This window comes from Glycine soja, chromosome 5 (assembly GCF_004193775.1).
Source record: "Glycine soja cultivar W05 chromosome 5, ASM419377v2, whole genome shotgun sequence".
NCBI classification, from domain to species: domain Eukaryota; kingdom Viridiplantae; phylum Streptophyta; class Magnoliopsida; order Fabales; family Fabaceae; genus Glycine; species Glycine soja.
Window position 1 is genome coordinate 3,379,238 of NC_041006.1, and position 142,791 is coordinate 3,522,028.

The 142,791-nt window shown below is 32.7% G+C and overlaps 14 protein-coding genes, 1 long non-coding RNA gene and 2 pseudogenes across 27 annotated transcripts in view; 6 read left to right on the forward strand and 11 right to left on the reverse strand.

Annotated features, from left to right (window-relative positions):
• The window catches only part of LOC114411969 (protein ApaG-like), a 4,197-nt gene extending 1,469 nt beyond the window's left edge, over positions 1-2,728 (forward strand). The window contains exons 3-6 of one of the 2 annotated variants that reach the window (XM_028375721.1): positions 359-439; positions 1,169-1,341; positions 1,552-1,648; positions 2,386-2,728. In XM_028375721.1, the coding sequence (XP_028231522.1) occupies positions 359-439; positions 1,169-1,341; positions 1,552-1,648; positions 2,386-2,499 (465 nt within the window). In that variant the 3' untranslated portion in view covers positions 2,500-2,728. The remainder of the gene's footprint in view (positions 1-358; positions 440-1,168; positions 1,342-1,551; positions 1,649-2,385) is intronic. The other variant, XM_028375722.1, reaches the window with a different exon arrangement.
• A 3,107-nt stretch (positions 2,729-5,835) lies between these two features.
• LOC114411971 lies at positions 5,836-9,584 on the forward strand. The gene is made up of 8 exons (XM_028375725.1): positions 5,836-7,060; positions 7,706-7,739; positions 7,854-8,081; positions 8,402-8,491; positions 8,641-8,706; positions 8,799-8,890; positions 8,989-9,036; positions 9,177-9,584. The coding sequence occupies exons 1-8, from the start codon at positions 6,684-6,686 to the stop codon at positions 9,292-9,294; spliced, it is 1,053 nt and encodes a 350-aa protein (XP_028231526.1). The 5' UTR covers positions 5,836-6,683; the 3' UTR covers positions 9,295-9,584.
• Positions 9,585-9,927: 343 nt separating this feature from the next.
• On the reverse strand, positions 9,928-15,078 carry LOC114411973. The gene is made up of 3 exons (XM_028375726.1): positions 14,975-15,078; positions 10,603-10,661; positions 9,928-10,358 (listed from the first exon to the last, which is right to left on the reverse strand). The coding sequence occupies exons 1-3, from the start codon at positions 14,994-14,996 to the stop codon at positions 10,095-10,097; spliced, it is 345 nt and encodes a 114-aa protein (XP_028231527.1). The 5' UTR covers positions 14,997-15,078; the 3' UTR covers positions 9,928-10,094.
• LOC114411970 (U3 small nucleolar ribonucleoprotein protein MPP10-like) lies at positions 11,370-17,997 on the forward strand. Its single transcript, XM_028375723.1, has 13 exons — positions 11,370-12,082; positions 12,222-12,295; positions 14,210-14,318; positions 14,835-14,945; positions 15,054-15,191; positions 15,407-15,475; positions 15,585-15,626; positions 15,748-15,816; positions 15,976-16,047; positions 16,144-16,197; positions 16,287-16,428; positions 16,656-16,718; positions 17,330-17,997. Exons 1-13 carry the CDS (start codon positions 11,441-11,443, stop codon positions 17,332-17,334), a joined length of 1,590 nt encoding a protein of 529 aa, XP_028231524.1. The 5' UTR covers positions 11,370-11,440; the 3' UTR covers positions 17,335-17,997.
• A 270-nt stretch (positions 17,998-18,267) lies between these two features.
• Positions 18,268-22,078, reverse strand: LOC114411972 (annotated as a pseudogene). The gene is made up of 5 exons (XR_003666558.1): positions 21,792-22,078; positions 20,279-20,383; positions 19,634-19,889; positions 19,377-19,453; positions 18,268-19,221 (listed from the first exon to the last, which is right to left on the reverse strand). The product of XR_003666558.1 is annotated as an uncharacterized LOC114411972 (transcript).
• A 1,903-nt stretch (positions 22,079-23,981) lies between these two features.
• LOC114411974 lies at positions 23,982-25,834 on the forward strand. The gene is made up of 4 exons (XM_028375727.1): positions 23,982-24,539; positions 24,749-25,157; positions 25,265-25,318; positions 25,574-25,834. Exons 1-4 carry the CDS (start codon positions 24,132-24,134, stop codon positions 25,639-25,641), a joined length of 939 nt encoding a protein of 312 aa, XP_028231528.1. The 5' UTR covers positions 23,982-24,131; the 3' UTR covers positions 25,642-25,834.
• Positions 25,835-33,087: 7,253 nt separating this feature from the next.
• On the reverse strand, positions 33,088-36,431 carry LOC114411975 (LRR receptor-like serine/threonine-protein kinase GSO1). Its single transcript, XM_028375728.1, has one exon. It carries the CDS (start codon positions 36,109-36,111, stop codon positions 33,193-33,195), a length of 2,919 nt encoding a protein of 972 aa, XP_028231529.1. The 5' UTR covers positions 36,112-36,431; the 3' UTR covers positions 33,088-33,192.
• A 5,822-nt stretch (positions 36,432-42,253) lies between these two features.
• On the reverse strand, positions 42,254-45,165 carry LOC114411441. Its single transcript, XM_028375127.1, has 5 exons — positions 44,985-45,165; positions 44,543-44,603; positions 43,939-44,307; positions 43,059-43,414; positions 42,254-42,798 (listed from the first exon to the last, which is right to left on the reverse strand). Exons 1-5 carry the CDS (start codon positions 45,048-45,050, stop codon positions 42,583-42,585), a joined length of 1,068 nt encoding a protein of 355 aa, XP_028230928.1. The 5' UTR covers positions 45,051-45,165; the 3' UTR covers positions 42,254-42,582.
• A 3,575-nt stretch (positions 45,166-48,740) lies between these two features.
• LOC114411442 lies at positions 48,741-51,702 on the reverse strand. The gene is made up of 5 exons (XM_028375128.1): positions 51,484-51,702; positions 50,897-50,951; positions 50,295-50,660; positions 49,370-49,725; positions 48,741-49,159 (listed from the first exon to the last, which is right to left on the reverse strand). Exons 1-5 carry the CDS (start codon positions 51,640-51,642, stop codon positions 48,929-48,931), a joined length of 1,167 nt encoding a protein of 388 aa, XP_028230929.1. The 5' UTR covers positions 51,643-51,702; the 3' UTR covers positions 48,741-48,928.
• Positions 51,703-54,856: 3,154 nt separating this feature from the next.
• On the reverse strand, positions 54,857-64,192 carry LOC114411976 (protein MODIFIER OF SNC1 1-like). Of its 6 annotated transcripts, none has more exons than XR_003666562.1 (11): positions 63,916-64,192; positions 62,328-62,402; positions 61,648-61,731; positions 61,516-61,560; positions 61,041-61,416; positions 60,482-60,584; positions 59,742-59,813; positions 58,314-59,622; positions 57,966-58,230; positions 55,287-57,885; positions 54,857-55,024 (listed from the first exon to the last, which is right to left on the reverse strand). XR_003666562.1 is itself a non-coding variant. In XM_028375729.1 (10 exons), the coding sequence occupies exons 2-10, from the start codon at positions 62,357-62,359 to the stop codon at positions 55,447-55,449; spliced, it is 4,725 nt and encodes a 1,574-aa protein (XP_028231530.1). In that variant the 5' UTR covers positions 62,360-62,402; positions 63,916-64,192; the 3' UTR covers positions 54,857-55,446. The 6 variants fall into 6 exon arrangements, 2 of the variants coding, with proteins under 2 accessions (XP_028231530.1, XP_028231531.1); XR_003666560.1 differs by having other exon boundaries at positions 54,857-55,198; XR_003666561.1 differs by having other exon boundaries at positions 54,857-55,201.
• Positions 64,193-71,848: 7,656 nt separating this feature from the next.
• Positions 71,849-75,144, reverse strand: LOC114411978 (phosphatidylinositol transfer protein CSR1-like). 2 transcript variants are annotated; one of them, XM_028375732.1, is made up of 6 exons: positions 74,886-75,144; positions 74,547-74,705; positions 73,880-74,026; positions 73,345-73,497; positions 73,113-73,235; positions 71,849-72,387 (listed from the first exon to the last, which is right to left on the reverse strand). In XM_028375732.1, exons 1-6 carry the CDS (start codon positions 75,012-75,014, stop codon positions 72,310-72,312), a joined length of 789 nt encoding a protein of 262 aa, XP_028231533.1. In that variant the 5' UTR covers positions 75,015-75,144; the 3' UTR covers positions 71,849-72,309. The 2 variants fall into 2 exon arrangements, with proteins under 2 accessions (XP_028231533.1, XP_028231534.1); XM_028375733.1 differs by having other exon boundaries at positions 74,547-74,699; positions 74,886-75,113.
• A 3,547-nt stretch (positions 75,145-78,691) lies between these two features.
• LOC114411977 lies at positions 78,692-81,647 on the reverse strand (annotated as a pseudogene).
• A 1,627-nt stretch (positions 81,648-83,274) lies between these two features.
• LOC114411979 lies at positions 83,275-84,966 on the reverse strand. Of its 2 annotated transcripts, XR_003666564.1 has the most exons (4): positions 84,851-84,966; positions 84,163-84,767; positions 83,853-84,055; positions 83,275-83,758 (listed from the first exon to the last, which is right to left on the reverse strand). It is a non-coding gene; the product is annotated as an uncharacterized LOC114411979 (long non-coding RNA). The 2 variants fall into 2 exon arrangements; XR_003666563.1 differs by having other exon boundaries at positions 84,163-84,941.
• Positions 84,967-94,928: 9,962 nt separating this feature from the next.
• Positions 94,929-98,796, forward strand: LOC114411980. Its single transcript, XM_028375734.1, has 7 exons — positions 94,929-95,686; positions 95,784-95,870; positions 96,063-96,272; positions 96,779-96,943; positions 97,117-97,170; positions 97,256-97,402; positions 98,154-98,796. The coding sequence occupies exons 1-7, from the start codon at positions 95,267-95,269 to the stop codon at positions 98,529-98,531; spliced, it is 1,461 nt and encodes a 486-aa protein (XP_028231535.1). The 5' UTR covers positions 94,929-95,266; the 3' UTR covers positions 98,532-98,796.
• Positions 98,797-108,151: 9,355 nt separating this feature from the next.
• LOC114411981 (LRR receptor-like serine/threonine-protein kinase) lies at positions 108,152-112,910 on the reverse strand. Its single transcript, XM_028375735.1, has 2 exons — positions 109,639-112,910; positions 108,152-108,896 (listed from the first exon to the last, which is right to left on the reverse strand). Exons 1-2 carry the CDS (start codon positions 112,472-112,474, stop codon positions 108,376-108,378), a joined length of 3,357 nt encoding a protein of 1,118 aa, XP_028231536.1. The 5' UTR covers positions 112,475-112,910; the 3' UTR covers positions 108,152-108,375.
• Positions 112,911-125,927: 13,017 nt separating this feature from the next.
• LOC114411982 (kinetochore protein SPC25 homolog) lies at positions 125,928-130,135 on the forward strand. Of its 3 annotated transcripts, none has more exons than XM_028375738.1 (8): positions 125,928-126,150; positions 126,248-126,313; positions 126,397-126,543; positions 127,701-127,811; positions 127,891-127,980; positions 128,069-128,191; positions 128,574-128,809; positions 129,281-129,700. In XM_028375738.1, the coding sequence occupies exons 1-8, from the start codon at positions 126,018-126,020 to the stop codon at positions 129,290-129,292; spliced, it is 918 nt and encodes a 305-aa protein (XP_028231539.1). In that variant the 5' UTR covers positions 125,928-126,017; the 3' UTR covers positions 129,293-129,700. The 3 variants fall into 3 exon arrangements, with proteins under 3 accessions (XP_028231539.1, XP_028231540.1, XP_028231538.1); XM_028375737.1 differs by lacking the exon at positions 129,281-129,700 and adding an exon at positions 129,728-130,135 and having other exon boundaries at positions 125,929-126,150; XM_028375739.1 differs by lacking the exon at positions 129,281-129,700 and having other exon boundaries at positions 128,574-128,815.
• Positions 130,136-130,975: 840 nt separating this feature from the next.
• Positions 130,976-134,433, reverse strand: LOC114411983 (short-chain dehydrogenase TIC 32, chloroplastic-like). 2 transcript variants are annotated; one of them, XM_028375740.1, is made up of 8 exons: positions 134,145-134,424; positions 133,280-133,511; positions 133,094-133,173; positions 132,478-132,631; positions 132,286-132,364; positions 132,041-132,128; positions 131,897-131,943; positions 130,976-131,397 (listed from the first exon to the last, which is right to left on the reverse strand). In XM_028375740.1, the coding sequence occupies exons 1-8, from the start codon at positions 134,272-134,274 to the stop codon at positions 131,215-131,217; spliced, it is 993 nt and encodes a 330-aa protein (XP_028231541.1). In that variant the 5' UTR covers positions 134,275-134,424; the 3' UTR covers positions 130,976-131,214. The 2 variants fall into 2 exon arrangements, 1 of the variants encoding a protein (XP_028231541.1); XR_003666565.1 differs by having other exon boundaries at positions 131,341-131,397; positions 132,016-132,128; positions 134,145-134,433.
• Positions 134,434-142,791: the final 8,358 nt, after the last annotated feature.

The window sequence follows — 142,791 nt, forward strand, 5'->3', positions numbered from 1 at the left end:
CTTGAATTTTGATTTGTCTTACTCATTCCTCTCAATAAGTTAGACAGGACAGATGACAAATTTACATTGCTTTCAGAATTTGTTGGACCACTGTTACGTCTGTGACCCAATTTTTCAAAATCCAATAAACAATTTTCTTTCAAGCTTCAATTCAACCACTAAATGGTGTAATAAGTTCATATCTCAACTTTCATACCTCTACATTCATTTTTCTTTCTAATCCTCTATCAGATCAGCACTCCTCACATCTTTCACCTTGAATTGACAAAACGTGACCTATATTTCTATGTGTGTCTTCTGAGGTATCATTCCCTAATTAATTTTACATTTTGACACCTTTTCCTCTCTCTCTTTCCAGGATGCTGCTAGTTACCGTGATGAGCTAAACAATATTGCCCCACACTCTCTTTTAAAATGTTGCAGCGATGCTACAACATTGGTATGATCCCTACTTTCAGTTAAATACGTTTTATCTCCGAGTGATGTAAGCTATCTCAAGAGAAATACAGTTAACAAGGAAAACAACTTCCCTTTTTTAAACAGTCTTTTAAGTTGATTGCACTGTTAAAAAAATTAGTTTAATACCATGTCTTCAGAAATGGAAATTCTGAGCATCTCTCTTGGAATAATTTGTCTTTGATGATTCTGCCCAAGTTTCAGAATAGCCCCGTTAGCTGTCTGTTGGTGAGAAAGAAAGGTTAGTGGGCTGAGATAGTGTGAATAAATAAGGCAAGTTGCCTATAAATAAATAAAGGGAGAGGTTGAGAGAGAGATTTATCTTATCATTTGAAAGGAAATTGGGGTGTTTGAACACAAGGAGGTGCAGACCCACAAAGATCTGCTTTGCTTTAAACGGAGAAGATTCTCCGTATTCTTTGTAATAGAATAGTAGGTTTCTATCTGCCCTTTTTACTAAATGTGTTCTGATTCTCTTTTCTTCTCTAGTCACTTTATGGTATAAGGCTATTATTGTTGTTGTGGTGACTTTTCTTCTCTGGTAGAAACCAATTTGTCTTCTAATTTGGTTTGCAAAGATCTGTTATAAAACTATAGTTTTTTTACTTCAAACTCTTCAAGGAAAAAAATTACAAATGCGTGTTTCATGAGATATTGGGTACTTTTACACAAAAATATCAGAAATTGTAACATTTAATTGTGACTTATTCAGGGAATCAGGGTTCAAGTTAGGAGTGTATATATAGAGGGCAGAAGTCAGCCTTCAAAGGGGCTATACTTCTTTGCATATAGAATAAGAATTACCAATAACTCAGACCACCCTGTTCAACTTCTTAGAAGGCATTGGATTATAACTGATGCTAATGGGAGAACGGAAAATGTCTGGTGAGTTAATTATTCTTCCCTTTTGCTATATTGTTGTCATGCTTCCAAGTGTTATTATTTTCCTTTTAAACCCATGGGGCACATAGTTAATGACAGAACACAATTACTTTGATTCTGGTAGTTAATCCCACTTAATAAAAAAGACCGTTGTTGTTTTAAACTCAAAATGAAATTCAACATAACTTTTGTATTTTATTTTCCACGTGACAGGGGAATTGGAGTTGTTGGTGAACAGCCATTAATACTTCCTGGAAATAGTTTTGAATACTCTTCAGCATGCCCACTGAACACACCAAATGGTAGAATGGTAAGATTTTTGTTGCAATTTCCTGGGGTAATCAGAATTGATTTGAGTAAGGTGGTACGCTTTTAAGTTATAATATTGTTGGGGATGTTTAGTAATTGATAATAATATTACCTTTCTATCAAATAGAAGCATTAGAGATTCCAATCAAATAGTAATATAATCACGGAAAAGGATAAAAGCACCGGATTTCGTCCTTCCTTTAATTTATGTATTCTCTTAAAAATGTCGATTGATTCGCTTCAATGAAATAAATTTTATACTTAAATTGTCAACATGGCAGAGCTGGATTTCTGTAAAAGATCTCATCAATAAACATACGTAACATTATTAGTTTTAGTGGATGCAATGCTGCCATGATTTCAAACCAAACAACTGTCATTATTTGCATTACCAACAGATCTTACCATGGGAAAAAGAAAGCAAAAGTAAAAGCCTTATTGAAGCCCACGTTTGACCATCTTCAGTGTGGGTGATTGGTTCATGGTTGCATCCAATTTTATAAGGTTTCATGAATACTTTTAATATTACTACAGAATGAGTTGGTATCATGATTTCAGCGATGCAGCACGCATAGGTTTTTCATCAGAGTGAAAATTGATGGAAAATTGTAAACTAAACCCTTTAGATTCAATGGTTGCATTGCTTGTTTTATTTGAGATGCATTTGTGCTTTCAAGGATTTCCAGATGCGCCTCCATCATATCCCACATAAAACAAGGTTTTTGTATCGTAATGCAGGAAGGTGATTATGAGATGATCCATTTTGAAAGAGTAGGCTCACGATCATTCAATGTGGCCATTGCCCCGTTTTCTCTCTCTCTGCTTGGAGATGATGAAGGTTGTGTTATTTGAAATTGAACTGCTGCATCACTTCTGCGACATGTAAATTATTATCATTCTCATCACCATTCCGAAGTATTAAAGCAGGCTATTTGCTTTATTAAGTGTAAAATATCTGAATGTTACGACCAAAAATGATCAGCATACATTTGTATTTTATTGAAATCAAGAAAGAAATCAATATCAATATTTGTAGAAACCAATAGCAGAATTGAATCAATTGATAAGGTAGTTTAACTGCGACGAACACGAGGCTGATGAGGTAAACGCTGCTTTGGGTCGGGCTTGTAGTAGCATTAGAATTTGATAGGTTTTAGGGGAAATTGCACTCACCTTTAGGGGTGTTTATCAGGATCAATTTAACGAATTCAACAATTCAAATCAAACCAATTTAATTAGTTTGAATAAATCAAATCAATTAAAATCCAATTTTAATTGGTTTGGATATCTTATTCACATCTTCCAAATTTGAACAAACTTGAATCAAATCAATTATATATTTTTTATTATTTTTATTATTTTTTAATGCTTAACTTATATATTATTTTCATTGTGTTTCAGTTTGTCTTTATAATTAAGGTCTGTGTTGGCTAGTTTGGCTTATTTTCTTTTTATTATCTCAATATATATAAAAAGATTTACCTTTTTTTTACCGTGCTTGCACTGCACCCTAGTTATATATAGATGGAGTTTTATTATTTAATCAATCAATCATGTGTTATTTTTTATAATTAATGCTATTATTTAGTTGACATAAGTTAATGACATTGAAATATGTTGCTTATATTATTTATGACATTATTTATCAAATTTGAGACATAATCATGTTATTTTTATTTTTTTAACATTGATATTTATTTTATTTTTTGGTCGGATATCAATGACTTGAACTGAATCAATTCATTCATCATTAAGTTGGTTTGGTTAGGGCTGAATCAATTCATTCATCATTAAGTTGGTTTGGTTAGGGTTAGGCAAAAAAAAATCTAAAATATAAATCAAACTGAATCAATTAAAATTAATTGGTTTGAATTTTATTTTCTCTCAGATCCAAACTAAATCGAAAAGTGAATAACCTCACTCGCCTTCCCTTTCATCTCTTTAGATGATGCCCCTCCAATTTTTACAAATAACTCATCACCTCTCCCTTTCATATTCACTCTTTTTCAATCATTAACTCAATCTTATAACTCCAGACATATTCATTCATCACTATTACATCTTATAATTTTCACCAATATATACTTCATCTGAACACTAAATAGTTTAGATGAAATATAAGAGTTGTGTGTCGCTTGAAAAAACAAATAAGGAAAACTAGCTTTCAATGTTTAGTTACGTTAACTTATTTTAAGAAAGTGATGAGTATTTTTACTGTTTTGTGAGTTTATGATAAAATAAGTTTGCAATTTTATATAATCAAAAAACTTTTCAAAAAATTATATAGTGTTAAAACCCGATCAGGTTAGCTTGAACCTACTTATATTCCTGTTTTTTTAATACCTAAGACTCAAACAAATTGAAATAGTCTTGCTTCAATTGATTCCGGTACATATATACCCTCAATTTAAACAAAAGAATGAATATGTGTCTGTATTTCACAAAATAATGTGACTATATATGTTTAAGAAAATAGGGCTTTTGTAATCCTGTGTCAGCTTTTGGGTTAGTATTGTGTTTTTTGGATAGGGCGGAAAATGTATCTAACTTGTACAGCTCAAAGAAGTACTTTTGCATTTTTTTTTAAATAAAATAAAAAACATTAACTAATTTCGTAAAAACATTACATTATCTATTTTTTATTTTAAAAAATATCTCTGATGAATGTTCATTTTCAAAATTCAATATCTTTTATATTCCAAAATTATAATATTAAGCAAGGGTATTTTCGGAACTACACAAATAATATTTTGAAATTATATTTACCAGATGCGCAAGAGAAACTCCAATCCGTCTTTTCTCATTAGGATTCTTAAGTAAGTTTCACATGTACATATAGTTCTTTTTTAACCTTTTTCAACTAAAGCACCCCATAATTACCCAATCCTCCTAATTCAGCATCTCCAAAAAATTTTACTAAATGGCCCCACCAATTACCCCCCACATTCCATTGTCATATGTCTATTTTTGTTTATTTTTTGAAAAATATTTTTTATAAAAAAAATGTTTTAGAAGGTTTTATAAAAAATTCCTCCAGAGTCTTATTAACTTCGATAAAAAAATTAGAAGTTTTAAAATTATGTTAATTTTTTTTAAAATGAAATAATATTAGATTATATTATTTGAATTGTTTAAAATAAACTAAAATACAATGGAACATGTTAAAAATACATTTTATTTTTTTCATCTAAAACTTTTCTTTCTCTTTTTTTTCCCAGTATAAGCATATGAATCGAGACTATTTTTTTATTTTTAATTTCATACCATCATAAAAATATTTTAAAAAATAAAATGGCAAAATTTGTCCTATTTCACTGTATTTTTTTATATTCTATTTCACTCTACTTACAATTAAATTAAATATTTAAACATAACCTAATGATAACAAGGAAATATCTAAACATAATATGATGACAAAAGAATATCTAAAAATAATATAATGACAAAAAAAACTTCTCATCTCTACAATTTTTCATATCTAATATTCTATGCATAGGCAGCATAGCAGAAGCGTGTTTGGCACTTCAAAACCAAACCCTTACCAAAAAATACCATCCTCCAGCTGTGAAGCGTAAACCCCCATATTTGTAGTCACCGCCCTACTACAAGTCAAGCCTGGTCTCACCTGTGGGCCCCCATTCTAGTTATCTCTTAATTTCAACAAATGCTATTTTTATTTCTTTTCATTATATTATAAAAAAAATAAGTTATACACATTTGTTCAAATAGAACTTCTCTAATTGGAAACACTTCTCTAGACACGGTGGCTGCTCTCCTTCATGCATAACAAGTCAATGATTTCATTTCTTCCCCAAATCAGCTTTTGATGATTGCCAACGTGTCCCTAATAATAGTAACAGACATTTTCTCCATTTGAATTATTAGTAATTCACGTTCCATATCATTGGTAGCAAACCTTGATCCTAACTATGATCCAAAATTTGATTAAATTTTTAAAGAAAGTAAAACTGAATTTTGAGATATGTTGGTAAATAAAAAATATATTTTACCTTTTCTTTTTTGCCCACTCATTCCTTTCTCTGGTAGTTAAGCACTTTATTTCTTTTTCAGCAAGACATGACTCATGCTAGGCAAAAACCATTCTTGGAATACATGAAGCATCTTAACTCCAAGCATTCCAATACAAAATCCAAATACAATTGTACCCTGTCCCTGGTCCCTTTTCTCTGTCGTTCTCACTGTCATTAAAAAAGAAATATAGTAAGATTCTTAACCCAAGAAGGGTTCTCAGAAACATGCATGTCTCTTGGGTCATATGACTCATGACTAGTTTAAAATTTGCATGCGAATACGGAGATCAAGGCTGCAATAGGATTTTTGGTTGGATAACAATAAAAGCGATAGAGAAGCTTGTGCTTCAAGCTCACCATTCTTTTCTTTCCATTCTCTCTCTCTCTCTCTAGTCTATAAGACTATTACCTTTAATAGTTTTCTATATACAAAAGCAAAGAAGCAAAGCATCTCTTCTCACTCCTCCACATTGTTTTGCTTTCCCTTGCAAGTTTCAATTCAACCTTTTCTATTACTTAGCTGCCTCTTTTTCCTTTATAGACCGATTAACATACAATTAACATTTGTCGGTTGCATCTTTATGTGCAAAATCCACCCAAAGTTTAGAATCTCCATCTTATCCAATAATTAAACGATTAGTTAATGTGGTTAAAATGGGTCAAGAGTTCAACCTTTTTAGTCCTCCCTGACCCAAAACTTTTGCAGCTGTTCGTAGTTTGATATGCATGAGAAATCCATGTCATGTGTAACTTTCTCATTAGGCCCCACTTTTGATCACAGAGAATAAGAGTGGTCCTTCCCCGTAACTCATTCCAATGTTTCAGTTCTATTTGGTTTAGACGTTTAGTTTAATAGCTTCTTGTTCTCTTAGAGCCATCATTACATTCTTTTTTTTTCATTCTTCAATAGCATTGGTTTTGTAACATTTTCCAAAGGGGAAGCATAACAAGTTAACAACACCATCTCCATCTCCACTTACCTGAGAGAATCTGAAGTAAAACGAAATGAGGTTTGTGACTGGCTCTCCCAAAGGCACGTGGCAACCCATTATGACTGCGGATACAACCACAGAAAGTTACTGGTTGAATTGGAGGGTTTTGGTTTGTGCCATTTTGGTTCTGTTTTCAGCTATCATTTCTTCACTGATTGTATTGAAGTATGAAGTTTCACGGAAGAAAGCAAGAAATGGTGACAAGGAAGGCCTGAATTTGAAAGAAACATCGTCAACTTTGTACGAGGATGAAATTTGGAGGCCTTGTTTGAAAGGAATCCACCCTGTCTGGTTGCTCGGGTTTAGAGTTTTTGCCTTTGTTGTGCTTTTGGTGCTTCTCATACTCACTGCTACCGAGGATGGAGGAAGCATTTTCTACTTTTACACTCAGTGAGTTTTCATTCCCTTTTGAATTTCTCTGTGTCAATATTTGAATTATGTTGAAATGGATTAATGCACATTATATGGATAGGGGTATCTCTGCATTATGTATATCTACAATCCAGTTTCTATAAACTTCTCAACAAACACTAACCAGAAAAAAGAAGAAAGTGACAAGTTAAAATAAATCAAACATGTAAATTGAAATGAATTTATGCATCTTAACTTTTTTTTTCTAGCCTGCGAGAGAAGTTTGATTCCAAACTAGGCCATCGTGTGTGTCTGTTTTAACTTTTAAGAGTCATCCTGCCTTGTTGGTATGGAACACAAATTTGAAAGCTTATTAAACTTTAAACAGAGTTAATTAATCTCAAACCAAAACGAAGCTAGTAGTTGCGCCAGATGAAGGGATTTGTAGGAGTGTAATTAGTCCTCTTCTCTTGGAATTAGTGAGGCTTTTATAAACCTTTTTGTTATCATTGGTTTGTGTGTCTAAGATAACAAGTGTTTTTTTACCTTATTTAAAATGCCAATTGAAGCTGCTACCATTCAAAACCAAAAAGCCTATTTCACCTCTTATTGTATTGATTATTGATTTTTTTGGCATTTGATTATTGATTTTTCTTTCTTTTGTTTTTTGTTGCTTTGAAACAGGTGGACTTTTGCCGCAGTCACCATTTATTTTGGGGTGAATACTTCTACAAAGGGCCTAATACATAATTTTTCGTTAGTTATGTTACTCATGCCTATAATCTATTATGTAATCTCGTACACACTAACATTTGTATGTTTGATGTTGAAGCTGGGATCTTTGCTCTCCATGCATGGATGTTACCAACATCTTAAAAAAGCTAGTGGTGATAAGGTTGGAAATGTAGATGGAGATGCAGAACAAGGAATTTATGATGCTTCTACACCCCCACAGGGTTCTAATCCATCAAACCATGAGAAAGGTTTAGGAGCTCCACAAGAACATCTTGTTCGCCAACCTGCAAGCACCTGGGGTTATATCTTTCAAATATTATTCCAGGTAAAGTTGTCATAGATCACACTGATTGAACTGCAAGGACTATTTCTTTAAATTAAATTAGTGATGAACTCCACTTTGGTATATCATTTTAGCGTGTTTGGAAACTCGTTAAGAAGTAATAAATCACATCAAAGATGTAGAAACTATAACCATGTTAACTTTTAGAAAATGTGGAACCAAGCATTTTTTACCCTTCATTAAACATTTTCAACCTAGCATCAAGTTAATGACAAATGAGATGACACATTTTTATAAAAGTGGGGGGTAGTACAGCTTTTGCCTTTGGCTACCTAAATTAATTTTTGTTTTTTTGTGCACAGATGATTGCAGGCGCTGTAATGCTCACAGATTGTGTGTTTTGGTTCATAATTGTTCCGTTCCTAACCATCAAAGATTACAACATAAATTTGGTAAGTACCATGTATGACTCAGCATATCTGTTAATTTTCTTTTATAACTCGAGCATAGATAGTTGTATTATACATGTGTTCCTTTTCTTACCAAAAAAAGAGGAGACATGATTGAGGGCTAAATCATAAGTCAAATTGTCATGTGGCAGCTAATAATCAGTATGCACACCATCAATGCTGTTTTCCTAATAGGCGATACGGCTTTAAACTCCTTGGTGAGTTTCTAGATTTTATTCCATTTAATTGTCCACTTCCATTGCATATGCACATGCGAATTCTTACCCTTTTTTTTTTTAATCTTCTTCAGAGGTTCCCTTGGTTTCGAATAGGATACTTTTGCATGTGGACAATCACATACGTCCTTTTCCAGTGGATTGTTCATGCTATAGTTAAACTCTGGTAATAACCCTCATTTGTTTTTTTAACACTGAAAAGTATGGAAAACATCATATACATCATTGTCTAATATATGTTAATTTCTTGTCCTGGAAAAACAGGTGGCCATACCCTTTTCTTGATTTGTCATCCCCGTATGCTCCACTATGGTATATAAATTATTATTTCTTTTCCATCTTATTTTATTTATGTTTCCAGTGCCTCTAAGGTATCTGATTCTGATAATTAACTGTTGATATATAGGATATTTTGATGTCTCTTTCTCACTGATTTGTAATTGATTTTTCAGTTACTTTTCCATGGCATTGCTGCATATTCCGTGCTATGGCATATTCGCTTTGATAATGAAGCTGAAGCACAGCGTGTTGTCGACGCGGTACCCTGACTCCTACCTATGTGTCACATAAACGGGCTTCAATTTTCAGAAGAACATCAATTTTCTGGTAGAAAAAAGGAAGAGAAGTAGTAGTAAGAAAATAGTAACAAAAGGATTATATTGAGAAGTTTGGATCCATATATTCAGGTGCACAAATATACATCAAACCAAAGTATATAGTTTTTTTTTTTTTCTTTTTTGGAAGATTAATGGTTGAACAGGCAAGGAGAATTTTGGCCGTTACTTTCTGTCGGCATGTATGTAATAGACCAAGAATTCTAAGAACTACTCTAATCCGAGTGCATTGATTTATTTATTCTAGGATTATCGTTAAGTGGTATTAGCTGGAAGAGCACTCGTGCAAAGGCACGGGTTGTAATTTGCATTAGGAGCAAGTAAAAGAAAAAATGATTTATTAAAAGAGAAAAAGTCAATCCAAGTCATTTGTCTAAATTTAAGGTAAAATCACAGATTTAAATTTTATGGATAAAAAATGATAGAAGCAAATATCTTACTAAAGATAGTTATTTTAGGAAAATGACCCAATAAAAAAAGAGAAAAAGAAGACAATATAGGAGTAACACCATTGAGTAAGATGGTAAAATCACACCTCATTACAAATTGAGAAAGATGATTTTTTTTTTTTTTACTGCAAGCAGCTTAACTCATTTCATAAACAACAAAAGTTTCAATGAAGGAATATCATAAAAAAACTTGACAACTAGCTCGTAATCTAGACCCCTTGCTAGGGTGTGAGCAACTTGATTTGCTTGTTGTCTTACCAAAATCTCAGGAGAATTATGAATCAAATTTAGACTTTTCATTTACTCACTAAAAGGACAAACTCAGTATCGAAGTGAGAAATGTTGGAGAGAATGACATTGTGGAGTTGTTTGTGGTCAATCTCGACGACAATACTGTGGAGGTCCATATCATGGATCCACGTGATGGCATATAAGAGAGAAGCCATCTCAGCTTCATTTGCAGGAAGAAGACCATGGCATAAAGAGGTTCTTGCAATGACAAACGCACCATCATGGTTTCTAACACAAGGTCCTGCACCATATAATCCCCGATTGGGGTAGAGAGAGGCATCTGTGTTGCATTTCAGGAAAACATAAGTGATAATATAAAATATTTAAAATAACAAATTCATTTTAAAATAACATGTCTAAGCTGCTCACAAAAAGGCTCATTTGCATTCCTCAAGTTTTGCATTTCTCCATTTTCTAATATAATTCTGAGATGAATTAAAGGAGATGTTTGTTGGCTTTGTGTTGTTCTCCCACTAAATCGTTCCTGTGCTTCTAGATACACCAAAGTGCAGCAATAAATTTACCTTTTTGACATCATCCAAGGATTTCAGCAACCAGAAGACACAATCCGCAGTTGTTGATTCTGTAAAAACAAGATTAAAATAATAAAAAAGATCATATTCAAAGTAGTAGAATTTATAAAAGTATCACCAAATAAATATTGAATTAATATGCATTTTTAGTTAAGATCATATATATAGTAAAGTATATATTTTAGATCATTGTTAAAAAATAATTATATTTAAAAATAAAATTCAAATATTAAAAATATAAAATAGAAAATAAAATAAAAATTGCTTAAAAATTAAAATTTAGACAAAAAGTACTACCTAATTATTAAAGCGGAACAACTTTTACATTATATGAATATAATAATAGTTTCTACTTAATTGTATAATTAATTATATAATTTAAGTCAAATATAATTTTTTTAATAGAATTCGAACCTTAGACCTTTGATTAAGGAATACAACTAAATCATTCACATTTTTATTAACACTTGCGTAAATTATTGTTGATAAATACAACTAAATCATATGATATGATATATAAATAATATATAATTATTTTTATATATCATTCACATTTTTATTTTATTTTTTTATATATAAACCCAAAATTCACACTTGAAAATTACAAGAGACATTGCCACTCTCATTTTCGTGTTAGAAAAATATTTTCCAACAATTAATCAATGTTTATTTATTAGTTCCATCAAAATCTCTACCAAAAAATAAATAAATTAGGTCCATCAAAACGCACAGTTTTAGTCGCCTCCAATTTCCGTTGGGCTAAAAGCCTAAAACCCTAAACCCAATATATCGCTGAAAGAACAGAGTAACACTATCAGAGCACCCTGCCATGGCGAACACTAGCGATGCTGGCGTCGAGGCCCTACGGCGGCTGAAAGCGACCGAACCACCGTTGTTCCTCGCTCCCAACCCGGCGCTGTCGGAAGCTGCTCGTACTGCGTCGCAATACTTGTTCTCTTCCCTGAATCCATTTTCCCCAAAATCGCCACTGGACCAACTCCTCGTGGACGGTTTCGACGCCGAACAGATATGGCAACAAATCGACCTCCAAACGCAGCCTCTATTATCCACCCTTCGCCGCCGCGTGAAGCAGCTGGTCGAAAATCCCGAAGAGATTTCCCAGCTGAAGGTTCCTTCGGAGGGTGGGAATAAGAAGGAGGAAAATATTCTAGACGAGTGGGAAGAAGAGAGTGACGGTTTTGACGAGGAATTGGATGAGGAAGAGGAAGAAGATGAGGAGGATGAAGAAAAGGAGGGAGAAGGAGAAGAAGATGAAGAAGAAGAAGAAGAAGAAGAGATGGAGGATGAAGAGGAAGAAGAAGAGAATGAGGAAGGTGGTGGCATTGAAGATAAATTCTTGAAAATAGATGAATTGACAAAGTACTTAGAGAAGGAGGAAGAGGATTTCGAGAATGGCGAGGCAGACAGAGAAGGTGAGGAGGAAGACGATGACGAAGGGGAAAGTGATGAGGTGAGTCTTTGCTTAGTTTGGTTTTCATTACCCTTTTTTGGGGTTTTCAAACAGGATCATGAGAATAACCTGGTCTTAATTGTTATTGCTTATTAACTAATTAATTGGTTTCTGACTCATTCTAATTATATTTATCTAGGAAGGTGATTTTGGGATTGGTGATGATGATGATGAAGATGAAGATGAAGAAACAGAGGGCATAGAAAATGCAAGGTGTTTATTCTTGTCCTGTCAGTCTCCCACTAGAGAACAAAAAAAAAAAAGATGTTCATCTATTTTAAGCTTGCAACTTAAGTTATTGCTTATCTCACACTCACTAATCTGTAATTTCACTTACGGGTCAATGAAATAATACAAGCTTTAAATTGCTTCACTTGACTTTAATGATCATGGTTCCATAAATATCTATTGATATCACATGTGTATGTCTTGTTTTTGGATAGAACTTTTTGTGGTGATGTGTGAATAACAATATCAAAGCATTACAAGCAGGAGGTCTAGGCATATGGTAGTTATCATTAAGTCATAAGTTACCCCAACATCAAAAAAAAATTGACCTTTATCATAAATTTATAATTATATTAAGCAAGCAGTAGGGAAAAACAATACAAATGGAGGATATATATATATATATATATATATATATATATATATATCAGTGTTGTTAAATGGCGGCCATGGCGGCGTCATGGCGGATTTAGGTGGCGGATTTGCGAAAAAACGCCACCGAATAGCGGTGGCGTGGCGGGTTTGGGATGGCGGCGCCATGGCGGCTGTGGCGGGGTGGCGGAAATGGCGGGATTTTGCTTGGTTTTTGTCCGCGGTAGGAGTTGGGCCGACCCGATCCAACCCTACCCGGTTATTCATTCAATTAAAAGCGACCCACGCACCTTGATTCAGAATAGCCCCTGTGTCCCTCCCGCACCTCTGCATCCTCCCTCACCCCGCCGCACCCAGCCGCCGCCGCGACAGGCGACACCCGCAGTCCGCACACCCAGCCGCCGCCGCCCGCGACACCCCTTACACGAAGACGAAGGCTGACTTCGTGACGAGCCCCGGCAAGGCACGAGCTCCGGCGACGAACGGCCTTCCTTCTGTCTCGCGAAGAAGACGAAGAAGCCGAAGAAGACAAGCTCGCGGGTCAGCCTTCATGTTTTTTTTTTTAATTTTGTTTTGGGCCTTTTGCTGTTTGACACCCCATTTTTGTTTCTACAGCTTTTTTTTTCCTTTTGCTATTTGACACCCCTTTTTACTGTTAACAGTTCCTTTTTTTTCGTATTTTTTTGTCCGCCATGACATCCGCCATTTTTCGCTACGCCATCCGCCATTTTTATGACGGATTTTTGACTTTCCGCCATGAACCGCCATCCGCCATTAACAACATTGATATATATATATATATATATGAATAGAAGATTGTATATAACATTTAAAAATTAGTGTGACTGAGGGGGTATGTGCCTCTAGGACTTAGTGTGTAGGCCTGTGCCTGTCCTTAGTTGCAGTTGCTGAGGTGAGAATGTTAGAATAGACCTACAAAACTAGATGAGGAATGGATATATTAGAGACAATATAGGAGTAACACCATTGAGTAAGATGGTAAAATCACACCTCATTTGATCATTGTGAGAAGAAGACCAATAGAAGCCCCAATAGAAAGAGTTGATTGGATTGATAGTAGCCTAATAGTTAAAATAGAGGAAAACCAATGAAAACTCAGTGTGAAACCATTTGAAGCATGAGGAAACTGAAGGAGAACAACTAATCTAACTCTATGCCATTTACGCTTAAGTTTTCTAGAAGCAAAGTAGTTTTTGTATTTTTGTCAATAGTAATTGCTGCAGGCTAGCAGGCTATTGTTGTTGTCTGGCCAACTGTATTTGGCTAAGTGATCTTTCCTCTTTCTTTAAGCTTTACAGTATTTATTTAATTATTATAATAATTATTTTGTGGTTTGTTTGTGGTGGTGTATTTGCTTTAAATATTAAGTCCTGTTCTCCTCGGTCATATGTTATGCAATTAGCTGGGTACTTTATAGTTATATTACTCCTTGTAACTTCTTACTAATTTAGATGGTTTTTCTCTATATCTATTTGCTGGGTTCATTTTTTTATTTGTTCCTGTCAGGTATGAAGACTTCTTTGGAGGTAAAAAGGAAAGGGGGTCAAAAAGAAAAGCTCAAGCACTTCAGGAATCTGATTATTCTGATGAAGATGACATGGAATTGGACAAGCAGGTCTCTCTCTCTCTCTTTATATATATATATATATATATATATATATGGAGGGATCTAATTACTTAATCAACTATTACACCATTCTATAAGTTGATATAAAATGTGATTTTTATCGATTCAACCATTGAATTATATTTAGATATTACTAAGATTGTCTGTGTCAAATTTTGTCAAAATTGAACAATAAGAAGGTAATCAAATGATCCGATTTTAGTATTTTTTGAAAAGTTTATATTATGTCGATTTTAATCTGTATGAATGAGGTAGCAAATAATTTTGAATTAATATGAAATTTTATACATATGATCTATGTGAAAGGAACTTTCAATCCAACGGTGAATTTTAAGAAAATATTATCCAATTGAAGGTTATTGAATGATGCAATAGTTGGTCAAAGTTACACCGGTGTAATTTGATCCCTCATATATATATATATATATATATATATATATATATATATATATATATATATTTTGAAAACAACTTTCTTATCCTTCTTTTTCCACATGTATGTAGACGAAAGGGACTGCATCTGCCCATGAAAAGCAACTGGAAAAGATTCAGTCCAAGATAGAGCAGATGGAGAAAGCTAACATAGAGCAAAAAGCATGGACTATGCAGGGTGAGGTAATACAGTAGTCCCCCTTTTTTTTTACCTGATTTATTCGTTGGTTGCATTTGTTGGCCCTTTTAGCTAATATGGTGTTGCATTATTAATTGTTGAATTTATAACAGGTAACTGCTGCAAAGAGACCCAAGAATAGTGCATTGGAGGTTGATCTGGACTTTGAGCACAATGTGAGGCCTGCTCCTGTAATCACTGAAGAAGTTACAGCTTCAATTGAGGATATAATCAAGAAAAGGATTATTGAGGTAACTAATATGTTGAACTGATATGGTTTGGACTTCAACGATAATACATAAAGTTATTTACATGAATGGAAGCTGATATATAGATGGCAACCAATTCCTGTAAAAAGTTGGGTGTGTTGAGTTTATTATTTAACTGCTACTACTAAGTTATACATGAGACCACAAGCACCTACAAACATTATTTTGTTTCTAATTTACATTTGTGTTTACTATAGGGGCATTTTAATGATGTTCAAAGGGTTCCTAAATTGCCACCTAAAGGGCCTCGGGAAGTTAAAGAGTTGGTAAGCTTGTTTTACTGAATTAAATCAATTTTAAGGTTCAACTTCATGTCTTGCTATATTTGTATGTAACTAACTTGTATAAGTCATTTCATTTTTGCTATTAATACAGGATGATAATAAAAGCAAGCAGGGTCTTGCAGAAATTTACGAGGTCAGTATTTCTTAGATATATGTTTTGTAACATTGGAAACCTATTATTAATTCCTCAAGGAGTTGTACATTTTTCCCTTTGCTTGTGATATTCCTCAAAGGTTTTTTTTAATGGTTGACAGCAAGAATATGTTCAGAAGACAGATCCCACTTCTGCTCCGTTGTTATTCAAAGATGAACAAAAGAATGAGGTGCAAATCTCGATTGCTTTACTTTGTTTCTATTTATATTACTATTTAGTCTCTCATTTGTTATGTGCTTCATTCCCTTTTGTATTATGCAACGCTATGCAGCCATCCTTTTATATATTTCATTGTACATTGAATCTTGTAACTTGTATTTGTGATCAGGCAAGCATGCTGTTTAAGAGACTCTGTCTGAAGCTGGATGCCCTTTCTCATTTTAACTTTGCTCCAAAACCTGTATGGCATCAACATTCTTATTATCTCTTTTGATAGACAATATATTTGACACTTGAAATTTCTGTCTTCTTATTTGCCTTGAATTGAACTGGACAGGTTATAGAGGACATGTCTATTCAAGCTAATGTGCCTGCTTTGGCAATGGAAGAAGTAAAGAGCTATTTTTTTTTTATCAAATTTATGTTTCTGCTTCTTCCATTTACTGTATTCTGACAATGTATTATGCCTTCCCTGGGTAGATTGCACCTGTGGCTGTTTCAGATGCTGCTATGTTGGCTCCTGAGGAGGTATTTGATGGCAAGGGTGATATTAAGGAAGAAACAGAACTTACAAAGGCAGAAAGGAAAAGAAGGAGAGCTAATAAGAAAAGAAAATTTAAAGGTACCATAAGTTATGCGATAAAAGTCTCTTCCTGGTGACTGGTGTATAACAACATAGACATAGAGATTATGTTGTTCGATACTTCATTACCTGTCTTTATGCAAAGTTGCACACCATATGCATGATTGTTCTAGGAGGAAAGCTACCCAGCATTTCTTTTATACCAGACACTATCTTCATATGCTTTTCATTATTAATTAATAATTAACTAACTTTTATGGTTGCAGCTGTGGCAGTAAAAAGGACGAATAAGAAGGCACAAGAAGGTGCAATTCGTAGACAAGTTAATGGTAATTTCTTTATATATCTTTTTTGCACTAGGTCTAACAAATGTTACAGTAACCTCACTTTTATTTTTGAATGTGCCACAAAAGTCAATTTCTTGTTAGTAACCACATTGTTTAAAAAAAATAAAACTATTAACTATCATGATGTCTTTTCTATTATGAATTCCAAAATGCCATTATCCTGTTATCTCAGGAGTTGGCTGTATACCTTTTTCCTTTATTAATCTTGGCGGGCTTCTATAAAGTTATGGTAGAAGACACATCTATGAGTGGAGCTTGCTTTCTGTCATATCTCCCACCAAATCCTGCATAATATTGAAAGTTAGACATAGTATACCTTAGGTAGATTCAATTGGTTGTACACTGAGTCTTAATTACTTTCAAATTAAGGCTAACTGAAAAAAAAAATGTTTGTGAGAGGGTGGTACCTGGATACGACTCTACCCTTGTCTGGGTACAACTCCTTGTACTAGGTCTTTAGATATGATTAGTTTCCTACACATTGAGGTTAGTTGGCTGCCAACTGTGGAATGAGTAGCCAGATGTAGTCTAAAGAATTTTTCCAATAGATGATATTGTAGCTTCTCACCTTGAATCTCCTTGGATCTTTGCAGGGTAAACAACAATTCAATATTTTATATGATTGTTCACAGAAGCTGCACAACTAACAATAAGTTCAAGGGGAAGCCCATGGCAAAATGAAGTAAAATAGATATAGAAGAGGATTTTTGTTGGAGTCAACCATGATAAATGAGCAATGACATTCATATGCCTGGCAGTGGCAGATGAAAGTAACTTGAATGCACTTTATAGTTTGGCTGTTTTGGTTGTTCCTTGAATTCTTGGTTAATATCAGAACATGGAAAGAAGGGTCACTGTGTATTTACTTTTCCTGCTACTTATTGTTACAAGTTCGTTGCAGCGGTATTTATTTTGTGCTATATTTTGTATTCTTCAATTATATTTGCAGCTGATATGTAGTATTGGTCTGCACCTAACTAATGGCAGATAGTTGAACCTTCAATTCTCCAAACCAACGGGACATAAGAAAATTGTTGGAAAATTTTGCTTTTGATGTTTCTACTTGTAAAACTTTGATGGTAGATCTTGGTTCCCTTGAATACTTGATATGCAAGATACTGTTGTCTAGGGTTGGGCATGGGTTGGTAATGTCTGATTCAGTTTTTTTTTGTTAGGCTTTCTTCTCCTTGGAAGTAAATGTGCCTCTAATTTGCTTTTGTAAAACTTCATTTTCATTCAAATGAGTAGCTTTTACATTTAAGAGGTTTATTATTATTATTATTATTATTATTATTATTATTACTATTATTATTATTATCATGTAGCCAATTCTATTAGAAAGCTAAAAAATATTGAACCAAACGATAAGGTTGGCTATTGTGTCCTTTAACTCCTTGAGTCGTTGTACATTAAATTGTCGTGTTCTGTAAGAATTCTTTTTTTCTCCTTTGAATAACCCCCTCTCCCTACTAAACTGTTAATGAATATTTATAAAAAAAAATTAAAGTTGAGCATCAATGCCTCATTAATGTTTGGTTAAAAATAATTGCTAAAAGGATATGAAGGACTCGCCTTCGAATTAAATTCAGATGTGATAAAATGTGTAGTAGTGTATTACTAAGCAACAAGCCCGGCATGGACTTGAAGCATGGGACTTTCTCCTATGCAGCCTTCTAACCTACAGCAATCAGCTTCTCTGTCAGATAAGTAAAAGATGATAATAGAGAATAGTGCTTTTTATGAGAACAATGTATTTCATAAGAAAGCCCCAGAGCAGAGCTGCTACAAAGGTATAACCTTAACTGAATACAAAACTACCTCAGTGGCTTCCCTCACTAAAAGGAGCTACCCGTAATTCCCCTCACTCTCAATTATTTCTTCTGTAATGTCCTCCGAAATCATAACTAAGCTGGAACGGGTTAACTAGGTCCCGCGGCTTGACATTATTAATCTGCAACGTTCTTCCATTGATAACAGACCAAGTGGCTTAGATTGTCTGCATTAGTTGACTCGTACTATGATATTACCACCACTTAAATATTTTATTTTTTTGGGCTCTGAGCTACTAGAATAGTTGAAATCCAAAGACATAAGCACTTTAAGAATATGCACACTACTAGGTACTGACCACCTAGACCGAAAGCATCATAGCTGAATCCCATATTGCGCAATAAAGATGAAAATTCTTGAGTAACACGTTCAACTAAATTATCGAATTATCACTTCCTCCATAAAAAAGGGCATGAACGCCATTCAACCCCCTTAACTCAAAGTTACCCCACTTCTCTGAGAAAATAAAAATGACAATGCGTACTGGCCACGAGAGGGGTATCACACCTAATAGTAGCTTTTCATTTACTTAAATTTCCTTCAAGCCTCTCAATTGCAGCACTAACCCCACTCTTCACTTCTCTCTGATCTGAGTGTGGATGTGCAGCTGGATTACCTTCGTTAGCCATTTTTACCAGCTTCAGATGGATCCAACCTGCCAAACAATTAATGGAAACAGAATGTCAGTAAATAGCCATACATCCACAATGCATATATGCAAGATAAATTTTAAAAACAATTGAACGAAGAATTTAGATTGTTTCCTTTTACTCACTAACAAGACTACTCAACAAATAATAACAACATTACCAAGAGGAAAGCAAATTGCTGCTCCTAGCACTGCCCTAGTGCCATATTCCTTGCTCGCCATCGGAGTGATCCTGGCACTAACAGAAGGACGGAAAACAAATATATCAACACAATAATTGTGACATTTAACCATATTTTATGTTATCTCAAAAAATTTCACCCTAAAGAACATTAGTTAAAAAGCAGAACAGTTAACTGGTGTCATCATCCGGCCCAGGTAACAATATAGAATGTACAGTAAGTGTATGATTTCTTACTGATTAAACCAAAAGCTGAAGCAGTCGCTGATCCAGCTCCAACATCATTAAAAACATCATGAACACCTCTCTTCTCAGCGAGCAGATTTCGTATGCCATAAAATGCAGCAGTGAACATTCCAAGACGTACCCCTCCAACTATTGAGCCCCGTGTAACTCGAATGAATCGTTTCTCCATTGCATCTCTCATCAATCGATATTGCTCACGTTTGTCTTCAGTGCTCCCAAGTTTCAACATAACTTCTGCATCCTTGCTCTAGTAACATGTGTGAAATTCCTTAAGATCACCACAATTAAATGGGATAATCTAGACAAGCAATGTTTACAATAACATGGTTGGCAAGAAAAAGAACCTATAATCTGCTAAAGAAAAGATAATTCTTGGGAACCACAAATTAAATAAATAACAAGGAATCATATCCTTAGTGCTGGACTTAACTCATCATGGTCATATCTAAGAGTAAGAAAACCAAACCAAACTCACACACCAAATTACAGAATATGCAATTCGGTCCTGTAAAGAAAATGATCTTTACTTATCCTCTTGTCTTTACTTTTAATGACCTTTTCTGTGTTGAACATAGTACACTTTCAAAATTCTATATAAAGCAGAGTTTTGAAGCATATTTTTACTCATAAACTTACAACAGAAGCAGCTGCCTCCTTGCTACCGCCATATAACATGCCAGCAAATACTCCAACAACAGTTGCTGTGCCCCAGTTAACTGTTCCAGCTAGACTTGGAGAATTCTGATTAAGGAAAGTATTAGAATTGCTATGAAGTTAAATGAATCCAGTATGGTGAAGTCCAGCACACACTTGATAGCAACATTTTCAGAGATCCATGAGGGAAAAAGAAAGTTTTCTCGTTAGATCAATGCAAGGTCAATAAGATAAACATTCAATACATTATGAATTATGATATGTACAGATTTCAGGAAACACACTCATTAATTCAATACTCAATAGGTATGTACAGTTAGATAACCAGCATTCCATAAAAAAATAAAATTCAAACGGCATGAGAATTGAGAAGCCTCTGCATCAAACCTACAGAATTGTAAAAGTGATTAGCATTATATTTTGAAACTTGTATGAGATTCATGACTCACCACCTCCTGAAATATGTGTGTATGCTCGCCATTAATCCAAGTTCATATATCATAACAGACACCTGAATTATTTTTTAGAGAGAAACTTATAATGCATCACAGCACATAAAAGGTGAGACCTAAAAAACACCTAGAAAACACAAAAGCAAAAGACTAAGGGTGTTTTTGATTTCCATTTTTCAAAACTGTTTTTAGTTTTTAGAAACTAAAAAATAGAAAAATTTGTTTGATGGGTGAAAACAGTATTTAGTTAGATTAAAATGGAAATAGCTGCTGGGTTTCAACTGTGGCCTCCCGCATACTTGTGTCATTCCATGAGCCTGGCTTGCTGCCAATGCCTGTTTTTTTTTTTTTTCTTTATGTATTTTAATCCGAAACAGAGCTTCACAAAGGCAGAAATACACTATCAACCTAACTCAAACCCAACAAATTATTTTAACTCATCTTTTGTCATTAAGAAGTGAAAAGGGAAACATCTTTCAGCTGTTTCTGTATTTTAGTTTTTAAAACATTTTTTTAGAACAAATTTTAAAACTTAGTAGACTTTACATTATAAATTGACTGATAAGGAGAATTGTTTTAGAAAACAGTTTTTAAAACAGAGAATGAAAAGCAAATCAAACATGCCCTAACAACTTCAACATTGCAATTCCAGATTAGACATATTTTCTTTTGTGCTATAATACCAGATAATGGTATGCTATTAAGTAAGGTATTCTCATATTCATCACTGTTCTATTGGATTTTAACTGTAATAAGCATACAGAGGCTTGATCATCATTTTGTAGTGATGCTTCCGAATAAAAATTCTCTTTCTGTTCTTGTCAAATTGAGTGCTAATTGCTAAATGAACCAGATCATTGCAGCTACCAAATTGATAAGTTGCACAACTATCATATAAACCGAAAAGTCTAGGGTTCATTATTCAAATTCTTTGCATACTGCTATCAACACACCGAATAATGCAACTAAAAATTCCAAGTTAAAATGAAAACGAAAAGCAAAAATAAAGAAGAAGAAGAAAGCAACATAGAGGAGTTTCGTACATATGGAACGGTGGCTTCTGAGTTGTCAGGAACTTCCATGATCGGAGGCACGGCAAAATCAACGGAATGGAAATGGAAGTTGTAGAAGATGCTTGGTTGCCGCTAAATTAGGCAGCGAAAGAAAATCCGAAAGGAAAGGGGAAATCGATGCTCGGTGTGGATGACGGTGGACTCCAACGATTGCACCGCCGAGGAATCGTTTCTTGGGTACTTCTGAGACTGAGACAGAGATTGAGTTGCACGGAGTAGCACTATTCCTTTCAATTTTCCTTTCTCTATTAAAAAATATCTTGATTTTTTTTTTTTTATCAGTGATAATGGAAGATAGTTTCAAAATTTTATAATATAACAATTCACAAATCCTATCCAATTAATTGAATTAAAGTTAGAGTTAGACAAGTTAATTTACACTCTTTTAAAATTAATATGTGACTACAAAAATATACTTTTCCGATTAACTTTTATATATTGTTATTTGGTTTCTACTATGGCATTTTCATGTATTTAAGTGTGACACATCGTCTTTGTATATGTTTATTTTTAATTATGATATGATTGGGTAGGAAAAGAATGTTAGTATACTATTCAGAGGTGTTTGGTAATTTAGATTTTAAGTTCAACATACGATAAATCAAAATTTCAAAGATTATGATTAAAAGCCAACATATTATTTTATTGTTAACTTTTGTTTTCCTATTGCATTTCCAACATTGATTAATTTAAATGCAAAATCAACTACTAAAAAACTGTCATGCATTCTTTTGTAATTTTATTATAAATTAATACATTATTTTAAATAATTCAAATAAAATAAATTATCTTTGTTCACCTATTGACAAATTTAAACATAATTTTATTCCACATAAATGACTATTACCACACTCAATTATTAGAGTAATCTCTAAAAACAAACAAAATTGGTTGTGTGGTAATAACAATGGAAGTTCTCAAGTGATCAATTTAAGTTTGTTTATTGGCTAAAGCTGAACTGTTGGACCACTCGTTTTATGCTTTTCTTAAACATCACAAATTGAAATAAGAAAAATGTTATTTCACAATTCCATTCAATCAAGTTTTAAAAAAAATTAAAAAAATTAACTGCTGATAATAAAATTAAATGAAGTTACAGTTAATTTTAAGTAACAATAAAAAAAGGTTTATATTTTAAATGAATACTCCCTCAATTTATTTTACCTGTCTTTCAAGATTCCAGTAAATATAATAAATTTTCTTTATTATAATAAAATAATTGTTAGATTTTCTATTTTATTATTTTTCTTTTTCATTCCACAACTAAAGATTTAAAGACACAAGTAAGAGTATATATTTGATAAAAGAGTAAATTTTTTTAATGGAAATCATATATATGAGAATAAAAAAAATTTATAAAAAACACAATTTTGTATCTCTCAATAAATTTTGTTTACTCGTAGTGTTTTAACTAGCGTCATTAGGACACTTGTTAGTATTTTTAAAAATATTTTTACCTTTATTTTCTAAAAATTAACAAAATCGTAAAACAATTATAAGCCACCCAAATTTTTATTTTCAAACAGTTAATGGATAGATGAGTATTTTGCTAGGTACTTGCACCCGAAGTCCAACATAATAATTATAATAATAATACATAGACACCTATATATTTTTCTTTTTTCTTTTTTCTATTTCTTGCTTCCTTTCTCTTGTAGGTATCGTCTCTTCCATTAAGTGAATAGATGCCTTACTTGATAGTCAAGGTAGAATGGGGATATGTAAGTGGAAGTATGTTACCCTTCAGTTTAGTCGATAGTGTCATAATACGGAAGGTGAAAGCCAACACAATCTGGAAAATGTTCTATCTGTCAGGAGCTTTTAAACACTCACTTTCACCGCGAGGAAGCAACGCTATTTATTAAGAATAATGATATTTACATAATAGTAATTTTTACACACGTTCACTTTTTTTTCCTGTCACGTTAATTTATTTCTCTCTCTTTTTCTGACATGCATATATACTTTGTTGTATAAATAACCTTAATCATTTATAACACTAGATTCTAAAGCAACCTGCTCCAGTGTTTTACGAACCCACAAAAGCAAACCAGAATTTCAAAAGCGATGAAAATGTCGATTAAAATAAATACATCAATAATCCCTAGTCCCTACTCCAAACATAAAGTGCAAGAAAAGTGAAAACCCCCCCACACAATTCATCTAGATTCCTCACCACCACTCCATCTCAATAAAGCTGCCCCCATAATCACCAACTAAACCAAGCAAGGTATCATTGCACTACTACACTACTCCGATCCCCTCCTTCACTACACTAAAAAAATTTCAAGTTCAATTCCTTCACTAACCATGCCCTCATTACTCTCCGCACTGTACCTCATTCTCTCAGCATACTTAATCCCTTTATGTTTGAGCCACCCCAACACATGCCGCTCATATTGCGGCAACATAACCATCGACTACCCGTTCGCACTCCAATACGGTTGCGGCCACCCCGGCTTCCGCGACCTCCTCTTCTGCATGAACGACGTTCTCATGTTCCACGTGAGCTCCGGCTCCTACAGGGTCCTCGAGATCGACTACGCCTACCAGGCCCTCACGCTCCACGAGCCCCACATGTCCACCTGCGACAACCTCGTCCTCGGAACCCGCGGCAACGGCTTCTCCGTCGAGCCCTGGCGCGCGCCATACATGAACCCTGCCGCCGACAACGTCTTCATGCTCATCGCCTGCTCCCCACGATCCCCCTTGTTCCAGGTCTTGTTCACTATTCATATTCATATGATACAACGATTAATTAAGAGTTGTATAAATAGTTTAATAGTTGGTGTGTTTAATTTGGCCAACAATCCACACTTTTTATTTTCTATTTTATGGTCGGTTTTTTCACTTTAGCCAAGGAATCCTTAGAATTTGTCGTTCCTCTTCACTTTATAAATTCAAGTAATTCATGTTTTATGTAGCAGGGCTTCCCCGGGAAGCACCTCCCCTGCCGCAACGTCTCTGGCATGGGCTGCGAGGACTACTACGCCTGCCCGGCCTGGGAGATGTTGGGCCACAAGAGATTGGGCTCAGCCTCGTTCTTTGGGTCAGGCCCACCCGAGTGCTGTGCTGTTCCGTACGAGGCTATTAGGGGGATTAACCTTACGAAGCTTGAGTGCGAAGGGTATAGCAGTGCCTATAGTGTGGCTCCGCTGAAAGTTGATGGGCCTGGTGGGTGGTCCTATGGGATCCGCGTCAGGTATTCCGTGCAAGGGAATGATGAGTTCTGTGGGGCGTGTGAGGCCACTGCTGGCACGTGTGGATATGGCTCCGATGGGATTAGACAGGTCTGCATGTGTGGAGACTTCAATTCCACGTCAAATTGTGATTCTGGTTCGTCCATTTCCTCATTAATTTGCTCTTTTGTGTTTGAATTTTTTATATTTGGCTATCAACGTTCATATCATATATGCAAGTAACTCGTTCTGTAAATTTTACAGTTGGCGTATCGTCAGGAGCAAGGGTTATATGTACGAGGGTAAAAATATTTTCAGGTATACGTGTCTATTTCATATTCTTTGTTCGGTTACTTGAGTTAGAAGTATATACTAATAAAAGTCTCTTTTCTTTATTTTGAAAAAAAAAATATACAAATATTTTCTTAGATTGTGTGTAAAAAATAACAGAATACGTTACATTTTACTATTTTCTATATAGATATTTGAAATTAAGAAATAAAGGAAAAACATTTGACCATTTAAGAATAATGTAACTTTTTTTGTTATATGTAATTTATGTTAATTGTACAGGATTATTGACGTATGTGCTAGCGTGGGTGACAACCAACCAGATTTCAAAAGTGTGGTATATTATGTGAGACTGGGTCATGAATAATGTATTCCATATTGTAAATGCCATTTTTTTTGCTGAAGAACGTGCTCATACAATGAGAGTGATTGTGAGTGAGTTTTGATTTGTATTCCCTAGCCTATTCCCCCATGAAAGCCTTTCTCAAACATTATTCAAAAGCGTAGGATTCAGGTATTTGATAATTATGGGTTATCTAGCCATATTGTTTATTTACATTAGTTTTCTTCGACCTCATGTTCCGTGATTTCTAGGCAGTGATCATTAAGTAGAGAACTAAACTATATTCAATTTTGTAGATAGCTAGGGACTATAGTTCCACCGCTAGACAAGAGAAGTTTAAGAAATTAGGCTATATATATACCGTCGCATCTTATATAGGATATATATACAAATCTCAAAGTTTACTAAAAGAATAAGATCTCATAATCCATTGTTCTTTATTTTTCTTCACAAAAACAAATTACCGGACACGAATACGCAGACTATGAAAAAAGAAAAAATCAGGGAGCTGGAACCTCATAACCATGGTTCAGTAGCTTCACACACTAATGCTCGGGGAGTAAAGAGGGCAAAATGACAAGGATGCCGAGTTCATTTTTTTTAAGCTCCAAAAACCAAGCTAGTATCACAATTTTCATCAGTCTTTTTTTCGTACATGTAAAATCTGGAGACGTAAATAAACCCAATTCCGGCCTGCTTCATTTCCACACCTCGTGATTTGAAAACATGAACACTTCCACACACATAACTACTTGAGCGGTTTCCTTGTAGCAATAAGAAAATTAATACACCAATCATAGAAAGTAATCAACATATATATATATATATATAGCACAAAACAGATTCAATTATATACGTACTTAAAACTCAAAATATATAACATAATTATATGAACTCGAACTCGAAATTACTAAGCTAGAATAATCCTTAATTATTTATAAAGAGGAATGACAAAATATTAATAATAATTAAGATGGGAAAAAAACATATTTTTTTGTTTAGATAAATTTGAGAGGGGGAATCTAGGTTTTTCAAATACCTTGAAGGTTTAGAAAGTAATCTTAAAATTTGTATCTTGTTGGATCTCCGTTTGATATGACATTGATTTTTTTTTAATCAACAAATAAGGTATATATTGGTATGACATTGATAGTCAGAGAGAAACAATGATTTAAGATAATTTTTGGGGTAAGATTGAGACACATAAATGTGTATACTAAAATCTTATATCCTTAAACATAGTGTTTATTTTTGGATCCATAAACTGTGCATAATTCCAATGCCCATTTGATACATTTAATAAAAAGGAAAAAAATAATTAATTAGATGATTAAAATAATAAAAATAAGAACTATATATTATAAAAGTGCGCTACATAAATCAAAATAATATGCGACCTGTGGAGTTAGTGGCAGATGATTTAATTTAGTTAAGTTTAGCCTTTCTAACCAGATTAAGCTTAAGGTGTTTGATGTAATTTCTTATATGTTTTCCCCTACCTTTGTTGACTGATATGGCCTCTGTTCATTTCCCCCCTAGATTCTAGACTCCTGGTTGGGTTTGCATGCCCTTGCTCTTTCCATGCAAAAAAAGAAAACCGTGCAGGTCTGCCTGTAAGCTAATTACCAACCATTATCTTTCATCAATCCATAGCCAATCATACAAACAATTTTTTTTGGCCATCTGTCATTTTGTTGTACAAATTGTTATACAAGTATCATTTCTCTTGTCTTATTGATTGAGTAGCAACGTGACTTTGCTGTCTGTGCTTCAAATTCAAAGTTTACTTACTATCAGTCTATCATATACATGTCCAATTCTACCGTCTCACAAGTTTGTTAGGTCTAGTACCATGCACAAATTTTTTCAAATCCTTGGATATAACAATGAATCGGAGTATCAGTACTCTATCACATATACTTTGCAGTTATAATAAAAAAAAATGGAGTATAAAAAATTACAATTACATTTTTTCAATAATTCCTGATATATTCTTTTTTTGGGAAAATTTCTAGTGTTTAAAGTCTAAAAATCTATAGAATATTCCGTACACTTCTTTCTCCTATTTCTATCTATCTAAACTACACTTTTTCCCACTAAAAAAAATCTAACAACTAACATTTGCCAATAAAAAAACTATAATTTTTTTATATTTTTTTATTTCTCATTCTATTATTCTTTTTACCCGTTTTTTCATCTCACTCTGAGTGTTAGTATACTTAGATGCAACTTTTGCATTTGGTTGAAATTAGTTATTTTATGTTTGCTGAAGTAGATTCGTAGAACGAAAACCTGTTTGGCATTTTTGATCCATTTAAGAGGACATGTTTGTACAGGTTACACAGCTTAGGAGCAAAATTCAGGAAGCTCAGCATAAGTATGATGCACTTTTGGCTGAAGTAAAGTCCCTTAGATTATGGGAAGAACTGTATCTCTTGCCATCTAGCTTCCATTCTTTGTTTAGAAAGGATGCTACTGTGTGTAAATACTAAATAGTTTAGTCCAATCTATATAGGTCGCACATTTTGTATGTAGATAGAAGTGAACCATCCACAGGATCAGCCTTTTTTGTATGTATAGAATCCGGTGCATTGAAACTGTCGCACCAGTCCCACAAAGAAAAAGAAAGGGACTCCTAATAATAATATCCTTGCATTTTGTTTGAAATGGTATGTTCTTAAGCATCCCCATTCTTATTTGGCACGAGGTAAATGGAGGGTTTTTTTTTTTCTCACGTTAGATCTATGATATATGGATATGATGGTTAATGGGGCCCAATTTTATTCAAGGGCCAAGGTCCCAGGTCCCAGAGCAGCTTAAATTTTGTATAACTGATAATCCATAAGACATGGGGCTTGCTATTTGCAACTCCCTTTTTTACTCTTTGATATCTCACTATTATTTTGAATTTTTACATAATACCTAAACTATGTTTTCCCTTACACCTCACTTCACTCTCTTTGCCTCACTCTAGCTTGTTCAACCTCATGCCTCCACCCCTTCATCTTGCTCCTCACCCTCTCCAATGATGGATTTAATGTTGTGAGGGCAATATAACACCTACACACACACACGTATGCGATAATTGTTGCATATAATTACATTTGAATTACATTTAACACAAAAATTATCTGCTTTTTCCTTATTTATTTTGTTTAATTTGGTCTTGATTAGTTAGAATTTAGTGTCTTATAGAACTTTAGGCTTGAAAATAAAACTTTAAGCTTTTTTCTTCTAGTTTTGTACCTTTTCAAGGTTTTTGGAACACCAAGAGAGGAAGAGCAAGTTGTCACAACAAATAAGACTTGCCCAGCAAGTGAGGTTGTTCTGAAGAGAACACATGGTAGCTCAAGAATGGAGGAAGAGGATTTAGGTGATCTTCACAACTTGCCCAACAAGTGTAGCTCACCCAGCGAGCAAAGCAAACTAAAGAGAGACTTTTGGAATTCACGAAGAACTCACCCAGGGAGTCTTACTTGCCCAACGAGTATTGCATCCTTTGAAGTGATAAGAAAAGGTCTTTAGGCCTATTATAAAAGGAACATTCCCTTGGGATCAAAGAGAATCAACTTAGGGCACAATAAGAGATGATAATAGAGAGCACTCTAAGCTTCCTCCTTGTTCTTCACCATTTTCTCTCCTTTCACTCTTGCATTTCTCCATTTTGTAAGGTTTCTCATGTTAATGATAGACTAAATCAATCATTGTTGAGGGCTTGGTGCACTAAGCACTCTGAATTATCTTTACTATCTATTCAATGTCATTTTCAATGCTATTGCTTACTTTTTTATATTATTGTCTTGTTATGATTTGATCACCCATATGTATGTTTATATAGTGTGAGAGTCATTGAAAAATGTTATCACTTTTAAGAACTGAAAGCAGCTTCTAATGAACATATGTCTAGGGATAAAATGATATTTATTACCTTTGTTTTAATCCTTGTTGATCCAAATCACTTGGCTTAACTTACTAAGGGATTAGAAGTTAAGCTAAGTTATTTAGGCCTTTCTACTAGAAGAATCTTGATTAGGGTATTTTTTGTGGATTAGGGTAATACTTGAATGAGCATTCAATAGTGAAAAATCACAAATAATGCATCAAGAGTGGTTTAGTAAGGCCAAGCACCCAAAAACTTCACATACTCTGCACTTTCCTTGTTTTTGCCTTCTAAGTGTTTCTGTTTTTCTTGCTTTTGTAGTTGTATCTTGTTTTGACTTATTATTTAATGTTTGTTGATTGTATGATACGTTTAGTTTCAGCACTTTGGTTTCAAAAACCGATTGATCATTTATTTCTATTGCTTAAAATTTAGTTACATAAAACTATTTTACAAAAACGAAGTTCTTGTGGACACGACACTCAGTCTTATCATGTATTTACTACTTGTGCGATTTGATTTACTTGTCAATTGATTAACAGTATGCACGCGCGTGCACATACACATTTTTTATTTTCAAATAAAAACCAATTGCACTTTTAGTCTTCCTATTGTTAAAATTTGATTTTAGTCTCTTTAATTTTTGTGCAAATTTAGCTTTACTATTTTGATTGTGCAATTTTAGTTCATTTATTTACTTTAACTTGATGTTTAATAACAAAAATGTTGATGTGACAGTGCATGATAGCATCAAATTAGCATTCCATTAAACATTGGATGCCAAGTTAACAAGTTGACAAAAACTGCACGATCAAAATAGTAAAGAAGTTAAATTTGCATAAAAAATTAAGGATAAATAGTCATTTTTGTCCCTGAATGTGTAATTCGTAGACAAATGCGTCCCTGAAAGATGAAAATACAAAATTTAGTTCCTAAATGTGTAAAAAGTGCACCAAATATATTTGACTATTCTGCTACCGTTAATAAAATAGTCTACGTGATACAGAGGGACAAATTTGTCACTGAAATACTGTCAACGTGACCATCTCTAACTGCCAGCATAGAGACATATTTGTCATATGATATTTTCTTGACTTTTCGTCTTCCTACTCTATGGGAATATGAAGGGATAAATAGCCACTTTTGTCCCTGAATGACAAATGCATCCTTAAAAGATGAAAAATATAAAATTTAGTCCCTAAAAGTGTAAAAAATGCAACAAATATATTCAACTGTTAACTTTCGTCTGTCACCGTTAATAAAATAAGCAAGATTCGAATAGGTGAAATATGAGATATATTTATCTTTTATGGTAATTTGGAAAAATTTATAATGATTGATACACTGTTACAATGTTTTATTTTGGTAAACTGGTACAATGTTTATTTTGGATAATTTCTATTGTGACAGAAAAATTATGGTTGTTAATCAATATTATCGTTATTTATTATGTTTATTTTAAATTATGTTTACCAATATATTTTTTAAGTGATTATTGTAATTTTATGCTTATAATGATAAAAAATGACAAAAATTTATCCTAAAATTATATTTTACCCTTAAATGAAATGAATTTTTGGGTCTGACAAATTAGTCTAATAGAAACATATTGATATTTAAGTTCAATAAAAAAATTACTAACTTCGTCTAATAATGGTAACTTATTTATATTTTTGGTCCAATGGAACGTACTAACATTTAGGTCAAAAAAAATTATTGACATTTTCCTTCAAAAAAAAAATATTGACATTTTCATTCAACAAAAAAATTACTAACATTTACGTCCAAAAATAATATCTTACTTACATTTTTGTCCAATTTAGTCATCATAGTCACGCTGACAATCATTTCAGTGACAAATTTGTACTTTTGTGTCAAGTTGAGTATTTTATTAACGGTGATAGACGAAAGTTAACGGCTCAATATATTTATCACACTTTTTATACTTTTGAGGACTAAATTTTATATTTTCATCTTTCAGGGATACATTTGTCAGCAAATTATACATTCAGGGACAAAAATAATTATTTATCCAAAAATTAATAAGATCAAAATTTAATTTTGATAATAATAGGAGACTAAAAGTAAGCCTATTAAACAAATAAATTTTATTATAATTAAAATTTATGATACAGAAATATTTTGTGTAAAAAATAGTACATAAATATTTAAATATAAAGAATAGATATTGGACAATTTAAATTGTAGCATAATATTATTTTTTAACTGTTGATAATTAATTTTTTAACTAAAATTCAACTTAAAAATAAAGATAATAGATGATAAATTGAAAGAAATAAAAGATTAAGAAGTTGAAACAAACAAATAATAATATTTAAAATTACTAATAGACAAATTCTTATAAATTAATTGATCCTGATTTGACAGTAAACATCCTATATTTTATTTCATTCATAAATTTATTCTCTTGCCTGTGAGTTTTAATCTCAATTAAAATATTAAGGGGGTTTAACGACTGAAAAATAAGATTCTGAAGAGTTAATTATTTAGTGGGGGCAGTTGCCCCTAGGTTCTCATCAAGGATGTGTCCATACCCCATTGCTCCTCCATGTGAGTTTTTATTTTTCTTTAGTAGCGTTTCACTGATTATTTGTTTGTCGTGTTGTTTAATTCAATTTTAAGGAAAAATAAATAAATTGATCTTAGTTTGTTAGTTTGTTTTAGTTTAGTTTTGTATTTTTTTTTTAAAACTAAATTTGGTTGAAAATCATAGAGTGGTTATAATTTTATTAGAGTAAATAGTGTTTGTGATAATAATGTATACAATTTTTATAACTATTCAACTACAAAGTGTTACCTATATTAAGTTTATTAAATTTTATAATAATTATAAAGTCATACTGTTAATTATATATGATTGATTAATAATATAAAATTCTATACACTATCATGTAAGAAAGTTAAACTCATTTTGATATGCAAAGAAATTAATTTTACAAGATTGGATTGATTCATTTTCATTTTTAACAAATTTTAGATGGGTAAAATTGTGGGAGGTTGATATTATTCTAAAATGTTAGATCAAATGACTTGAAGCTCTAAAATATTATTTTTTCCACCTTGACATTAGTGCTAGTATAAATATACGATACCTTAATTAAGGAATGGAATCCAAAATTTACTCAAACCAACGATTTATAAATAAAATATTTAATAGGATTCATCTATGTATACGGCTTCATTCAAAGGGTTAAGCTGAGATGGGTTAAAACTTAACCTAACAAGTCTATTCTATTTTGTGACCTTTATATTTTAAAGAGATTGTATTTATATAATGAATTTAATTAAAATATGTTGACAATGTTATCCCATCAAAAGAATAATTTTTAATTAATTTACAGTATAAAAAAATTTATATTCTACGTGATTATTAAAGTCTTATTATCCTTATATAATTTCTTTTTATAGAAATTTGTACGATAAACAGAAATAAGAAAAAATAAAAAGTAATATTATAAAAAAATATATAAAAACTTATTTTAGGAATGATATATACTCGATGTTGAAAAATTCCCGCTCCCACAAAGTGCTTTTGAAATTTGAATCGAGAAGTATTTACGTAAATTAATTAATTGATGTTAGCATTTGAGGATGTGCAAGAACTGTTGAGATTTAATGGTTCCTCAAAGCTTGGAACCCAAACTAATGAAAAAGATGTTACATACTTGTATTTTCCATGGTTTCCATTTTGAGATTGTAGAATGAAGTTGTTGTTGCTGCTGAATTCTGCTTATCTGGTGAAGGAATGAACCCAAAGGAATTCATATTCCAATACTCTCCATTCCTGGTCTTGTGAGCAACAGTGCCACCACCCTCTGCACTTGAAATTGCCACTTTTCTCCAGTTGCACCAGATCCTGAGCATTATATACAGCATCACTAAGCATATCACTGTGGAAGTAAAGACAATGGCCACAATGATTACTGCCACTTGTGTGTTTGATAGCTGCATTTTCCCCTGTGCCGTGGATTCGGAGCACGAACTCAAAGGTGGGCCACACAAGCCGTTATTGTTCAGGAATGAGCTTAGTGGGAATCCTGAAAATATTGAAGGAATCTGGCCTTCAAGGTGGTTGTTTGAGAGATTCAGCACGTGCAGGCTTGTGAGTCTGCCAAGTGAAGGAGGAACTTTTCCTTCAAGTTGGTTGAAAGAGAGGTTGAGTCTCTCTAGCTTCATGAGGTTTCCTAGAGATGGTGGAATCTCACCAGTGAAGAGATTTTTACTCAAGTCCAATATCACTTGCAACTCAGCTAGCCCTCCTAGCTCAACTGGTATAGCACCTGTTAACAAGTTTTCTGAGAGCCTGAGCTCATACAGCTTTGTGCATCGCTGAATTGTCGGAGGAATTATGCCAGAGAAGCTGTTTCTTTGCAAATTGAGGACATTGAGGGAAGTGAGGTTTCCAATCTCTTGGGGGATTTCACCAGAGAGATTATTGTGATGGAGAGAAAGCTTGAGTAGTTTTGAGCAGTTACCAAGCTCAGAAGGTATCTTACCACGGAAGTTATTGTATGAGAGATCTAGCTCACCAAGTTCTTGTAAGCTTCCCAACCAATCAGGTATTTTTCCACTCAACCCGTTGTTATTCATCAACATGTGTTCCATTTTCTTGGAGTTTGAGAGTTGAGGTGGCACTTCTCCTGTTAAATTGTTGAATGATAAATCAAGAAAGTTGAGAACAGTAAGGTGGCCAAATTCAGAAGGAATGCTTCCTGTGAGATAATTTTCTCCAAGTCTGAGACGGCTGAGGTTTCTAGAATTGGTTAGAGTGGAAGGGATGGGACCTGAGAAGCTGTTGTTAGTCAGGTCCAGAAGGGTCAGGGAATTTGAACCAGTGAGAGGAAAGAAACTTCCACTGAACTTGTTGTGTGAAAAGTTTATGATTTTGAGGCTTTTGAGGGAAGAGAGTGAATGAGGGATAGGTCCTTCAAAGGAGTTATTGTAAAGGGTAATTTTAGTGAGTTCTGAGAGGTAACTGAAAGTGGGTGGAATGGAACCAGACAACATGTTATCTGCTAAGGCCAATATCTGAAGGCTTTTACAGTATCCCATGCTTGGTGGGATTGGACCAGACAAGTCATTCTGCCTAAGATGAAGAACAACCAAACCCTTGAGCTTACCTATAGTTTCTGGAATTGGCCCTGTGAAGTGATTTCCAAAGAAGTCGACTTCCTTTAAGCTTGTGCAGTTTGTTAACTCCCTTGGTATGGGTCCAGAAATCTGGTTGTCATAGAGGTAAATGGAGCTCAATCTCTGCAGCCTTCCAATCTCCAACGGAATTTTACCTTTGAAGAAGTTACCAAATAGGAAAAGACTTTCCAAGCTACTAATGTTGCCAATTTCAGGAGGTAAAGATCCAACAAAACTGTTGTTGTTGAGCACAAGATCTGTGAGGTTCTGCAGTTTGTCCAAGCTGGAAGGAAGTTCTCCTTCAAAGCTGTTATCAGAAAGGTCCAACTGTTGGATTGAGGAGCAGTTGAGTAACTCCAAGGGAAACTTGCCAGAGAGCATGTTTCTAGCCAAGAAAAGCTGCTGAAGCTTTGAACCTCTGAGGCAGAAGTTACTTGGAATGCTACCTGTCAGAGCATTATCAGACAAAACAAGAGTTTCAAGACTTTGCAATTTTACATTAAGGAGAGGTATTGATCCAGAAAGGTTGTTTTTGGACAAGTCAAGCTTCTGCAACTGAATCAGACTATTAAGCTCAGAAGGAATCTCTCCATGTAGTTTGTTTCCAAGCAAATTCAGGTATGTCAAGTTAGAAAGATGGCTCAAAGCTGTAGGAATTGATCCAGATAAACTGTTATTGACCAGATTCAGAATTTTCAAAGATTTAAGAGACCCCATAGAGGAAGGTAAGTCTCCTTCAAGCATGTTGTTTGATGCTGCAAAGTTTTGGAGCTCTTCGCAGCCTTGAATTTCTTCAGGTATGGGGCCACTAAGGCTGTTCATCTGCAAATCAAGTGATATTAGATGCTTCAATTTACCAATTCCAAAGGGTATGCTTCCATTCAAGTGGCAGTAGCCTAGAGTCAACACTGTCAATTCACTCATATTGGCAACACTAGGTGGAATTTCACCTGTCAACATGTTGTCTCCTATTCTAAGAACTTGCAACTTCCTCAAGTTACCAATCTCTGAAGGAATATTTCCGGAGAGATCATTTGAGTGTAGTTGCAATATTCTTAGATTTTGAAGCTGACCCAGCTCTGAAGGGATGGAGCCAGAAAGTGAATTTGAAGACAAATCAAGTGTTCGAAGAGAAGTGAAGTGACTTAACTCAGCTGAAATGGAACCTGATATTCCTGAACCAGACAGATTCAGGCCTATAATATGTTCCTGATCAACTGCACATGTTATTCCATTCCAGTTGCAGACTTGAGTTGTTGAAGACCAGTTGCTAAGGGCACCAAATGGATCTACAAGTTCTGATTTAATTCTGTGAAGCCAGTAGGAATCTGTTGCATTATTGGCCGTAGTTGCAATAAAGGTAGTACCAAGTATGGACAATAACAGAAAGAAATGGCACATCCAAATGGAACCCATTGCAGATTGTCTGACAGGTATGAGTTTCATTTCCAAGGTTCAGACAAGAACAAATTATTCAAAAGGTATGCTCTAGGACTAGGAGGTACATTCTGTATAGAAGAATAGAAAACAATTTAGAAGGGCTCAAATTTTGATGAAAGTATAAAGTGAAAGTAATAAGAAAAAAAGAATGAGAAATGGAGAAACTAATAATAATAATGAACAATGACACAAGTTCAAGTGCTGGTAGGATGTTAAGATACGGCTTTAATAGTACCATAGTCAGCCCTGCCTATTTTGTTTGATAAGAAAGTTGATCTGGTACGGATATAGGATGTGTGTGTGTGGTAAATGGAGACAGAGAAAACTATAATTTATCTTAAAAATACAGTGATGCCTTTCTAGCTAGTTTCTACCTTTTCAATGAAGAAACCTATAATTTAGCTTAAAAATGTATAGTTATGCCTTTCTAGTTTCTACCTTTTCAGTTTAACCATGGTTTCGGTGCCTTTTCACCCCCGTTTTTTTCTTCTTTCTCTAGGCAACAAATTGAATATTTTAGAATTCTTTAGTAGCTTTTGTGGTAGGCACTTGGGAACTAAAAGGAAACAAGATAATTTAATGGGTTGTGTTCAAAAGAATTAAAGAACAAGAAGAAGAAGATCCCCTAGTGCCCCAGAAAAAAAAGGTGACACAAGTGGGGCCACTTTTGTAATCCTTGAATTTTGTTCACAATGCCGCTATACAAATTTATATTTCATAGTATCTTCAAAATAGTTTTTACTATAAGACAATTAGAGTTTAAGAAAAACATGTTTGAGCATGATTTGACTTTACAAGAGTACCGGTCATTTAAACTTCAAAAATTGTCAACTAAATTGGTACAAACACATTATGGGAATCCGAATACTAAGATCTCCCTCAGGATATTCAAGCATAAGATACGAGAGCATTTGGCATTACTTTCTGCTTGCCGTGATAAGATTCTTCAAGTTTTCTTAAAATGAAAAACCAAACGCCGTAAGATTTCAAGCATGCATGATGGTATATGAGAAAGGTCGTTTTCATAATGATAGATGGGAAAAATGAATGAATATAACTTTTATACATTTAGGCTTTTTCTTTTTCTTTTTCTTTTTTGTTTCCTTTAAGCTTCCTTTTCTGTTTTATTTCCTTAATTTATCCACGGGTAAAAGCCAAGGACAATGTGTTAGGTGTCTCCATTGTCATGTTCCATATGTGCATTTCTATTCTACGATCAAACTATTTAGAGGGTTAAGCATCTTTTTTTTTTTTCTCTCAACCTAAACCACCTACTTTCAAATTTAATATGAGAAGAAAACATAAATGAGAAAACAACCACATTAGTTTTGGTCAATTCCGAATTCCGAGTAGAGACCAGCTTCATTAATTCTTCACCTATGAAGTCCAGAACAAAAGCCAAAACCATGTGAGGTTTGGTGTATAATTATACCGTATAATTTATACACTCGAATTAATGTTGCATTATCCTAATTTGGTTCAATAAAGTTAAGGGAGATAATATTTGCTTCATTGTTTTAGTATTACCGAGATTCCTAATATATAAGCCAAAATACAAGAAGACAAAGTGCCTCAAATCTTATCTTTCATATTCAGCTCCCTACTTGGCTTTCAGTGTTAACTTTATACTATCCACGCCTTTGCCCAGTTTCCCAGGATTCAAGCACAAGCAACCCCCGAAAAAGGAAACATGTTATTTATTGTCCTTAGAAGTTCAATTATTTCATCAAAATGATATTTTTAAGCATGTATTCACGAATTTGATTCCATATTTATCTATATATAAAAAAATATCTATTAACAAAAGAAATTAATCTCTTCAATAAATTTCTATAATTCAAAGGATTAATATCTCAAACTCTTGACTAAAGATATCCTAAGCAACAAAATAACAATCAATTATTTCACGTCACTTCATATTTATTGTAAAAGAGAGTCTCCTTATTTTTCTTTTTTTACAACATTCATCATTTTATCACATATGACAGGGATGGAAAGGCCGAGTGTACAAGAAAAATGTGAAATGGACATTTTTCTTATCTATTTTGGTACCAACCCAACAATAGTGCTTGCTATCAACACGATCTTTTTCTAGATGTGCTACGCTTTTATTCACGCTTCCATACATGCTTCAAACCACTATGTGGTCACTACTACAAAAAGTTTCGGTGCGTACGCTGCGTGCAAAAAAATGTTTTTTTCTTTCGTAACACCGGCACGTTATCGTACAAGTCCTTATTGACATTTCCCTATTAACTTTTTATAACCTTAAAAATGAAAAAGAACCGGATTTAAATTTGTTAGCTACATTGTCATCAAGTCCAAACGCCATATCTAGCCTAGGTATAGAGGAAGAAGAACATTCAATAATGGCATCGCTACAAAGAAATATTTTTCCCTTTCAATGTTTGATTGACGACTTACAACCCAATAAGCGTTTTGCATTCCTTTCTAATAGCTACCTACTCTCAGTTAAAGTCTACTTCCACTTTAATTAAAAGGAATAGTGTCACGAGAAGATTAACTACCCTTGAATAGAAAAATGGACAAGATACTTGGGTGTAAAATCGCAAGAGGTGCAGCCAAAGGGAGAAGGTACATTATTGAAGAGACCAAATATATAAATAAAGATTTATAACAACATCAGGATACAACAAGGCATTGTTTAAAGTAATACTATAATATCAAGATTCTGCATTGGAGTGAGTACGAATATATCGTTGAAATTAAACTTAGAATAATCTCAAATATTCTGACCGTTTTAATTGGAGAGGAAAACAATGCTTACAGACAGAAAAGTGCATAATTATTGGGTTAGTGTTAATATTTGTTTGTTGCACGCAATTATTTGTTCCTCTTTAAGTAAATGAAGTTTTCAAAGCTTTTGCATCACACACAAAATTAATAAGTCATGAGTCATACGTGACAGGGAGGTTTGGTAGAGGAAAAAAAGTGAGCAAGTCCATTAAGATTTAAGAATAATATGGTGCAGATTGCCTCAGCGTTGACTTTTCTATTCTCATACGATTTAATTCTTTAATAATATGTTGACTTTGGTTGGGTTGAGGCTGAATATTTTATTGGAGTTTTGGCACCAAACTATTTGTTGAAGCTGCTTAGACCATGTACCAAGAAAAAGCTGGATAAGTGTTAGGCAGACAAATGTACTAACTTCATCTGTCCTAATTCCCTTTTCCTTATTACAGTATCTTTTGAGTTGTTTTAGGAGAGATCGAAAAGATAAAACTAATCACATAGGGAATTGTAAAAAATAATTACGTTTAACAATTATTTATATATGGCTAAATTTAAATGTTTAATTAGTATTAATGAAATAAAATATAGCAAAATGAAATGGAATAAAGTAACTTTTTTTAGATGAAGTGAGAAAAAAAAAACTAATTCCATCCTATCTCAAATTGAAAGACAAGAAAAAGGAAAATATAAAATAAAATAAAATATATCTTATCAAATCTTATTTTAAATAATCCAAATAAACTAAATGCCATTCTGTTCGACTTTCTTCTCTCAATTCAAGTATATTCTCATGCAACTTATGTGAGGCAAACATGAAACATCTTTCTCTAACATAGCCTTATTAACTTGTACAAAAATAAAATAAAAAAGCCTTATGAACAACAGATTTCTTTGCGTTTGATATAAAATTTGACAATTGAAATGTCTGGATAAAATTTTGCAAAAGTACTTTTAAAAGAGAAAAAAATGAAATGAATTTTTTCATAAGTTAAAGTTATGTATAATTTAATTTATAGAAGTTATCTCATACTAACTTCTCTAAAAGACAATTTATTATAGAAAAAGTTTAATTCATTTTTTTTTATTTTAGAAATATTTTCAGAGAATTTTATTCAAAATAACAAATCACTTCGTTAGAAATATTTTCTCTCCTTTAGTATTTTCACATTAATGAAAATCTTATATTTGTTAACCAAATCCGAGAAACGGACCCCATCATGGCTGATAATTACATACATTATCCATTTTTATAATATATATTTTAAAATAAATTATGTCACTCATTTAAATTATTCTATTGAATTTTTCCTTAGAAAGTGTATTTTATGATATTATAAAAACAAAAAATAATTCATCAATTTTTTTCTAATTTAAAGAAAACTTTTCTCTTTTTAATTTTAGATAATAAGGGAAGATAGAATCCAATTTATTTATTTTTTTTAAGAAATCAAACAGAACCAAGAAAAATTGACCGGAAATAAAAAGTTACTTGCTATTTATAGTCTCTGTCTCCTTTTACATTCTAATTATCCATTATATCCTCTTTTTTTCTTAAAGGAGTACACCCCTAAATACTCATTTTCCTTTCTTGAAATGTTTTTCAAAGTATCATATATGGAAATATATTTCTAGAACTATATATCATAGCTCCAAAAATATAATTCTAGAATAGATATATGTTATTTTAGAAAGACATGTTCGATAATAATAAACTTAAAATCATTGATGTTATAAATTCTTATCTTACATTCTCATGTTTATTAATTTTATTTTCATCTTATCATTAGTATTTTTAAGCTATATCTAAATTCTTACTTTTATTCTACCTTATATTGTTTTTTAAACCCTAATTTTAAACTTCATCTTCATTATATAAATTTCAGTTATCCTTCATAAATTCTTCTAAGTTGTGCATTGTCTTCGGTACAGTATTGACTATGGATTTGATTGTGCATCACCAATTTGTATTCATAACACACATTCTCCTAGGTGTCCAACAATACATTGTCTTTGTCTTCATCTATTGTATATTGGTACACATAGTTTTCTTCATCCACCACATCTTCCTTTTGGTTGATCACTCACATATTATATTCCAATTCAAAAAAGGTACCAAGAACAAATATATATATTTTTTTAAAAATATTTCATGTGTTATATAATTGCTTCATAAAATTTAATCTTAATATATTAGCTATTAGCAAAAAATTTACACTATGAATCAATATATATATATATATATATATATATATATATATATATATTAGAGATCACTTAAATGTAACTCTTAAAATAATTAGTTTTAAATTTAAAAGCATGATAACAAGAATATAAAAAACATACTATTAATTAAATTTTAAAGTTAAACTTAATTTACTAAAAGCAAGAACGAGCTTCTTAATGGATCCCGACATTTCATCTACAAAGATTTCAACACTCTTGACAAAGTTTGGTATAATTTTTGGCATAAGATTTCCAAAATCGTATTTTTTTCTATACCATGTGGTGAAGATGAGATTAAAAATTAGGTTTTAAAGAACAATACAAGTAGAATAAAAATAAATTTTAGATAGGATTTGACAAACACTAATGATAGGATGAAAATAAAACTAAAAAACATGAGGAAATAAGATAAACATTAATAACTTCAATGATCTTAAATTTATTATTACTAGAAATGTTTTTCCAAAATAACATATATCTATTTCAGAAATGTATTTTTGAATTTATGATATATAGTTCTAGAAATATATTTCCAAAATGGATATATGATATTTTGGAAAGACACTTATGGAAAGGAAAATGGGTTCTGAGGGCTATACTCTAAGTAAAAAGGATATAAAGGGTAGGGTGTACTTAGCAAAATAGAGGTGTAAATAGTAAGTGTCAAAAAATCAAAGTGAGCCTTTTGATTGTTGGGCTTTCTTAAAAAAAAAACCGAAGAAAACGATTGCATGAACAGTACCTCAATGGAAAAGTGAGGTGAATAATTTTCCTTTCATCAGTAGAGTAAGTGAATACGCTGTCAGTTACAAAACGATGATCGTCTAAAAACCATGAAAAGATGAGTTGATCTTTATCCTTTTTTCTAACATAAGCAAAATGTGAAAACCAAGTGACGTGAATATGCACCTAGTGGGGCATACTGAGCATCTTTGTTTTGAAAATTTAGCCCTCATATCATTCCCTTCAAATCATCATTCCACAACATTAGGTTTATATCATAAGCCAGGCAGACTCTTTTTTCTGCAACATTCAATTCATTCCTAAATATGGGTAAGGTTACATCTAACACTTGTCCACAAATTCTGATGCAATTAAATAATTAATGAGCTTACACATTGGTTATCACTCCTGATCCCGTGAATTCATGCAAATTTCAATTCTCTACTTTAACGAATCTGGGTACAAAGGCAAGACGTAACTAGGACAAACAAATCATACGTGTTCTAACATGTATGCAAAAACAGAACTGCAAACAATATCCCTTCATTTGCTTTTTCTGTATTTAAATCCTCATTTACAAGTTCTAGCAACCACAATTATCAGTATTAGACTAGTTAGAGGATCAGCGCCTAATCAGATTGTCTAGTTTTTATCACACACACAAAAAAGCAACCAAAGACAAAGTACATATAGAAATATTCGGCCCAAAGATGACCCGGGGTCTGTTTTGAACAGTGAGATGATATTGTGAACAAACCTTACATCATCTAGGCATCACTGCTTAGTTGTAGAAGCAGAAGCAGAAGTTAGGAATCTCATGAGGAAGCTTGAGAAAGACCAAATCCAAATCACAATAAGGATACGAAAGGCATTTGTAGTTGTTGACAAAGAACCCCTGGCTACAGGCAGTTTGCTATACCCCTTCTTAACTTGAAATGATATAACTGTTAGAAATTTTGCTGCTCGATGTATTTGGTGCAATCTATATGCCTGCGCATTGAACAATTTATTAGTTTGTTAATATGAATAATCAATTTAGAAGCAAGAATAAGAGTATTTGAAAATTTTCAGCTAATAAGAATATTTGATAATTTTCATTTGATTAAGAGCCAGTGCAAGAGAGAACTAAAGTAATTTAAAATTTAACAAACTCAAAGAATCCGACAATCAAAATGTTTAGTGACACCAATTTTATCAGGCATGCAAAATCCAGGGAGATTAATCAAAGAGGGTATTAGGATTGGTCTTACATGAAAGATAAAAGGAATAGCAACCCATGATGGTGACTTCCAATATCTTGCAATCTGCTCATATTTGAATTGGACCACTATACCAACCAGGTATGGAAAAATAGTTGCAGGAACTACAGGGCCAGTCCATGGCCAGGTCAAACCCATTGTGACCAACGGAATTGCAATACTAACCAGTCTAGGCACAACCAGGGCAATATCAAAAGACATTCGCTGTTCCAATTGTAGGCTCAGAGTATTACTGTTGTTTGCAGAAAGATCCAGTTGTTTGGGTCTCATTAAACGGTCTAGCATAAGAAGAAAAACCGCAACTCCATAATAGAAAGTTGCTTCCGTGAAGAATAATAGGAGGAAAACTGGAGATAAAAAATGAATGGAAGTTCAGAGTTGGGCATTAAGTAAAAAGAAGGAACAAATAAAAGATATTATAAAATATCAATATTTAAAGCAAGCAATGGGACATTCCAGCAAAGGGTGGGTATTAGAATTTGATAAATATGATGGTTGGTAATTATCAACTTATTGTACAGTTTATTAGCTATTTATAGCTGTGCATGGAAAGGAAAAGAGAAGTATTTTTCAGAAAATTAAAATAAAGTACAATTTCAGACAAACATAAACAAGCCAAGTTCACACACGCTAATCGCCTTAGTTTTAACTCCATATATTCTTTCAGTATAGTTCAATTCTTCATTTATATTCAATTGTCCAATGATTCTTACCAACTGTTTTTTACTTATACCATGAAGCAAATGAATGGTTCCTAGTCACTCTACTAACAAGAGATACACTACACCTTATAAATGCTAAATCATGTATATTGCAGGCAAAGAAACACATAAAAAAATATAATTTCTTTAAAAGAAAGTTAGTTACTCACTTGTTAATGATGAGTTTCCAGAAGTTTTAGGGATTACTTCAGGTAAAATAAGTTGAGGATAAAGGAAAGAAGCAACTAGGACATAAGGGACCATAAGCGATGATATGCTGATCCGAGTCCTTTTTGAATTTGATGAAATGACTTCATTATCTCTGTTAAATGGACGGTTACAGAATGAGACAACTGGCTTTCTTCCATTCTTTCCTGATATATGAAAACATGAGTTGCCAATTGGAAAGATGTCTTTAGGAGTTCTTTGGAGACAACTGATTTGTGAGTGATCCTCAGAACCAACAAAAAGCGCAGTCTGCGGTTTCTGGAGCCTTGCTCTTAACTTTGGTACTCCAAGTAGATGCCCATATGATTTGTCTAACCATGACACAAATGCACAAACAGAAATATGTTAACTGAGATCACCTCCAGAAAGTGCATACCAATTATTTCAAAGCTAATAATATATTTAGTTAAGAAATCCAATAGGAATCAATCATATCAAAATAGCTAATTCTTCAAACAATGAAGATTGATGAATCGGTAGTTAACTCAGAAAAATTACGGAAAAACAGTAAATTTCTGAAATAGACCCAACAAACAAGCAGGCTACCTTGATCAGAAATGGTCAGGTGAGCAACACTTTGCTTGTTGACAAACTGCGGTAACCTCAACTGAAAATCGAAGGGAAAAAATGACGTTAGTGGAAAACAAAGTAGTAGTTAAACAATTTCCAATGACAGCATAAAGAAAAAAAAGAAGAAAAAAGATTCTATAGACATTTAACTGTAGAATTAAAACTAGTAAACGGAACGGACGGATCACATTTCACACATTGATTTTACTCACCAATTTTGGGGAAAATAAAGCTAATATAGATTTTCTTGAATCTGCATCATACGATCTTTATATGTGAGCAAACAATATTAACTCGAGTGTTGTAGTTCAAGAAAACAATATTACAGTAGCAATTGAAAAGCTTCATCATAACGGAAAGTGAGTACAAAACAAGTAAAACATACTGCGATAAAAGAACGAGAGAGCGAGGTAGGTACCTTGGGATTTGTGTTGAGTTGGAAGTGACGGAAAGGAGAAGAGGAGCAACCGATTATGGCCGCCATATATTGGTGATTGTAAAAGTCAAAGACTAACACCTATGATCTTCTGTAAGCAAGAAAATGATGAGTGGTGAGTGTGTCTGAGAGAGAGAGATCAGAGATGCTTTCTTTCAATTTGATTTTTTTGGAGTTGGGTAGTTTTTTGGCCATGGCTACCTCATTTATATATGTATGTCCTTCGCGCCATCGCGATGCTACTAGTTTTGCAAATTGTTACTTCCTCCGCAAGCAATATATGTTTAACAACGATGAATAAAATATAGTTGAAAATGAGATCCCACTAAATTATCATGGTGAATATTTCTCATTATATTATCATGAAAAAAAATCATATTTAGCATTTTTATTATTGAAGATGTCTTTTTCCAACTAAATTATTTTTCTATTTTGAAAATGCGACTCATAAATAAAATTAAAGAAAAAGAAAAATATGTTTGAATATTTTTTTGAATAGTATGTTTAAAATCAATATTACAAAAAAATTTCAATACGTTTATAATCAATTATCATGAAAAAGTCTTGTTACTTATGAGGACAAATAAATTTTATTTCCACTTATTCATAAATTAATACTGCTTATAATTTATTAACTTTTGTTTGGACTTTGGGATTGATGTATTTTAACATTTAAATTTAATAACTATATTGAAATACCATGATTAGTATAATTGTATACAATATGTGAATAATTTTAGTTTTGATCTTTAAATTCTTTTTTTAGAAAAATGTTAGACTAAATAAAAAGTTAAAGCTAAAGCTAAAGTGTTTTTTTTATAAATATTTTTAAGCTATTTTTATTTTTATTTTTTATAGTAAGTATTCATGAATATTCATGCATAATGCGGACATTGAAAAAAAAATTGTGAGTACATGTGCAAACATAGAGATAGGGATGAGGTGAATATTTATGTGACAGAGCAAGTAGCAAGGAAGTACTATCCATACTCACCTTGTCTCATTGGCATTCCGAGTAGGGATCACGTAGATATCTTTGTTTCAAAATTTTAGGAATTTGGATTAATTATATAATATATGATTAATCATATTAATTTAAAAATACTTAATTTTCAAATATAAGGGAACTTAGATTTTAAAATACTTAATTTTCAAAAAAATTATTATTACATATTTTAATGATATAAAGGGCATCAATTTATTATAATATTCAAATAAATATATAAAAGAAACAATTATTTTGTACAAAGCACAAATTAAAAGACTACTGATAAGCATGATTTATTTATATTAATCAAATAATGTAAATTTTAAATTTTATTAAAAATTATCCTAGTATAATAAAAAATATTATATATTTATTATGATTTACAAAATATTATATATATTTGTTTGCTAATTTAAAAATATTACTAATATATTAATTTCAATACTTTTGAACTATAAAATGTATTTAAGTATATTTTATATTTATCATGAGTTAAAATAAATTAAAAATTTAGTTTCATAAATATTTTAGAAAATAATAAATTCAATTGCAGACCTCAAAATTGTTATATAGTGACCGAAAATGTATTTGGTCGCTATCATAAAAAAAATAGGCAAAATTGTAAAATTGGTCTCCCACTTTATCTCCAATTATGAATTTAGTCCTCCTATAATTTAATTCACAAATTTAGTCCCCCAATTTTATAAATTCCTGCAAAATTGGTCCTAGAAGCCCGATTTGAACGTTGACCGTTAACCTCAGACATTGACTGTCACGTGTCAATGTCTAAGTGGTTCCCTGTAAAGACTTCATTTTTTGTAGGTAAAGTTTCACTTTTGGTCCCCCAATTTTACTCCAATTTCGATTTTGGTTCCCCTATAGTTTAATTCACACATTTAGTCCCCCAGTTTTATAAATCCCTTTATAAATTGTTCCTGTAAAATTGGTCTTTTGAATGGTTTAGCCATTGGTGCTAGAGACATGGTAGGTCTTGATAAATCTCACACTTCTTTTTCATCGCAAGTTTTTCACTCACTTGTAACCCAGAGAAAAATAACTCTTTGTCTCTCTCTCACTTCCGGGATTGTTCAACTTGGAAAAGTAGCACATGAATTTCAACCTGGGTCTGAAATTTTCAGATCTCTTACTTTAACAGGTTTTGTAATAACCTTTTTTTTTCTTTTTTTTGCTTTCTCATGCGGTATTATGTGTATACGACTGCTTAAGTGACTTATGTATGACAATGATATTTTTGTTTGAAATTTGAAATACAACTTCTCCAGTAATGAAATTTGGTTGAATTTATAAAGGGATTTATAAAACTGGGAGACCAAATGTGCGAATTAAATTATAAGGGAACCAAAATCAAAATTAGAGTAAAACTGGAGGACCAAAAGTACAATTTTACCTACAAAAAATGAAACCTTTACAGGGAACCACTCAGACGTTGACACATGGCATTAACACGTGGCATTGACATGTGACAATCACACGTGGCAGTCAACGTCTGAGGTTAACGGTCAACGTCCAACTCGGGCTTCTAGGACCAATTTTGTAAGGGTTTATAAAACTGGGGGACCAAATTTTTGAATTAAATTATAAGGGGACCAAATCCGAAATTGGAGATAAACTAGGGGACCAAAAGTGCAATTTTGTCTAAAAAATAGAATTCAAAATTTGTTGGTCGCTATCTCCAAGTACAGTTTGGTCACTAGTTCAATTTCTAATTTAATTTTGATTAATAGATATTTCGCAACGGAAATAGTCACCGAAATTTTTTACAACACTTCATTTCGATCGCTAAATCAATCGCTGATGCAAGTTAGTCACGAGAAATAATATCAGTCGCAACTTCGATGGAGCATTGCGGTCCCTAATACGGTCGCTAAATGCCAATTTTCTAGTAATGTTTAATAATAGGGTTAATTAAATTTTTAGTTATTAAATTATTTAAAATTTTGACTTTTAATCCCTAAACAAAAATTTTGACTAAAAAAAAGAAAAAAAAATCTCAAGGGAGCATCGTTATACATATTGTGACTCATAGGAACTATGTTAAAAGTAAGGGATTATTTTTTTTAAAAATGACACATAAGGAATAATTAAAAAAATCTATAAGAACCAAATCAAAATCATGGGACTCATAGGAACAATATTCATATTTTAATCCCAACACATTTATTACCTGAAGTATCATAAAGAAAACATCATAATAACATATTTGGAAAATACGTATTACTTTCTTTAAAAAAAAACAATTTTTTTAACTCTTTTAAAACGACAATATTGGTAGTAGGTTGTATAAAGTTAAATTTATTACCAAGTCATAAAAATTTAAATTTCAACATCTACATATGAAAAGTCATCGCTTTTTTACTTTTTACATGGGTAATTGTTTGTTAGTTAGATGAAATTCGATTGTATTCTGCATCCATTTAACGTACCAATTCATTTATTTGAACGACCTAAAAAGTTATTCTATTGAATAGCCTTTTTGCTTGAGTTTTCAACCCATTCCCTTCAAATTATCATTCCACTATTGTGTTTAACTAAGCATTTGATTCTTTTCTAGATGCGGGTAAGATTACAATTAATCAGATTTACACGTGGTTATCACTCTTGTTCTCGTGAATTCGTGCAGATTTCAATATTCTACTTAAACGTTAAACGAATGTGGGTACAACTTGCAAGCATACACAGAGGCAAGATGTAACTACGACAAAGAAATAGAACTGCAAATAATATCCCTTCAATTGCTTTTTCTGTATTTAAAATCCTCATTCACAAAATCTAGTAACCACAATCAGTATTAGATTAGTTAGAGGATCAGTGCCAAAAAAAGAAAAGTAACCCAAGTACATATAGAAATATTCGGCCCCAAGATAACTTGGGTGTGTTTTGAACAGTGAGATGATATTATGAACAAACCTTACATCATCTAGGCATCTGCATCACTCTTGGTTGAAGAAGCAGAACGTATGAATTTCACGAGGAAGCTTGAGAAAGACCAAATCCAAATCACAAGAAGGATCTGAAGAACGGTTGTGAGTCCTAACCAAGTACTGGGGGTTAAAGGCAGTTTGCTATAGACCTTCTCAGCTTCCGCGAGGTCATATAACAGAAATGTTAGCGAAAGTGTTGCTTTATGTATTTGGTGCAATCTATATACCTGCGCATTTAACAATTTATTAGTTTGTCAATCTGAATCATCAATTGAGAATAAAATATAAGAATTATTTAAATTTTCAGTTGATTAAGAGCCAGTGCAAGAGACAACTAAGGTAATTTTTTTTTTTTTTTTTTAACAAACTGAAAGAATCCAACAATCAAAATGTTTAGTGACAATTGTTAATAAAGAGGGTATCAGGATTGGTCTTACATGAAAGATAAAAGGAATAGCAGGCCATGATGGTGACTTCCAATACAGTGCAAGCATCTCAAATGCGGATTGGACAAATACACCAACCATGTATGGAGCAAGAGTTACAGGAATTACATGGCCATTCCATGGCCAGGTCAAACCCAATGTGACCATTGGAATTGTGATACCAAGCTGTCTAATCATCATGGAAGCAATAGAATAGAAGTATTCCTTTCCCAATTGTAGGCTCAGAGTATCACTTTTGTTTGCAGAAGGATCCAGTTGTTTGGGTCTCATTAAATGGTCTAGTAGAAGAAGAAAAACAGCAACTCCACAATAGAAAATTGCTTCTTGTGAGAATGATAGGAGGAGAGCTGGAGAATGGAGATAAAAAATGAATGGAAGTTCAGAGTTGGGCATTAAGTAAAAGAAGGAATAAAGAAAAGATAATAAAACAACATTTAAAGCAAGCAATGGGACATTCCAGTGTTTGGGGATATTCAGCTCAAAGCTGCCATCACTGTAGCAAGGATAGATCTAACCAATTTACTTGTGGAACAACTCATGCAAGCTCAATTGAAGTTCATTTATGTTTGTTTAAGTCTTACATGTACAAGTTTTAACGGTTTCTTTGACTGACAAAGTTTAAACAGTTTAAACCTACTAATAATCTAGAAAATTCAAACAGTATATATATATATAACTACTAGTTCACTTATGTTTGCAACTTGATTATGCAATTGTTTGTTATTCATTCTTGCCAACTGTTTTGTAATTAAATCATGAAACAAATGAACCTTTTTCCATTCATCAAGGACATGTTGCTTTGAACGGGCTTATCAATGCAAGAAATACACTACACCTTACAAATGCTAAATCATGTATATTGCAGGCTAACCAACATATCACAAAATCGAATATCTTAAAAAGAGAAGTTACTCACCTTTTGATACCGTGCTTCCAAAAATGTTACTGATCATTTTAGGCAAACAGATTAGAGGAAAACAAAAAGAAGCAACAAGGACAACAGGGCCAATAAACCATGATAAGGTGTTCCGAATCCATTCTGAATCTGATGAAATGACTTCATTATCTCTGCTAAATGGACGGTTACAGAATGAGACTGCTGGCTTTCCATCATTTCCAGATATATGAAAACTTGAGTTTCCAATCTGAAAGGTGTCTTTAGTAGCTCTTTGGAGACCACTGATATGTGAATGATCCTCAGAGCCAACAACAAGCGCAGTCTGGGGTGTCTGAAGCCTTGATCTTAACTTTGGTACTCCAAATATATGCCCATATGATTTGTCTAACCATAATATAAATGCACAAACAGAAAAAAGTTAACAGAGGTCAGCTCCAGAAAGTGCATACCAATTTTCCATAGCCTATAATAACATAGATTTATTTAAGAAAGCCAATAGGGACCAATCATATCAAAGTGCTACTTCTTTAAACAATGAAGATTCATGAACAGGTAAGTTCAGAAAAATACGGAAAAATGGAGAAAAATTCAGAGTTAGCCCCAACAAACAAGCAAGCTACCTTTACTTGTCAGGTGAGCAGCATTTTGCTGGTTGACAAACTGCGATAACCTCAACTGAATATCGAAGGAAAAAAATTATGTAAGTGGAAGAATGAAGATACAGTAGTAGTTAAGCAATTTGTAGTGACAGCATAATGAAATAGAACTTATTCCCAAAGAAACAAAGAAAATAATTCTAGAGACACTTAACAGTAGAATTGAAACTAGCAATGGGAAGTCGGAACGGACGGTTTACATTTCACAGATTGATTTTACTCTCACCAACTTTGGGCAAAATAACGCTAATATAGATTTTCTTGAATCGCATCATACGATCTTTACATGTGAAACTGAATTTAACAATGCAAGTTAAAGATTGCATAAAAACTTTAAATCTACAAAGAAAAAGTTAACAGAACCGTGGATCTTGAGAAATTGACAATTAGATGAATTCTGAAAAAGTTTCCGTTGGCCTTCCTAAAGAGAGTAAAGAAACCGAAATTACCAAGAAAACAGTATTAGCAAGAAAAGCTTCATCGTAACGCAAAGTAAGCACAACACTCAATTTTGAGATGAAAGATAGAGATAGAGAGAGCGAGGTGCGTACCTTGGGATTTGTGTTGAGTTGGAAGTAACCGAAAGGAGAGGAAGAGGAGCAATCGATTATGGCAGCCATTGGTGATCGCAAACAAGAAAATGGTGAGTGAGAGAGGCTTTCTTTCAATTTGATTTGTATCGAGTTCGTTACTTTTTCTGGACACCTCATTTATATATGTATAATGTATGTCGTTCGCGCCATCGCGGTGCTTCTAGTTTTGCAAATCGTTACTTCCCCTGCAAGCTATCCACATTCAGCATTCCAATGTAAGAAGAAATATATATATATATATATATATATATATATATATATATATATATATATATATATATATATATATATATATATATATATATATATATATATCGTTTTCCCCTGAATATATAAGTAAATTTTAATTTGAATTAATTTAATCTTATTTAATGAAATTATTCTTAAAATATATGTTATTTTCAACGAGACTTTGATTCTGCTGTAATACATGTTTAACTTGGATGGAAAAAATATGTTTGAAAATTAGAAATGAATATTTTATTAAACTTATGTTCGATAAGACTGAAATAAGTAAGAATGAAAGTGAAAATGAATAAAAAGATATATCACCTAAAAGATAAGATTGTTCAATATAATTTTGTATTCCATTTCATTAAAAATTATATATTTTATTACTTAGAAGTAATTTCTCTAATTCTCTCCAAAAAAAATCTCTACTTAAATACATACAATTACAAAATATTACATGCAAGTGTTTAATTTCTTGGAAGAAATTGAAATTTTGTTAGCTTTAATGTTTAGATAAATTGAAATTTGATAATTGAAGGAATTTTGAAGAGAGAAAAAACTCAATGAAGGACATCTTTGGTTAATTGTTCAAAAAGTACTTTTGAGTTAATGTAATTTTGAAAAGTAAATTTCATTTCATGACAATATTACCCTCAAAAGTAAGTTTGTAAATTAAAATTTTGTTTGAAAATTCAATTTTGTATAAACAAAAGAGTTACTTTTGCAAAGTTTAAGTTTAACTTAAATTAAGTTTGTAAATTTTAATCCAAACATAGAAAAAGTTTTTAATAGAGGAATCAAAAACTTGTTTTCCCACCTTACATTAAAGTTCTCTAAAATTAAATTGGGCCTCCATCACTCATGAACCCTTGATTATCGCCTCTCAAAACAATTCCTGTGGTTGGCCCTGATTATATATAAGTCCTTAATTCTCTCCTTCTAATGTTGTGTTTGTGAACCGGTTTCAAATAATTGGCACACATTCCAACGTTCTGCTTTGTGAGAAGTAACCTTTTATTACTTTTAAATAAACCTACCTACGTTCGAGGAGTTATGAATGGGAAACAAACACATTATAAGTCATTATATGAAGTTAGTTTTGAATATTTAGAAGCCAATTCTCATTTTAATAAATAGTTGTAAACTTTTTATAATAATAATAAAAAGTTGTGAAGATGTATCAAATGTTATATTGCTTAGTCTTATTTATCTTTCTTAATAAAATTGAATACAATAAAACTTTTTTGTCTCAAATATATCATCTTGTAGTTTTTAATTTTAAAAAATAATTATTTCATAATTTAAAAAAAATGAAAGAGTATGATGATGGAACCTATTTCTTTCAAAACATCAAGGACTATTCAGATAAAAAAAAAAAAACAAACTAAGGACTAATTTATTTATTTTTACCATAGGGACTAAATTTAAATTAGACAACACATACATAGGAATCAATGCATGTTTAAAAAAATAGATTAAAATATATTTTTTATTCCTGTTAGTCCCTGGAAATTTTTAGTTTTTTGTCTTTATAAAAGTATAATATATTACTTATTGTTTGAAACTAAATTTGAATGAATTCTAACCTACATGACATGTGAAACTGAAGAAAGTGAAAGATTGCATAAAAATTGAAAATCCACAGAATGCGGTTGTGATAAAAAGTTGAAAGAACCGGGGATTTTGAGAAATTGACAGTTAGATGAATTCTGAAAATGTTTCAATTAAAAGAGACTAAAACTCGGGTGAAAGAAAACAATGTCATCAAGGAAAGCTTGATCGTCAAGTCAAGTAGCACGCACAACCCACAACACACAAGTCAAAGAGACCGATACTAGTCTTCTTCTTTAGTCTTAAATATTTTTATTTCTAATAAATATTTAATTTTTATGTTTGTTCTCTAATAAATTTTTATTTTACGTTAAGTCTCTAATAAAATGAAACTTTTATTTTTGATCTTTGATATTTTGTATTGGTTCATGGTAGATTAATAAATTTTGTGTTTATTTTCTAATAAATTGATGATTTTTTTTATGAACTAAATTAGTGAATTTTATTTTACTCTTGACTACTAACAAATGAAAAAAAAAATTAAGTAAACACAAAATTTGCCAAGTGTGAAGAATCAAAAACAAATTTATTGTTTATTAGGAATTTAACGCAAAAATTTATTAAAGAACAAAGCATAAAAATTGAATATTTATTAGAAATAAATTTATTTAAGCTTTTTATTTATTTAATTTAGCTATAAAAGAAAAAACGAGAGAGCGAGCTGCGTACCTTGGGATCTGTGGAGTTGAAAGTAACGGAAAGGAGAGAAGAGGAGCAACTGATTATGGCGGTCGTTGATAACTGGAAGAGTTAAGAAAATGGTGAGTGAGTGGTGAGTGTCCGAGAGAGAGACCTTTTGGTTTGCTATTAGAATTTAGACTATGATTTGCTTTCTGGTTTTGTACTTTAGTTTTCGGCTATCTGATTTATTTGAGTGATGATTAACGAGGATAAATAAATTTTTTATTTTTTTATCCATACAAATAAAAAATAGTATCCAAAAGATTATAATAACTCACATCATACATCTTATTCAATCAATTAGACTCTTATCAAATTAATACTCCTTATACTTTAAAAATAATTTTCTTTCTTCACCAAACACGAAAAAAAAATTAATGTCAAGTGGTTTGTAAGTACAGTTTTCAATTTTCTTTTTGAAACGATTTAAATTTGATCACGCCCATCTCACGTACCATTTTCAAGTCTCACCCATGATGCAGGCTTCATAGTCTATTTTAATTTAGTGGTCTTCGTTTTCTAACTCAAGTTGCAAATCTTGAAAAATAATGCCTCGGAGAAACCCCAGACTCTTCCAATTTAAGCTTTACAACATTTTTTATCTTTTTAAATTTTTTACTTCATTGTAATTATTAAATATCATTTATTAAAAGAGCACAAATAACTCAATTTGAGTTCAAATTATTAAACCGAGGTAGGCTATTGACATCCAAAAATCACTTCTATTCATCGTCTGTCCAGTTTTAACAAATATCAAACGCACGCCAGGAGAGGAAAACAACACAAAATAACAGTGTTTGGACTTTGGTAGCTCATGTCTCTGCTGAATTTCTGACTAGTCATTATCTGAATTCAAATAATTTTGTACTCATACTGCGCAAACGCTTGAGCACATTTCATATATTTTCCACCAAAAAATACGAGGAAAAGTGCACCGTGGAACACACATGTTCTCTATTTGGTATCCTTGTTATCCCTAGCAATAGACACGTTGAAACATGTCAAGTATTCCATACTTTCATTAAGAAACAAAATGCCATCAAATTACTAATTTCCAATCAGATACACTAGAAAAATAACAATCAACCGCAGGGAACTCTCCCCCCCCCCCCCCACAAAAACGGGGACACCATCTTCATCGTTCCCTGCCCTGCTGAATACATACTGAACATCAGAAGATAATTAATGCGCCTGCATTTACAAAAGTCAAACGAATCTGGAACCTAGACTGCATATACCTGAAAACACGGCTGAATATAGGAGCACAGTTGATGGATGGATGGAATTCTGATGGAAGACACAAAAGACCGCCTTAAGAAAGTCTCTCTACTACTGATTAACTTGGCATCTAATCAAAAGCTTCAAAACCACCCGGCGTCCATAAGAGTTCCCCACACCTCAGCGTGAGTGAGTTTGACCTCTCTCCCTAAATCTTCCCCCACCATGATTACCATTTTTAGGTCGCTCAAAGTTGTCTGATTTGCCATCATCATATGAGCCAACAGGGTGATACTCATAATGCAAGTTTGGGCCCTGCCTTTCCCGGTTTGTAGGTTGATTATAATGTCTGTTATCTTGGGTTGGTGGCTTTGAATCTCCATGTAATTCATGTCCTCTTCGAAACCGATTATGGTTTACGTTTTTGCCAGACCCAGAAGATGGGCGTTGATCATGCAAAAGATCTGCACTTGTTGGAGCCTGCTCAACTGAGGTAACAGATACCTCATTTGGGGAGTGGTGATGCCTCTTTGATGGAGCACTTTTTCTCTCTCTTTTACCCTCTTGATTCCCAAAATGGGGAACCTCTCCGGCTTTGCTCTTTTCAGAGACTGATTGATCATGGAAAGGTTGGGAGACGTGAGCATTGGAACTCTTGCCACGGTTCACTGGAAGAGATTCCCCATCATGAGTGGGATCCTTTTTGTTAGCTCCAACAACTACTGAGCTAACATTTTGATCACTTGATATGTTTCCTCTGTGATTATTAGATGCTTGAGATTTAGGTTGCCATTGAGACATCAAACGTTCCCCGACAGCTCGATTTTCTTTAGAAGCCACCACACCAACATCAGGTTGACCGTGCTCAGAGGATGAAATACGTGTTTCAACTTTCTCTGCCTCCCCAGAATTTTTTTTGTCATCAACATCACGGTTCCCCCCAGCACCCCTGTGTCCTCTGAAAGGGGCCCGCCTCCCTCTACTTGTTGCTGAATGATCTTTAATAACAGGAACTGAGGCCAAAGCAGCTGTATCATTCCTGTTAGAATTGTTTGAACCATCAATATCACCAGAGTCATTAAAATGCTTTGTTTGCCCTTTCACAAAGCTTACTTCAGACTTCTGATCATGATGATGCTCTGTTTGTCTCTGAACATTTGGTTCAGAGTTTGAATCATGGTCCAGTACATCATGCACATTAGTTGATTCTGTTATATTTCGTTGCCGCCATGATCCATGCGCTTTTCCCTGCTTAGTATGCCTTCCATCTCTGTTTTTAGACTCCATTCCAGAACCCACTTTTCCAACAACTAAATTGGTCTGCTGAATGACCTGGGGGCCCTGTGATGCAGAATCAAGTCTCCCAATGCTATCATCAGTAGGAGCCTGACTGCTTGATGAAGCTACCTGTTGTATGTTTCCTTGCTGAGCCATTTCTTTTGCAACAGGTTTTGGAATATACCTCTCCATTTCTGCCCTCTTATTTTTTAAATTATGCACCTGCTGCTCACTCTTTACAGGATCAACTGCCTCAACTTTACTTTTCTCACTCAATTCATCCATGATCTCACTCTTGCTCTGTGGTTTAACAGGTGCCCACATCACAGCATCAGTCCCATGTGATTTCTCTGCTGGTCTATTGGCCTGCGTATTTCTTGGCATCCTACGAGAATGCTGTGATTTCCACTGGCTATTCATTTTACCATGGGATTCCTCATTTGCTAAATATTTGTGTTGCTCTGAAAACTGATTTGGATCTTTAGACAAGGGTGCTGGCTGAAGTGAGCCCTGATCTAACTCAAAGTCAGAAGCCTTAGACTTATCACTTTCAACTGAACTTTTGGAAAGATTGGATTCTTTTGGTATTGCCGATGGTAGTGCAGCCTGAGATGAACTTTCTTCATGTTTCTGTTTGTTTTTGCCATTCCTGATATTCTTCTTTTTCAGATTTACTGAAGACTCAACCAAAGCAGCTGAATTCATGGGTAAGTCAGAGCCACAGGCTGAACCAACGTCGTTTGTAACACCACCAGAAGATAGAGAAACATCAACCCTTGTCTCATTCTCAACTTTCAAGGCAGTTGAGGTGGTAGAAACAACCTTTTCACTTGATGTTTTCTCCAAAGGAAGATTTTGCTTTTGTTTATAGTTCATTCGCTTCTGCTTCGAGGTGACATAGTTATGCACATTAGTAGCACCAGCATTATTAATATCCTGGTGCAGGGCTACTGCTTGATGATTCAGAACAGGCTCTTTGCCAGAATTCTTAAGTGTCTCCACAATTGGCTCACCAAACAAGACTGGTGATTTTTCCACTTTACTAATGCTGGGGTCATTTATCTGACAGATAGTATTGGCATTACAATTTACGGCTGAACTGACAGGTGCAAATTTGCCTGCTGCAGTTGTAGATTCAGAAGGTTGTAATTCCTCTTGCTTATTCTGGATGGCAGAATTTGTAGCATACTCTTTCTCTGTTGATCCATCTCCTGCTTGAGAACGCCTGTTTAACTCATCCAACTTTGCAAGAGCTTTAGCCTTTTGCTTTCTTATCCTTTCCTCCTCCTCTTCCTGCAGTTGCTTAGTCCGTTGCTTGGCTAACTCTTTCATTTTGGCACGCTGATGAGTATCAAAGTGTATTACGTAAGTATTAAATGCAGATAGTTGAGTAGTAAGCATAGAAAAGGTGTACACATTACCTGTGCATGGCTGTCAGCAGGATCAGACCTGGTCTGAACAGATTCTCCAATGTGCCTGGCTTTATTAAAGGATCCAGACCTATCGTAGGTCTGAACAGGTATTTGATGATCACCCACAAGAACATTAGATGCTTCCAACTGTGCACCAGATGAGGCTGAAGAATCTTCAACCACAGATTTCTTTCGCCAACCATCAGCATCTTGATTGTTTGATCTTCCTTTGTTACGATGGATGCCTCTACCGTGCATTCCATGAGCAGCTTGCCTGTGAATAAGTACTTCAATATTTTTCAACAAGATTAATGAACCATATTTACAGCAGTAGACACCTAGAAGTTATGGTCAAACCTGGATGTGGCTGTTCCACTGAAAGATAAGGATTCAGAATTCTTTTCTGCACCAGCAGCGCCCATTTCATGATGGGCAGGATTTATGATTTCTGTGGCATGGGTTCTTGCTGGAAACACAACATCTGCACCAACTGCATTTTCCACATGGTTTATAGGAGCATTACTGGCATGAATTTTATTCCTTTGCTCCTCTCTAATTCTAGCAGATGAATTATCCCTGGCTTTTGCATTTAAACCCTCTATCTTTTGAATCAGGGTGGCATCTTTTGGAGCAGATGGTTTTAAGGGGATTTCTAGCATATCAGAGGCAACACCATCCAATTTCCTTGCAGAAATATCATCAGATTTTTTTATGTTTCCTGAACTTTCGGGAAATTTTGCCTTCATGACAGAAGAACTAGATATTTGATTTTCTGAAGACCGAGAAGAAACTTCACCACGAGTACTTGTCCTGAAATCCCTTTCCTCATTCTTTCTGTAATTTGATCTCTGCTCATTCTCCCAAACAGTCATTCTTGGTTGACCCCTGCCATCAACATGTGTTGCATTGGTTGTCTCTGAATTCTCCCAATTTGTTGGTTCATTTTTCCCATCTGATTCATGATGCTTAAGAAGAACTCTGTAAGGTCCAGCAGTATCAGGAGGATGACCAGATTCCACTTGCTCTGAGGTCAATTGCTCCCCAGCATTACCATACCCACCAGATCTACCTTGTGAATTGTCAGGTTCAGGGGCATTTTGATTCAAGTACCTATTATAGACAGGGGGTCCAGGAGCCATTCCCATGAAAGGAACATCTCGTTCATTTGAATTGCAATAGCCCATCGGAGGACTGTAATAGCCCTCATAGGCCATTGGACAAGGGAAAAAGCCAGGTCTCATAGGAATGCCTGGACGAATAAAGGCATCGGGCATATGAGGTCTGTAGACATCTCCATTCTTATGGTGCCCTCTTGGTCCAGCTCCAGGAGGGGGACCTGGGGGTGGGTTCGCAAGACCAGTAGGAGGCATATGTGGACGGTAATATGGAAATGGTTCAATTGGAAAGCCACTAGGAGGAACAGGATTTCCAAATGGAGGACCACTAGGAGGACCCCTGAACCAAACACAGCCTTGAGGGTTATTTACGGGAGGACCATGCCAAGCATCATATGGTTGAGGAGGAATACCGGCATTTGGATAAGGCTGGGAATTTCCCTGCCATTTCTCTATGCCTGACCTCACACCTTCCTCGTTATAAGCCAGATTATCTCTCCTCCAAGAATTTACAGTTCCACCCTTAATATTTGCATTTACAGGAACATCATCTGAAATACCAGCAGCACAAAAGATCATCACAGAAGGAAGCAAAACCTATTAAGCAGAAAAGGGCAGAATAAAAATTGAACCAAAACATTAGTGTAAAAGCAAGAGCATGCACACATACCAGTAACAGGGGTCTCATTTATATCTTTCCTGAGTTCATAAGACGAGTCAAGGTGAGCTTGAGAACTGTGGTCTGCCAACGGTTGATAAAAACAAAATTTATTAAAAATTTGAAAAAACCCAGTAGTATACCTTAAGATACTAATGACATTTCTATATTGTATGTTTTAAGGTAACAACACCATATTGCAGTATAACCATTCAAAAACTAACAATAAAATTAATAACAACCATATTTGTCCCACTTTAAAGCCAATGTGGCCATATGACTGTACAAGATGAATCTCATACTTCACTTTTACACAAAACATTCATTTCAACACATAGTGGAAGCTGAAAACTAAAAGTATGTATTCATAAAATATAAGTGAATCCTCTTCCAACCATTCCTAATATCATACATATAGCACTGTTTAGGGAACGTGTAAAGGAATTTTAATTATAAAACCCAAGAATGAAATGTGCTGTCAATAAACCACATATATGTTAAAACCTTTAATCTTCTTGGCATATTAATATAAAGAGGCTCAAAGTGTTTGAAGGGAATAATTGGTATCGTTACAACATAAACAAGAAATCCTAGAACTTCAGTTAAAGCCATTATATTGACAGTAACCACTACTAAACAATAAATGTGTTTAAACAACTATGACCATAAAATGCACACCTATTGTTCATAAAAAACAGATATTCTATTTAAAAAAGAATTCATCATAATAGTTATACAGAGTATGATGATACCTTGCAACTCAGAATTCAGAACTGACTTATCTTTATCAGAACCAAGGGTTGGAAAGTCTCCAGAGCTTAGAGAAAATTCTTCATTCTTGGGTTGTGGAACTCCCTGCATTTTTTTACCAAACTATTATAAGCTGCAGGGCAAGCAATGCATGCAAAATAAAGGCAGCCATAGACAGGTGGACCTAAGAATACAAGGACAAGACATCTATTTTGATAGTATCCCAGAAAACAATGTATATACAATACGTTAGGAATATCTATACCCAGGTCTTAATCAGTAAATCATAGTCATACAAGATAATAGGTACATAAATACCAAATCATACCTACAAATATATGCATTATCACAAAAATTATACTCCACAACAACGTGTGCACCTTCCCCAAACCAACAAAAAGTAGACAAGAAATGGGTTTTGTTTTTCAAGTGCAAAATTCCAGTGACAATAATTGTAAAGGCAAACATCTTAAACACTAGACTAAATCAGCCCATGATCATAGAAACAATACATTTAAAAAATTCTTAAAAACTACATTCAAGTTTCAAGCAGAAGCCTACCAGTTTTTCTGTAGTCCTAGCAGCATTCCAAGCACCTGAATTTTCAGTTGAGGGTTCAGCAAATCGAGACAGCTGTGAGCTACCAGGTCTTGTTTCTGCACTGCGAGGACGCAATGATGTCAGTGAAGACTGATTTGTTGATAGTACCCCAGACGCTGATGAAGGCCGAGAATTTGAGCCCCATGAATTAGCAGTAGGCTCAAGAACCCTATCACTACCAGCAGTAGAAGGCCGTGTGCCACTTCCACCGGATGATGGACGGGCACTGAGGTGACTTGGCGAACTAGTACCACCATCAGTATTTGGGGACAGAGAAGAAGACCCCCATGCATTAGATGTAGAAGATGAAGATCTACTACCCCAGCTGAGTGTACCCCTAATAAAAAAAAGATCACAGGCATCAATAATCTAAGACTAGAAAAACAAATAAAGCAGAAAAATTCATATTATTCAGATCTATAGAATATATACTCACTTGGGAACAATCTCCACATTTGGGTTCAGACCATGATTTTCTAACCTTAAGAAAAATAAGAGGGAAAATTTTCAGATGGTAAACCAATCAGTTAACTGAAAAGAGAAGAGTGTTCAGCCAGAACTTAAATACCTCTGACTGGGTAAGTTGATAGGTTTTGGAACTGCAACTTTCCCTAAAACAGTCATACCACCTCTTCTGGAAGAAGAGGCCCATCTGCAACAGCATAAGCAGATTATCAATTTCAATTTCCTTTTAATCACTTAATAAGTTAATATTTATAACTCATGCACACATTGGGGGGAACTATGGTAATTGATAACAAACTGAGTTATGGCCTAAGTCAGATAATGAGGCAAGATGGGACTTAGAACAACTATTGGATTTGGGCACAACACCTGAAGAAACATATTATTCAAATTCTAAATACTTCATTACAAGAGACAGCAATAGACTGATAGGTAAAAAGGAAGGGGAATTTGCTATGCTGAGTTGGCAAATCAGGTTAGAAGATTAGCAGAATATAGAGAGGAGGAGTGAGCATGTGAGGTCAGCTTTTTTTTTTTTCTCAATTCTTTTTAGAATAACACTCATACACTGGTTTCTGTTCTAGTGTTCTGTCAACTTAACATTGAATCCAAATAGATATATCTTCTAAAAAACAACATGTCACTATATGATTTGCTTTCAAAACTCCAAAGCACAAAATTGGTTTTGGGTACAATGAGACCACAGGACCTGCACACTGCCCAAAATCCTCACCCTTAGTTCATTTTTAGTGGCTTCAAAAGCATACTCAAATTAATACATACCTTCGCTCCCCACTCAACATGCTTGAAGTCATAGCCTAGTTGCCGCCACACGGTCATTCAATCCAATTGAAAGGCCTGATGAGAGAGACAGAGAAACAATTGATAAGACATATTGCAAGGAATTCATACAGGTAAGAATTTAAGATGTATTATAATGCCAACATTAAACCTGTGACTGTTTAATAGAAATACTCTTTCTTAAATTTCAAGGAAGCAGTGGGAGTTATATAAAACTAGTGAGTTTAAAATGTGCAGGCTGGCAGCAGCAAATTCTCAACATCCTATCCCATTGTCGACAGATTATAGTTCTAACTTTAGGATGCCATTCATCCAAAACATCATTCTCAATACATGCATTTCACACAGATACCAAGTTAGGCCCACAAAATATTCAAATGTTAAATTTCAATGGCAGCAAAATCCATTGCTGTCTTCACTATTTTCTTCATTTATTACCAAATCTCACCAGTCCCCAATTGGAGCTGAGCCTATATATAAAAAATGGTAAACATGACACACAGTTCATCTGCTCATGGTTCTCAGCAAGATTATAAACTGACATGAAATAGAATTAGATTCCTCTAAATCACAGGGAACAGTTCAGAGGGTAAGTTAATTTTGTTGGTCATTGAAATAGAGGCAAAACACACGTGTGTATACAACACAAAATGAAATTCTTAAAAATCTTAACCATTGATTTTCCAATCAATGATTATACTATTTCGTTTTACCCAATCAGCCAATCCCATTAAATAATATATATCCTTGCAGTTTGGCCATCCACCTCATGTAGTAATGTTCTATTAAGGGTTTCTATTTCTAATCATATTTTCTACCAATGCATTTAATATCATGCAGCTATATTCAAAGTTCAAATGACTACAAAAAGAGCCTGAACTTCATGCAACGAATCAACTTATATACAAAACAGTATTTCCTTCTGATCATGATCACTCTGTATTTGTTTATAGCACCACTTCACAAACATAGGCACAGCCTTGGCAGTAACAACCATATTGCTATATATACCATAATAATAATACCAAGTATACCAAATAACGACATACTCCAAAAATCGTTAACAGTCAATTCCACCAGAACCAATCATTTGTCAATTCCATATTAGTGATCTTATCATCAAACCAGAGATCCAAAAGCAACACAAACTTTTCAACAGCGAGCGCTCCTCAACAATGCTATCATACGCAAGTTAAGCCCAACAATCACAGACGCACAACATCTTCAAAAATTCAGAAAACAGGCGTTCAATTGAAGTTCAACATATTCCACAAAAATTGCAATGGAAAGGCTTTTGGATCATTTTATTCCACACAAAAAATGTGAGAAATGCAAATAAACGATTATACAAAAAAAAAAAAACACTTTTGCTATAAAACATGCTCTGCACCGGTCCATTTTAATCTCCAACAACAAAAAATAAAAACATATTTATATCAAATCCCACAGCAGTTACAGTTGCAAAAATGGCAGTTCTAATTTCCCCCCTCGAAATACGTTTTTTGTTATCTTCGTTTCCTCGGAATGAATCGCCGATGAATTATAGTTGTAAGAGGAAACGAGAGTGTACCGGATACAACTGGAAAATCCGTCGCCTCGGAGAAACCCTAGAGAAGCAATTGCAGAAAGGTGAGAAGAGAGAAAGGGTAAAAAGGGAATAATAAGCGATGGAAAGTTTGGGGGACTTTGGTGTAAGGTGTGGAGTGAGGTTGAGAGAGGGAGATCTGCGGGTGTTAGAAGCGATGGGTTTCGGATCGGAGAGGAAGAGAAGGGTTCATTCGCCAGAGAGAGAAATAAAAGAGCTGAAAGACGTAACAGTTGAGTTACCTTACCATCCTTCAGAAAATTTGTTTATTCATATATGGAGTAGCCTCACTCTACAAAATTACATTGATTAAGTTTTATTTTACACGTTATACTAAAGTTATACGACATTTATCAAATTTTAATATTTTATTTTATTTTTAAATAATTTAATTTTATTAAAAAAAATAAAAAGTTGTATAATGGAGAAGTATTACACTTTAAACTCCAACAACATGACCAAAGATTAAAAAATTATCAATAAATTATTGATTCAAATTCTACTAAATTCAATCTCCATAAAATACTACTAACCGATAACATAATAATAAAAAAGAATTTTAAAAATTGGTTGAGAAGTGTGTTTATATTTATTATCTTATTATATTTTGTATGAAGTTATTTTCGAGAAAAAAAATGTTAGGAATGATATCATATAGAATTGTTTATCAAATAAGATTTTAATAGCGTCAAATAGAATCAAATCCACAACTATAAAGATTATTATAATTAACTCTGAATTCTCTGTCACCTTGGTTTAAACAATATTTCTTTGAAGTTTGAACTATAGAATGGCATCTGAGGAGTAAATAAAAAATAAAAAATAATTCAATAAAATAATTAGTTGTTCGTTTATCCTAAATAACTCAATAAAATAATTAGTTGTTCGTTTATCCTATATGCATGTTGCTAATTAATATTTGAGTTGCTGAAAATATTTGCTGCGCAAACGCAAATAGTAGATAGTTGGGAAATGCGAAAATGGAAAGAGTTTAAAAAACCTACTGCGTTTACAAAAAAAAAAAATTAAATTGGATAGAAATGTGATTTAAATTACAAAACATTTAATTCAAACTTTTTTTCCGGTGAATTTCAAACTTTCTTTTTAGATCTTACTTTATCGTTAATTTTATTTATGACATGTAAAATGAGTGGTCAAAAAATGTATTTGAGAGTCCTTACAAGTGAAGACATAAAAGTGGATAAGAATAATTTTATTATTCGTGGTCCTATATGCCTTGAGTCGAATTAATCAAACGACTAATATGCTGTTTAAATATTAAGATTCCAAATCAAAATAGACATCATCAAAAAAAGTTTCCAGTTTAACATGAACCGTACTTTAAGAAAGTAGCTCCTCAGTTATCAAGTGAGATTATACCCTAAAAAAGCCATAAAAAATTATCAATCGTATTATTAATTGTTATTTATTTTCAATAAATATCAGATAATTATGATCAATGAATATTTAATAATAGATATGAATATTATTTCTAAGATGGAAATGATGAAAAACGGGAAAAAATATTTGGAAATGGTTTTTAAAATAAAAATATAATTTTATGATAAAAATTAAAAAATATTTTAACTTTCAGTGATTAAATAAAATAAAATAAAAATATTATTTATTTAAAAAATCACTAAAAATATAATCTCATTAAATTATAAATTAGTTTTACTGTTTAGTATATATATATAACAAATCGCTAAAACTCTATTTTTTTTTGTATCATGAGTTTGAGTCTTTTTTAAAAAAGAATAAAAAACAAGAGATTTTCTATACGTATTCTTCTTGCGTGTGTCTTCTTCATTTTTCTAATATGTACTTTACAAAATTTTATATCAAATCATAAAAAAATGTTTTTCTTCTTTAATTAGTTATCTGATATAACAAAATAGTTTATAACCTTTTAGTTAATAATCAAATTCCTTCAATCAACACTTTGTATAGTGAGATATTTATAAATCACCAATAAATAATATTTTATTAACTAAACTAAGATTAAGATTTTTTAAAATTAAAATTTCAAACACAAATATTTCTTATGTTGTTAAAATTTATAGTTTTTTCCAGTAGAAAAAAATTATAGTATTTTTTAGTAATATCGAACTTGTATTTCTAACATGGTGTGAGATGATTTTTTTCTCTTTTGGTGAATGATATATTGATATTATTAAGGAGGACTAAAAGCATCTAGGAAAAACAATAAAGTATTCTCTTAAAATTTGATTTGCTCTTCTTTTTTCCACGGCCTTTTCTTGCCTTATTTGGTCTTGCTTCCCTCTTCCTATTGTTTTTATTTGATTTGTGCTCCATTGTTTTCTCAAATACAAGTATTCTTTTTAAAATTGCAGAGATTTTTTTTAATCCTACTGCTTTTCTTTTTAACTCAAGCAATTCTTGGCCAACTTTTTACATTTCTTGAAAATTTATTTATTTGATCATGAGGTACACAGACAACTCAAAATTTGAAAAATAATTTTTCGGCATATATTTACTTTTAGTAAACATATTTTTAGAGTTATTGAGTATAAGTAAGGGATTTCATGATTACCCATTGTTTGAGCAATTTAAAATAGGTTTCTAAATCATTAAAAATATTTGTTGTTATTTAGATCTTTCAACCACTACCTCACTAGCTTCTATTGAAGTGGTTGAAATTGAAAGTGATTTAATCTCAGATCTTTTCCACAGTTGCGAGCTTCATGTTTTAAATTATTTTTATGATAATAACTTGTTATTTTTCTAGTTTTTTTAAAAAAATTATTCAATTAAATTTAGGGAAACATGTCTTTAGTACTTATTTTAATCGTTCTTGAATTTTTTAATTTACAAAATTTATTTAACTGAGTTTGGTAATATCTGTGAATTGAAAATGAGGAAAGTATTTGAATAATATGACATCGAAAATTCTATTTTTGAAAGTTTTTTTTTTGTATGAATTAAACTTTGAATTTATATTTTTGAGGGATACATATTAGAATTCCTTATCTACCAGTGAAGGTATGGATTTAATTGCTCCTAATTATATTATTACAGGAAAAAAGAGCTGTGTTTAGATGGAACCACAACCACTAGAGCATAACGAGGACTATCAAGTATCAATGAAATAAGTCTACTCTCAATGAAATGATATGGTATAATTGACAATTGTCATATTCTAAATCTACTTTATAATTTATTCTTTAAAATTTTTAATTAGTAACATATTTTATATATTACAATATATTGTAAATTTAAATAGGTTATCGAAATGTACCATCTATGTATACTCTAAGGTACCAAACTTTTCTAAGGTTGTGTACCGTGTATCCATACCCATACTAGAGAGAATTACAAATTAGTTATACTTATCGATTACATTTATACTTATGAATCTGTTGTAAATACTAATAGATTAATTGTGTCTTTGTTTGTTAATATTTGCATTTACCGGTTAGACTTAAGGATATCATTTGCTGAAATTCCATAATCTTAACAATTATATATATAGAGAGAGATCAAATAGGACAAATTATTGACCCACCGATTCAATCATTGATCCACCGATCCAATGTCTCAATCAGATTCCTGACTGGCCGATTTCCACATTGGTTCTATGGTCATGGAAGCACCGGGCTCTGGTGTTTGTACTAGTGGATGGTAAGAGTATGGAGCCTAAGCAAATAGATCTTGCCAACTTTGTTGCATTCATATTGTGAGAATGTAATTAGGAAATAGATCTATGCAAATAGAACTGCCTTAGACAACTTTATTAATATCGAGTGACAGAGACTTTGCAGCCTTTGATTGTGTGGCCACATGAAGGACAGTGACAGTTCAGTTTTGTCCTGGCTACTGGGTCTTGCAGATGTCGGGTTTGGTGTGAAAGATCACTCCTTCATGTTTAGTAAGAGCTAGACCAGAGTTTTAAATGCGAGGGAAGAAGCTTATGGTTGAGTGGCTTTGAACTACAAATTGGGCAGCTTTGATTAGGAACAATTCAAAGAACTAGCATCAACTATGTGATCCGGAGTTTAATTTCTAAATTTATGTATAAAAGAATATCTGTTAGGAGTGATTCATTCTTTTAATGAATCTCGGTAAGAGATTAGTATTTCACTTTCGGCTAAAAAATATCCCAAGATCACAAAAAGAATGCAATGAACTAAGTGTTGCTGCTGCTTCGAACTTTAGCAATTCCAAAGTGTCCCATGACTCACATTCGACAGTCAGATAATTGACAAGATATTTCATTTTTTCTAGCTGTCTTTAAGTCTGTAGAAGGCGTGTTAATTGAAAATTACAACATCATTTTCAGCACGGCAAATGTTGGATGAAGTAATGACAGAACTAAGTAAGAAATGTGCAGTTTGGTTTGATTGCTATATTAAGTTTCTTTCATCTTCTCACCCGTTCTCCAAAACTGTCCCTTCTAAAATCGCCAGAGTAAAAACTTGAACAAGCAACAAGGAAACTTGCATCCTATCTAAGGAAAATTGATACCACAAAATTTCATTATCTCAAACGTTGATATGTGAAACCATATCACCTCTGATTATTAAGATTAACATATAGATAAAGTCCACCTTTATGGTAGAAGTGGCTATCAGACAACCCCAGCTCCCGAACAGCCACATGAATACAGAGGGAGGGGTTCTTATAAGTTCTGTTTCTGTGATGGCTGCTAGGAACCTTGTTTCATTAGGTACATTGCGGACAGACGACTTGACAAATGCATATTATATAGACAGTACACTTAACAATGCCCGGTTGCAGTAAAAATAGATTTTTTTTTTCTTTGGACAAGCATCAATTTGACAGCAAGAAAAAATAAATAAAACAGCATTAAATTTCATCCAACAACCTAACCTTGTTTTCTGTTATTTGGGTTAATCATGGTGCAAGTCTTGATTTGACTTTTTAGTTAGTTCAAGTTATAAAATGTAAAAATAAAAACAATGACAAAATGCCTTCTTTCACTAGTGGTTCTTTGTTCTTATATAAGATTGCTTGCCAGCAAGGTTTGAAAAAGTGAACCACATTACATAATAGCAAACCACATTGTCACAAGAATAGCAAGCCAAAAATAATGCATTTAGGACAACCACTTAACCAGACAGCAGCTTCCCATCTTTGCCCACACTCTTACTTCACTAATAGTTAGTGTCAGTTAGTTTGATACAGTTGCAAAAGGGAAGAAAAAAGATCTTTTCTTTTTCTATAGATTCCAGCACAACAGATTAGACATTTTAAAGTGAGTGTGAGTCAATATATTTTCCATGACATGATCATGTGAAAAAGCTCACACAATCCTATTATTTACAATTTCACACACACACGAGTCTGTTTCAGGATAGTTACATTACATAAACGTAAACATACCAACAGGGTAATCTACTTCTTGAATATTGAGTTCTCGAAGAGGCACTGGCGGATCACCTTGGAACTTAACCGGTAAGTACAAGCTAACGTAATAGCCTTGGTATTGAAGGGGACCTGCTCCAGGGACCATGGTTGTTAACACGGGAATGGTCATTGGAATTCGTGAGAAATTCAGGTTGGCGCCTTCTGCGAACTGGAACAACCTGCCAGATTGTGAAATACGGTTATACATTGGTTTAGGGGTTAGTTAAGTTAGTTTTGCCTAGCAAAGAACACTGCTCTAGCATTTTTTTTTTTTCTTTTTGTCTAGTATTCTTCCATCACTCGAGACAATCCTGTTCGAGCTGGGTAAAATTATCCTGGGTGATGAAGTTCTCCCTCCATGTATTTATCGCAGCATGTTGTTAGCTGCCACTTTTCCCCTTTCTCTTCTTCATTGTGTTTTCCTTTCTTTCTTCCCCAACCTGCAAATATAATTCGAATTACATCTTTATCAACTAGACCAATAAAGTTTTATATAGTTCCATATTTAGTTTGTTTATTTCTAATACATTTGGAATATTCAAACTCATATTTAGTTTGGTTAGTTGTGTTACTTTGTGAACCAAGTAAGTTTAGTTTGGTTTAACAACACCACCGTTAAAACTAAATCAATGTGTTTCATATCCTGCGGTAATGTTGGCATAAAGCCACAAACAAATCAGTTCATTCCGAAAGGAGAAGAAAAATTCAATGGGAAGCCATGGGAACACGATTTTTCGGATCGGCATTCGATCCATGTCAATGTCTAATGTTTCTTCTCTCAGAATTAACGTTTTCTCGCTTTAGGATTCTGTTTCTCTAAAACCTGGTATTTGCATCTCATTTGCACTCCTAATTTAGAAAATATTTCATACTTTTACTTTGCAGCATTTATGAGCATTGAGAAGCATGTCACGGATGACACAAACTTTACATGTGAACTTCCATCAATCTCTTGTGAAAACAATAACTTGACGGTTGAAATCATAATCATTTGGTCGTTTCAACAGAGAAAATCAAAATTACCATGTTTATAATCTTGTAAATTTCATGTTAAGGAATTTGTTAATGTATATACGTTGAGAAATGAAAATAGTATTTGAATATCCTATTCACTAAAAGTCTAAAACAAGGAACTGTTAAAAGTTTTTACAGTGTAAGACCATTAACTCACAAACATTTATATATTTTTTGGTACAGAAACATTTAAATTTTTAATTTTGTATGCTATAGCTAAACACATTAAAAAAACAGTTAGAAGTGGAAACATTTGTTGAGCTGAATGCAAACGGTGAACACCCCCTTCTATTGCATTACAAAGTAAGCACTAAAACATTTTCATTTCCTCAATCATCCCATTTTTTCCACTTAACACAATCAGCCATGTACGTGATCAAATAATTATTTGGTTAGCATGTGAGTTAGATTAGATTTTACTATTTTTCTTGAGACAAATTGTATTTGGTAGTGATCTTTTTGGCTTGAATGGTAAAATTCTGTCAAATAGGTGCAACGCTGGTACAGGACTGTGGGGATAGTGAAATTGGAAGAGTTGTGATTCAGGCTGCTAAAGAGCGAAAATATAAGACCATAAGCATAATTGATGACAAACCAGTAACTCTTGATATCATTGAAGAATTAAAAGCACTTGGTGGAGATATTGTACCAGAAAGTCATACTAAGACTTGGTATGGTAGGGGTCCTAAAGCAGTGGATATTGTCTAGATTTTCTCCCTTGCTCTTGATCCCTATTATTAAGAGTTCCTTTATTTGGAGTTTTCATTGTAAGGAATAGTTCTTTGGCGTAATGAACTCACTTTCTTGGAGGCCAAATATTAAAATTAAACTAATCTCTCATCTTAATTCTTAATATTCTATGCTTGGGATAATTTAACAGCATTTGTTTTTACTGAATTCTTTACTAGTCCGATTTGTAAATGATTATCTTCTCCTTAAGTTAAGTTTTTTCGCCCATGTGAGGTGGGATACCTGAAAAGAAACTCTTGATGTTAAAATCATTGTTTTTCTGAGGTGTATGAATGGTGAATTAAACTTACCTTCTTTTGTGTTGTTCTCTATCTTATAGATGACTATAGATGACGACAGTGACCGAGTTGATAACTATTTATGATGCTCACTAAGGATGATGCTCACTAAGGACGTCGTGTATGAAGTGAAAGTTGGTTGGTTAGTGTCGATTATCTAAGTCCCATATCTAAGATTATTAAAGTTCATTCCTAATATGTGAAATTGTTAATCATCCATCATTTTAGCTGTTTAGAGTGTTCAAACAAGTTGAACATGAATGTATTGTTTTTTCTATTACAATTAATCTCTATCAGAAACTCTGGTAATAATGGAAAAGGAGAGACTTTGGCCCCTCCTCTCCCTCCAAATATTTGAACCAAATAAGATATATTTTTCCCTTTTTCTCTTTTATTTATTTCCCACTAAAGACTATGTTATACTAAATAGTTATAATCATCCAATCGTATTGTCTGTTAAGTCCTACCTATATTTCGAAGTACTGGAGTGACTGAAAAAAAAATTATACCATGCATTTAAAACATTAGTTTGTACCGCTTGTACAATAGATATTGGTAAGCATATTAAGATGAAATGCCAAAACGGAAGCAATAAACTGAATATGAAATTTTGCTCCTCGCATGGAAAACACAAGACCAGTCTTCTCGGAATATGAACTTGTCTCTTCAGTATTACGTCCAGATGGTATTCTTCCCAACAGGAGCTGAGCACTATGTCCTCTCTTAACACAAATCCCAATCTCCAAGAACTAGGGAATAGGGTGCTTATATCAGCACTGTTCTTCTAATGTTCCTCTCAACTGAATATTAAGTAAGAAGCTATTTTTTTCAGCTAAATAAATGTTGAGTTGCTGTCGTCAGATCCACATATTGGTCTTTCAAACTCCAAGACATGCTAAATAAGAGTGTGTTTGTAAAGTTTGCTGCAGTTTTTTATATAATCCAACTTTCAATCTCTGAAGCTTGGTGGCAAAGTTTCGTCTGTGAAATATTCCTTCCTAACAGTCTCTGCAGAGCAAAATCTCACCTGTAAAATAAAATCGGGGGGCAGAAGAAAGTGAAGACAGGGCAGCATAGAGACCTAAATCTAACACAAAATAGTGCTGAAATTAATCTATTATGGTTTTGTTCAACTTCAAAATATGAGCCAACAATCTTACGTTCAATATCACATAAGCCAAGTGTAAAGCATTCTGCTATTTGACGTAACCACATACAATGTAAAGTCAGTTACATGCCGCCACCCCAAAGAAATGAGGGATTGCATGGATGGTCCCTAGCCCCCTGATGATAATTGACGTGGAAATACCTGAGCCTAATGGGAAGGGTCTAAGACATGAACCCTCAACCACAAATTCAGAAGTTGAAAATGCATGGTCAGCTACCACCAGTAGAGATACCCTTCTAAAGGCAAATACCTCCTATTTCTGTGATGTTAGATCCAATTACAATGAACAACACTCCTATTTTTATAACTCAGAACCCAATAAACCAGTTCACATTCCAAGGAAATACACAAAAATGGGTCAGGTCCACCACAAACCCCTATCAGCCCAAGCCCTCCACCTTCACCACAGTCCCTCCCTTTTTCCCCTCAATTTTGAGTTCAACAAATTTGGTTGCGTTATAATTTGAGGTGCCCCATTTACAAAATTCAAGGCATATCAAGTTATCAGCACTCCCTTATAAAGAGAAAAAATAACTTTTTTTTTCTCATATTAATAAATGCACATTCAAATGAGCAACACTTACCAGAGAAGCATATGATTTTAACATGGGCTTGACTAGCTGCCAAATTGGCTTAAAAACAAAAGGTGCATCTACAAATAGGACTTGAGCCAATCGCTTGGGATAGTAATAGTAGAATATATCGAACTGCCAAAAATAAAATATTAGTTTTTGTGATGCTCTTTGTACAGCTTTCTAGTGATGACAATACAAACTTCTTAATGAATGATATTTGGCAGATGGTAAAAAATATTACCAAGAATGTCAAGAATTTAAGATCAGCATTTTCTGTACTGAAACCTCTGAGATCAACTATTGTAAGTATTTGTTCTTTCCCAGTTGGAAACTTACTCAATGCCTTCTCAATTAAGAAAACACAGAGCCTCTCGTCGTCTGCAGGGTCCAGTGCCTGTGACATAATTATTTATCCATATTGTCACAGACAGTTTTCCAAAGGTTATGGAGGAGCTGGTCACATGTGAGGTATATCCACAAACTAATAGATGAAAATGCAGTATGTACTACAGAAAATTTGTAGCAAAATTAGGCAATCAAATTTTAGCTGCATGCAAGTAACAATACTTACATTTTCTCTGATCGATTTCATTTCACATGACATCAAATTTTAGTTGCATGCAAGTAACAATACTTACATTTTCTCTGATTGATTTCATTTCACATGACATAAAAATAACGAGAAATATAAAGTAACAAAGCACAATAAATTATTAATTCCTATAACTTCTATATTTTTGGATTATAAAAAAAAATTCTATAACTTCTACTCTTACTTGAGGAATATGCTTTGATCCAACCACCACGAGCACGGGTTGGCCATTGATATCTAGAAAGTCATGTACATATCCTTTTCCAGTTTGAAGAGCATCTTTCACGACTTCTTCAGTTAATTTAGACACCTCAAAATCTTGACGCCATTTCTTATCGAGTAGAAGGAACAGTAACAAGTTGAGTAGGTGGAAAATTTTGAATGAAAATTAATCTAATTAACTAACATGAACAAGATTGATTATGATCTGTCCGAACTGGACCTAATTGACGTGTTCAAGGTGAACTATTGACTTGAATTGAACTCCGGTGGGTGTTGACCGGGATTCTATATTGACGCTGGTAGATTCCTTAATGACTGAGAGTCTGAGTGTCTTTTTTGCAGGTACACACCCATCCCCCATGGTGTCTCAACCTTGCCAGAGGGTAAGCTGAACTCCAAAGACCTTGAATCTAGGTTTGCTTAGAGCACACCACGGTCAACACTCACCTAAGCTCAGCCCAAGTTAACAATCCACATCGGACACATCAACTAGGTTCATATCAAACTACATGAGCAAGTAGAATAAAAATTGACAAATTCACTTATTTCCTACCACCACAAACAAGCAGAATCTAAACAATGATTATGAATAAAATTCCAGAATGATATAATAATGAAAAGAAGGATACAATGGCTTTAGTCAACTTGTAAATAGCATCATCAACAGAAAACTTGCGATCTTTGAGAAACCACAGTATCATATCTTCGTCATCCCTTCCATTTCTGCCAACAGGGAGACTATGATGTTCTTTTTCAAGCTTTTCCTTCACTGCAAGAACTAACTGCAACTTTTTTTTTAAAAAATTGCTCAGTAATCAACAAGATGATTGAATTGAGGATACTGATATTGAATTTAATTATGTTAACCCGTCAAATAAAAATCGAGCGTTTAACTGTGATTGCGCACTTAAAGGAATAAAAAAAAAAAAGTGCAATGCGGTGGATGGAAAAATTGTTAAAGTTGCTACCTTGCGCGAGTCGAGCTGCGGTTGCGAGTGAACGTTGGAACACCGAACGGCGAAATTGGTCCTAACGGGAAGGTTTGAAAGAGGAAGAGGAACAGCGGTGGTTGGGTACACAGTTCGCATGAGCTCCATTCTGTGTTTTTTTCACGACTCTATCTATTATCGTGTTCCTTCCTACTACGTTAGCGGTGGAGGGATTTCCCAACTTTTACCTTCTCCACCGGCTTTCCTCTATTTTTGACAGCATTGTACCATGAAAGTTCGAGACACTCATAAATTAAATTGATTTATGATAGATAAAAAATTTAAATTTACTTCTCAAGTAAGAAACGTGCTAAATTAATCTGGCAGTTAATCTAATGATAAAATTAATTATTCAATTTCATAAGTTAATATTAAATCGATTCTCAATCGATAAAACTTAATGTTAAATTAATTCAATTTATATTTTTCATTTTTTAAAAATTTATTTATCACATACTTTTAGGGATAAATTTCACTCATTATCTTATTATATATTTTTAGATTATGGAGTTTAAAAAAACTATAAATTACATATATAAGGTTCATTTTACAAATATATTTTCAAATAAATAATATAAATATAGATATTGTACAAAGTTTTATTTATTAGTATATAGTGTTAAATAAAATTAAAAAAATATAAAATACTGAACCAAACTGATATGACATAAAAGTATAACTTATTTTCAAAAATGCATTAAGTCTAACTTTTAAAAGTGGAACCTGTCAAAAATGAATTTCAAATAGCACGTAATTTTAGTCGTGTTGAAGTAAAGAAAAAAAAAATGTTATTATAAAGGTAAAGCAACATTTTTATTTATAATCTACTTTCCTTTTTTCATTTCTTTTAAACCAAAAAACTTTATATATTTCTTTTCTCATCTATCTGATTTCACTCCATTTATTTCTGTGGCTGGTCTCGTATTTACGTGGCCCATTTTCTTCGAGGCATTTATCTCACTTCGTAGTGGTGCCTCTTCTATGAATTCTCCCCCTCAAAACGATGGCGTCATTCTTGTTTGCGCACAACTTGATAGAAATCTTGTTGACGAAGTTTCTGTATCGTTGCTGTTGTCAGTGGCGTGTGGAAGGAGGTTCTGCAGCTTGAGGTCTAAAGAGAGAGAGGATGTCAACGCTGTTGAGGAGGAGTAGATTTTGCAGCTTAAGGTCTGAATAGAGATTTGGGCAGTTGGATTTCTGGTGCGGTGAGTATTTGGTCGAGGTTGGGGTGGCGGCGTGGTGGTCATGCATCGTTGCAGCTTGAGGTTTGAAGAGAGAGAGAGAGAGAGGAGGAAGAAGCATAGAGAAGAACAGAAGGTGGAAGATGAAAAGAAAATAACTTAGTTGTTAATACTTTTATTTTATTAACCACATCAATTTTAGATAGACAAGAATTATTTTAAATCAATTTTAAAAAATAAAAAATTAAAATGAATTTTTAAAAAGATAAAAGATTAACATAAATCAAAAAATAAGATAAATAACTAAATAGATTATTTGGCCAAAAATAAATGTAACACATGTTTAAATATTCAGCCGACATTTTCTACCCTATGCAACAAGTTAACAGTTCATTGAAAGAAATTTAAAGCATTCAAGACTCTGTAATTAATGTTCTTTATGCTTTAAAGAAAATTCATTCCACCATTTCAACTTTGCGTTCAAGTGTTAACTATTTTTCTATGTATTTGGTTTTGATGTTCTAGTTTTCTCAGTCAATTGAGTCCTATATGCTCTGATCAAATGGGCCATGAAATGACAATACAGATTTCAGATGTCCAATTTTTTGTTGACAAAAAAATGACCAAGTTTGGATGTGGATTCTATGCACTTAAAATGTTGCCGAGAAGCGTGCTAAGGTGGAAACTTTAGAGCAAAGGCGGAGGCAGAGAAGACAAAACATGAGAAGTCAGGTCAGTGTAGCATGGACAATGACACTGAAACTGAATAACCTGCAAATGGATTCCACTTGCCTGCATGTTCTTCAAGGGGTGGTGGGGTTTTCAAGTGTGCATGGTGCTTTTTAAGACAGTAAACAACAAAGGCAAAGTTACAGAACAGGAGAATGTGTAAGAATTTTACCATACGAAAATTGACCTTCCACAGTATAGATAATCACCCTTGCCCATGTTTATATAGATCGTATATACACAAGTAATATCATGAATCATGGCACCTGATACTCCTGCATACCACAGTGGAAGAAGAAGCTGCAAACTTAACATAGTAATAGGATGAAATTGTGAATGTGTGTAGGTCAACTGAATATATTCAGGTTGGATTGTGTTAGTCTAGTTTAAATAATTAACTCAAACCAATTTTTTAAAAAGATTTTAAACTAACTCAACCAAAAACCCAAATAAGAATTAGATCATAGCTTATGCATAGAATCTTTAGTGTTAAGAAGATATATTAAGTGGAATTATTTTCTGGCATGAAAAACAGAATGGGACCAGTAGGTCGATTAAGTTGAGGTTCAATTCTCAAGGAGATGATCTAGTTGAGCAGGTGCCCAATCTCAATAATGTTTTAAGAGACATCAGAATGTGTTTTTTACAACTTGAATCAGTGCAATTGTGTGTCTCTCTTAGTCTCTTCATGGCCTAGTTTGTGAAAACGTATTCTTAGTTAAATTCTATGTATTTGATAGGATGGGAAGAAATAGATAATAAAAGGTTCAAATTTCTCGTAAGACCAGGGTTCAGGGGTTAGTTCAATTCTTCATGACACATGAGGTACCACACTCCTTTCCCCATCTCCCTCCCCTGATTTACAAAAAAGTATGGCAAGGGGAACTTCACTAACTAGGAAAATTGAAATTATATGCAACAAGCAACCATTACAATAAAAGAGAAACATTCATAACCTGCTCTTTTCAACACACGCTATGTTATCGGGAGTGTGACCTACCAAATAAGGTAAGACCCACATCCTTTAATAATGAGACCCTTGTGAATTTCACTAAATAAAATTACGCATGTATAAGAGTGGATTACTAGCATTCCTTTCACAAAAAGTCATTATCTATGTTTAGTTATAGATTATAATTAAGTGTCTTCAACTACGATCAACATACTACAAAACGTAAGTTTCTATGATTTTCTATATGCCATGTAACATTGCGTTAAAGCTAACTCTAACTAATCTAGAGACTAAAGGAGTCAGCAGCAAGTGAAAGCTATCCTTCATTATCCTAGTCCCAGGATCCACTAGGAGACCCATAAAAATCAAGAAAAAGAGAAAAAAAAAGGGAAGAACAATGAGCAAAGGAAATATCAGTTAAAGTAACTGAGAATGTTTATAGCAATTATACCACAATATTGGATCTTACTTAAAGTCTTTTGAACATGCAAGATTCTTCGTACTTATATATTTGATGTTCAAACATTAATTTATACAAGCAAGTCATTATTAATATCAAATGTTAACATTGTACAAGCACTGAATCATTGACAAATATTCATAATGTCACATATATTTTCAACTTCTCAAGCCATATCCTTAATTTCAGAAATTCCCCAAATAAGACTTGATAACTTTTAGGTACACAAATATTTTGTTTCAGGTTATATTAATTGAAAAATGAAAATGCAACCGCAAATACATGACAATCCCTCAACTACTTTTCCTTAATATTGCACAATTGACACGAAAACTTTGGGGATAAAAGTTTCCTATTGGTGTGTGGTTTTAAAAATTTTAGGTGAGCCAAGTAAATAAACATTGATTTCAAAAACCTTCAATATCTCGTCGTTCTTCCAAAATGAATTTATGCAATGGAAAGATACAAGAACACTGGAATATTATTAGTTAGATCAACGTCTTACATGAGTATAAGACGGCAAAGATGAGCCAGGAACAGAAGCCCCTCCTGCTTGGCATTGGTAGCTTAACTTGACTAAAATAAACAATCAATAAAAGCAATAGAAGTACAGCAAAGAGAAAAGTTGGAGAAGACATGACCTTGACATTCTTTAAAGTTGAAATAAGAACATGGAATTTGTGGCTTGTACTATTTAACCACAGAAATTTCCCTTCAATCAATGCAGCTCCTAAGGTCCATGAAATGTCACCTGGACCAAATACCATTTCAACATCACCAAGACACAGACCATATTCAATCAATGATGCCATATAAGCCACCTGCAAACAAAATTGTCCAGCATAATTTGGATTGTCTGAAACATTGCTCAAACCAGACCATAAATTTGAACATATTTGCTTGCCTGACTCCCAAACCATAGTTAAGTTGGTTCTTGGGCTTAACTTTAGCTTGTTGATAGGGGTGGGTAAACGGGTTCACGTCCATGGGCCGGCCCGCAGGGCCTGTGGTCCGCGTGGACTATGTACCAAATTTTTTTAAAAATCCATGGCTATATAGGATTTTAGGCCTGTCCCGCATAATCTGCGGGTTATGCGGGTTTGGCCCGCGGGATCCGTGGGTTGGCCCGCAAACCCGCAACCACCAGTTAAGCTCAACCACAACCTAATTAATCTTAAAAGCCCAGTCCAAAATTTATTTGCATTTATGTTAAAATTTATTTGATTGTTTTAAAACTTTTGTAATTGAGTATTTGTTAGAGATTTATTAAGAAATTTTTAAAAATATATATATAATTGAGTGTAATTGGTTATTTTTTTAAGAGAAAAAAATATATTTATTTTAAAATTGCATTTAAAAAAAAAAAATAGGCCCGCAAGGTCCGCAGGACGGGGGCGGACCAATATTTTAAATCCGTGTAAGAGTGCGGGACGGGCTACGCGGGCGGGCCGGCCCACTTACTCACCCGTACTTGTTGTAGACAAAAAAGAAGCTAGATAAAGCATGAAACTTGATTGGGTGTGCAACAGCTGTTAAATTAAGTATACCAGTTCCTGCAAGGTACACAATGAAATAGAGTAAGTTCCTAGCAGCCCATAATAAACAGAACCTATAACAACACCTTCCTCTTCCATGTTCCTTAAGCTATCTAGGAGATAGGGCGGTGCACATGTATGGTAAAGAAAAAGTGGACGCAAGCCAATTGTAGTCACATTATCAACATTTTAGGAATGAACTTTTTGATATGATTAAAGATGGGATGGGGTGAAGTTTCCTTACTGCTTGATCTATTTTTTATGTTGATGATTTTACAAGGGTGAGTTTTGGAGAACAGGTGAGAGGTTGAGAAGATGAAAGTAACTTCATATAGCCACTTGGCAAAAACAAAACTGCACATTTTTTACTTAAGCCAGTGATAAGTGATACATCCAACATTTGCTTTGCTGAAATTATTATAATTTTCAATTCACATATATATTCTACAGAAAAAAATATTAAAAACAAGTAAGGCATGAATAAAAAAAATAAAAACCTACAATGCAAACAAATGATTATACCCTTACCAATACCAGAAAATGAACTAGCTTGACAATTTTTGCTAACGTTCAGATGTGACACTTTGGAATCACTCAAGTTCATAGCAGCAGCAATAGCTAGTTCTTTGCATTGCTCCCTATCAAGTTCTCCGGTAAGACGTAAAGAATAATGTTCACTTTCCTGGTGTTGGCTGCGATTTTTCTGATAAATGGAAGCCAATCCAGAGCAAGAAAGGCACGTATAGTTTTGTGCAAAAGTTGATACCAGACAAGGATGTCTGAGCTCAGTTCTTTCCACACTTTGATTGTTCCTGAGCATGAGAAACTGTCCTATCAAACGCATCATTTAAGCCAAATGCAGGCAATGAGTATGCCAAAATCCGAGGTTCTGTTGAGCTGAGCTTCAATCTCATCATGTGCACATCATCCCCAGCACCATCTATCTCTACCACAACCTGCAACGATGAGCCACCCAAATCAACAAGTCCCAAAGTGGGAGACCCTGGGTAGCTATCGAACATGCCCATTTTGTGGTTCAAAGCCACCCAACCATAATAAGCTTCCTCCCTCCCACTCAAAAACCTTATCCAGCTCTTGCTAAACATAAAGTTATGATCTTTCACAACAGCCTCGACGTCCCCCAAGACCCGGCTCGCCTCCTCCCTGGGGAGCCTCCTCAACTCAGCAGTAGCCAAGACAAAAACAGGAGTTTTCCCTTGCATTTCTCGCGGCACCAGATGCTCTGCCCACACAATCAAAGGCTCCAAAGCCTTCCTCACTCCCAAAGAATCATTAAAATGTTGTGTAACCCAGGTTCCGTTTGCATACAGTGATATTCACAATAACTTTTCCAAAGTGAACTACTCCTGGTTGCATTATCAGGATAGGAGTGAAGCAACACTGGCAAATTCCCTTTGCTTATTCCCTTTACCCCTACCATCCACTCATACACATTCACACGTGTTCCAGTGCCTCCACAATCCACAACCACGGTGTAATACGACGACGCATTGAGTTTCCCAAAATCAACCCAGAAACAATAGCAGCATAACCAAAATGACTAATGCAAATTTTATGAGCCATTTGTGTTTGGCGGTTCGTTTGTATTTCGAAGGGGATTTGGGAACTTCCATCAGAGAAATGATGTAATAATCATAGGAAGCCCCTTTTTTTAATGAATTCCAATATCAGGGTCGAGGAAAACCCGTATTTCACAAACAATGCCAATAGAAGATGAGTTTAGTTTACCTTAGGCTATAAAGTTATTGTAATTTGATCCGTAATTATCTGATGGATAACTCATCAACTGCTACTGAAAGGACTGAGGAGGAGTCTGAACTCTCAAGATCGGGGTTGATTAGGAGACTCCGCAAATTTCAAATAAATTTCTTTGGTGAATGGTGATTGCTTCGGTAACTTTAATTGATATCGGCATTTTTTTTTTCATTCTGATTTAATAAAAGATTATTATTTATACATTAAAATCACATCAAAATTTAATTTTAGTAGTATTTCGTAACTAATAACCCAATGATTCATTCATGATTCAACTATTAGAACTGACTTAACGGTGTGTCTGGATTAATTCACGGTCAAAAACAATCAATTATTTTTTTTGGTGAAGAAAAAGTGACAAATAATTATCTATATTCTTTTATGGTTTCGTCGAATTGATTGTTATAAGTATGATGAAATTTGTTTTCATTAAAATTTAAGGATGTACCGGATTAAATTTTTGAAAGACTATTTCAATATAAAAGATCACGTGGAAATTATATTTATGTTTATCAAACCAATCCAATTTGTTGAATTTTGAATTGAGTCACAAGTTGTTTTAATATGTGAACTTGTTGATTCATTGATTCCGTTAATTTGTATTAAATTATTATTAATATATGTAATATATAATATATACTTTTAAAATTTTTAAAAATCAAATAATATTAATTATTGATTACATAGACTTCTCAACCAGTAAGTAAACATGAATGCATCCTTAACCTTCTAAAAAGATTTCAAATCTATTTACAAAGAGTAGGTCTCATAATGTCTCATTAATTTTGATAGAATAAAGTGTTTGAAACTCATTCTCACCATGTTTATTGAAACTCCTTATGTTGAATATGAAATATTTAGTTTTCTATTCCCATGGATAAATAGATAGGTAGGAGTTAGTAAATAGGGGTGTGTCAATATTATAAAATTTTCTTTTTAATAAAAAATCTAACAAGAAATAATTGTGTTTGATTTATTTTATAAAAAATTTATCTTATAAAAAATATTACGTTCTAAAAAAGAATAGACAAAATTAAATGTATATGTTGATCTAACTCAATCCAAACTACAAATGAATTGGTTTGAATTGAGTTTTATTTATTTTTTCTTAAAAAATCAACCAAAATCAATTCGTTCAAATTTGATTGGGTTGAGTTATAAATTCGATCAAACCCAACTCAAACTAGCTTACACCCCTACCTATAACAGAATGATGAAGGACATCAATGCACTACAAAAAAGAAGTGCTTTAAAATTTCCCCTATAAGTTGTCTTTGTATACTTAATTTTTTTTCTTTTTTCTTAAAAAAGTTACAACACAATCTATGAAACAAAGGCTCAGTCATTTTCATTTACATTCAACCTTAACCTTCAGCAATTTTCTGCCTTCTTTCCATTTTTATCCTCAGACAACTATCTATATTGTTCAATTTACATCTTTCTTCATGATGTTGGTTTTTTTTTCTTTCTATTAACGAATTTAGTTTGCACTTGATTTTCAAACTACTTACTTTCTTTAGCAGTATATAGGAACCTGTAATTGGAATTTGGAAGGGACAGTCACTTTCTTATCTTATTACTTGTTTAATGGAAAGTAGGAACCATAGTGGTGAATAAGTTAATCGGTTCTGTCAATAAGGAAAAAGTCGCGAACAAATATATTCTAATTTGGATAATTGCTAAATGATGAAAGTATATATGCACTTGGTTTTGCAAGATATAGGAAAGATGTAAAGAAAGAATAAGGCATCCGCGCACTCAGAAATTTGTTATGCTTTTCCTGAAAACCAGAACAGTTAAAATGGTCTACAAACTATCTTCTAAAAAGAAGTCCAGATTTTGGAGATGCATTCAAATCTTAATCAATTTAAGAGCTGAAGTGAATTCCACATAAGATAAATTTTTTTGCTCTCATTTTGATTAATTGAAATTCAAATTTATGTTGACAAATAGCACATGTGCATCTTAACATGGGGTTAAGGGACTCTAGTTCCTAAAGGCTCCAGAAATACACTAGCTTTAGGATACAAGCCAGCCTCTTTGAGAGTCATTCTCATTTGATCAACGCCATAAGCTCTTCTTGGAAAGTTTGATATCAATCAGCAGTTTCCAATCCCTGGCAAACCTAATGAATCAATGTATGAGAAAATGGACTGGATTTTGTTTGTGTAAAGGAAAGTATGCTCTCTTCTTTCACCGTTTGGAAACCTTATGAGTATCTGCAACAGAAAATTTTGACACACAATTAAGTTCAACACAAGTTAAACTTTGACATGATATTAACTTTGTTGTATAGGACTCAAGTATATGAACCTGTGTGGGCTGAGACTCGCTTCCTTTACTAGCAACTCCCTTGTCTCCCTTTTCTTTATTGAACTCATTCACTTTGCTGTTCTGTTTAGTGACATTCATCGAATTGTTAATCAATTTCCCATAATTTCTGTTGTTGTGAGCTTCCGCCAGCTTCTGAACTCTCTCCTCTCTCTTAGAGGTAAATTATTGGGTTTGTCTTTTTTCTATTTTTAGCAATGAATGTTAGTTAAGCATTTTGAGAGTATATATTTAGATTTTAGATTAAGCTTAAATTAGTAGTTAAAAATATGAAGAGTGGAGAGGTATACACCTTGTCAATTTGTAAAGCTGCAAGATATGCAGCATCTTGTTCTTCTCTGAGCCTACGGTCAGCTCGGATCTTTTCTTCCTGCTTAGCCCTCTCCTCTATCCGCAAGTCCACCCCAGCAAACAAAATTCACGTCAAGAAACTGGATCACCGGCTCCAAACACAGCGTTTCCTTGCAGAAAACGGGTGGTCAGGCGAGTGGAGGTATATGAACAAGAACTTGTGATCTTACTCAGCTAACTTCATGGATTCGACGAAACGGAAAGCATAGAAGAAAGGGTGTTTGGTGCCAAATTGCTACTCAAAACTCTCTAGAAAACTCCATTCATCTTGAACTACTACTTGACCATGTGGTTGTGGAACATGATGGTCTTGAGGCTGCAAAGGAATATTTGTGTGCTGATTTCTTCTTCTTCCTCTTCCTATAAAGCCCATTCCATCCTCCATTGCTCTTGAAATCCCTCCCATTATGCTTCGAGGAAGACTTGCCATCCTTCGAACAATCCCGTGATCCCTCACTGTTGATGGCATTTCTTTCTGTGTCTACTTTCCACACTAGTCCCTCCAAATTATTCTTGAAGCAACTGCATGCTTTAATTTCGGGTGTTCTAATGTAACATGGTTAAGATGATGAGAATTTGTAGAATCCAAGATGTATGATTATCAAAATGTTAAAGGGAATCAAGTTTACCATGCAATGCCTTTCTTTGAAATCTTGTTCTATGGAAAAGACACGGGAGGATTGTCCAAGAATGTTTAGATGCCGCACTTGTTTTTCTTTTAGATAAAGTATAAAGAGGATTCTTTGCTTAAGGCCGAATCCGCCGTTCATTTTGTAGTTCTGCATCAAATTAATGCTCTTTTTGTGTAAAACAACTAGGAGAAATTATTACATAACTCTGGACTGATATCTGTCTTTATAATCTCAATCAATTTTTACAAGATATATAATCAAATTTTCATTTTACAAGACAGAGTTAATAGGATTCAGTTATGCATCGCGTGAGACTTAACTAGGTTGAAACCATAATAATTCTAGAGCATATAATAATTTCTCAACCGTTGAGGTGTATTCATGTAGATGGGGGATTATGATGAATATGGGATCAAACCTATTCATTTCCTACGTTGCTTTTGAATTTTCATTATTCCGAGACAAAAGTAAAGTAGCCAAGTAGTAGAGGACCGTATTTATATGCCCAATGAAAATTGAACTTTATTCAGGTAGTGTTGAGTATCACTTCGGACTGACAAAACCCAACCTCTGACTAGATTTCACACAAAATTGGTAATTTCTCGCTTCTGTGCATAACAACTCGAAAGAAGGATAGAAGAATATTTTACACGTTCATTGCCTGAAAATTCATAGGGCTAAAGTGCTATACTGCTCAAGCATCTTAGAAAAATATGTTACCCTCTTTATTTTTTCCTTTTTTGGATCACATCACTTGTTAGAATGTTGAAGTAGTGCATGTGCTAACAGATATGGCAACAGATGATGACCTCTTCCTTTTGGACCACACATAGGGTTAAAAGCCTAATCAAATCTATGTGAAGTATGCTAACCTCCATAAGCAGCCCAACACAATTAACTGTCAGTCTAACAACAGAGCCTGCAAAATCAAGGCCCAAGTTACTAGCAAAGCAAGCTAACCTGTCCGCAATTCTGTTTATTGTTACCTACATAAAAATGTAGGGTTGGAGGAGCATCTTAAAAATATGTTTTATCTAAGTTTTTACTTCCTAATTTTTTTTCAAATTCAGTTTTTAGGTCTTTAAATTTTTGTTTGATTGATTAAGATCCTTTAATTTTTTTCATTAAGGTTTTTAGTCCTCAAATTTTTGTTTGACCGATTAAGATCTCTCAACTTTTTCATTAAAACTTTTAGTTTCTAAATTTTTGAAAAATTATATTTTTAGTTCTTGAAATCTCATTAAATAAATAAAAATAATGAGTTCATGATAACTGCGAAATTTAGGTTTAATTGATAGTCAAATTAGACAAGAATGATTAGATTTCATCTACGTTATTGTTGTTTTTAATATAATAATGACAATTTTAATGTCATTTTAATTCTTAACTAGGGAAAACTTTCTCTATAGTCATTTCTTCCCTCCTTATCCATTCCTATTTTTCTTTCATTTCCATCAACCCCTAAAGTGTAAAGCCTTTCATGTTATGAGAGGCTAAACCCCGTTGTTGGGGGCCTAATGACCAAACCCTTGTAATGTAATTCTTTCCTACTATCTATTTAATGCAATTTTAGTTTTTATTGTTATTTTTTGTGCTTATTGTTATTGATTGTGGTCTGATCATCCATACTCATGCATCTGTTTAGCACGTAGACATTGGAAATGTTTATTTTTAAATAACTAAGAAAGAACATCTGAATGAAATCATGCCTAGAAATAGAATGAGTTTGTTTAACTTATTTATGCATCTTTATTCTTAATGCAATTTATTGTTTTATCTTTGAAAAGGAATTTGGGAGAGAAAATAGATAAATTAGACTATTTCAGTTGAGGAATCCAGGGTTAAAGTATTAGAGTAGTTGTGAGTAAAAACTGAGATAATATTAGATAGAAAAAAATTATTAATATTACATCTCAAGTAGTTTGATATGCTAGGCTCCAACATATTTGCATTCTGAATTCATCTTTCACATCCAAAAGTTGTTATCTTTTCTACTCTGTCTATTACTTAAAAATTAGGTTTACACCAAAGTAAATACAAACAAAGTTTCTGTAAACTCGACACCCAAACTTCCGTTTTAAACTTTACTACTTATGATAATTTAGTGCATTTACTAATGAATTAACAGTTCAAATTTTATTTAGAGACTAAAATCTAAAATTTAAGTTTAGGAACTAAATGTCTTAATGAAAAAAAAAAACCTTAACCTGTCAAATAAAAAATTTAAAAATTAAAAACTTAATTAACCCTAAAAATATGTATGTTGCTCTAGTCTTTTCCCAATATTCCTTTGACTTAAAAACAAGATATTCAATTCAACATGATGGCTCTGGGATTTGTGTTTTGTTTATATGGTTCATAGGATAGGAGGATCGCTCCGGGTTTAAGAACACTTGAATGACTTCTCTGTCACCCCATCACAAAGATGATATGCACCCATCACACCTTTTGTGATGTCCTACAATTTTGTTTAATACTAATAGATATGTATTATTATATGGTAAATGTTAATCAGTGTGTCCAGAATATTAGTTAAAAAAATTAAAATATAAATATTTTTATTAAAAGGTAAAAATTATATTATTTATGATCATTTTTATACTTTCTTATAATTTACACAATAATTATTTTTCACTTTCCACTTTTAGTTGTTTAATCAATATATCCAAAGGGTATTGGTTAGTGAGACCTTTCGTATATAATCAAAGATTACATTAATACTTCATTGTGACAACCAAAGCTTTATACAAAAATCCGTGTATCAAAAAACATTACACAAAGTCCAAATATTTTTAAGCACGTTTACCATAAATTCCTTGTGTTAGTTTTTTTTCTTTTTTGGTGAAAAGTTCCTTTTAGTTAGTTCCCACACAGAATTGGTAGGTTTAAATTCGGTAGAATTAAATTCAATGTGGTACATTGAATGAGCTGAAAGTAATTACAGATGTTCCCTCTCAAATTAATAGGTAGGTTTAGATTCGACAGAATTAAATTCAGGATGTGGTACATTGAATGAGCTAAAAACATTTTTAATTAGAGAAATTTTAATAATATACTTCCTTCTCTGTAGAATATAAATAACAATTTTTTTTCTCAAATATAATTAAAATTCTAATTAATTTTATCTTATTTAATGAAATTATCTTTAAAATATTTTTTGACTAATAAAGTTAAATACTTTTTTATATTTGATATCAAATTCTAATGAAAAATAATTTTAAAAAATATTTTTTAATTAAGATTTATACCATTTAATGATGATAACTAAGTTCTTTAATAAGTCTGAAATATATGTATTTTTTTTCTTCTTATAATCACATCAGAGGGATTATTTTTTTATGTTGGATGAAATTTATTAGAACTTATTACTATGGAGTATAAATTTTTATAAGTCTCACTAGCTTATTGAAAATGTGTTAGATATTATAGTTAGAACTCTCCTTAAGTGTATTATTAATTAAAATTGATTAAAAATTATAAAATTAAAAGATTATATTTTTTCTATTTTGTGTCTTTCTTTCTTCTTCTTTTTTTTCCTTCTAATTTTAATACTTCTAACGTGATATGTCTTTGTTATGATTATAATGTTAATGATATCCAAACATAATAGTGGACATTTTCAGAAGAAGAAAAATTCACAAATCTATGAATAGTTGAAAAATATAGTACTATTATTTTATGCAGACGTAGAAATACCACATTAGTGAAATTAGTTATGACTTTTACATAAATTTCACGTCGTATTTGCCTATAATTTTATATTTTCGATAGAATATCAGTAAATAATTCATTACAAATTTAAAAATTATTTTGTATCACATTTACAATTTTACGACACACACATACAACATAGGGCCTACATCTAGTTATCCATAAAATTTGTGTCTGAATTTCATAATACGTCGGTTAATTGACAGTGATTGAAACTCCACTTCTTGTTTTCATATAATTAATCTGAAAGCTATATTTTATTAGTCCTCATATCCTTTGCATTTTTTCCCCATGGAATCATTACTTGTGGCTCTATAATCTAATTTGTCAAATGTGCTGACAAAAGACCTCTCTAGTCTCTAGTGTTATCGTCACTTGAATAGTTTTGACTCGTTTATGTGAACATTCACAAGTTGGGTTGGTGCGTGTTTCCCCTAGATATTGCCTTTTGTAACCGTGTGACATCCACAAGGTGCTGAACTATATATATATATATATACTTTAACCATTTATTTATTTTAGTATATACGTGTTTCTAGCAATATTTTTTTTCTTCTTATGAAAATGAGATATTTCTACATGCAAAAGCTATAAGATTAATTCTGAAGAAAGTAAAGTCCTATATTAATTAAGAGACATGTCCTTTCTCCACAAATACAATTTTATTTACATAGTTTGAAATCGAATCCCTGTTGTACGCTTAAGAGTTCAAACTACTAACCATTTATGTTACATATCATGGATGTCTCTAGCCATATTAATAATTCTACTTAGCTTCAAAAGTTCATATTTATGGTGTCATTCAGAAAAAAGGTTCTAAAAACTTTGATCTTTGGATTTTGTCTTCACAACGGAAACAGTAAAAGATTATATGCGAAGGCACAACATCACATGGCTTCCACATTGAGACCGAATGAGACCCATCAATATCATCATCTTCAACCCACTATGAGCTTAGTGGGTTATCTGTATATGGATTATCTTATACAGCCTCACTTGCTTTTAAGAGGCTACACTCATTCCCTTCCTATAACTCTTGCCGCATGCTTTGAATATATTTTAGGTAGTCACTTTGCTTATGTTCCTATGGCTGCCATGCATGCACCTCCACTTGGCAATCAGGACAAATTCCCTTGATAATATATTTCTTTTTTCATTTTAGTCCTTATATTACTTTTTTTTATTGAATTCCTGTAATTTCTCTTCATGTTATTTTTATTTTAGTCTATGTAATATATCTATTTTCCATTTTTATCCTTTGAATATATGAATATTTTACTTTTAGTTTCTACCAATATTTAATAACAATTATTTTTAAAAAAGAAAATATAATAGAGACTAAACGAAATTATGTCACAGGATTAAACCAAAATAGTAAAGACAAAAAAATATTTTTATAAGGTCCATTTTAAAAAAAAATATTATAGACAAAAATTATAATTAAGCAAAAAAAATCACTATTCACCTATTAGTCACATACATATAGACGATTTTAAAACTAAATAATCTTTGTGCAATTTAATAAATTTATATTTTTTTGTCAATCTAATTATTAAATTATAATTATTTATAACTTTAGTTTGGGCTAAATCTTATAAAAAAATAACAATAAAATATGATAAAATGCTTTATATTTTATGTATTTCAAAATTTCATATAAAATTAACTTGATATATACTAATAAAGTATTATAATTTGAATTAATTTAAATATATAAACATAATTTATATAATAAATTTTTCAATCTAATTATATTAGAATATATTTATCTAATAAAAAAACACCAATAGATAAAATCTTCACTTATATGATACAATCGACGACCTAACAATATCTTGTGTTAGTTTAACAATAACAACAAAGTATGTATGCACAAGTCTTCAAGCTGGATCCAGGTTGAATCCTAGTCAAAAGAGAAGGGAGTTTATTTGTAAGAACTTTGTTGCTGAAATCAATTTAATTATTTTAGAGTAAAAGTTATATATATATGCAACTAGAGTAAAAGTTATACCTAAAATATGGAGTTTTGTTGTCTTTATAGGTCTCATTTGATAAGATAAATCATGATAGAGATTATCTTTCTTTTTTTATTGATAGAATAGTTATCTTCTAGCATAGAGCTAGTAAAATGGGTAAGATCACTCGTTGGACGACTTGTCCAAACTTCTTCAATAAAATATAGGAATTGAATTAAATTTTGAGTTTGAATTAAATGCAGGTATTTTTAATTAGTTGATTCAATCATGGTCCCACTTGGTTTTAGTATCAAAACCTATACCACAACCTGAAAAAATAAATCACTGAATTTGGGCTTCATTTTAGATGGAGTCTATTAGACCTTATTAAGTCTAAATTAAGCCAGATCCATAATAATAATAATAAATCAATATTCAGAACAGTTTATCAATATATGTAACAAAATACAAGTGAAGATGAATTTCAGTGCCCTTTGTGACGAATATGAGCTCCACTACTTCTGATATCTAATTATACGTCTTTCTTTCTCGTGTATTTTTTAAAAATTGCTCATCAGATGCTGATTCCTTTTAAAAGCACGCTAGGCCGTGGCAGCCTTTAGCAAAATCCAGCGAACCGATTCTATGTATATTGCTTATGCCATAAAATCACACTTTTACGATAAGAACTATGAACTTCTAGGAATGCATGCAATTGAAATTTGTAAAGTTCTTTGCGGGAATCTGTTTAATATTGAGACTCACTTTTCGAAAGGCCATGACCAATTAATTAAAAAGTTTATATATTAAATCTCCTTGGATTGTAGGTTCTATTTCTGTGGACCAATATTCATGCTGACTAGTGCAGCGCTTCTCGAGTATTTATCTCCACAAGTTTGGTGAGAGAGAGTGAGTGGGCATTTGTTAAAAGAAGAGAGAAAATAAAAGAATAGTGAGAAACTGTAAGTGGGAAGCATCACGTACCATTGCCCTGTCACAACCCTAAAAAGATCACCAGAGTGCATGGGCCCATACTTTTGTGCTTCGTTATACAACAACACACAGTCACAAACTTGCTAATTAGTGGCCATAACTCACAGCCCAAGAGAATTTTTACTACGTTGCTATGCTAGATATATAGGAATTTTTTCTATTCCGTTTGCATAATTAATCATATGCTACATACATATATGGTAATTATTTATCTGATCAAAACTTTAACCGGTAGTAACATGCTGCCCTCGATCGAAGGCAAGTCATGTAAACGATTCTTATTGTCCTTGAACACTTTTGATGGCTGTGGTTTTTGTAACTATAAAAGTAAAAAAGTAGGCTTGTTTAAGTTTAAATTTAGCATTGCTTTTAAATAGAGAATGTTTGATTATGGCAAACTTTTCCAAATTTTTAAAAAATAGATTGTCAACGAACTATATTCGGATATTTGTTCATTGTGAGAACTACGTAACTTTGATTTTTCTATTCCATTCAAGAATGTGTACGGGTAAGGAAGATCTTGTCAGGTTAAAAAATGTTTTCATAATTTCCTTATATTAAAAATAATCAAATGAATTTAAATAAAAAATATTCCCCTATATGATAAATAAAAATATATTAAAAAAATTTAATCATACAAATTTAAAAGAGTGTGTAAAGAGTATTTATGGAGAAGCAAAACATATATTTTGAAAATTTTATTGAAACTAATTATAATAATAATTTTGATTTCTAAGAAGCATGTGTATAACATTCTGCATATATATATATATATATATATAATGTTTATAACTAATTATCAAATGAATTTTAACCATTTTCAAGAATCTATGATATACTAAGAATACACAATTCACATAAATCAAGATTCTCAGGTTTGAAAAAATGTTTTCTTCAACCAAACATCCCATTACATTGAATAATTTTTCCCCCACATTATTGTATTCTCTCGTAATTTATATAATTGTATATAAAACAGAGGATGTCTGTGTTAATGAGAAGGAAAGACAAGTCCTGAATATTAGACGCCCGTTATGCTCAAGCAATAGTGACTAGCTTCTACATTTTTTGGGGGGATTTGACGTGAAAACAAGCCATAACTGTACGTAGTTAACGGGTAACCAGAAACATCCTTATATTATTATACAAATTATAAAAAAAAGTATAATAATTAAAAAAGAGAAAGAAAGATATCAAATATATTTTTAATAAATTCAGGAGGGTGTTAGAATAGTTCGTTCTATAAAAAAAAAGGACAATATTTTCTATTATTAAGTTATTCACTCATTTTCTTCTTTTGCTCGTTACAATTTACAGAATTACCAAAATGGAGTTTGGTACATAAGTTTAAATTTCAAAGGACAAATCTAACAACACACGATACTTTTCAATTACTCTCATCAATTGTCATTTGTCGGCACACAGAAGTTATTGACTCCTTTGACCATCAATTGACATCAATTAACGATGTTCCTTACGTCAAAATCTTGGTCATTGGAAAGTGAAAGAAGGTAACGTTGTTTTCACTGAAAAAAGAATTACATTGTTTTTTATAAATTGCTTTTTCACCCTATTTATTTTATTTTATATTTTCTCTCTCTTTCCCCTCTCTTTATTGTCAAGAGTTTATACGAATTTTTAGTGAAAATAACATTAAGCTGAAATGCATATATTAAATGAGTTTGAAACTCAAATTCGTTTCGGTTATAGTTTTTACTGTACTGTGATAATAATAATGTTAAAGGCTTGATTACTTATTATCTCATTCATCTTACTCTAACTACATAAATCTCTGATGTATATTTACAAAAGTGAATAATTTATTTTTAGAATTTTAACTATAAATGTGCTTGAGACAGAGTATTAGATGTCGTAAATGGGAATTAGCCTAAAGATGAACCTTTTGGTGTGTTAGAACAAAGAGAGTAATAGGATAATTGTAGTAACAAACCTAATTATCCACATACGATACAAAGAGTCAAAAAGGAGTTAGGACTAATAATAATAAGTTGTGATTGTTGTTTCCACACTAACCATTGATGAATCATAATAGCCTGTTGCCAATGGATATAAATATAAATTATTAGGCATGGCCCATTAAAGTTGCTTTGGTGTCTGGTGCATCTTACACCGGAGGTAGCTCCATAATCTTAAAGTCAATTTTCTCTTGGGCCGTATCAAACGCAATTAATAATATGAGCAGAGGAAAGTAAAAGCAGATATCCCCAGGGAAGGGCGAAATAATATGCCGTGGGGTTGGAACACAAATAGGATGACAGCACAAAAATGAAAGCACACACTAGTACTGGTGCAATGCAACCATGGGAAAAGAAACCACGATGAAAGTTGATTTGAAGTAAATATTGAACACATGAATCCCAAAATAAGTGTAATATTTGAAACAAATATATTTCAAAATAAGTGTTGTAATTGACTTTTCCATATAGCATTAATTATCTTTTTCATCAATATCCCTTATAAATGTCACTTTAGTTTTTGAATGTAATATTAATACTATTCACTTTCATCTATTTAATAAGATTAATTTTACAAAATTATTATTCCCTCTGAACTAATAAGCCAAAAACTGATCTTATGTTTAGACTTAAATATAAGTAAAATTAACAAATTTTATCTTATTTAATATTATCATTGTTAAAATACTCTTCATTTAATCATAATTCTCTTTTCAATGACTTTTTTTATTCATGATAGGAAGTTTCCATAAAGAATATTTTAGAAATAATTTTATTTTTTTACCAGAGAATAATAAAATTAAATGATGCCAACTAATTTTTTTTAATTATTATAAAATTAGTTATTTTTCTTATATATGAGTTTAAAGTGAGTATTTATTTATTTATTTATTAATCTTTTTATTTTGTGTAAAACAACTTAAGAAAATATTTGTTTTGGAACCTAGGGAGTAATTTTTATTTAAAAATAATTTAAAATATATTTAAACCCATAATAGAGTACATTAGTGATTTTTTTAATAAAAAATAAATAATATCCTAATGACATTTATCAAAGTTAAATTGAGACCAGGGTTATTTAATTACTTACGTAGGAGAATTTATATATTATTACTCTAAAGTAGTTTATTTATTAAATTAACGTAATCAAGTCAGGGTACGAAACTGTCTGTTTATTTACAGTTTTAATAATTTAGATATTTTGCCATTATGCAGTTAACTTAAGCGGAAGAATTTTCAGTTCAACTCAATAAGAACAAAAACGCTAAACGACAACTTCAGTTTTTTTTTTATTAGATTGAAACAAAAGTTATTGCAGTTTGTAGAAGATTCATATTCCAACGTAATTGCTTCGGTTTATATTCCTATTCTGATTAATTGCGTGACTATAATGCTACACTATTTATTTGGTACAAAATCGGAGAGAGAGGAATAAAACAAGAAGAATCCATGATGCAACATGCATCACATACAATAAATCTTGGTAAAGTTTTTATTTTTTCTGTGTTTAATTATTCCAGTGTCTGTCTACAGAGTCCTTTGTTGTTTTGAGAGGTAAAAGGTAAACTTGGAAAATGCAACCCCACCTATCTGTGGCCTGGGTCTATTTTGTGTGCTGGTGCTAGTTTTGATGGTGTGGGTGCATAAAATTAAAATCACTACTATATTCTCTCTCTCTCTCTCTTTCTGGTTAGGACCAGTAAGAGTTGTTGTTGTTTATAATTTGAAAACGTCAAGGCAGCCAACAAACTAGGGGGGTTGTTCTTCATCTGTTTTGTATGGACATGAAGAAGGGATATTCAGTTTCCTTGACAAAACAACAACATAAGAAAGAGCCATTTTTTGCAGTTCATCACACAAGAAAACAACACCAATGCATCCAAGCAAATCATGATGCCACAGAAGAAACAAGCTCACAGCAAAATCAATATTCCCTCAAATTGGCTCTTTCTTCCACTTCCCAAAATACTACTCTACTACTGCCTGCTTTTGTTACTTTGCTGCTACTTGTTACCTCAATTGGCACAGCATTCTCTCACCCCACCATTGTCTCCAATTCTTCTTCACCTTTGCCACCAGCACTCTCTCACTCCAATGCTAATAACCAAACTTTGAGACCTGCTGCAGTGCTGCAAAAGTTGAGGAGAATCAGAACTCATCTCGACAAGATCAACAAGCCTGCTGTTAAAACAATCAAGGCATTTTCCTTTGCTTTGCTTTCTGTGACAATGACGCCACCACTGCATTTTCCTTCTACTGATTCAGTGATATATGTTTCTGTTCCCTTTCTTGCAGAGTCCAGATGGGGATTTGATTGATTGTGTTTTGTCTCATCAGCAACCTGCGTTTGATCATCCTCAGCTCAAAGGGCAAAGACCATTGGTAATTAACTTCATCCAACTCATATACCAAGGAAAATGAATGGCTTTCCTTTGAATTACACAGATATATCCACATTCCTCAGAATTGTGGAATTCCAAAGTAGCCACTACCAATCTTTTAGTCTAAAGGTTTTATTTTGGGGATTGAATTTTATTTGAGAGACTGAGAAAGTAAGAGGCTTAAGGTTTTCAGGATCCACCAGAAAGGCCAAAGGGACACACCAATGGAGAAACAGTCGTAGAGAGCTTTCAGCTTTGGACTGATTCTGGTGAAGCATGCCCTGAAGGAACTGTTCCAATCAGAAGAACAACTGAACAAGATTTTCTACGAGCAAGCTCTGTTAGAAGATTTGGAAGAAAACCAAGAAATGTACGGAGGGACTCAACAGGCATTGGTCATGAGGTTAGTGGTTACAAATGTAATTTGTTGAATGTAGAACAAGTTGAACTTTCATTTCCAATTCAATCTTTTCCCTGCATTGTTTACCTTTCTCACAATGCATTCATTTGAAAGGAAAATATCTGCGCTTATTTTTTTTCTTCAGCATTTTGCATTCATTTTCATCCTTTTCCTTGTCAGAAAGAAAAGAACAACCCTGCTTTTCCTTATCCATCAAAATTCAACATGAATTGCAAAAACATAAGACATTGAAGGGGGACACCACTTAGAAATGTTTGCCTCCTATGTGCACTAAAAAGTAACATCGAAATCATTTTTCCCATGAGGAGACTCTTGAATCCCCCTGTTGGATGCTACATGCACAAATTTTTTTCCAGCAGAAGCTAAAAATTGAAATAAATATTTGAAAAAATAAAAGGCCTGAGAACAGTGTAGGAAAAGTCATTCTCATGCATGCATATGTGTATGTTTAATGATAATTTTGATTTTTGACACACATCATGTTGCAGCATGCAGTTGTTTCTGTAAATGGAGATCAATACTTTGGAGCAAAAGCAAGCATAAACGTGTGGACGCCTAGCGTAACTGATCCATACGAATTCAGTTTGTCACAGATATGGGTTATTGCTGGATCGTTTGGTAATGATCTAAATACCATAGAAGCTGGATGGCAGGCATGTCCAATGTCCATATATACTTGTCCAAAAATTCACATTCATCTATTTTTTTTAGTACTAAATATTGTGAAGGTGTTGAAGAAAGTACTAGGATTACACTTCTCATTATTATTTGCTTTAGTTTTTAGTCCATCAATTTCTAGCTAAATAACAAGCATACTTTCCTTCAGGTAAGCCCTGAGCTATATGGAGACAACTATCCTAGGTTCTTCACTTATTGGACAGTAAGTAGTGCATGTCTCTTTCTTCTTCCTTTGTTTCCTTGTACCCTCTTTTCTTTCACATCTTACAACATGTGCTATTTGATAGACGGATGCATATCAAGCAACAGGATGCTACAACTTACTATGTTCAGGATTTGTCCAAACCAACAACAGAATAGCAATAGGGGCTGCAATCTCACCAAGATCCATCTATAATGGCAGACAATTTGATATTGGATTAATGGTTTGGAAGGTGAGTCTTCTTTTTTTTGCCAAAGCAATTCAACACCTAAAGTCAACCAAAAAGAAAACACCAATTAAGGAGAAAAAAAGGGTATTTTAACACAAAAGGCTCAATGGTTTGGAAGGTGATTTGTTGTTAATTTAAGCTTTTATGCTTTTCAAACCTTTATTTGCTATTTTTCACAACTTGTTTACATTGACAAAAAAAGGTTAAACATGCATAATCCAATTAAGAATTAAGAAAATCGTATCTAAGTGAAGCAATAATTCGTTTACTTTTTGTTTTTTCTTTGCCCTTTTTCTTTTGAATTTTTCTGCATGTTATTGTTATTCAAATGGAAGATTCCCTTGCTTTCCTTGAACGAGTGTCCTTCATGGGGTCGACTCTTCCTTTCCTTCCTTTATTAAAGCAATATTTCGCGGCTCACGCTTTTCTTTTTTATTTTGGTTTTCCTCTAACTGGCATCTCGAGCCTAGATAAGAGGGAAAAAAATTGTCTTGCCGCTTACTAATATTTTTCTCAGTTTCATTCTCCTCCAATAATATCATTAATAATGGTAATCAACCACTTCATAATAGTACTAAGACATGCATTAATTAATTAACCCAGAAGGGGAAAAACTTTGGTGTTTGCATTTATGCCAACACATTAATGTTGCTTTAGACAGTTGTAGTCGAGCTGTAACATACTATCATGTATTTTTCCTTTTGCTTTAAGAATTCTTAGATACCATACCATAATGAAATTCTAATGTGTATAGGACCCAAAGCATGGACATTGGTGGCTGGAGTTTGGGTCGGGGCTACTAGTTGGGTACTGGCCAGCATACTTGTTCAGTCACTTGAGAAACCATGCAAGCATGGTGCAATTTGGAGGGGAAATTGTGAATTCTCGTTCAAGGGGCTACCACACTGGCACTCAAATGGGTAGTGGCCATTTTGCTGGAGAAGGGTTTAGAAAAGCAGCATATTTTAGAAACTTACAAGTTGTTGATTGGGACAATAATTTGCTTCCTCTATCAAATATTCACCAGTTGGCTGACCATTCCAATTGCTATGACATAAGGGTGGGATCAAACAATGTTTGGGGAACTTACTTTTATTATGGAGGTCCGGGAAGGAATGTGAGATGTCCATGAAGATATATATAATATATTGGCTCCTATTATAAATAAATAAATATATTTTTTATTTATTTTCTCCCACTTTTTTTTTAAATTTTCTTGTGGGGACTTTGCTTTCATCAGAAGCTTCAGAGTTTGGCTATATTTGTTAATTTTGGCATAATTTTGATTTTGGCTAACAGGTTAGAGACAATTTGTTCTGTTACTAACATGATGTAAATCTACGAAAAATATCTTGTCAGTTTATAGCATTAAATCTAGGGGTTTTGTGTTTCTTCAATTCCTATTTCTTTCCCCGTTGCAATTCAAAGAAACTTTAACCTTGCGGATGGTGTAGTTGACTTTAATTGGTCAATAAACCTGTAATGCATCTTGTCTTGCCTAGATGGAACCATAATTTTCCATGCTTCCTAAAGAAAATCCAGTGTAAGGTAGTACATATTTTACTGCTAATGCATCCGTTAAATGTGGCCTTGCATGTGGGGGGAACTACAAAGAAGCAAGTTGCAAACAAATCTTAAAAGACTAAATGCTTTGAACCTTCTATATCTTAATGAACCTAAAGATATCTTAACCAAAATGAACCTTCTATATCTTCTTGGTAAATAAAAAGTGAATATTTTAATGTGGATGGAGTGACCGCAATTAATTTTGCACCGTAAATAAAATAAAGAAGAAGAATGATTTGAATACAGTGAAACCCAAGACCAACTAACGGTGAACAATCGTTTTCCCTACCAAGCTTGTGTTTTTCCACGAGTAATTAAAGCTTAAATACTACATATTGGGAAACACAATACAATGCATAATAAAACATTTTTCTTTGAATTTTGAGTCGGCGATAATTAATCTATGTAACAATATCCAGTTTCTTACAGAACCACACAAAATAAATATACTAAATAACACCTTTTTGAAAGCTAACAGTCAATGTCATAACTGCATCATTTTATTAAATCTTAGACCATCCGAAACTAGACAAAGAAGAAAAAAGAAGGGAGCACATGGGTCTTGAGAAAAATAAGTTGCTGGTGTTACTAGCATAGCACATTAGGCATTAGCATCCTATATAGTGTCCTAATGGATGTTGGTGGCATTGTGAAGTGACACAAGATATGCATCTTTTCAAAAGAATAATAATATATATTTAGAAGGGTAGAATTGTAAGGCAATAACTGACGCTTCCTTGCGTGACAACAAAGCGATCCCCACCACATTCGATTAAAGAACAAAGGACAGTGATCATGGTCTACACAGGACTCCAGAAGCGTATGATAGAAGAGTGCATGTAAGTATACAAGGAAATGAAAGAATACCTTTTATTAGGAGCTAGGGGTTATGCTGGCTCAAACTGGAAAGGCTTATGAAAAGATGATTCGCATATGAAGCAAGAGAAGGACATGCACTCTCTTTTCCTCAACCAAACAATACCACTTTCTTCTAGGATGTAATGTCAGCAATTAAACGCAACAGTAAAGCAAGCAACAAGAGCTACTTTAATTTCTTAATTTCTTAGAGGGAAAGTATGTATATTGCAACTAAGCAACTAGTAACGGTACATGTTAGATTCAAAATTGTGTGGCGCAGTGGTAGTGTCCCTTTCCGTATAGTTATGTTAATGGATAAATTATTATTTTGATTATGTAAATCGATTGACAATTTAGTCATAACAAAAAATTTAATTTAATTTAATTTCCCAAGTGGGTAAAAAAATGTGACAATTATTTTTGTATATAACTTTATGACAAATTATCCCTTAAACTTTATAATTTAATGTTAAATTAATTTTTGAAAAATATAAATTAATGTTAAATTGATATTTAAATATTATAATTTAATAATGAAATGATTTCACAAACTTAACAATAAAATAAAATTATCACATTTTTTACACATTTAAAAGATTAAATTAAAATTTTAATTTTTTGAAAGACTAAAACGATCTGTACATTTAGGTACTAAAACGATAATTTACGCATTATAAAATAACTAACATAATAGGTTTATGATAAATATAATGTGAGTAAAACATGACATCTGTTGTCTTAGTCACTTTCAATCTTTGTGTTTCTCGTGAGCATTTATCCGGAGAGGGTTAATATTAATAAGATAAGAGCTATTCTGGATCCATTTTGAGCTTGATCTCGTGGCTCAAAGCCCACAGTAACTACTACTTAACCATCTTAAATGTAATTTACGCGTTATATAAGACATTTTATGTTTATTGGAATATTTCTAGGACTCAAATTACGTATCTCGTATAAGACTTGAGTGTTGAAGTGTATATAAGTGTTTGTAGGTTTTATTTCTCACTAGAAGTGGTTGCCACTCGATGGAGTCCTCTAAGTGCCCACCATGTTCAAAAGTAACAAAATTTCTACAAAGTGTACGTGTAATCACTAATTTATCAGCGTTTCCTTTTTAAACATACGAATGCTTCGGTTGTCTAAAGTAATAATGGTATTTACGCTATATATGTATACTTGAGGTACAGCTTCGTTAGCACAGAAAAGAATACAATCTAAAACAAACAAAACACACAAGGTGGGGGTATACCCCAACTACCACAGTTCATTCCTAGGGAAGAAAAGTAAACGTCAAAGAGGCTCCAACTGCGATAAGGGAGACATGGCTGCAAAAATATGTCCAAGGTGAGCTAACCTAGTTAGTCAGCAAATGCATGAGCTACTAGATTACTTATGGCACGTACGTACAACATATAAATATATAATTACTAACATAAAAGCAAAAAACTTTAATTTAAAGAAACAATTAGCGTTCTGGAAATTAATATTAGTTAATGGAATACTATCATTTATATATTTAGTTATTGTAGTATTTTTATTTATATTTAATTATAAATTTTGAAAGAAACTAAAAATGTAACAAAAAGTGTTTGAAGTGACATGGCAATGCCAGCTTATAGAGACAGGTACATCATGCATGTTTGATATAGGTATGGCGCGATTATTTTAGAGTGGTCCTTACTTCTTAACTTTTGGACACTTGTTGGTATTAAGATTATTTGTTATAGCAACCAAATTCCTCTCACTTTTGTACTTAATTATACAACTAATAATGTGGTAATAAATTTTTGTCTGACATAAGTCAATACTTTTGTTGGTTATGCATGAAGAAAACGAAGCACACGCATAAGATATATAAGATTGAAAGCTTGTTACCAACGAGGATATAAATTTCTAAAGAGTTGGATGGGTAAAGGAAAGCAAGAAACTTCAAGAAACAAAATAAAGATTTTAACCGCATAGTGATAATAGAAGTTATTCAAAACCAAAATTTAAAAGGAGGGATAAAGAAACAGGTCATCAAAGGTGATGAATAAATCTACTTGGACAATCAAGAGTGTCTTTTTTTTAACCCTAATTAGAATATTTAACTCTCCAATGAAATTTAGAAGTATATCAGAAACTTTAGTTTAACTATAAAATTAATTTTCGATTCCAGACTTAGTCATATTTAAGTTATTTTATGCAAATTTTATGTATGTTATCAACTGAATTGTACTTATTAGATAAATAATAATTAAGAATGTCTAACATTATATTTGGAAAATTATTTAAAAAGTTTAAAAAATTGAAAAATGTCTATCATAAGATTAACAAGGAGATTAATCAAGTGTCAAATTTTCTACTTGGACATAAAATTTAAAAAACTTATAAGTAAATGAGATCGAATTAATGAAATAGTCAAATTTAAAAAAATCATTTAGATTAATCAAGTGTCAAATCAAATAAAGCATTAAAAACTCAATATCTTTAACTTTTTCAACAAGAAATCATAAATATTCAAGTACTAACAAGGAGGTCGACGTATATTAACCAAACACCAAATAATAATTATGCAAATACTTAATTAAAGAATAAAAGTATAAAATAGCAATTAATATTTTTTAAACAAAAAGTAGTTTGTCTACTAACTGGCCCATTAACCCACGGACTCAAACCCGTATAACTAACGGGTTAAACAAATGATCTGTAAACCCAAGCCCATATATAGCTAGTTCTATATATAAAGAAGCCATAACGGTTATCGGTGATTAATGAAGTAGTATATGTTACAAATTTAATTTTCAATAATAACCTTATCATCTAACTATTATATGATGAATGCTTTATTTCACTAGTTTTATAGATTAAAGCTTATAGTTTAAATTAAATCGAATTCAATTATTTTCATTTCTACTTTAACAGATAATTACATGTTTAATATACAAGAGAAATAGAGACGAAAATAAGTTATATACTTATGTACAGTCTATATACAAAGTTTGTGAAGAATGGAGGGCGTAAAGTAGTGACTAGTGGGTACATACTTGTCTGTCAAATACTGCATTTTCATCGAGTTTTTTTTTTTCTCTCCATAAAACAATATCAAGTTTTTGCTCCATTAATTAAACACAGATTGTGTTTAAAAAGTCTATTTAAAGCAGGCCTCGTTATGTTATATCAGCCCAATAAGTACGGGTATCCGTCGACCCAATTAACAGCAACCTCTTATGCTGACCTATAGTATTCCTAAAGAGCATTGCTAAATAGTGCGAAAAGATTTGGTACGAAAATATGGCGAAAAGCATCTAAATACTTGATTGGTTGATCAATAAGTTAAAAATATATAATATGCAGGATTTTATGAAAATCATGGTGGTTGTTCTACTTAAACTGTTTTCTACTGTGACGAATTCATCACTAATTAGCTTAATCCATTCCTGAATCCCCTTACAACCTTATTAGTTATTACGTCCTGCCCTGCTTATTCCATGGTACCATCTAATGCAACCAATAAACTAAATGTCATCTTTCTTAATATTTACAGACAATAAATCATTTTATGCCACTGATCCTAAGAACAGACAAAACATAAAAAAGGATTTTCTATACTACAGGAACATTGACACATTAGCACAGTTGGGGCAAGTCCAATTTATATCTAAGCCTAAAGTGCATTTTAGGATGAGACTATTTTTTTAACTTATTGAAGTTTATTATTAAGGCTTTTTAAGGTGTAAAATTACTTACTAAATTACTATAATCAAATTGATTTGATTTTTTTTCTTTCAATTGATAATAAATTTAATCATTTAATCTTTTTATACATTATTTCTTTTAAGTGATATTTAGCTATTTTTTAATTTTGAAAAGCTTAATCATACTTAAATAACAAGAATTGTTGACAACGTTTCATACACATTATATTATATTATATTATATATATATATATATATATATATATATAATGAGTAATTATTATTTATGAACATCAATATGTTGGTTGCTTTGAATTATTCCGATGTTTGCAATATTAAATAAAAAGTTATATTTTAGTTAAAATTAATTGAATAATAAAAGTAAAATAAACTAAAGAAATAAAAAAATATTTTTTTTAAGGAAAAAAATACTTACCAATCAAGAGAAAGAGATATGTTATAGTAAGTGCATGTGTGCATTCACTCATGTTTGCGTCATTTAGAATCTAGTTGCTGCAATTTATGCGTTTTTTGTTATTGGACTATAGGTTTTACTAGTTGATATACATTAAGAACATTGTTCCAAACACACACAAAGATGAAGGATTATTTTTATAGGATAAAAACATTTATCTCAACATTATTTAAATGCTAATTTCTATTTTTTTAAGTAACAAATATTAATAATTAACTATCTTTTGAGAGACTTTTTTTTTGTCCATAATTTTTAGGTTCTCAAGTAAAGGATTTACTTATCTCACGCTCGGGTCAATCTTGATCAGGGCAGAGGAATACAAAGCAAACAATAAATACACACAAAATAAATAAATAAAATCCCACGCTTCAGGATCAAGCAGAGGAATGTATGGAATTCTAAGAAAAGTTCATGATTTCTATTTTATTTTCTTTGTGCAAGATATAATAATAAAGACAATTTTTTTTGTCATTCGACCATTATGCATTGTTCTGCTGCTAATTCGAAACTATCTCATTAATTTCTATTTGTCGCGAGTAATTTATTCATCATGCCTGTTGTATATGACCAGTGATCAACTATGTGACTAGAAAATATCAGCGAAGATCCTGCCAGAAGAATTAAAAGCTAAAAAAACTTTGGATTGTTCATAAATTCGGTAAAGGAAACTGGATCCAAGAAACACATAGCAACTCATAATGTCAAATACTTTGGAATATGTTGGTTTAACCCAAACAGGGATCACCTGTGTTATTAGACCTTGAAAGGAAAAAAGGACCAATATTTGCTTTTGGTAATGTTTGTGTAAAGAAGCCACAGTGGATTTTTGGAGGAGGGGAAACAAATATATATCAAAAGGAACAAATGAAGAGTTTATTTATGAGTATAATTCCAGCAAAGCAACAGTGAAAACAAAAAATAGTAGCATAGAAGTGACAAGGCATGATCAAGCACAAAATTTTGTGATCCAACAAAAATACCACCTTACTTCCTAAATGCATGCATCGTTCAAATTATGAACAATGACATCTTTGAAAGGAGACGAAATAGCAATGCTTAACTTTTAAAAGATTATTACTTATGCATAGAAAAGTTGGATGTTCATAAGAAAAAAGAAAAAAAGTACTGGGAGAACTAATAGGGAATGAGATTTGGTAGCCTTTCTTAGTAGGTGCAGGATGAATAGGGATGGATGTATGGAATCAGTTCTGTGAATCGGAGGAAGCATGAGTTTTTTTTTTTTTTTTTTAACTTCATATAATTATATTATATTAAATTTTTGAGTTTGACTGGTTAAGTCCTTAGATATAACAAACTTTATTCGTGAATTGACGAATTATTCATTTATTCAGCCTAAGTTCAATATATAAATATTATTAATTTGTTATATGGATCTTTAATTTAGATTGTTATTGTTTATTTTGTTATGTTTAAAATGTTTATATATTTTAGTGTGATAGACTTTAGTTTAAAAATGAAATCAAATTTTTTAATTTTAATTTTAAAAATTTGTCACTTTTTTAAAAAAATTTAAAAAAACATTTTTTTTTAAATTAATATTTACATTTATACATGAGGTTTTACGGGTCAAATATGAACCTTAAAAAAATCCATTTATTTATAAACTAAACTTATCTCATTCGACTAAAATGTTAGCTTATATGTTGAATCTTAAACGGGCCAAAGTGATCCATATATTCACACATAAGGATGATGCCTTACTCTTTGAGTTAGTTGGGAATGAGATTTTCTGTGCATCTCTTTGGCTCCTTAACTTGAAGATTTTTTTATAGTGCTCCTGGTATTGTTTCATTAATATATTATTATATTTGGTTAAAAAAAAACTGGAAGAATTAATTAACAAGCCAACCTTTAAACAATGCTAATCCTTTAATTAAATCAGATATACATTTAGAAAACAATGATACTTTTATAAAATAACATGTAAGCATGTCAGATATTTTTTTGGACATAACACTTATTAAACACGTCACACACATTAAACATCATATCCCTTTCACGGTGTCACAATTAAAAAATATATGCTACTTTTTTTTTTTCTTGAACAACTATCACACGCCTTAGACACCTCTTAGAACATAGTTTTGACACGGTCAAGAAAGTGAATTAACACCTACTATTATTAAACAGCAAATACTTTTCAAACTTTCCTATCATTAAAAAAATAACAAAAAAAAATTAATCATAAATATTGCTAGGCTCATAGCATTTTTTGTGAGACTCATTTTCACAAGAATTAACTGATTGTTTTAACTTTTAAGAGATTTAATTCATTTTCTCATGTTGGGATTTTATTTTATTTTTTGTAAAGATATTGTGAAATCATCTCTCCTGATACTTTATCTATGTAGTATGAAGGTCATTATTATATATGTGTGGTGTTTCAATCTGCAACCTCTTCGTGAGAAATTTATCCTTATATGTAGTGATAGAAATTACAGTATAATCAGCTTTCCAAGTCATTTGACTCGCTGGTGGAGTTTACCAAGTTTGCTCGCTGAAATCCCAGTTGGGCTATCCCTGATATGAGTCTTATCTCTCACTGGAAAAATCCTCAGTAAAAATGGAGGTTAGGATTATACTTTACTTGTGTGATCACTATAGAAAGTTGGATGCAAAATAATTAAATTTTAATGTTGGAAAACTTTATGGCTAAGTATTTCCATTGTGTCTGTCTATTATTTCCCTCTCACAACGACAAAGGATATTTAACTGTGATTTCCACATCTACGAGAGTATTAAATTGAAGTATTTGTTGAATTGAAAGGAGAATTTTAACCGTTAAAAATTATTTTTAGATGAAGCGGAGATCAGCCTCAGCCCATGCCCACATATTCAATCAATAATTATGGTTAGTGTCAGACATAGAATTTAAGGCTTAAATAAGACGAGTTTGCTTGGTCGCTACTGAAAGTCAGTCATCCCTCCACACAACTATGATGATAATTTAATAGATTTTTTCTTAATTCCTGGACAAGATAAGAATTATCAGTTCATCACCCTATGATGCTATGACACCTCACCCCGACCCTCTAATTTATTTTGCTCGCATATTATCGGAATGTTTTCTTGCGATAAAATTTATCACTTTTGGACCATACATGGCATGTGAAAATTGACTCTCATCAGCGGCAATACCTTTTATGGCTGTAGTAGTGACTATCTAAATTTCTCTAAGCTCAAGCAAAAATGATAACTAGCTTAAATCTGAGTATTGTACGAGGTGAGGATTCTCATGAACTTTTAAAGACATGGACAATGCTATTTTGTGAAATAAGGGCATGCAAGTAAAGCTTTTTTTTTTTTTTTACGTGTCACGGAAGGAAAAATAAAATCAAAACTATATATTACTTAGTGATCATTCATTGTCATTTTCATTATTTGATGGAAGCTCGCATATGTAATTTGTTTTTTTTTTCTTTGTAAAGCAATAGATGAAAGATCCCATATATATCCTGTAAGAGGGGGGCCAGACAGCCACTGTCTGCGCTACGCATTAATCTACATGTGCAGCTGGTGAGCCCTATTTTGATCAAGGGAAAAAAAAAGTTATATACTCTTGAAATACTGCGCCCACCCCATATAGAATAATACTGAGTGATGCAAAATTGGAAAAAACCTATTTGAAGCTAAAAGAAAAGAAGAAATGCAGCACAAACACTTTGCATTTGGTCTGTGTGGTGACATGATGGTAATGAGTTGTCAACTATTTAAAGCAAAGCCAGTTGCTATGCGGTGTAATTAATTGGAAGGGTTATATGTGGAAAGTGTGCTTGTGATTGTTCATTGCTTGCCCATAAGTGTTGTTCTAGACTTGAATGCAATGCAGAATGCTCCTACTACTACTACTTCACATGGTGCGGGCCTATAGTTAGTTGAACGAAGACAAGCCAACTCTCACTTTTTTTTCCAAAATCAGCAACAATCATAATGGAAGCGAAAGAGGGCTCAAAAAGTACCTAATGATAGTCCACCTTTCTGCTCAACCTGACTGACATATCCCACTTTTACTCTTTGGCTTTCAGAGTTACACGACACACTATTGCCCTATTTTGAAGAATTGATGGGAGCAACCGCTTATGGAAAGCTCCCCATTTGATTTTATGCCATATATGGATATGAATGTAGGCCCCCCCCTCACATACATAACAAGTGTAATTAAAATGGAATCGTGTCAATCAATTAAGCTTCTTCTGTACACTCATTTCATTTTACCTTATCTCAATCGGGATACTCAAAAGCACCTTTACAATTCCCACATTACACTAACGTTAATGACTTGTACTAACTAATTAATTAACCAATCAAAATATCTAACATGGTCTAAAATCCTGAAAATATAGTAATTAATATATTCTAGGGCTTGAATATTCTTCAATTCAGGATTGGTTCCTTGGAGGGTGGTAGCCAGCTGCTGAGGAAGAGGAATAAGCAAGTGATGATGAGGAATGGGAGCTAGATTGTAGGAGCAACAACTGAGCAGGGGTGACTGAGGAGGAGGAATAGGAAGAAGCCTCGGTTGAATAGGGCTTGGGCTTGGGCTTGGGCTTGTGGGGCTCAGCACTTGTTGGAGGGTCGTGACGAATTTCTCTCAATAATGCAGCAACATCTTTCATTGTGGGTCGATCCTCTGCACGATTACTTGTGCACAAGAGAGCAATACCAAGTGCTTGTAGCATCTCTTGTATTTGCGTGTCTGGATGGCCTTGTAGCTTGGAATCAAGAACCTCGACTGGGTCCTTCTTGCTCTTGAGGTGCTCCCTCACCCACTGAATAACATGTTGTTGTCCATCCGGGAATGATGGATCCACTGGCCTTTTCCCCGTTATTATCTCCAGTAGGACCACTCCAAAGCTGTACACGTCGCTCTTCTCTGTGATCTTAAGCATGCAAGCATACTCTGCAAGATTCCAACCCAAAAACAAAACATTACATTATACCCTCCACATGTTGAGAAGTAGACAGAGAGGTAAGAGACATTTGTTGTCTGTAAAGTAGCTCAAGAACGATTAATCATGTTAGTTTGGCCGCATTGCGTTTGTGACTCGTGATCATTTGGCTTTTCTGCCGGCACTATCATGTCTTTTGCTTGTCCAAAGAGAAAGATTATGTGTAATTATTATATGCATGCAGGTAAGTTGTAACTTGTGTCACCAAGTACATCAGATGTACAATTAATCAAACCCAAAAAGCAACAAATCAATGAAAGCCTTCAGCATAGCGCTGGCCGTACGGTCCCCACCCTATGTTCCATGAACAAAAATTCTCCCAATATCACCATAATAACAATACCTTCAATTTCAAATTTCTATCACATTTCAAATTTCAAATATCATCTCATTAAAATTAATAATAAGTATAAGGTTTATAAGTATAAGGTTGGTTGAGTAGTTAAAAGAAAAAAAACATTTTGTAAGTTTAAATTCCTTTGGCTAACAAATATTAATAAATTATTAATGTATAGCTTATTTTATCCGAGTTTCACTACAATTTTAACTAAATCATAAAATTAAAATCTCTTATAAGATAAACTTGTGACTTAGGTCAATTAATAAATTTGACAAACAGGTTTCATGTAAACATAGAAATAATGGTATGTTTTATTTAAGTGAATAATTTTTTTTACGAGAAAATTGACTTACCGGGAGCAATGTAGCCGTAGGAGCCTGCAAACTGTGGGTTAACGGAAAAGGAAGCGTGATCCTCTTCGACGAAGCGAGCGAAACCAAAATCAGCCAAACAGGGTTCATATCTGTCTCCCAACAAAATGTTCTGCGCCTTAACATCCCGGTGCAAGATAGCAGGCACGCAATCGTGGTGTAAGTAAGCCACACCTTCAGCCACGCCCAATGCTATCCTGAGCCGCGTCTCCCAATCAATTAATCCTGTGCACCCCTCGTGTAAGAGAGTATCCAAGTTACCGTTCGGTAAGTAATCGTAAAACAGTAACTTGGTTCTTCTGTTGGCCCCCCAGCCCAGGAGGCGCACGATGTTCCGGTGGCGGATTCGCGCCAGCGTGGCAATCTCCGACGAGAACGCCGCCGCGGAGAATTTCTCCGACAAACGGAACTTCTTGACCGCGATGGCGAGTCCTGTGGCGGGCAAGTCGACCCTGTAAACGACGCCGGATCGGCCGTGGCCGATGACGTTGCCAGCAGAGAGACATTTCGCTACGTCAGAGATAGACAGATCGAGTTTCTGGTACAGCGTTACTTCCCAAGGTGGAGCCATGTCCGCGTTGCTGTCCTTTCCATCCACCTCCACGTCGCTTTCGCGGTCCCCTCGTCGTTTCGCTGCCACCACCACGTACAGCGCCGCCATCAGCAGCACGAACGCTGTGCAAAGCAGAACCACCATCGCCACGTGCGCCATCCTCGCCCGCCGCCCCGACTTCCCTCTGCCGCCGCACTCGTTGCCGGAGAAGCACAGCTCCGGGTTCCCCGCCAGCACGCTCAGCGGCAGCTTCGCGAAGAACGGCGTGTCCGGAATGCGTCCCGTGAATTTGTTGTACGAGATGTTCAGCACCACGAGATTTTGCAGGCCCGCCAGATATTGGAGGTTTCCGCTGAGAACGTTGTGAGATATGTCCAATATGCCGAGCTTCGTCAAACTGGAAAACTCCTGAGGGATCTCGCCGGAGAGCTGGTTCAGGCTCAGATTCAGAGCGATTTCCAGCGCCGGAATGTTGCCGATGCTGCTGGGGATTTCGCCGGAGATATTGTTGCTGCTGAGATCCAGCAATTGTAGCTTGGAGCATGAACCGAGTTGACTCGGAATTGAGCCGGAGATTCGATTCTTCGCGAGAACGAGCTTGGAGAGTGCCGCGAGTTCGCCGAGGGTAGGATTTAGGGTACCTTCGATCATGTTATCGGACGCATCGAGAAACTGAAGCGAATTAAGCCGGCTCAAACTCTCCGGCAAGTTTCCGGCGAGGAAGTTGGAATGTACGTCGAGAAAAGCGAGATTCCGGCAGCCGGAGATCTCCGCCGGGATAACTCCGGAAATGCGATTGTTCCCTAGGTCTAGGAAATTCAAATTATTGAGATTCCCAATCTGCGAGGGAATGCTCCCGGTGATGTTGTTGTCGTTGGCTCGGAATCGAATTAGGGAGGAACAATTCCCAATCTCAGAAGGGATTTTCCCCGAGAGATTGTTGGAGAGAAGCAAGAGCTTGTTGAGGTTCTTGAGCTGGAATATCCCCTTGGGTATGGGACCCATTAATCCATTCTGCGACAGATCAATAGCCTCTAGGTTTTGACAATTGGAAAGCGAAGAGGGAATGCTACCTTGCAGCTTGTTGTGCCATAAGAACAACAGTGTTAGATTCGCAAGGTTTCCCAATTCGGAGGGTATAGTACCCGTGATGAGATTGTTGTCGAGTTCCACATGCGTGAGTTGCTGGCACTTGCCCAATTCTCCAGGAATCTCCCCTGAAATCTGGTTCACACTTAGTTGAAGCTCTTGCAGTGATGTCAAGTTCCCGAATGTTTTGGGTATGCTTCCGGTTAGTGAGTTCATTGACACGTCAATCACTGACAACATCTCGCAGTTTCCAATCTCTGGAGGGATGGTGCCAACTAGGTTGTTCTGCCACAGGAGAAGGTTTTCGAGGTTCTTAAGGTTTCCCAACTTGCTTGGTATGGATCCAGTGAGGGAGTTCTCGTAAAGATATATGTTTTGGAGCCCTGTGCAGTCCCCAAGTTCAGGTGGTATTTCACCTGAGAGTAGGGAAGTGTAAATGGCAATGGTTTCAAGGTTCTTCAAAAGGCCAAGAGTTGGAGGTAGAGAACCTGAAAGGCTAGTTTCAGCAAGACCCAACATGACCAAACTGGAACAATTGCCAATTTCTTGTGGTAAAAGGCCTTCCAGGTTCTTGTTTCCACCTGCTCTTATCACTTGAAGGCTCTTAAGGTTCCCGATGGTGCCGGGAATTTTGCCGCCGAGTTGATTGTCGTAGAGGATAAGCTTCTGCAACTTCGTGAGGTTCCCAATTGCAACTGGAATGGACCCCACGAGGTCGTTGGAGTTGAGATGGAGTTCCTCGAGTTTGGGCAAGTAACATAGCTCACTTGGGATTTCACCACTCAAGGCATTGTCACTCAAGTCCAAGTAGCCGAGTTCCACAAGTTCACCTATTTCTTTCGGGATTGAACCAGTGAGGTTGGTTCCGGTGAAGATCAAACTGGTTAAGGAAAGCAATGAGGTGAAATTAGTGGGAAGTCTTCCAAGCAAATCCACATACCTCAGATCCAATTGTACTACTTCGTTCTTGAAGTTGCAACTCACCCCATACCAGCTACATGGGGTGTCTTGAACTGGGTCCCAGTTACTCAATACCTCCAAGGATCCATTCAGGGTTCTCTTCCATGATAGAAGAGCTTCCCCTTGTTGGTTCACTGCAGCAGCTAGCAAAAAATGGAATGGAAGTAGAAGAAGGGAAATGCATAAGAAGAAGAGGGTCCATGGATTTACAGGCATTACAACTATGCTACGAACTCCAATGAAAGAACACGCAGAAAGGTTTGAGCCTAGGGAGGAACAACGGGAAGGAACCAAATCATGTCTTGTGGGTTACTGTGTTTATAAAAAAAAATTGAGTTATTATATACAAATTAAAATAACCCAGAATCTCCGGATCCAAGAAACAGCTAGGCCATGATGTTTCTGCGAGGAGAAATGGAATTTTAGATGGTTGTGTATATAAGTATTTGTTTATGTTGAAGTGGAGTGCAAGAGTGGTTGGGGAGAAGGATTATAACAGTTTTTAAAATTTTAAGAGAATGAGTAACATAACTGAGAAGAGATGGGTTGGGTGGGTGAGTGCCTTACTTTCTAAATTTTGTTTCAATATCAACCGTTTATCTTATGATGTAACCTTGTTATAAAATAAGCTCTCATTTTCCCTTAAATTTTTTCGTAACATGGATGAGACGAATTGTGTCCTAAAATATGGGCAGGCGCATTTTGTCTGCTACGACACATTCTGCGTATGGCCAACTAGTTTTGAGTCTGACTCTCCATTTTGTATTGATAGGCATTTGTAGTTAGATCTAAATATAAGCCTAATTAGATTTTAAGAGCAAACCTTTTAGGCTTATGCGATTGATGATCTTGTAACATCTTAATGATGACCCCAAAGAAAAACATACGGTTTTCATATGATAACGACAGATTTGATACTCATTCTTTAAACAGGAATTACTCTAGAGTTTTATACGTAACGTCATGTTAAAGTTAATATTTCAGAATTTTTATCTAATCTCATCAGACATTCTTAAATCACTATATTTCTCACTTTTCTTTCACGTACCAATTTGTTTTTCCATTACTTTATATAAAAAAAAAACTTTCAAATTATACAAAAAAAAAAATTAAAAATATCTTTCATTCCGGCCGGAGAGATCTTGAGTGCTAGTGCCAACATTGGTTAAATAGAACTTACACGGTACATCATATGTACTTTTTTTTTTGCTTAAATATATATTTTTATTTTTAATATATATTCCAATTTTATTTTTGGTTTCTAATAATTTTTTTTCTTTGCGATAGGTCCCTGACATTCGAAAACTTTTGTAATAAGTTTTTGTCGTTAGAAAGGTTCAGTTCGATGTCGATGCGATCGTTAAGTTAACACGTCAATCGATCACATGTGATGTTATGTATTCTCCAAGTCTGAGTTGAGATTTCAGGTAAGAAATGATTTTTTTAAAAATAATTAGCAAATACATAAAATGTCGTTATCGCACTGTTGGCATCGGTGGCATCCCAAATGTGGAGGGTGTGACCATTGGAGGTAGAGCAAATCTAATGGAAATTAAAGATGCCTTTAGAGTGGTCAATGTGGTTGAGGAGGGTTGGGGTGGCTTAATGGATTTTGTCGTGGGAGAACTTGACGCACGACATAATGCTTTCATGGCTAGTTAGGGGTTTCAAGTGGCGATACGACTTGAAGGTTTGGCTATTGTCACTGCTCGTGGTTGTTCTCATTGCTACCACCATATTCAACGGCAGACCAGTGCACCTTTACCAAAGTCATGAGGTTGACACTACGATGGTCACTCGTGAAAAGGGAAGGTTAGCGATGGAAAATTAGGGATTCTCTATGTGCATATTAAAAGCTCAACTCCATTGGAAACAAAATTATTCTCGTCTCCTCCAGGCTATCAATATTGACCACTAAAGACTATGATACTGCAACTTGATCAACAACAACTTCGTCGACCATCAGAAACCCCAACTTGAACTTAATGGCATGGGCTGTGCCGCTGTCAGACAAAACAATCTCATGACTCTCTATGATACTCTGCTCACTCAAGTAAGAATAAATATGAGGGTTAAGGTTTTGGATGAGACGAATGGAAAAAGGGAATGGGGACAAAGTGGTGACAAGTTTATGATAGTAGTGTGGTTTGTGTTGGTGGTGGTGACTCGTGTTTGTTGAGGAGAAAACCAACCTTAAACTCATTGTATTTGCTAATTATTTTTTTTAAAAGAAAAAAGTTCATTTCTTACCTAAAACCTCAACTTAGACTTGGAGAACACATAACAACATAGGTGATTGGTCGACGTGTCAAGTTAATGATCACATTGACATCTAACAGAATTCTTTTAACGATAATGGCCTGTTACAAAAGTTTTCAAATGTCAAGGATCTATCAAATTTTTTTTTATTGGAAATCAAATACAAAATTTAAATATATATTAAAAATAAAAAACATATTTAAATTTTTTTCCATCTATTTTGAATTAGGGGGCAAATGGTGGCACCAAGCCATAGCGGTGCATTAATCAAGATAAAGTTATGCCTTCTTTTGCTACAGCACAGTAAGGAGAGTCCGCATTGCAAATAATTTATTACTAAAATCATCTTTTCCCCGATTTTGAAAAACAGTGAAATTTTGTAGCAGAACATTGAAAGGAAAATGAAACTTTCGAATAAAGGGTCTGTATCTGCTATGGATCTCAATCAGATTTGAATTTTTATTTACAAAATATATTTTTGGGGTGGACTTGGGTGTTGCACTCTTGTGATTCAGTTTCTGCTCTAATTTAACCTGTCAAGCATAATTAACTTTGGATCTGAACCAGACATAAAAAAAAAAAAAAAAATCACACCATGAGGGGATTCTCATTTCTCATGAAATGAATACAAAACCTGCTCCATTTTGCAAAATTTGTTCATACATGATGCGATCTATGACACCGTCCATTTGTCATGAGAACCTCGTATTATTTAAAATCAATAGTATCGCTCAAAATTTGGTACTTACCCATGAGTATTGACCATACTAATCAAAATCATCCTGAACGTGCAAGAACCTTATATATCCATTCATCTTTAAACTAATTTGAATCCCATTTATTAACTAAGGCTTAATTCCACTTTCCTTTTTTTCCAAGTACTAAAAAACATACAAGCTGGCACGTGATGTCGCGTGACAAGAGGGGACTTGTAGAACAAGAATGAATTGAATTTTGGATTTTGGTTGACACTTGGCGATTCAGTGATATACAGAATTACAGATATACTGCATGCCCTCGTGATGATGCTGGGGATCTTGAATATTATACTCAAATTATTTGACAAGTGCGTCCATTGGGAATCTAGGCACGAGCTAGATGATAGCAGGGGCACATGAGAGAGAATTCTAGCAGTTAAAAGGCCAAAGCCAGCTTTGGCGTACGACAGCTTTATGTAAAATTACACATAAATAAAATCTTTTTTAATTTTAATTTTATTTTGTTGATATAAACAAGGACCTTTTAAGATGTGGATGCCAAACGCCGACAGGTACATATAGTCCACATCTTAACTTTCATTTTCGTTCTTTGTGTGTAATTGTGCATCATTAACCTCTAACTAGGTTACTCCTTACTAGTGCACCTAATTTTTGTGACACTTGCTTAAAACTACAACCTCTAAGATTTGGTGAGTTTTTTTTAGGGTGAGGGCAAATAAAATGATTGAGGGGGGTGATGATACAGCTAAGTAAGGAAGCAAAATGGGGTTCCATTTATTGCACTAGGAATAAGCAGTAACTGTTTGGTTGGATAGTATATGGGTTTGATTCTTTTGTCGCATAAGATGGGACCTTTCTCAACTGCTTGCTTTTTGGCTTGGGACCTAAAATTCGCACAGGATTGTACGTCCCAGCGATGTATGATCAGTCATTCTCACGCTCCCGTCGAAAGTGTAACGGTTTTAGTTTTACTTAGGGCTGGAATTATACTTCCTCCATTTCTAGATTATATTATACGGTATTTTAGCACAAGTTTACGCTGGTCGCTGGAGGAAGTTTGATAAAATAAAACCTATATTATAATACTGTGTATAATATGTAACATGGGTACAAAGTCAAGACTAAATTACCTATTTATTCGTTTTGTTATTCTTTAGTACCACGTTGGATAGTCCACGTGACACTAAAATTAACCTCACTAACGACGTTATTTTAAAATTTAACGGAAGGACTAATATGTAAAATGAATACAATCTCAAGAACTAAATTTTCTATTTACTCAGATAAAATCATTTCTGTTCATTAATTGAAGGTGTGGAAAAGTAGAGACTAGAGAGCGAAAATAGAATTTAAAAATTATTATGGCTTGTGTCCTTTAATTTAATTTAGGTTAAATTATCTTTTTATTCTTTAATTTTATTTTATTTTTCAGTTTAATTTTTTATCTTTTAAAAAAATTATTTTAATCTTTTATCTTTTTAAACTTATTCAAATTAATTAATTCTTCCACCGGGACTGGCTAGGTGGACTCTGATTTGTTCCATCCACCAGGGATTTGGAGCGGATCCGGATCTGGGTTTGCAAAGGGAGAAAAAAAAATTAAGGAGAAGGAAAATTTGAGAAATCCATTTTGTGAATTTTTTAGGTTTTTAGCCGTCAATATTTTTAAAATATTAACGGCAGTTGATTTTGAGCGGACAAAAAATAATTTTGAATCAGTTTAAAAAGTTAAAGAATTAAAATAATTTTTTTAAAAGATAAAAGAAAAAATAATCAAGAAGAAAAAGGTCATTTAGCCTTTAATTTAATAATGAAGTGCGGTGTGTGCGTGTCCAAAAACATACCATTTCGTCTTATGGCGTTTCAGAAGAGAAATTATTCTATGCAGGGTTACACATCATTGGTTGATGTGGTATCCTTTTCCATTTAAAGATCGCAAGCACCTTTAGTCACTTTGCTTTTGTTGTTTTACAATGCTTTATGTATTTTTTTTTGTGATTATCTTTTTCGAAATTTGTTAGATTCCATTTTCGTGAAGAATAACACACAGCAAGTCAATTGAAGAAACTTAAATCGGTAGACTTCTAGTGCCAGTGATCATGTTCTTCTTTAATCCAAATAATTATTGTTAAGCTTACAGAGAACTTAAGAGAAAATAAATGATTATTATAGAATAATGAATATCAAGATATGATTGTATGATAGTGATATGTGATGTTATAAAAAGCGACAGATAACAGGAAAAACATAAATACATGAAAATGTTTAAACTAAAATAAATATTTGATCTTTTGTGGTTTAGTTTTAGTTTAGTTTCATGTTTTGGAAATTTTATTTTAATTTTTTATGTTTTTGAATAGTTTTAAAGTAATATTTGTTGTAAATGACTAAACGTGACCTAACAAAAATAGATACATATATTTTTTTAAACGGTTATTTTCGATCTTAATGTTTTTTTTAGAAAAATTCAATACAATTATCAAATAGTTATAAAAATAATGACAAATAAGTTACATTTTCATATTTCAATTCTAATAGTTAAATAAATAAAGATAAGGTTGGCTTGATGATCCAACAAAAAAGAAAGAGAGAAAAATACCATGAATTCAAATTACTCGCATATTAATCATTAATATAGATAAGAAAAAAAAATAGGCACCAAATGTTCCACAAAACACTAAGCTCCCAAAGTTGGACACTACATAATTCATTGTTGCAAGCAAGAAATAATTTACCTAAAAACATGATCAACTAAATCTAACCCAACTATATTTGAGTAGATTGAATTGGATCATTGTGTTAAGTTCCATTGGATTTATTTTTGTTATCCAAATAAAATTGAATTGAATATCCGATTATTAAGTTTCTAACCTAATTAATGTAACCCAACTCAACCTATACACTATATTAATAATAATAATAATAATATAATTATTATAGTATTGTTTGGGACATGTATTATGCCACTTTATCTAATTTCAAATGTAACACGCACGCACATGTATATAATCAATGAGTTCCGTGAAACTTAATTCCCATATCACATAAATCAGGCAGTTTCTAATAATGGGATTTAGTTTCAAAAGCTAATAATTATGAAAAGCACTTGAAATTAACTTATAACCTTATTTAAACATTTACCCAGAGTAAACAGATCTAATCTGTAATAATTTGCTATCTTAATATTCAGCAAAAGAAAAAAAAATTTGCTATCGTAGGAGCTAGCGAGAGCATGTCCCATCATACAGAAAACTATGTATGTTACCATATACGATATAATTTTTTTTTTTGAAGGACCCTATACGATATAATTAAGCATAATTGAATAATTAAATAATCTAAAACAAATCTAGCTTTGCTTAGAACTCTACATTATGAGATCAACTCTCTGGAGTTTCACCCTCCGATAGCTTCTCTCATCAAGGAGGTTCAATGGCTTCCCCCCAAGCTTGGCACCATCAAATGCAACACGGATGGTTTGCAAATGAATCTCCGGGGCACGCTGGTTCTGGCACGTTCACGAGTTTCTATGATATTCCAATAATTTGAGAGATTTTGATACTCTTGATTTTTTAATCAATTAAATTATATGTGATTTTTTCATTAATTATTTTTTTATCTTTTAAACTAATACTTGATTATTTTTTTTAAAATTTTAAAATTAAACATATGATTAAAAATAACTTTAAAAGTCTTAATCCTAAAATCTTTTTAGTTACTTTCAATACTTATTATAAAACATATGCTTAAGATATAAGAAATTTTTAAATCCTAAACTCCAAAAGATTTTTTAATAAAAAATGTTACAAATAACTAAAAAGATATTAGGATTCAAACTTCTAAAATTATCTTTAATCATATTTTTTAATTTTAAAAGGTTATAATTTTAAAGTTTTAAAAATAATATTCTTTGGAAAAAACTAATTAATGAAAAGATGAAATATAATTTAATTGATTAATTAAAAAATTAACCTATCAAAACCTCTAAATTATTGGAGTTACCACATAAACTCTTTATATATATATATATATATATATATATATATATATATATATATATATATATATATGTTGACTATTTTATTTAAAGAACAAAGCAAGGTGTTAGAATCGAGATACTTTAGGACAATAATTGAATTTCGAATATTAAACGAAACGGGGAAAAAAAATCCAATAAATGGTATATATCCCAAATTAACCCAGTCAGGAGTGAGCTAGCTAGTGAAATAAGAACCTTCAAAAGTGGAAGCTATTACAAAACCAAAACAGATGTTTATTAGTATAATATAGTGTAGTGTTTTTTGTGAAAATTAATTTAAAAAAAACAATACTTTTAGAAAGCCATTCATTCTTTAATGGTTTTTCGTCTCTTTTGTTAAGTTTATTAAATGGTAGGGTCTGCCCAGTCTACTTTCATTTCCCTTGTTCTTTGGAATGTTCTTCTCTTGTTTCAAGATCAATGACTTAATATTAACCTTTATTTCTTCTTTCGGCTGTAAAGTTTTAAATGGATCATTAATTAACTAAAAAAATTACGAGACAAAAAGAATTACGAGAGCAAATAAAATTGTTTATGCATGGCCTGCAGCATTTGAAGATTGATTCTTGCTTCAGCATGACAGCTACGAAGCTTTAAGCTATAGTTCACTCACATTTATTATTAAGAAATGTTTTTAACATATATTGCATATATGGACTTGAATGTGTCAAACTTATTTGCAAAGCTAAATGTGACAAGATAAGGTGGATTATTAATTAACAAATTCACGGGTCAAAAAGATTGATATGAAGGCAGATGAAACTGTTTATGCATGGCCTGCGCTTTCTCTTTTTAAAAGCAGCCCAATTGAAGGTTCGTTGAGTCATTGTTACTTACTTCACACAGGACTCTGAGTCAGAGCAAATTATATAAATTGAAATTAGGGATTCAAATATATAGATATAAAAGAAATAAAATACAAAAATATAAGATTTTACTTAATACTTTTTTATAGAAAAAAATTAACATGAATTAAAAAAATGAGAGGATAAAAGTACATGCTGAACATAATATAGGTCCGCCAATGCTTCCCAGCATGAGAGCTGACGAAGCTTCAAGCAATCGTTCAATATTCATTTTATTGGGATGAGTTAAGTTTCAAACTAATTATAGCCAGAAACCCTGCATATGTCATAACAAAATCTTGCAAAGGTTCGTGTGTGTGTGTGTATATATAAAAGTTGTAAGTGATATTAGTAGCATACCATCAAGATCCGACAACTTTATAAGCTTCAAACATATCTTTAATTAGTTGATATAGTTAGATTCTAAGATGAATTAAGTTAATTAGCAATTGTATTTTCTTAATTTTTCGGTGTCAGGAACCAATTACATTTACTTCAACATGACTTACGCACATGTCATTAAATGTTTTTGTAGAAAATTATAAAGAGAAATTAAAGGAATAAAAATTCAAATAGGACCACAGAACCGAATTGTGATATTTATGGCTTCATTACATTAAGATATAATTTTAATTTATTAAAAATCAGGACAGGCTGATGATTTCAATTACCATAATTTATTGTGTGCAAATATATTATGAATTTTGTAATTTTTTAGCATTATATATTTTGAATAATATATTAATTTTACTAATTTTATTACTTATTATAAAATGAAAGAATACTTTCATACCCATTTTAGATTAAATAAATATTATTTGACCTACAAAATTATTCCAATTTAAATATAAAATAAAAAATATTAGTAAGAAATTTAGTTCTGCTTCCATCTTGTTTTCACATATTTTAATTTTATAAAATTAAAATTAATAAGATTAAGAAAAGAATATAACATTAATTTTATACGGTAATCTTACATGTAACAAGTTATTTTTAAAGTAATTTTAATCAATCTTTAGTTTATTACAGTATATATGACATCAATAGTAAATAAAGCAACTACTTGTATAAAAAAAATTAATTAATATTTTGACATGGTCATGTTTGTTCAACATAATATTAATTCTTATTTTACAATAGAATAGTCATGCTTTCTATATTTTGAAGAGTTTAATTAAAGTCCGTTTTTAAGATGAATTTTAAATAACGAAAAATAGACAAATTATTATATTAAAATATAAAATTTTAATAAATATTTTTTTCAGCAGAATATTTTTAATTTTAGTTGTTTAAAAATGATTTTCAGGAATGATGTTATATTGTTTAAAAGATATATTTAAAGAACAAACAAAAAAAAAATATAGCACTTATCCCAATTAAGTCATACCACACAGCCACACACTCAAATTCCATGGGCATTAGAACTTCACAATATACGTTTCTTTCATATGGCCAATCATTATCAACCAATTTTGGTGTCGGACGACACAAAATTAGAAATTGTAAACAGAAAAGAGTAATGCATAAGCAACAGACAAAGGAGGAAAGATTAACGTGCAGAAGCCAGATGCTGATGGCTGAGTGAAATTGGATGTGTAATATTTTCCAATTCCATAGCCAGACTATCTAGCTTAAAGTCTATATATAAGTATTCCAATAAAGCCGGAGTACAAGATTAAATGATCGAGAAAGTATAAGATTAGGGTTAATAGTATATGGTGAATCATATACGTGTGTCTGCAGGAAGCATGTAGTTATTGACTTATTGATTTCAAGAACATGGTTTGGTTTAAATCTTTCGCTTATTAATTATTCTAGGGCATTCTGATCATTTTAGGAACTCATTCAACCCATACAATCTAAAGCCAAAATTAATACAGTACAAATATATACAATCAACCCATACATATCCTCACCATTATGCCTTCATCTAACGGTTAGTTTTGCTTGAGGCTGCTAAGTCATTCAATTTTGTTGGACTAGATTGCCTTTTGTTGATTTGTTTGGGGTTTAGTAGCCAGGGAATAATCAGATTTGAAAGGAAAAAAAATAAAAGTCTTTCAGATTAGCTTTTGCTATGTACACCTATCTATTTTTTAAATACACTTCTTTTTTTCTCATTTTCATACGTCAATTTACTTAAATATTCTTTCCCTTTCAAACATTTCCCTCTCTCTCCCACACTCCTCATTTCATAGCAACAACACACTCTCTCTCTCTCTTTCATTACACTCCTTTCTTTCATTGCGTTCCCTTTATTCCCTTTCAATCACTTGCTATGATGTTAGGGCTTCTTCATCCTTTAATTTCCAATGTAGTTTATTTCCTCCTCATAAAAAAATTAGTTCCAATGCAGTATATTTACACTCCTAACAATAAAAGGAGAATGGATTCTCCACATGTTTATATGCTCCCAATATCCTCAAACATCTTAGTAACATGAATTGGATTTTTTTTACAGAAAACAAAGTTAAAAAAATAATCTACAAAGTACTAGCTACCTTAAACACTTTTTAAAAAAACTTTGGTAATCTGAATCACAATAAAAAAAAAGATTTTATAGTAAAAACTGTCACAAAAGAGGAGAAGTGAACACATCAAAATAGCGTGTGTCATGATAATATTAAGAAGCAAGGGCGTGTGAGACTGATAATTGAGACAATCGTGGGCAACTTGAGTCGACTTATTGTTTTTGTGTGATTGTAATTGGTATATTTTTTTTATCTTAGGTCAGAAATCATATATGTCTCTCAACCCACTGAGTTAGAAACAAATTCTGCTCGCGGTGCGTAACTACCGTTGTCCTAAGAAAATTTCATACACAATGGGCATCATGTACAAGTTCTCTCGTTAAATAAATCATTTTTTTTTCTCATATGAATGCAACGGGACCATATATCACTGTGTCAAACCTTAGGGTTTAATTGATACCTTGGATGAATATCAATATGATAATAATTTTCTTTGTACACGTGCCACAATCTAAAAAATATAGTTTTCAAAGTATTTTTTGTTATTAAAATTAAAATTTTACTTTGGTAATTAATCTACTTTATAAAGATTTTTATTAAAAACTAATATATATATATATATATATATATATAGATTAAATTTTTCATTTTAATTTAAAAACAATATCAAAAATAGTTTAAAAAAACTGCATCTAAAATTTTATTCTTTACATTATTTAATACTTGGATGTGGATAAAAGAAAAGGAGCTGTGTTTTTCAACCTCTTTTTATGATTGGATGCAGCAACCAACATTGGCATTGCATCAGGCCAAATAATCATGTGTGCTGGCTTGCGAAGGCAGGTATGTTTTCTCTGCTGGAGTCAGACTTCAAATGAATCATTATCGATAATATGGCATACAGTGCTGGCTCGTGAAGGAAATATTGTGAATCTGAGTGGAATGAAGTCATCAAGTTTGGCATTGATATAGATTTGTCACTGTGTATGTTGGTTTGTGAATGCACCAACAACAATTGTTATGCTGGCACTAAGTTTTTGTAGCCACACTTGTTGCGATCTTCTTCCTTTTCATGCTCTGCGATGTAAGTCATCAGAGTTTGCTTTAGGTGGGAGAATAATAAAATCATAAGAATAGCCTTCCGGAAAGTAGGTTCTGGAAAGAAGGGAGTTCCGGAATGAGGGTATTTTGAGAAAGCAAATTTGAATGGGGAGTGTATTAGAAAAAAGGAGAGTGGAAATAACAATTATCAAACGAAATAAATAAATAAATAAAATAATAAGGAAAATAAAAGAGGAGAAAAGATGACAAAATTTAAGGACTTAGGGGGGCCACTTTTTTTGTTGAAGGAACTTAGGTGGCCCACTTAAGATCTTAAGAAAAAAGGTAAATAATAATTTATTTACGTTTGTAAGATTTTGTAGACATATGCGTGCTCACACAAACACAAACATTTCCAAAATTAATAAATAAACCTTTTTCAAATACTTTTGTTTTACTAAAAATGTAAACTGAATTAATTATTGCAAACGCAAATGAAGCTAATAATAATTAAAATATTAATATTATAGGAAGCTACAAAAATGTCTTTGTAAGTCAATATACCTTTCAAATTGTCTTTTTTTGACATAAAATCTATTAAGATTGTAGGAAAATCTGACAACAATAATTACTAAAATAATAATTTAATTTTCTCGTAATAAAAAAAATTAGAAAAAGAAAGAATGTTACAAATATAATATATAACATTAATATGCATTCAAATTAATTTATATTTTATATATTAATATAGATAGAACATTGAAAAATTAATGACATAGAATATTTCATATGTCTTCTCATGATGTCATTTTAATATGTACTTTTTTATTGTCTTCACAGTTAAATAACTATATGAGTTTCCTTTATAATTAAATAACATATTAGAACACCAAAGAAAATATCAACACATAAAAGTCATAAAAAAATGACAGCATGGTCTGTGAATGATGTAATCTGCACCGCAGACGTAACCTGTTTGCATGGGAAGTCAATTTGCAAGAGGAGACGATGAATCTGATTAATACTCTTGGTCTCTAAATGTGGAGATGAAGGGAAAACTAAAGCAGAGAAAAAAGAGTTACGTGACAAAATTATTCCAAAAAAATTAATTGTTAATTATATTTTTGGGTAAATTATAATTTCAAATTACTAGTTACTACTGTTGCGGTACAAAGGCCCACTTTTCAGTTACATTCATTATATATATATAATGTGTGCAATCAAGGCAGATGCTAATGAAAAGAGTGACCAATGTTGGGCTGACCTTGCGAGGGTGACGGTCCAGGTTCACAATTTATTGTAGATATACTAAAAAAAGGCAATTGCTATATACACATCCATTTATGCTAAGTACACTCCCATACGCCCTTTAATATTTAATTATCCATTATATTTTTTTCCCTCGAAGGGGTACACTACTTGGAATGCTCTTTTCTTTTCCGTAGATGTCTTTCTGGAATAATATATATCTATTTCGAGAAATGGCTTTGCATGAAGATGTTTAACTGGTAATAAGAGATCAATGTCAAAGGACTTAGACAAAAAAATAGTGATGTGGGATAGTTTGAGAACTAGTGTAAGCTGCTAAATAGTAAATATTAGTAATAGTTAACCATGATAAGGTTTTTGTTGGTAAATTTGAGGGGAATAAACACTAGAAAAATCTTCACCAATGAGTCTCAAACACACCACATAATTGAACTTAACACTATAGTTTAATCCAAAATTTTAATGTTTAGGTTTGTGGGTTTTTCCTTACTTCATGTTATTTAATTTTCTTATTTTTATTCTATGTGAAACTTTGAGACAAATTTCATGTACCGAATTAATAAAAAAGGTTCAAAATCATGTATGAAAATGGAAAATGACTAATTTATCATGAATTAAATAAGAAAATTATTTTAAAAATTAGAAGACTAATTTAAAAACAAAAAAAAGAAAATAAAGTTTTGATAAATTTGAGGGGAGTAAACACTAGAAAAATCTTCACTAATGAGTTTGGGTATACCACATAAGTGAATTTGATATTATATTTTAATTTAAAAAATTTAATGCTTAAAGTTTATGGGTTTTTTCTCAATTATATGTTACTTAATTTTTTTTTTATAATATGAAACAAATGAGACAAATTTCATGTATTGAATCAATAAAGAAAAAAAAATTAAAATTATGTCTGAAAATTAAAAAGGATTAATTTGTCATGAATTAAATAAAAAATCAATTTAAAAATAAAATAAAATAAAGTAGCATTTGTATATTTTATTTTACTTGAACAAAACAAATGAGTCTGAAAACGAAGGCAAGCAAAACTGGCGGGCCGCTAAATTACCTTCCATATTCAAAAACCTGAAACTGAAGAAAGATCCCGATTGGGAGCGAAGAAAGATGGAGTCCCCAATCTCAATCTGCGACACTGAGATCCCTCTTCTAATGCAGAGCATCGATGCTTTCACCGCTTCTTACGTCAAATCCCTCCATTCCCTCAGAGCCAGAGCGCAAGAAACCGCTCGATGTCAAGGTACTTTACTTCAATACAATAGATTAGGGTTTCGACCACAAACCCTCTATACTTCACTACTTTCGTCTTATCACTCTCTTTCTTTCTTTCTTTCCAGTTCAACTAGACGAGGTTAAATCTAAACTCAGAGAGACCGAGGATGATTTCGTCAAAGCACTTGCGGGTTTCTTTTTAATTTTAATTTCGCATTTCGGTTTCAATTCCTTTCGAGTTTCAAATAATCGCGCTTTGGTTTCGACGTTGCAGTCAAGACCCGCAAAGAGGCCAAGCGAATGGCTTTGATGGATGCTATTGCTTCTGCAAAGGCTAGAGTTGAAGACCTCAATGCATCTATTCAGGAGCAGCGAACCAAAAAGCAAGAATATGCTGCATTTATATCTCAACAATCTCTCGGTAATACTCCTCCTTCTCTAAGTTAATGAATTATCTTACCTTCTCCATAATTATTTAATGTAATTACTGCAGAAATGTGGAGGTAGTTAGGATTGCCTTTATTATATAGAAACAAAATTATATTATGTAAACGGCGAACCTTGCCGGTGGTTCTGCAATTGTCATCACAGTCAGACATGTTTGTAGCTTTTTATTTTTTCAAGTCTACACGTTTATTTTCTTTGCAGGGCTTATCTGTTGTGATGACTTAAATTGATTTGAAATTATGAGTAAAATATGCACACAATATATGTGCATGTTTGGTTTAAACTTTACAAACTTGAGTTTGGGGAGCTCCAAATTCTGTTTGGAGAGAAAACTCATTTTGGTGACATGTTTGGTTACCCTCAAAAGTATGTTTGCACATGAAAATTTTACCTGGAAACTCAGTTTTGTAAAAGTAAGGTTTGCAAAAGTAACCCATGCCGTAGGTCTACAACACTGAGTTTCCAGGTAAAATTTTCACGTCCAAACATACTTTTGAGGGTAACCAAACATGTCACCAAAATGAGTTTACTCTTCAAACTGAGTTTGGAGCTCCCCAATTGGAAAAGTAAACATAGCCTATGTGGAGTGGAACCAAGTTGTCCATAATCACAAGTGTCAAAATAAACTTTTTGCTGATATAGAAAATCTATAAGATTACTTGGTTTTGCTTTTCACAAGGCTATGCCTCTGATTTTTTAGGATCATGGAAGCATTAAAGTAGCCAATTGCCATCTTGCATTAGCATTAAAATTACATTTATTGAGGTTGTCATGCCTATACACTAACATTGTTTTTGAATAGTTATGTCAACATGTAGCCTATGTTCTGTTTCCTTTTCTTGAAGCAAAGAACTTCCAGGACAGGGACTATCATGCAATCTTTGATATGATTTTTTAATATTTTAAGTTGCACATGTGGTAAAAAAAATTTTGAAGGATGTTTTATGAATGTCTTGACATTTGTGCTTCATTGCCTTTGCAGGATATATTTCGGAATTGTGTTTGTCTTTTCCCTTGTATCTATTTGCATTGTTCTACCTACTAAAATTCAATATTTGCACCATGAGAGATATTATGAACAATTCTAAGCTATTTTTTCCTTTTCCCTCTTCTCTTTTCTTCTATAAAAAGCTTTGGCAGCATCTGAAGGGAAGTTAAATGAAAGCATTGAACAGAATGATGAAACACAGGCCATTTCCTGGTACAATAGGGTCCTTGGTTTTCATGTAAAAGGCGGACGTGGTAATTGACATTCATCCTTTGCACAATGATTTCTTTTCTTCTCAAAATTGATATCCTCACCAGTTCTTATGCTCTTCAGGGGTAAAATTCACATTCAAGAATATAAATATGAACAATCCAGATGAGGAGTACTTTTTTACTATCTTCCATGAAAATGATACATACTCATGTAAGCATCATATCTGGTTTTATTTATATGAACTTAAAAGTATATTGATATACTCCATGAAATCTGAATTTTATCCTTTATCTTTCAGTGTTAAGCTGTGAACATTCCCTCAGGGACACCAAAGAGTTGATCCATGAATTAAACAAGACAAATGATCTATTTAAATTTGTCAGAATAATGAGGAAAAAGTTCCAAGAAGTTGTGGCACAAGGTACAACAATGGTCCTTCCATTCTTTTACATGAGTGCATTCATGTGATGCGAGAGTTCTGTATGTTGCAGGCTGAATTTAGCACTTCAATTGCAAAATAAGTTAATTAGTCCTTTGTCCAGTCTGATTATTTTTTTGAAAATTGAAATCAATAAGCCTTTGCCAATTATGCTGGTTTATCTGTGGCCGTTGTTGTAGACTTGACAACCTTTGTCTGGAGAAAGAATTTTACTCGGACCGCATAGTTATTAAGAAGGATCTATGATATATATCTATACCCGTGATCATCTCCTTAACCATTTCAACAAATTGTCTTGTTTTTGGAACATTGATGAAAAGGGTGCTTCTTATGAATATTATTTTTTAAAATTACATCAACACAGGGAATTTAGTTGTGACAAAAGATGAACATGAAGAATCTGCCTTTAACTCTGCTTCTGCTCCAGTTTTATCAATGTCATCTGTTAGAAGTGATTTTCTAGGCAAGGAAAATGAGCATCAAGCTGAACCTATAGAAGGCAATAAACAGTTCAAAAAACAAAATGTTCATAGAAGGCTAAAATCATCAGTTTTATCTCCTGGATCTGCATCATCTGTTCGCCAGTCTCCTCGTTTGAAGGTATGAGTTGATCAATTGTTGTACTTGTTGAAATAAAATTCATGTCTCAGCGCACAGTATTATCCCAAGATCATTCTCTTCACAGAAGATGTTCCCCAGTTGTAGTTGGCCATTGTACCTTCAATATGAATGATTAAGAAGTCCCTTTATATCATTTTTTTAATCTATTATTGGTGCGATTGATGAATCTTAGCCTAGAGAAAGACGATAACGGTTAGACTAACTACTTGGCTCAGACTATCTAAGACAACTATTTTGTCCATGATATGGGCATTGTAGATGCTGAGAATTTTATATTAGTAATTGAATTGTGCATTAAGTATTAAAATTGTATGATTGTTATTGTTTGAATTAGCTCGAGTGAGTGTTATTGACTTTGGTCCCATTTGTTTTTTGAACTGAACTGGATTTTGCCTATAACTTGTAACACTGACTGAAAAGAGAACATTCTCTCTCTAATGTTCTGGTCAGACAGAAAAGTGAAGAGCACCAACTGTTAGTGTACGGTGAAAGGTGAATTTTTACCCCCTTTGTTATGTAGCGCAGTTGTGGAGCTTTTCCTCTTTTTAATCTGGCATCTGGTCCTTAATTACATGTTTAATTGTGCCGCATAGTTGCATTTCTTTGGATCTTTCATTATGGATGTGATGAAAAATTAAACATGCAAAAAAATAGTAATATGCTTTACATTCTCAGTTACACTTATGTCCCTGTTTGAGGGTTTTATCTCCAATGCTTTTTTGGGTCCTGTGGTGCATTAGATGTAATATAGGGGGTTGCTATATTCTGTATTTTGACATCATTTAATCATTAATAACTTTTGGTGGCTAGTTTTCTAGACAAAAAAAATTGGATATAATGCTTGCATATATCTATGTATGCATACAACAACAGCTAATGCTGATGACTCATATGCAGGCTAGGAAATAAAGTCGAGGGGAGGATGCTAGCCACCTCATTTGTTGATACAAGCTGAGGTCTCTGAAGTGCTCCTGTAGGGATAACTCATGACTCAGGTCGCTAAGAGCTAACAAATTGACACAATTCCAGACATTTCTGCATTCTAGTTCTAGATGTCTGAATCTGTACATATTGATCAGATGATCTCCACAAAATGGGTGAAACATGAAACTAAATTGGGAGACAGGAAATTTGTTGTAAGTTCTAAAAAATCTTGTATTGTCTATGGCTATTTAAATTGTTTGCCTTGTTGCTAAATTAGTCAAAATTACTCAATTAAATAAACATTAGTCATTATGATGTTGACATCTTTTATTAGCAATGTAAGTGAAGCAATGTATTAGAATGGTTCTTCATGATCTTTTATTTTTTTTCCTTGTGTTAACAAATTTCAATTTAACCATTCATTGTATCAAACTTTTGAGGTTGAGTCTAGGTGCAACAATAACATTGCTACGTGACCTGAATATTCCTGATCCTAGTTGTTGATATTGTCCCTCATACAAGACTAAGGGCTCGTTTATCTTAAAAGTTACGTAGAACTAATTTTGATACGTGTTTAAATTAATCTCAAATCACAATTATTACATTTGAATGCATGTCAATGAGAAATTGATTTGGCACTAAGGTTGTGCACGTCTACATTTTACCATCCTTAGACGGTTAGTTAGAACCCAAAGAAGCAAGAACTTTGTAATGAACTTCTAGATGAAGTAAAGTTTGAAAACTCAAGATGCTAGTTGTGTGACCTCATGTTGTGAAAGGTAGCCTTGTGTTCTTATATTTACTTTTTAGAGCAGATCAATTCTCACTTTCACGTTATACTTTGGTCTAAACAGGGGAAATAAATTTCATATATGCTAATTGCTAGAAACTGAAGGAAAATATGATTAATATATAATTTTGTATTTGTGAATGTGGTTTAAGATTTGAAAACGTAGTCTTTGATAATGAAAAAATTGTAGATTTTTCTAAAGAAAGTTTGTGATTACTTATTTAAAATGACTTCTTGAAAATTTAAATTAAGTAAATGATATGGCATAACAATGATGTTTTGATAAATACAATAAGTAAAATGATAGCTATCTAGAAAATAAATATCACTAATATTTTACAATAATAAATAAATATGGTATAACAATGATAAATAAATAAAATAATATTTATTAGGATATTTTTTTTTCACCATCGATTCTCCACTATTTATTTTTTTGAAAAAGGGGTTCTCCTCTATTTAGTAGTTTGTACAATAAATCATCGTAAAATCACATAGTGAAGGGTGTTCCTCTATAAACCCCCTTGATTATGGTGTTGTTTTGGGCTACCTTACAGAATTCTCTAATGGCTGCTACTTAACGTAAATTAGATAATTTACATACATATATATATATAGGCACACACACACATGGTGTAGAAGAAGACTACTAGGAGGGGAAGAAACATGTTCAATTTGTTGCTTGACGTAGCCGTTTGTGAAGCAAGGCATGGGTGTCGTTCCATAGCTTTCTGGCTTCTGATTCGTCATTTGCTAGACTTGAGCAGTTACTCTCGTTACAATCTGTAAAATATTTCCCACTCATTCCATCTGTTTGTCCGCTTAGAGCAACATAACACGTCGTTGATGCACCCTGTGAACACGCATTAACGTAATTACTATTACTCAATGGAAAATGATCCGATTATTACAGAGACATTCTTTATGCTTTCTTTGAGTGAATTATCCCATTTTAACGTCAAGCAGATTTAATCCATAGTTTTATTATAATTGTCAAACCCTCTCTGCCTTGTTGGTCGTGTTATCATCATTAGTACCATTAGTTTATGCATCTAAATTTCTCGATCACTTTGAGAATATTAAACTTAAGCAAATAATTGCTCACTTCTTAAAATATTTCGTAGGAAGTGTTCAAAATAAATAATCATTTCTTCAAAATAAGCTGAATTAAACATGTATCGCGTGTTGTTTATTTTAAATTTTAGGGGAATTGATTTTGAATTGTTGAATATTAGTAACCGAGATGAGTGTTTAAGTTAATCTGACTTACAAATTTTATTTTAGAATGTGTGCTACGACATGTGAAACTGATTTTGTGTTCTAACCAAATGAGCACTAAAATATTTACAAACCTGTGATATCGATTTCAGTAGCTTCGACGCAATGAAAAAAAGGGAATCTGCATGAAAATTTTACGGATATTTAGTTGTTTCAACCTTAAAAAAAAAAAAAGACATAGGATACCTCTTACCAAATTATTTAAGCTTTGTATTTACCCGTTATTAAGCCCTTATGTGCTCTAATAATTCCCGTCTTCACAATGCCTGGATGCACTGCATTAATAGTTACATTTGCATTCCTTTCCTGTAATCATCTCCCAATTTCCAACAATATTTTAGCCACATATACAAAATTTTACTTTAATATCGTGATGATCATGATTCACCACAAATAATTTAAAAAAAAAAATACAATAATAGAAAATTTGGGGAGTTAAGTTAATTATTTCTCATTCTCTAACCTTCAGCTGTCTGGCTACCTCCTTCACATGCAGAATTGTGGCCAATTTTGACTGAGCATATGCGCGTGTGCCATTGTAACTGTATTCGTTATTTAAAAGAGAATTGCGCTAATTAGTATCCAAATTTAATGCAATCAAATTTCTTCTTAGTTTTGCAGAGAAATTAGGGACCGAGTGGTACGGTAATTTTACTTTTTTCCACAGAGCATGTCGTTGAAAGAAAAACAAGATCTTTTCACCCAGCTATGAATCACAGAAGAAACGTTTATAATTCTTCCTTGAATGCCTGTCTTCTTTGCTGTATCTATTATTTTCTCTAGTAGCATTTTCGTTAGCAAAAAATGTCCTGCAATTAAAGAAGAAAAAATAAGGAATCATTTTTCTTTTCCGCTTCATATTAAACTTCCATTTTAATTTTTTGTTTGCTTTTCGTTATTATTTTTAACGCAGAAAAGAGTTTCCATTATTTGAAATAGACCTTTTTACAATTTATGAGCTAAGTGTCCTCTTTTGTTTTAAACTGAAAAGAGCCACCATACTTGTATATTCTGAATGAATATTAGAATTATGTGTTTAAAAGCATTTCTTCCTAATTACAATGAGTGAAAACTATTTTTTTATATATATATATTATCCATAAATAGGTCTTTTAATTTGAAGACTTGTGCAAATGTAAAGTGTCATCCACTCTTAATGTTGGTAATGAGACTGTTTTAGCCTATTTTTAACTATGCTCGACTTTGCTTCTTTAATTTGTTCGTCTCATGATTAAGAACTGCAAGAAAAAGGTAAAGAATGGGAAAAGTACCTAAGTAATTTGTAGCAAATGTCATTTCAATTTTCTCTTCGGAGAACTCCAAGTTTTGAGAGTACATTCCTGCATTGTTTCTGTGAAATAAATATATTCCAACTTTTAGCACTTCGTGAATATACATGTTTTCACTTTTTTTTACCGAATGAAAAGCAGGAAGAATATGATAAGAATAAAACTTACATGAGAATATTAAGGGGCAGTTCCAAAGCTAAAAACTCTGAACAAAATCTCTGTACAGAAGCAAAAGAGCTAAGATCAATCTCCAACAGAATAACCTCAGCATGAGGACTCTCCTTTTGGATTTTCTCTCTCACTTCCTTGGCCTTTCTCAAGTCCCTGGCACCAATCACAACCCTCACTCCTCTCTTTGCTAACACTCTAGCTGTTTCAGCTCCAATACCAGAAGTCGCACCTTCAATTAAAAATTCAACACTAATTACAACTTCATTAGTTAATTATGCCAATCCCACATTATATTTCACTCACTAATTATCAAATACTTTATAGAGTGTATAGTGTGTTCACAATATTCTTGGAGAGTCATCAAGTGGTGGTCTTCTCACGTGTGTATGAACCAATAAAAGAACAATGTACAAAAGAAACACCATCACAGGTGGTGTTCTCACGTGTGAAAGCCTACAGAGTAAAAACTCTTTGAAACTCGAACTTCCCCAATGCCACAAGATTAATGAGTTTTAAAACCACAGGTGAAAGCTTAGCTGGTAAATCACTATCATATTTAATAAAATCCACGGTAGAAAAAAAAGGATAGCGATTTCTGACACAGACAAAACAAATGGAGATTGAGCAAGTACAAATGAAGATGCCTGTGACAGTTTATGACTGTATATCACAAAGAAAGTGAAAAGAAGAAACTCTTCAAAAGAATATTCAAAATTAAGTGATGGATAACACCACACTCGTGCTGATCAGCTTCTGGAAGATCAGAGGGTAATGCTGTTGATTTGATACACAACAATATCAATGGAACTGAAACCATGATATGTAACCTTGTTCATGATATTATTATTATAGGGTAACTTACCAGTGATGAGAGCGGTTAGATTTGAAGGGAGCAAGGAACAGCAATCTTCAGTGACTTGCTCAGCTGTTGAATTTGAGCCGAAACCACTTGGCCCAGCAAGGCCTGCTAAGTATCGAAGTGTTGCCTTCATGGATTGCCCTGCTTTAGAATCTCATAAGGACAAAGCATTTGTGGTGGAACTCAAAACCACATAAGCTATATATATAGAGTATAGGCCAGCACATACACAACACAACCAATATGGTAAGTCATTGATAATATAATGGAATGTTCTCCTTGGTTATTCCCTCCTAACCAAAATGTATGTTTGTTAACCCCGTGTTATTCTACTTTGAGTTTAATTTATTGATCCCAATAAAAGTGATTCAAAAAGAATTTTTAATCTTTTATTTGAGCATTATAAATAAAAAACATTAACAAAGAAAAGTCCACTAAAACTGATCAATAGAAATTAATCACTACTTACAAGTGAAATCGGAGTTCATCCATATTTATAACTTAGATAAAAGGAAAATCATTTATAATATATATATATATATATATATATATATATATATATAACTATTTAATAATTTTTTTCCTTTAATCTCATATTTTATTTTATTTTTAAAATACATTAAACATATAATGGAATTCATTTATTTATTTTTATCTTGTTTAACACGTGTGTGAGACGTCATAAACTTAGACCGTGGACCATGACAGCAAAAATGATCGCCAATTATTAATTTATTAACGAAGTTGTTTACCAGAAGCTCAGCTCAGACCTTTCTTTCTACAATGGTTAGTGAAACATAGTTGAGTTAGTGCATTCAATGGTACTCAGTTCCTTCCTATTAGAGTGCCCACTAATTTTCAAGTAACATAATTGATTGATTGAGAGTTAAGACCACCCATGTCGGATGGCCCACAAACTATGTGATTTGAACCTACTAAGACGGTTGATATAAATTAATTATATCAGCACGTATTCTATTGATGATCCCTATTTGCAATTCATTTGGATATTTTTCCCTTTACTTTTCCAGTCTTCATTTCTCATAATTACTGCTGTCCTTATTAAGTGGCTTGCATTTTCCAGTGGGGTGTGGACTTTGCTGTTTTTTGGTAAAACTTTCGAGTTGGTAATAATGCATAATTAAGAGTAACAATATGAATCATTAATTATGTGAAGATTATTTCTGAAGTAAAACCGAATTCTTACGTGTAAATGAATGATGTTTGGTACCTGTGTTGTGCCTCCTCTTTTTTTTTTTTCTTTTGTTTTGCGCAAGGGTTCTTCCTTTTAACTTTCACTTTTCTCATGGTAATCAATTTGTGAATGTGTGGATTCATAATTTTCTGTACTTTTTAATTTCCATCTAAAACGATCATCTTATCCCGCTTTGCCATCTTTCGAAGGATTGAAACAAAGTTTTTTTTTTTCTTCAGTGGAGGAGGTTCCATTCTTTTAACCCCTAAACACATCGCATCACTGCCAGAAAATAGGTAGTTACCTTAGTGACAGCAAAGTTGTCTCTAAAATCCTTACAAATGTTGGTAATTAATAATTAATAGCTAAAAGGGTTAGCAGTTAAGAAGAGTTTCTATCATTTACTTGTGCCTTCCATAAATATATATATAGTGAAAATAATAGTGATATATGTTACATATAGCTAAATAAATAGTCATTTATAGTAAGAGTAATAAAATTAAACTATGGCTAAGTTTTTTTGTTTCTTCTATATATGCTGAAAGAATGTTGTCTTAAGGGAAGAAAGACCATATATATCATCTGATGCTTTATACAATTGAAAGGACAAATAGTACTAGACAACAAGATCCCTCTATTGCTCAGCAAGATACGTGATCTGCTTTGCCTAACATCTTTTTTGAAAGTCCGTTTATATTATTACAGAAATAGGTTTTAGTTCAACAAAATCAAAATATCACTGTCATGTCCACGCTGATTTTTTTTCTTCCTTTCCCTTATATTGGGTTACAATTATTATTTCCAAATTTCAACCTTAAGATACTGTTGGTATATATCCTGTGTGCGGTGCGACATAAATATAGATTGTTGCACCAAAAGTCATCACCTTTTGCACGAGCTAATTATATTTTCTACTTCTTACGATACGTTAACATCAAGAAATACAAAGAAAAAGGTATAAAAAAATGTGTTTTCAAATTCGCATCTTTAGGTTGGAAACATGTCGCAAATATTATAAGCTATATATGCTACTTGTTCAAGATAATTAAAATTCATTTTATATTATAATAACCCCTTTTATCATTACTAAAACGTAACGAGGAAATACATTTAATTAATATATATGATAAATTAAACTAATAAATGATCAATTAAATTAATTTTTTGGTTTAATTTTCAACTCATGTTTAAAATTATTGTCCTTTTGTTATTAGTTTTGTATGTTTATTAAAAATATTTGAAAGAAAGAAAAACTATTAATAGTGTCCGCTTTTTTGTATTTATTTATTTATTTATATTTTCAAACAGATCACGTCTCTATTAAAAAATGAAAAAAAATCCTTATATCATTTTGTACCATAGTCTGTTATTAATTATTTTAAAAAATTATTTTTGACTTTGTAGAAATGATGGTAATTAACAAATTATTAAGTAACTACATTGAGACTTTACTTAAAAGTATTCTGCTATTGCTTTATTGCTCAAGGCATGCACAGCTTGTAAAATAGAGGTATATTCTTAATTATTGTATATTTAACATTACTTATTATAGATATATTAAAGTAGTTTTTCGAATTATATAAGTTGTAAATTAAATTTGTTACACACACTATGTATGTTCGTAGTAGCTAAAATTTATTTATGTATAAGGATCACATGCCTATTGAGTTTTTTTTTCCCTCTAAACAAAAAATTTGACTCTGGCCATGTATATAATATATAAAATTAATCGTCACAGTCACCGAAATGTTTAGGATACGCCAACTCGCCAAGGTATCCAATCGCGTTGGCCAACGTTATCAATGATTTGTAGAAAAAATGGTGCAACTTTTCAGGAAAAGGGAATGAATATTTTCTCTCTTTATTAATTGCCAAATTGATAATTAATTCACCATATAGAAATCAAGTGGCAAAACTCATGCACTGATGCACGTCAATATTGTTTTGTTTAACGTTTTCTAGAATGACCCCTACGTATCTTTTCTACACAAAAAATATTGGCACCCATCGCCAAATATTGTTTGATTTTTACGGTAGATTATAAATATATAAATACAGATAAGATTAATATTTTTTTTAAAATATGATTTATTTTAAATTTAAAAATTAATTAAAATTTAGACTTTGAATCAATTAATTAAGAGATATAAATCGTTATTATTTGTACAATATGATAAATGACCCCTACAACTACATCTAAGATCATTAGTTTGACCAAGAAAATGATAATAAATTATAATATCTTTAAAATTAATCGTTCCTTTTTTTTTTCTTGATGATGCTTGCATGCACTGACGAAGAAAGAAAGAAATAGGTATGAATGTATCATATATATATCCTAACACGTGTGCATCTAGAAAAACCAATGATAATAGCTACAGCTACGGCATGCATATTGAGGATTTGAATTTAGAAGAAATGAAAAGAGAGAGAGGGATATATATATATATATATATATATATATATATATATATATATATATATATATGTATATATATATATATATATTGTGTGTAGTGTATAGACAAAGATGCTTTTGATGCGTGCACAGCTTGCGATTCACGTCTGTGTTTTATGGCACATAGAGAGGTCCAATTATCTCTTTATCCCATCCATGGCTCTTAGAGAATGATGGGCGGTGTTGGAGGTTTGACGGGGTAAAAGCAAGGCATTGAGAGCGACCCTTCAACGAGGGAATGGAGAAGTGCATAAGGGTCCCATTCTGTCTCCCAACTTGCCAACACCATCTTATCACCTGCGACAACTCTTTCAATCTCAATTCCTAGTTTCACACGTGATCATCTCCATTCCCTTCATGGCAATTGCATGCGCCTACAAATTAATCAAAGTCTCTTCAGTAAAAGTCTGACCAATATATATCAATTATCATCACTAAATACAAAGTACTGTTCCAAATCCACATATATGTGGCATGAAAAATATACTACATGCATTATGCATATCTGACATACATGCTTGGATGACACAAAAGGCTCCTTCCCATTATTCAAAAGCCAAAGTGGGTCATTATACTTGTGTACCTTCTTTTGCTAAGAAAATAGGATCACAAGTTGTGGAGTTTTGTTAATTAAAGGCTGAAATATGAGCTGCCATCTTTTTTTACTGATCTGATTTTCTTCTGGTTGTGATTAGCTAGTTGTTTCGAAATATTATATATATATATACTCACATATTTTGATTCAACATAAAAACAAATATATCTTCGTTAATTCTATCCCTTGTACTTAATCAAGCATTAGCATAAGATAGTAATGTGTCGTTGTTGTTCTGAGTGGAACTAGTTAAATAATTTTTAGTAAAATTTTGGGTTTTCTTATGGATGAATAAAGAATCATGATTGAAAGATTCTATTAAAGGTAGTTAACTTGATTTGTAACGAAAATTAATTATCAATAAAATTAGTAAAAATTTTGTATTAATGTTATGATGATAAAATAATTCAACATAAATTAAATATATAATTCATTCAAATAAAATTAGGCTTGAATTTTTTATGTTTAATTTTGAATTCAAGTATTGTGAATGGAAAAAAATATAAAATTAAAATATATAACCTCCCACAAGATGCCTCAAGGTGAATCCTAGCTAGTGAGTTAGAAAATTATTATCTTCTATACATTTTTATTCATAAAATGGGAATTATAACAAATTACAGTAAAGTGATACCATAATAATATTTGGACACTTTAACATTATTAGCATTCCTGTCATATCTTTCATTTCTCTTGATTTTTCTTTTCTTATTAAATTATATTATCAATCATATCAATTATTTATTTTTTCTCTTTTTCCATCTCTCTCAAAATGTTTAGAGAGATAAAACTGAAAAAAGTATACATCTTATAGGCAATATAATTTGACATAAAAAGAAAAATAGAGAAAAACATTAGATTTTTTAAAAAAAATGAGTGTTCATGTTTCGTGGGTCTAGAAATTAATTACCCGAAGTCTTATGTTTGTATTTTGTTGAACAAAATTTAAACAACAATATAGAAAAAGAAAACTGATTTGACATCCAAATCACGCGTATCTCTGTATTAAGGTTGCACAAATTCGTACAATGGAGACTTTTCCAAAGCAAAATTCAATAATTGAATAATCAACATATAATTAATTAGTTACCCTCAAAAGATTCAAAATATCATCCGATATATATTCTGAAAAATGAATGAGTAGTGCTCAATGTATAAATAAAATTTGTAGTGCTCATATACAATTTTTTTTTTATTAATTCTGTGGCTTAATCTTCAAGGTAATAAATAAAATAATCTTAAAGACATGTCACCCACAAAATTATGAATATTTTTGCAACGTAATTAGTTTGAAAATTTATTTCACGCAGCTGACCAATACAATACTCTAGAGTCTATAGCCATACTCTAGCTCGTTTGTTGAAAAGGTGAGTTTTTTTTTTTTTTTTTTCTAATTCACTGACATATCATAAACTCGTAATTTAAATTAAACACTTTAATATGTTGTCTCACTTTGACACTTTCTAATTTTTATATTAAGTTAAGTTTCAGGTTTTCCTTCTCCACTGGAATGAGCATTCTAATTGTGCATCCAATAATTACACATGGTAATATTATTAATCATTCTAGAGCACTACTATATGTTATAAATTAGTTTGTCTATTTGTTTAGGGAAATAAATTAGTTTGTCTATTTGTTTAGGGAAATAAATTTGTTTGTCTTATCTACTATGTATCACAAATTTAGTTAAACTTATTGTTAACATATAATTTTAACATAACTAAAAAACTGAGCAACGTTTCACTTAAAAGCACATTAATTATCAAATAAAATTTATTTAATATCATGTATAAGTTTAATTTTCATACATGCACTATCATTATAAAATAAATATTGTAAAAAAATCATTACAAAAAATGACATTATCATTCAATTAAAATTTTCATCTATAATTGAAAGTGCATTCTAATTCTAATTAAATTCATACCATATTCCAATTATATATCTTCTTTATGTTAATTTGATGAGAAATGCTAGCCACAATGTAAAATACACTCTTTTGAACTCATTTTCTTTAATTGGTAAAAATTGATTGAAAATTATAAAAAAAAATCATGGATCAGATATCTTATTATGTAAATGATTTTATCTCATGATTATTTAGTTTCCAATAAATTTTAATCAATAATAAAATATGTTAGGAGGAATGTGTATTAGGCCAGGAAGTATATTATTAGCGCTCCTCTTATTTTACTTAATGGAAAGAGGAGTTACAGTCATATTTATGAAAAAACTAAACAGGTTAAATCAAAACAAAAAATTAAGAGAATAGTTTATCTAGTGGTCAAATTAAGTTGATACGATTATTTCCATTATTAGTCGTTAGCTGGTTATATAATTAGTCTATAACCTCTTTTCCCTAGAGTCTATAACCTACTTGATCTAGAGATAGTGCAAGACCTTTCACATTTGAGAATTTGCACAGCAGAACATTTAATTTCTCTTTCTAAAATGATAGAAATATTAAATCCACCACACATATAGGGTTGTCTTGTCTTCCTCCATGATTATATAGAACTAAGGACATATTAAAGTCCTAATTGTCTTGATTACACGTTTCAAATCATCAACAGCTCCACTTTATGGATGTTAAAGATTTATTCCTTCGAGCTTATGTAAAACCACATCCCACCAAATATAGCCAATAGAAGAAGAACATTTTCTTATACAAAATATGTTTTTAATCTTAGCTGGCTATTCTTAATGATAACCGTGGGAACGCATAAAAGATGAATAAATCTAGACAAAATACAAGTGACGCGTGCAATGTTACCTTTGACGGAAAGAACAATATATGGCATGTTTGATTTGATATTTGAAGAATTGATTTTATATTAAAAGTTAATTTTAGATATATTTTCATATATTTTGTTTCATGTTGGAGAAAATTTTAAAATTGATTTTAAATCCAAAAATAATTTATACCTTTCGATTCAAAATTTTATATTAAATTTTACTTTTAACTTGATTTGATAATAAAACATTTAAATATTAATCATATCACTCAAAATCAATTTTAATTAAAATCAATCCATCCTAATACACACAGTACCTCTAAACGACCATAGGATCCTAGCATCACAACCTTGTCCGCTACAATAATAGCCAGAATTTCACACCTGAATATGGATGGATGCCTTCTACAAATTTAACAATGCCGACAAACCCTAAAACTTTTCCTCCCGTCAATCATAATTCATAACTGCTCGTGTTTTTCTTTTCATCCATATAGTAACATTAATGAAAAGATTACTGAAAATAGAGAATGTATTTGGTTATGCATCATCATTTTGATATGTGTTAGCCTCACGTGTGATACACCAATAAGACTATGACAAGTTGGACCCATATCACACGAGTCAATCACGGAACAAATGGATGTGGTGGGCACACCAAGACTAGTTTTTTGCCTTCTAATTATACCCCCACATAGATCATTAACTATAATATAATTAATATTAACTTAATAATCTATAGCGTATGAGCAATGTTTCCTATGGCATGGAACGCTTATATGGTAAGATTTGAAGAAAAGGTAGTTTGTCTTTATCGTCATATGCAGCAAGTATAAACAAAAAGAATATGTTCGCACAATCCAAGGAGAAAATGTTGATTGTAGTTGCTAGGAGTTAATTGAGGATAATGGTTAATGGGCAATGGCATATACCTCCACCTTAGTAACACAATAATAATAATAATAATAATAATAATAATTAAAGAATAACAAATGGTTCTTAAAAACCCATGATTACGTGAGTTGTTCCATAAGAAGATTGAATGGTGGGTATAGTGGGCATGTGAATTGCAAACAATATTTTCCGGGACAATATCATATGTTTGCCATTGCCGAAGTGGGTTTTACTGTGGAATATGGAGAGTGTATGAAGAAAACAAGGAGGAGAGCCATCTAACCCAAAAAGAATGCCTAAAATATCTAAAATCATATTTATCGTGATCTGCTTTTTTTTCTAATCTTGAGTTTTTTATTATTATGTTATAAGTGTAAAATTGTCATCAACTTTTTCTCTGGATCTTTTTTCCATTATATTTTTCAATCTATAAGATTCAAATGAGATACTTTACTTAAGAAATCTAAACCCAAATTCACTCGTACCTTCATAGTGATTTTAAATTATAAGTACGAAAGCATTTTCCTAGAGACATTTAAGAGAACAAAGAAAAAATAGCAAACAGTTATACATTGATCAACAGGGGATAATTTTTGTATCTAACTATTTATTTTAATTTATTGTGCAAAGACCTTCCAATCAAAAATAGCAAATTATAACTAAATAAAAAAAATGAAGACGAGGTGTGTGAAAGAGAGAAAAAACAAAAAATTGACAACGATTGCAAATCAAAGGCATTGAAAGCAAGAAACAAGGAGTCAGTGGCAATTCTT

Bases quoted from the DNA above. Each gene is read 5' to 3' on its own strand.
- LOC114411971 (XM_028375725.1), top strand. From the start codon at position 6,684: ATGAGGTTTGTGACTGGCTCTCCCAAAGGCACGTGGCAACCCATTATG. The intron at 7,061-7,705 runs GTGAGTTTTCAT...GCTTTGAAACAG, and splicing joins ATTTTCTACTTTTACACTCA to GTGGACTTTTGCCGCAGTCA. The intron at 7,740-7,853 runs GTGAATACTTCT...TTGATGTTGAAG, and splicing joins CAGTCACCATTTATTTTGGG to CTGGGATCTTTGCTCTCCAT.
- LOC114411970 (XM_028375723.1), top strand. From the start codon at position 11,441: ATGGCGAACACTAGCGATGCTGGCGTCGAGGCCCTACGGCGGCTGAAA. The intron at 15,192-15,406 runs GTAACTAATATG...TGTTTACTATAG, and splicing joins TCAAGAAAAGGATTATTGAG to GGGCATTTTAATGATGTTCA. The intron at 16,429-16,655 runs GTACCATAAGTT...TTATGGTTGCAG, and splicing joins TAAGAAAAGAAAATTTAAAG to CTGTGGCAGTAAAAAGGACG.
- LOC114411973 (XM_028375726.1), bottom strand. From the start codon at position 14,996: ATGCAACCAACGAATAAATCAG. The intron at 10,662-14,974 runs GTAAAAAAAAAG...TTGTTTTTACAG, and splicing joins GCAACCAACGAATAAATCAG to AATCAACAACTGCGGATTGT. The intron at 10,359-10,602 runs GTAAATTTATTG...AATGCAACACAG, and splicing joins CCTTGGATGATGTCAAAAAG to ATGCCTCTCTCTACCCCAAT.
- LOC114411974 (XM_028375727.1), top strand. From the start codon at position 24,132: ATGCCCTCATTACTCTCCGCACTGTACCTCATTCTCTCAGCATACTTA. The intron at 24,540-24,748 runs GTCTTGTTCACT...TTTATGTAGCAG, and splicing joins CACGATCCCCCTTGTTCCAG to GGCTTCCCCGGGAAGCACCT. The intron at 25,319-25,573 runs GTATACGTGTCT...TTAATTGTACAG, and splicing joins GAGGGTAAAAATATTTTCAG to GATTATTGACGTATGTGCTA.
- LOC114411975 (XM_028375728.1), bottom strand. From the start codon at position 36,111: ATGAAACTCATACCTGTCAGACAATCTGCAATGGGTTCCATTTGGATG.
- LOC114411441 (XM_028375127.1), bottom strand. From the start codon at position 45,050: ATGGCGGCCATAATCGGTTGCTCCTCTTCTCCTTTCCGTCACTTCCAA. The intron at 44,308-44,542 runs GTAGCCTGCTTG...TGTCATGGTTAG, and splicing joins CCTGACCATTTCTGATCAAG to ACAAATCATATGGGCATCTA. The intron at 42,799-43,058 runs GTAAGACCAATC...TTCAATGCGCAG, and splicing joins CTATTCCTTTTATCTTTCAT to GCATATAGATTGCACCAAAT.
- LOC114411442 (XM_028375128.1), bottom strand. From the start codon at position 51,642: ATGAGGTGTCCAGAAAAAGTAACGAACTCGATACAAATCAAATTGAAA. The intron at 50,661-50,896 runs GTAGCTTGCTTG...TATTATGGTTAG, and splicing joins TGCTCACCTGACAAGTAAAG to ACAAATCATATGGGCATATA. The intron at 49,726-50,294 runs GTGAGTAACTTC...TCCATTCTCCAG, and splicing joins TGGAAGCACGGTATCAAAAG to CTCTCCTCCTATCATTCTCA.
- LOC114411976 (XM_028375729.1), bottom strand. From the start codon at position 62,359: ATGACTTCAAGCATGTTGAGTGGGGAGCGAAG. The intron at 61,417-61,515 runs GTGAGTATATAT...TTTTTTTATTAG, and splicing joins AATGTGGAGATTGTTCCCAA to GGGTACACTCAGCTGGGGTA. The intron at 60,585-61,040 runs GTAGGCTTCTGC...AAAAAAATGCAG, and splicing joins CTAGGACTACAGAAAAACTG to GGAGTTCCACAACCCAAGAA.
- LOC114411978 (XM_028375732.1), bottom strand. From the start codon at position 75,014: ATGGAGCTCATGCGAACTGTGTACCCAACCACCGCTGTTCCTCTTCCT. The intron at 73,498-73,879 runs GTAAGAGTAGAA...ATTATGTCACAG, and splicing joins GATCAAAGCATATTCCTCAA to GCACTGGACCCTGCAGACGA. The intron at 72,388-73,112 runs GTAAGTGTTGCT...TTTATTTTACAG, and splicing joins TAAAATCATATGCTTCTCTG to GTGAGATTTTGCTCTGCAGA.
- LOC114411980 (XM_028375734.1), top strand. From the start codon at position 95,267: ATGGACATGAAGAAGGGATATTCAGTTTCCTTGACAAAACAACAACAT. The intron at 95,687-95,783 runs GCATTTTCCTTT...CCTTTCTTGCAG, and splicing joins CTGCTGTTAAAACAATCAAG to AGTCCAGATGGGGATTTGAT. The intron at 97,171-97,255 runs GTAAGTAGTGCA...GCTATTTGATAG, and splicing joins GGTTCTTCACTTATTGGACA to ACGGATGCATATCAAGCAAC.
- LOC114411981 (XM_028375735.1), bottom strand. From the start codon at position 112,474: ATGCCTGTAAATCCATGGACCCTCTTCTTCTTATGCATTTCCCTTCTT. The intron at 108,897-109,638 runs GTAAGTCAATTT...GGAATCTTGCAG, and splicing joins CTACGGCTACATTGCTCCCG to AGTATGCTTGCATGCTTAAG.
- LOC114411982 (XM_028375738.1), top strand. From the start codon at position 126,018: ATGGAGTCCCCAATCTCAATCTGCGACACTGAGATCCCTCTTCTAATG. The intron at 126,151-126,247 runs GTACTTTACTTC...CTTTCTTTCCAG, and splicing joins AGAAACCGCTCGATGTCAAG to TTCAACTAGACGAGGTTAAA. The intron at 126,544-127,700 runs GTAATACTCCTC...TTCTATAAAAAG, and splicing joins TATATCTCAACAATCTCTCG to CTTTGGCAGCATCTGAAGGG.
- LOC114411983 (XM_028375740.1), bottom strand. From the start codon at position 134,274: ATGAAGGCAACACTTCGATACTTAGCAGGCCTTGCTGGGCCAAGTGGT. The intron at 132,632-133,093 runs GTACTTTTCCCA...CTTTAATTGCAG, and splicing joins ATTTGCTACAAATTACTTAG to GACATTTTTTGCTAACGAAA. The intron at 132,365-132,477 runs GTAAAATTACCG...TAACGAATACAG, and splicing joins GACATGCTCTGTGGAAAAAA to TTACAATGGCACACGCGCAT.